This window comes from Archocentrus centrarchus, chromosome 22 (genome assembly GCF_007364275.1).
Source record: "Archocentrus centrarchus isolate MPI-CPG fArcCen1 chromosome 22, fArcCen1, whole genome shotgun sequence".
Lineage (NCBI taxonomy): Eukaryota > Metazoa > Chordata > Actinopteri > Cichliformes > Cichlidae > Archocentrus > Archocentrus centrarchus.
The window spans coordinates 15,620,983-15,762,154 of NC_044367.1; the positions used below are offsets into that span (position 1 = coordinate 15,620,983).

Consider the following 141,172-nt stretch of genomic DNA (forward strand, 5'->3'; position numbering starts at 1 on the left):
TGTTGCCTGGCCTGATGAATCTTGATTTCTGGTAGAGAAAGTTGGTGTAAACTACATGAAAGTATGCATCCATTGTGCCTTGTACCAGCAGCCTCAGCTGCTGGTGGTCATGTGGAGGATATTTTCTCGCCACACTTTGGGCCTCTTTGTACCAGGTGGGCATCATTTAAACCCCACAGCCTACCTGAATATTGTTGATGACCATGTCCATCCTTTTATGACCACAGTGTCCCCGTGATGGGTACACTTTTCTGTCTGGCTTCCTGAACTTGACAGGTGCTGAGTTCACTGAACTCAAATGGCCACCAGATCTCAATCCAGCAGAGCACCTTTGGGATGTGTTGAAGTATATATATATATATATATATATATATATATATATATATTTTTTTTTTTATTTTTTTTTTTTTTTGTCTTGACTGACATAAATGACATTATATTATACTTCACTTCATTATCCCAGTTGTCAGAGAAGTTATGTAGAGTTCACATCTCTCTCCTGTGATTTTTTTTGTCAAGCCTGCTCGGCTCCTCCAGGCCTTGTCTGGCGCTCCCTCCATCATTTCTTCTTCGTCATCCTTCCTGTCGCTTTCAGTGCTTTCACACTTCTCTCTTTCTTGCAAATATTTGCTCTGGAAATAACCTCATAAAGCTTGCATGCAAGATAGACTCAAATGTTCAAGTAGAGGAAGCACCTCAGTATTATAGTAGAGCCCAAATACGAAGTCGTGTTGTGTTTTTGTAATTTTTGGGAGGAGGTGGGGGCTCATGTGAAAGAGTGTCATGGGAAGCAACCAGCAATTCAAATGTTGGAAAATCTGCATATTCCTTTACTCACTGTGATACGCTTAGTGCTTTAAATTTGAATGAATACTTCTGGAATATAATTCTGCATATAATTTGCAATCTTCTCACACGCTGCTATCAGGATTTTTCCCCTTTTGTGAGACCAGATGTTAGACCAGAAATAAGAGGCTAAAAACTCTGCTGAACTGAAAGCTTTTCTGAAATGTTATTACTATCATTTAAGGTAGATGTTTTAGCTCCAGTAATGTGACATCAATGTTATTCAACTTCTCTTCTCCACAGCTGCTTGCATGTCCTCACACATGCTGCTGGGAAATTGTTTTTACAGGAATTATGTGGAGTCTTAAGTGTGGTTAAAAAAAAAGAAGTAAAATTCGGTTTCTGTTGGAGAAAAGCTGAAGTTTAGACTGCAGATTTGCTTTATACATGACTAAACATGCATAAATGGCAAAGTGTTGACCTCCCCTAACACTTTCATCACGGATGAATCATGGTCTTTTTCAACATGTGTAAATGGAAAGGAAACTGAGCAGGATATTCAGTTATAATCCATCGTCTTGACCTGTTTACTAATATGTGTGATTTTTTTCTTCATGCCCTTTATTGCCCTTGCTGAGATAAGGATATGTGCCCGCATGCACCCATTTGGCTTCTCCAAATGGGACACACATGCTATGGTCACTCATACATGCTCTGGTCATCTTGCCCTATGACAGCCCTATGGGATGGATTGGATGGATGAATTTACCCTTGACTGTACCCTCAAGTGGCCATTATAGGTGGCGCAGATGCCCACAAATGAGGTGTAGTAGTTTATAGAGCCACAAGTTTCACAGAATTGCTGGGGGTTACTTCTTTAAACCAAGTCAATGTTTAACCATGACATTTACATAACATTATGTCTTTATGTTCTCTTGCTCTCTATGTGTCACTTATGTCATCTAATCAAACAGCATCGTCATTGTTTAACTCTGAGCCATAAATATGACAAATCGCATATCAGTTCAATAGCCATCAAAGTCAAACATGCCCACAACCTTATTCTTACTTACCTTTAGGACCGGTTGCAAAAAGGAGGCCTTTGGGTGAAGCCAGATATAAGTATCCACTCATCACAATGCCTATCTCCCCCATCTAGTTTTAGGAGAACACTGTCAATACATGTGAGCATCAAACTGAGAACTGTTAAAACAAAGTCCTATACAGGAAGATAATAGCTTTGTCAGACAGATTATGAGTGAAGGGTGCATGTGTTTGTCAAGTAAGCATGACAAACATGCAAAGAAAATCATGTTGATTACAGTGAGCGATCTGAGTCAGTGTAAAACTACCTTACCCTTCTTAACAGTCACTTCCACTGTGGTTTGGTATTTGGTGTTCATTTATATAGTTTTCTATGTGTGACTCAGCACTGTAACTTGAGCTTATACATATGTACCGTGCGGCAATCCCCACTTCAGGTCCTCCTTGTGGCCAATGAAGACACAAAGTTAAGAATATGTGTACAAATTATCATATTTTTAATAACGTTCTAATAACTCAAAGGCGTTCCCCGTGTCATTCAGGAACAAATTCTTTGCCAGCCTCTGCAATATAAATGACTCCAATTGATCATTTGGACGCATGAGTGAGTAGACTAATGAATGACAAAGGGCAATAATATTGAAGAGTGAGATTAAAATCTGCTGGTGGTTCATTATGTGCAGGAAAGCCATTGAGATAAGGGGACAGAGAGACAGTGAAAGATAAAAGAGAAAGCAAGCAGGGGAGAGGAGCAGGATGAGGTCACCTCACTTTCTTGAAGGAAAGCTCCGCAGATAACAAACTATTCAATGCAGTTAAATTCTCTTTCCTTACTGACTTGTCTCCATGGCATTTCTTTTGCCTGGATGTCATGCCACTTACAGTATTTAACAACTCTGCAAGAAAACACAAACATTTTAGAAATCTGTCAAAAACTTGTTTAAAACTAAAAATTAGATTGTTATTTATTATACAAATAAAAACTGAGTTCACATTTTTGTACCCAAATTTGGATCCAACACTCTGGACTTCTCTGAGAAGTCAGAAATGAATCAACCACTAAAACAGGAATACAATTTTATAACTGTGATTTTACATTTTAATCCAAAAATATTAATGTGCTTTAATATTTTTCAGCTTCTTTGTAGAACAGTGAATTTGACAATTTGTGGAGAACCACAATAAATCTGTCTTAGCATTAAAAACATAATTTTGATTAAAGAGCTTGTGCATACCGCTGGATTAACCATAACAGAAACATAATTACTAATACTGGCTTAGGGCTGCTGTGGCATAAACCTTACACTGGGTGCTGGTCTAATACATTTGTTAAAGACTGTACATAATAATAATAATAAATGCCAAGAGCTAAATGGAAATAAGAATAGGTACTTATATGTCCAGATTGTACAACAGCTCTTGTAAACAAGAGCTGTCAAAAAAAGAAAACACTCTCACTGAGTAAATCAACATCTTATAAGAGGAGGCTGCTTGAGGTTCACACACTGCCATTTTCAATCTTTATTTTTATTCCATTAAGCTGACAGCTAAGAGCATTGGCGTGGTTATGCCCAGTCACAACTGTGCTGCTATTTCTCTGTTTTTTGTGGTGCAAAACCTTTAAAGTGAGGTTTATTAGCTATAGTGATCACAAAAGAATGTGCTGCATCTCCAGGTGTCCTCCAGCTGAATAGTGAGAGCACATTATGGAAGGGAAGGGAAAAACTGAGTTATGTGTTCACATGGTCACCTTTAAGCCAGAGCCCGACCGATGTAGTATTTTTAAGACCAATACTGATATTAGGTTATTTTAAAATCCTATATTCCAGCATATCAGCTGTTTTTTTTTTCTTTCAGACACATGGCATATAACCAGATTTATCTAATATTTATTATGTGCAGTAACTCAGATCAGCTGGTTGTTATGTTTGTGGTATTCCAAGTGTCAACAGGGAGGTTGCAGAGTGCCCTCTGTTGGACAAACTATGCAATGTCAACACTCACAAAACGGTTGGAACGTCTCTTTTCAATCTGCATATATTTATAAATTCCAATACTGATAGATCAGCAAAGGGCCAATAAATGACCCACCGATAAATCAGTCAGGCTCTGCTTTACGCTTTTGTTGCTACTGCATTCATTCTTTGTGAGTACTTACAGAAAGAGTATGCTTCTTTAGTCACATTTATTTTGTTTAAAAAAGGCACTCACTACATTTACTGTGGCAAAATAAACTGTACACAACAAACAGCCGCTCAGCGTGTCACAGGTTAGGGTCATTGAAAGGTTAATGCTACCAGTTAAGCGGGCTACTGGAGCAATCAATGTGCATGTGTGCATGTGTTGTTCACCTTGAGGAATGCATGCAAAGTACAACAGTGTTACACTTAATTCTGCAAAATTTAAAGCCGTTTTTAGGTGTCAGTAAATGTTTTTTTTTTAAAAATTAAGTTAAAATGGTCTAAAACCTCTAAGAAATACACAAACCCCACTCCTCACATGCTGCAGTGTCAAGATGCTTTGAGTTGCTATGTTGCGGTTTTTAAAAAAAAGATATACAAAAAAAGGACCATGTTCAGTATATTTTACAGTTCAATGAAAAATACAACTCAGCTGATAGAAAAGAGTAAACATATATGTAAACATGCTCGGTGAATACAAATGAACAGCATCACATTCATCAATTAAAATGATTTAAGCACTCTCAACATGTTTGTGATCGCGTGAATGTCATAAAAAATGTATTTGTGTTTAACATTACTGACGGTCTGCGAAAATGAGACACTTGTTTTTCTGTTGAGAGAAAAATTATTAATGAAAGAAGTATATTTCACTCATCATGAAAGCTGCAGGTCCAAGCTTTACAGTTTATTTATGCCAGCAATGAACGATTACGGTTCTATTTTCTTTACCATGCGCTGCAAATTGTTTTTTCAAGCTCTCAGCATATTGTAGTTTTTAACATCAGGCCACATTTTCCAAGCCAAATATAATGTAGCTATAGTTCTATATATGTCATCTAGGTAAATACTGCCTGTTGATCCAGCAAAAACAAAACCTCTCCCCTCTATTCGGTAAATGTTGAAGTCACTTTGTGGCATGCTGCTGGGCTAAAAATACACCTACAGAGTATGAGATGACAAAGCATAGATCAATAACATTACTGAGAATGAATGGCATGAATCTAGCTCTCAAGCTGTCCTGCCCACATTGATAACAAAAAATAAGATTCAGCATGAACAGATGGTCAGTCCCCAAGTGTCTCATAGGAGCCTTGAGGGCTAAAAAGACAGCAGAGCTGTGCAAGACTGCTCCTGTAGAAATTAAAGTTCTTAAGTAGCCTATTTTACAGCGACATCTCAATGAGGTATTTCTACATGCGCTTCTGCACCTTTAGTTTTATTCATTTTTGGCAACGCATTTTCTTCCCATAGCTATGGCACAATGACTGACTTCCTGGGAGCAGTTCCAATCTAAGCACAGGAAACAGAAAGGCACATTTCTTGACATCTCAAAGGACTGTGCACTCTCTCGGTCTGAGTATCTTTCACTCTTTCCATCTCAGCACTCCTTGTCTGTGGATGAAGTGTTTGTCCATTCAATACTTAATCATTCTCACTGTCTTTGGCCAGTGCCGGTGTGAACCCATTCAACTTAGAGCGCTCCATTGTGTACTGTGAGAGGTTTGTCAGACTGGTGTTTCCCTCTTTTCTTTCTCTGTTTTCCTCATCTGGCTCCCCGTCTTCTTCTTCTTCCTCCTCCGTTCTCTCCTCCCCGAGCATGGCACTGCCATTGTTTATGCCTAAACTGGCCCGCCGAACATCTTCAGGTATGTTCCTCCGCAGTTCGCGGTTCTTGTTGCGCCTGGCCAGCTTGCTGAGAGATCCGAATCGTAGGTTGAAGAGATTTTCCTCTGAGGAAGATGCAGTCTCTTGCGTTTGCTCATTCCCCTGATGGTCATACGGCTCACAGGCCCCCTTCAGCCTCAGATTGTTCAGTTTGCTGTCGATGCTTTCTTGGGAGGATGTCTTGAAACGGCTCGCATCCAGACTGGCGAACATCGCCCGTTTCTCTGGTGACAGCATGTCAAGCGAGTGAGCTCGCTGCTCCAAGCCAAGCTGACGACGCTCCATGCTGCGGATGGTGGCGGCCCGCTGGAGCTTGTCATGGATCTCAACACTCAGACGCCGCCGAGTCTCACGAAACTCTGCTCGGACGTTTGCCTTCCATTCAGCAGCATGAGCTTTAAACTCCCCAACCTATGAAGCAATGCAATAAGTAAAGGATAAGGCAATGATTAGAAAGAGTAACCTATATATAAAACATTCAAAACAGCAGAATATAAAAAAAAAAGAAAAGCATCTACTATTGTAAAAACAAACAAAAACATAATTGCAAAAGTGATCACAAAACAACTATGCCTTTTACAGGAAAAGTCATCCTGCTACTTCCAGCTCTATTTGTTATTCTAAATGTGTCCTATTATGCTATTCCTTATTTTCTGTCATATACACCACTACATTGTTGCATGGTTTTATTTAATGTGTAAAAAGTTTCAGATATTGAAATACTGATGCCATTATTGAATCTTTACATGATCCCTCAATCAGTGGATCTCAGAGTTTTAATGAATGTGTACAATTCAGAGAACCAGGATACTGTTGATGGGGGGGGGGGGGGGGGGGGGGGGGGGGGGGGAATGCAGCCAGCAGGCAAAATAATCCTAAAACCAATAATTTATTGATTAATGATTAAGCTGTCAGGAAGTTTCACTGCTGAGAGAGGACTCCTCCAGTACAACCACAAGAGAGCCTGCAAAGAGGTCCTTTCATTCTTAACTTGACACAAGCCTGTTTGGGCATGCAGTCTGACACAAAAGTTCAGTAATGTAATAAATGTAATCTGTAGCTACTTCCCCATCATGTCTGTGATGTAGTAATCAGTAAGCCTGTAGTCTGTTTAGGTGTTCTGATTTATGATTCAGACTGGGTGTTGCTTTAACTTAATATTTGAAACTTGTTTTGTTAATTGTAATTGTTAGAATAGAATAGAATGCCTTTATTGTCATTATACAGAATGTACAATGAAAAGTAGTACAATGTAGTAGTACAATGTGCTAGTAGTACAATGTGCTAAGTCATGGCTTTTTAGCCATTATTAAGGTGGCTGTTACATCTATCCAGACCGGCCTTGATTTGGTAGTATTCATAAAGTTTATTCACGTGATGCTGTCAAACAGACTGCACTCCTATATGTTAGAATGAATCAAACTGTGCAGCACTTTCAATACGCTGGCTTTAAATGATTTGTTTTCTTTTTTGTTTTTTACTTTTGTGCCCAGCTGGCATCAGCTTGGTAATGATTTCCTTAAATGCTCATGAGGAGACAGGAGACTTTTAAAGAGAGGGGTTGCTTGGGAAAAGTGTGTATTCCACGACTGGTTGGAGAGTGGTTGCTGGCAGCAAAATCAGTGGCAAAGAGGTACACGGTGCTGCACTGAAGACCTCCTTATGATTGCTTTGGACACCAGTAGTCTTGTCTGTGAATACTTGCAAACTACTCACCAAGCGGTGGTGAAACTGAAACGTGTAATACAAACTGAAAACAGAGAAGGTTTGCCTTCAAAATAAAAGTTGAGCCTTTTGAAATGTGCTGGTTTCAGCAGTAAGGCATAACTTTTATTATGAAGGCGAACAGTCTCAGTTTCCTGTCTCACACTTGATCAAGTTTCACTACAGCTCGGAGAGTAAATGGCGAGTGTTTGCAGATAAGTTGTTGTCTTCCATGCAAACTATAGATGACAGCAGAAATCTGCTAGTGATCAAAGCAATCACACAGAGGTTTTGGGTGCAGCACTCTCTTTATAAGAGATTTTACTTGATGATAGCCAGCAACCTCCAGCGACCATCTATTAACTGGTCAGGGAGTACACATTTTTCCCAAGTGAAAAATATATGAACACTTAAAACTTTATGGTTACTTCTTAAATCTCTTTCATCTTTAACTTGGTAAAATACATCTCAAGCAGGCTTCCACTAAATCTTGCCACTGAGCAGAAAGAAGATACAGGGGAGAGTTCTATAATAATACACGCATATAATCAGCCTCACCTCCTCTTTAGTCTTTTTGGACAGTACTCGAAGCCAGTCTCCAATCATGCTGAGGACAGCTGCAAAGTATGCTAAACCCACAAGGATCCAAAACCACACCAGAGGCTTGTACCACTTCATGTAGTCAATCTTACGGTTTCCACCTGGAGGGGAAGGAAAACGCTGGTATGGTCAGAAATAAACCACAACACTTCAACAGAACAGCTTACAGCTTGGAGCACAACACTACCTGCCACATAGTCTCCTATTCCCACTGTTGTAAGAGTGATCACAACAAAGTAGATGGCATCCAGTGTGGTCCAGCCCTCAATGTGCTTGAATATAACAGCAGGGATGGTGACAAAGACAATGCAGCCAGCCAGGATGAACAGGATAACGGACGTCACCCTTATTTTTGTCTGGCTAATCTGCTTGTGCTTTTGCTGAAAAGAACAGGAGGTGTATTTAGAACAAATACAAGCAATTAAAAAGATGATGCGAGGGTGACAGTGTGGTCCACAAAAGACAATGAAACATGACTCACAAAAAAGTGGACACAATTACATGTCCCACTGATGATGGGATAAAACTCAATTTTAGAATAAAACTTGCATATTGGAATTTTTTTTACACAACAAAGAAAGAAAAAACTAATACTGTGTGTTACTTTTGTCTCACCCTGAATATCTTCTCAACTCTTAAGACGCTTTTTACAAAGATGGTCCCCAGCTGGTCTCCGATCCCCGCCAACAAGAAGCCAAAGAGAGGGATGCCAAATATGGCATAAAGGATGCAAAAGATTTTCCCGCCTTCCGTGCTCGGAGCTATGTTTCCGTAACCTGTCGAACAATTGGAAGCACAGTGAGGAGGAGGAGGGGAGAAGAAACGGGACATGAAGGTCAAAAAACAAACATGCAAAGCAGGGCTGTGAAGAGTGAGTGGTAAGATGAGAAGCAGAAGACGATCAAGATCTTGTTATGCAACATAATCAATTCAAGCCCTTATGTAATATCTTTTAGTTCCAGGAGCAGGGCTTGAGGCAAGTAAGGCAATAATTAGATTTCCCTTAAAGAAAATTGCATTAATAATGACATCCTATGATACAGGGAGGTACAATCAAGGAGCACTAGTGAGACAGGAGACATGAATGACTAAATATTTTACCCAGTATCTCCTATTTTAACCTCCTGAAATGCATAATGTGTCCTTGGTGTAGCATTTTATAACTTTATTAACAGGTTTCTTCTACAGTGGTTACTGTTGCACATTATGTTGCACACATTATGTTGTGGATATCAGACCAAAAAACACTGATATGTGAATATTAAAAGAAAAAAAAAAGGTCAGTGGTTTCAGCATAGTACTTAAAATGTGAGTCTCTTATGGAGAAACACATTAACAGTATTTATTGCTGATATAATCTTAAAATGAGTGTCTTCAATTTTGGGAGCCATAGGACATAATAGATAAAAGGAAAAACATAGTCCTCTTAAGGAGGCTTCAATATTGTCATATCCGTGCGTAGAGTTGAAGCTTGCCAGATGTTTTTGTTTCCTTTCAGTAGCATGTCTAATTAATCTTTTACCCATACTCCTGCTGTTCTTGAAGGTTTTCTCACATCAACCAGCGACAACATCAAATTATATGACAAACATTTAAAATTTTTGCAATGAAACTATGTGTAATTTGTATTTTTGTGTTTTTTATGTGGCGATCTTTCAAAAATATTTTTCTGTGTGTGCACTGAATTAAATGAAGCGCTGAAAGCTAAGCTGCCAGGTTAATTACATTTCTAGATTACACCACAATAACAGGTCAGGGACATGTTGTTTTTTTCAGTCACTTAGAGGATGATACCTGCAGTCGATAGAGGGAATAAGAGCAGCAATGTCTCTGCTTTAATGTTGTCATTGTATATCAAAACGTTCCATCTGATCAAAGCCGGGCACCCACAGACTTTCATTTTCATTTTAAAAAGGATTTCAGTGAGTCACAAATTACTGTTTCTCTTTAAAAAAGCAACAAAAGGCAAAATGAGACAATTCAGAGGGAAAACACAGCAGTATCTGTATCATGCACTGCATAATGAGTCAGGTTCCATCTACTTCTTCAATAGAATGACATCAGACTGTATTCTAATGAATGGGTCCCCCCTCTCTTTCATATATCCTTAAGAATGGCAGGGCATTAGCAGGCATAGCATTCAATGAGTGATACCTAACGATCAGCAGAAACAAGATGCCATTTAGTTTCATCACCACCAGAAACTTTTCCTTCTTGCATATGTTGTTACACCTTTGCAGACAGTATAAATGAAGCTTTCCAAAGTACCTTGTGCATGTATGAGGGTCGGGGTTTGCCTCCGTCTATATGATTGTTAAAATTAGTTCTGCTAATATAAAGTTAATGGTGGATGATGAGTTCAAAATGAATTCTGATCATTCACAAGTGGAATGGAAACTGCACAGACTGCCAGCAACAGCAGATTTATCTTCCTTTAGAGTATTAAAAAGAGCATTATCTAATACTTTTACCTATAGTTGTGATGACAGTTCCAGCGAAGAAGAAGGCACTTCCCAGATCCCAGTGACTGGAATTATACAACGTGTCTCCAGTAGGCCTCACTCCTCCACTTACAGAATCTATAGCATGCTGGAAAGTGGGATATATAGAAATGATATGCATTAAAAAACAAGTGCTTAAAATTGAAATATGTAGCTTGACATTATTAGAGAAAGTAATGAGATGCATTGTGGGACAGAAAAACAGCCTTGCCAAAATGCTTACTAGCACCTGGCTCCTGTTTTGCCTCTGAGCTTTTACAAACTAAGCAATTCAAGGTTATGACTATATGCCAGCTCAGCTGATGACAAAACAACAAACACATGTCTGCTTTGATTTCACTATACAAAGTCCCGATAGTGTGAACAGAGTGAGCAGCGCACATCCTACTATTGTTTCTGTTACATGTGCGTCTATGTATTGTAATTGATTGCGTAACACTCGCGAGGAAACTGAAGTTAGATCAAGTGTGACACTCAAACATCAACCCAGAAGGTCACCACCTGAATACTAAGAAAACCGGCTGGGGTTTGAATCATTTCTATACCGATGCCAGGCGGCTGTGGATTGAGTTACACTTGATTAAATCAGCTGATTATTGTTGTGTCTCTGTGCATAATTATGTTGTGTTAAGCTACTCTTGTTAAACTGTAATTGGAAACTAAATAAATAAACAGTGCAATAAACATGAATATTATTCTAGTTTTAAATTTCTCATAACCATTATTGGCATGTGAGTACAAAACAGAGAAGTGGCTGTTTGCGAACCCCTTTGTCATTATGGATATGTCTTTTTTTAAACATTAATTATAAGGTGGCAATCTCTTGTGAGCCTTTGAGATTAGATAATCTGCTCCAGATTATAAATCTACTTAATGCCTTCTTTCTGAAAAGAAAAAAGCAAAAACACATACAAATATCTTTTGACTAAACTCATTTAGCAATATTAGATTTATCACTTTATAATGCAGTTTTATATCTAACCAGCATGGGAAAACTCTTCCACAATGGCTCTTTTACTATTTGTGTGCACATGAAGTTGATCTAACCCCAGTTTTGTCCAAATTCTTCAGTGTCTGGCTTTTTACAAGGAGCCGTTTCATCGCTCTCCCCGGTTTGCATGTTTTCCCAAATCCACACAGATGCAGCCCAAACACTGTTGTTTCCCTGTTGTTGGTTGGTTCTGCGTTCCATCGACCAGTTTGTCTGGTGCTGAGAAAACATTTACCGCATCATTATTTTCATTGATTGCCTTCTGTGTTCCATTATGTTGCCATGAAAAGTTAATTGACTATCTCATGCTTTTTCTACTTTCTATGTTTATCGGTATGTTATGTTCTCAACACGGGCATTTATTGTACTTCAGGCTCAAATAAACTTCTGCTGATATAAAAGTCCGTGTCATCATACAGAGCAAGCCCCATTTTATACAGTGAGATGGGAGATAACCTCTCAGAGAGTGCAGAGCCATATAATAAAATATGTATGAATTCCCTTGACATGCATTTTACAGCAGAGAGTATTTGACCGCTAAACACATTGCTGCACATGCCTACTCATAATCTTGCATGTGATTACCTCAGCTCCATCAGTGCCCTCTCTCCCTAATGAGACAGATTTTTTTTTTCTGTATCTATAATTAGGCAATTTCAATTATGTTATTTCATAGGTTTTAGCAGACACAGCTGCTTTACGGGAGCAATACCAAAGTGTTAATTATATAATAAACCCCAAATAACCTAATTCTGAAGTCAAGGGAGAGCTATAAATAGCCGCACAATGTATCTGAATATTGTATGAGTAGGTCTATTTTTGGCTCTTGCCTGTTTCTCAGCCATGCTCATGCTTCAAGAGAGAAAGATCCTGCTTTAGCACGTGCGCTTCAGAGGCATGAGGATGGTGACTTTATGTTGCAGTACATTAATTAGCAAGACAAATGGTGTTTTTGTTTCACGCCTCATGCACTTTTCTATTTTGATTTCACTAAAGAATCACCAGCGAATGCTCAAACGTGCTTGTAGCTAATGTGTTTTCAGATTCTCCAGTGCAGGATCGTTACAGAGCAAATACACCCACTGTACAGTAGATTTTTATCCTCTCGGTGTCCCTTTCTACCCCACAGCAGGGGACAGCAGTGATCCTGTCACCATGGTGCCTCGCTCTACCCTTCACCCAACTTCATTGTGATACATTGCCAAGCACTCTCCTCTGCAGCACTTTCAACATTACTAATATCTATAGTTTTAACCTAACCACCTTGAAGACTTAAAGCTTGCTGCTTGCTGAGGTCCAGGCCACAGTTATGGTAAAAGAAAGTACATCTTCTTTCAATTCTAAGATTTTACGTATCATTATATAATACAAAAAAAAAAATGTAATCCTCAGGTCCTAACATTATTTAAATACAACCTCAGATAAGCAGCACATAATAATGACACCATGTCATTATTCATTTAACAAAAACCAAGCTAAAATAGAGATGCAGTGTGTGTAAAACTAAGTACACCCCACAATTCAGTAGCTTGTAGAATGACCTTTAGCAGCAATAACAATCTCTCACATCATTAGGGAGGAATTTTGGCCCACTCTTCTTTACAGTGTTACTCCAATTCTTTGAGGTTTGCAGGTACAGTACTAGTCAAAGGTTTGGACTCACTCACCCATTCATATGAATATATAAGTTTACCCTTACTATGGAAGCAGTAAGGGTGCGCTTATTGTTTTCACAGAATGCTTCTGAAAATTTTCTTAGTTTTTGTTAAATAAATAATGACATGGTGTAATATCCCATGTGTTTTTATTTATTATGTTCTGATATGTAAAATCTTAGACTTGAAAGAGGATGTTCTTTCTTTTTACCATAACTGTACTGTATATGGCTTGTCTGACTTTTTATGAAACACTTTTGACTTGGAACAAGTGTTCAGACTCAATACTACATGAAAAAAAAAAGTAAAAGTAAAAAGTAAATGCCCTACACTTAAAAGTCCAGTGTCAAACTTTGGAGGCATTTTTAAGGAAAAAATTGCAGACATCTGAAGAGCTTAGCCCTCACTAGTCAGTGGAGCATTTTGATTACACAAGTGTGCGGGATTTGTTTGACTTTTTCCGGAAAAGCACCACTTGTGCTATAAAAACATATGACGGAGTTTGTTGCATGTCCTGACGTAGATTCTGCTGCAGGTAGCTCGGTGAATACAAAAAGTTTATTTTAGATAAGTGAGTCATCAGTAAATGAGACCTGACTGGTGTCAATAACAGTGTGGCTGCACATCGTGCCACGGTGTGAGTCATCAAAACAGCACCAGGAAAGCCAATTAGGTCCGCTGTCTTCGTGGGCGCACAGTGGGTGAGTGGACAACACAAATACTGAAGCAGACATGAGGAGGTCAACAGACGTGCACACACACTAAATCAGCACACGCTGTGCCTTAACAAGAGCTCGCTATGTGATATACTGTCTGCTTCCATCTCCGGCATGCACATGCTTCCCAAGGTTGCCATTTTTCTGTCAACTCCTCCACCGAACAGTTTGACAACAGTGAGTCACCACTGCTGTGTCCCCACGGAAAGGCTTCGGCTGAGTGACAGGCTTGACATAGCACACACAGACCGATAATGGAAACTGTTAGAGGACCGGGCAGACTTTTTGATGGAGTACTTGTGAAGCAGCATGTCCTCCAGGCTTTCATTGGAGACACCAGGAGAAAAAAAAAAAAGTGTTATTTGTTAATATGAGCTTCACACATGGCTTACACTTTGTACTGGAATACCACAACAACTCAGCAGACCAACATTACCTCTACTGATTTATAGAATTCATTTTTTAATGAGACTTGTCATGTTAGTACATTACTTGTGAGGCTACCACAGTATTGTGTAAAGGATACTGTGGAGAGCAGCTGTGCTGGCTTTGTGTAACAGTTAAAAAAAAAAAAAAAGAGCACATTTAAAGCTCCAAATTATCAGTGCACAAACTGAGCATGACAAATTTGGTTATGGTTTGTTGGCTAGTAAAAACTCATATGCACTAACTACAAAATCATTTGCCAAATCCTCACACTTTTTTCTGTTAACACATGAATTATGTGAGATGGATCAGTGCTTTGACATGCCATCATATGTTATCTTATGTATCTGACTTTGATTATTTGTCCGACTCTCTTGTCTATCATTCCAGCAGTTCTACTTTGAGCAGCAGGAGGTGTGTGACTGCTGTTCTGTGTAATGAATAATTGATTCCCTCCGGACCCCAGGCACTCCATGCTAAAGGTTCTAATTTCCACACACTCCTCCTTAGGACATACTGTTATTGATTTTTACAAGCTCTTGATAGTGCTTTTGTGGCTCAAAGGTTGAGTACTACAAGAGAAATGAAAGAAAAAGCTTCTCTGAAAAAGAATAAAAGAGTAGAGGTGGGTGTGGAGAAGGAGAGACACAGAGAAAGGCAGACTATAGTCACTGGAGCAGTGCTGAAGATGTTAACGTCAAACAAAGCCATCCTAGTGGAAAGTGGAACACACCACATGCCATTTGGTTGTTTCCCAGTCTTTACTATTTTCAGAATACATTAAAAAAACGTGAAAGCCCAATATTTCTAAAAGGCTGGGGGGTCTCTAAAAGACTGGGGTGTCTCTGTTGCCAACAAAGTTCTGTTAATTATGTGTTCATGTTTGTATTTCAGTTCTTTTATTACTCAGCTTTTTTGACTCGTTTTGTTGGTCCAGAATGTTTCTTTTATTTCTGGAGGTCCTCTGCAAAGAACTGACTGATTGCTTTTTTCCATCACTGCACGCCCTCACAAATCAAACTTCCCACTCAGCCACTCACACATCTCAAATCATTTTCCACTCTCATGTGCAGTTGTGTCAGCTGGGTGTAGTGACCTTAAATCTTGATCCATAATTTTGGATGTGATGTCAGAGACCACTGTAGAACCACTGCCATAGTGTGTTATAAAGCGGCTGACACCATAAAAATCCACTGTAAAATGCACCGTTACGTTTCAGTGAGATGGGAATTGTTCTGTTTTGTGGCTCTGTTTGATCTGGTCTAGTGCACACAATTATAAAAAAGTTTTACAAGCCGGCTTGGTAAAATGTGGAACACTCTAAAGACAGCATCAGACAATATGTCGCAGTTTTAGGAGTTACCAGACATGTTTTTGGGCAAACAGCTGTGCCCAGGAAGACATTGACACCCCCCATAAATAATTCTCCTATGCAGCAGATGCTGCATTTTTGTGAAATAGCATACACTGATGGGATTTTTTTTTTTTTTTTTTGTGGAGACTATTTGGAATATTGAGTTCCTGAACCACCACCCCCCTCCACCCTCTCCTCGCCACCCCGTGGATCTTTAGGATAATGATTTTTATGTTCGAATAGAAGAAACATGCAGTACTGAAAGAAAACATCCATAAAACTTGGCTTCTGACATTCTCACAGTAAATATAACAGCGCTATCATAGCCATGAGCTTGTTTCCTTATTTAAGATATGTGGGTGTTGTTAAAGCTGCACTCTGGAAATTCATACTGCTCTAATACATTTCTTATTGAAGGTTTTTAGCTATTTTTTTTTAAAAAAGAAAAGGGCAGAAATGGGTCTTCCTATTATCATTACTCTGTCGTTACACACGAATGTAACAAAGAAAATACAATAGAGCTGCAATTACATTCAAAATTCTCTGCTGTGAATAAAGGTATGATGTGTATTTGAATAGATTAGCATGATGAAAATGGTCTGGAGTCCTTGGAGATAATGGCCACATTTAAAGTGTGCAAAAGATAATTGATCTGACATAAAGGCTATATAAAGGATAGATCTACGGATTGATTTCTGGACTCATTTTTATGTATTAGTTTTCCCGCTGTTGACATACTGGGGGGCGCCCCTAACTCCAGTACCACCACTGTACAGGTTTTATTAAGAGGGAACACAGAGGCTAAAACTGTTTTTATTTCCAGACTGTGAATGTGTTCTTTAATGCTGTAAAGTTGGGCATTTTAACATGGGTGTCTATGGTGATTTACTTTTATAGCCAGCTTTAAGTGACCATTAGAGGAAGTGCAGTTTTTGGCACATTTTTCTGACTGAAAGGAACATTGTGCACTCTTATCATAGCTACTTGTTAATCCCAAGATAGGCCTGCCTTAAAGGATCCATGCTTTGTCCTCCTTGTTGACTCTACTCCCATCCAGGGTACATTGCCTCTTGCTCTGTGACAACCAGGATAAGCTCCAGCTCCCCATCCTTTTACCTCTAACTGATCACTTGGTGCTATCACAGACATTTCAGAGACTGCCAAAATGTCTTGAAGAAGGAAACTGCCAAACACCAGAAAATAATTTCCACTTTTAAGTGCTTACCTTAATGATGGCATCCAGCTCATTGGGAGTAACACACGGGTGTCTTTCCAAGAAAGAGGCCTTCTCTAGGGCGATGCTAGTTTTCTGGTTGCTCTCAAATGGCTGCTCCAGAGCCCTGAAGGCCAGTCCTCCACAAACCAGGTAGAGAACAACCACAATGAACACGGCCAGCACTGTCTTCCACTTCATCACTGAGTGGAGCCCTGCTGTTGAGCCATCAGAGCCAGTGTCCATGCTAGCCACGACACTGGCAGAGCGGGACGAGATGGACAGACGTGGTAGTGGACAGTGACCACTGGCTTTCGGGTCGTAGCCCATTGGATTTTGCATGGTGGCAACACTTGCCTGCACTAGGGTTGACTTCACCATGCCGGGCTGGACCTTTTTGGGAGGGACCAAGTTGGTCTGGACTGCCACTAGAAAAGAAAGTGAGAGGGAAGAGAAGGCTGAAGTAATATATATTTTGTTTACTTTTTTGATGATGATTACAACGACAGAAACACAGACTGTTTCTGATGGTCATTTAAGAAGTGTTACAGTAATTGGGTAACAGCTCTTTCGGGATGATTTTACTCCATCTGCATGTCTTTACCTTTTCATATTGACTCTTTGACTCTCTGAATATTCAACTATTAATATGAAAAGCTATGATATGCAATCCCTAAGTTTTTATAAATACATTTTACATAAATTCACAGGCATTTGGACCTTTCATATGTTGATATGTTGACAGATTCTTATTCTTATTTTCACCTTTTCACTCACCTATAAGTCTTCTTTTGGTTTACATTTCAAATACAGACATTATTTCAAATAATGTCTGTATTATGAAGACATTAACATAATCTCATTAAATCAACCCGCTCTGCCAATGTCATGGCTAGCATGGACACCTATTATGAAGCTGTGAAAACATTTTATTTTTCTTACACCAGGCTAATAAAAGGATTTTGCAAAGCCACACACTATCAGAAAAAGAAATCCAGTTGCCCAGCCTATACTGTAGCTCTGCCAAAGATAGCAAGACTCTATGTCACCTCAACATCTTGTTATCGTGAGAATTTCTGTATATAAAATACAGTTCAGATTGGCCCTGTGAAAGGGAGTCTCCAAGGACCACAGCCACTGGGCTTCTCTACAGTCAAACACATCTGTCTCTCAGATAATCATTTGTCATCTTTTTAACATTTTATTTCAACCTTGCACAGCAATTTTCACTTAGTAAGCCATTTTAAATTCTCATTCTTTGTTGATTTTGAAGCATTTTAGCTGTTTATTAGTATTATTAGTAGTAGTAGTGGATGTAGTAATAGTAATATAGTAACTGCTGTAATGAAAGATTTTCACAAATCTGGGATAAATAAAGTATATCTTAGAATATCCTAGCAGAGGATCTTGTCATAAATATCTGGAAAAATAAAATAAAATAGAAGCATCCAATCAGGTCAATCTAGAGTTAGGGTTAAGTTTGGGGTGTGTTTTGTTGTCAGAAACTAGAAGATGTTCCATTGCCCTGCGACAGATCAGCAAACTGTATAAAGTGTCCCTTGCCCCTCAATCCCTATGACAGCTGGGATAGGCTCCGTACTCCCTGCCACCTTGTGGAAGGATAAGTGGAAGAGGATGGATGGATGGATGGATGGATGGATGGATGGATTCTGGGACCTTTCTGTGTGGAGTTTACACATTTTTCCTGTGCCTGGGTGGGTTTTCTCTGGGTACTCTGGTTTCTTCCAAAAACATGCATCTTAGGTTACTTTTCTAAATTGTCTGTAAATGTGAGTGTGAATGTTTGTTCTTCTATTTTGGCCTCCTGATACACTGGCAACCTGGTTAGATCCAGCCTTTGCACAGTGTCAACTTGGACAGACTCCAGCCCACCCATCACCATAGATGGATAAAGGCTTCATAAAGGAATGGATGGAAGGATTGAAGATATGACAGATTATGAGTGCCTGAAGCTAACACAGATGCAAAATAGGACACAAGAAAAGAATGTACAAATATTTAAAAGGCACACCAATGAAAACCATACGGTGTTGTTAGGTAAAGGTGAAAATTGAGTTCCTCTCATTGAAGGGAAGCAGGATCCAATTTTTCCAATAGACTGTAAGTGAAGGATAAGTGCCACTTTCAGTTAATGTCTTCCAGAGAGTTTTCAGATATTTCATAACAAATGCATGTGTGCTGTAGGGGGTCAACCATGAAACACCAACTATGTAGACAGCCAAATTAGACTTCCTTAATGTATATAAATCATTGTATAAGCTTTTTCAGTGCTCTAGACATCACCCCAGCCCTGACGCCCCCACTCCTCTAAAAAAGGAAATCATGGAGTACCTCTGAGCCATGGCTGGAGCTTGTTGTCTATGATGTGTCTCTTAAAGGTAGGTATGAGGAAATGTATTTGGTGTGTTTAATGGGGTGGAATCATTTTAGGATATGTTAAGTAAGGCGCATACATGCATAATCAAGTATTTATGACTTTAGACAGCAAATTTATTTCCTTATTATTTTGTGGAGAGTTATTCCAACCTTAAAAATAAGTGCAACTTGCCTAAACCTCACCCTAACACTGGAACATATTACTTTAGTTCCTAAAAGGCAGACATGTTCCTTTAGTGCAACTGTTTTTAAACAGATTCAGGTCCCCACAGCATGACCACACACACTTTCTCTCTCTCTCTCTCTCTCTCTCTCTCTCTCTCTCTCTCACACACACACACACACACACACACACACACACACACACACGCACACACATCGACCTTGTGAGTCAAAGAATGTCCAGGAAGTGGCTTGTTCTTTGATCCAAGACCTGTTAATCTCTTTAGTCAATTCTTATATAAATGACTGAATCAATAACACCGACGTGATGTCAGCTTAAGGTGGAGAAGAACACTTTCAGTTTACAGTATATGGATTTAAGGGCTGTAATAGAGCAGAAATGAATAAGGGAAAAAAAAGACTGGGTGGTGAGTCAGCTGTAAAACTGCTATATTTTTTGGGTAATATTTTTAACAGATCAAGTGGAACAGTAGCTGGTTACTGAATTTCAAATTAGGCCAAGTCCACGACTAGTCTAAGTAAGATGTTAATTGCCTTTCGTCTCATCTTGTGAGCGAGTGAAATTGAATAAATGAACTATGGAGCAGGGGTGGTAGCTTGGGCAGGAAGCTGTATGTCACATATTACTTTTTCAGTGCATTTGAGAGAAAAATTAAAGCATACAAAACTATAATCTATATTTTACAACATACAGTTGAAACTAAAACTGCGGCGAGCACCATGAGGTTTGCATTTCACATTTCTGAGGCTATGATCCATTAATGTAAAATCCTTTTTGAACCTCTGCAATAGCTTCCAATTGATTCTTGCAAATTAAATAAGGCCTGAGTGGAAAGCAATGCTTTTTTTTTTATCTGATCTCTTCCTCTCAGCCCTCACTTTCTGCATCCAAGCATGTCTGGCCAAAGCAGAGGAAATGTTCTAAGGTAGAGCTGCCCCCTCATTTCTGCCACAAAAAGGACTAAGAAAGCATGTGGATAAAGATGATGAGTTTATGACAGCAATGAAATGTTGCATCTACCACATTTACATCTGAGGCACAGTTGTGGTGGGACTCTTGTGTCTGTCAACATATTAGCATGCCTGTTCAAGTATACAGAAGCATTATTTACCCACTGATGAACAAACCCAAGACTAGGTCTAGTAATATTAAACATGAAGGCCCAGGCATGCTTTTGGCCCTGTTATTCCCTATGGCACTGGGCAGGTTGTAGGCGTTTTATTCGTCAGCTGAGCCTCAAATTTCAAATATTAAATCAATCCCAGTGCACACCAAACACTTCCGGCAGTGACTAATTTCAAAATAAAACCTTTGTTAAGGAAAGCGCAAACAGCATCTTTCAACATACCCATGCCGAGTATCTTAAAGCAGAATTTAGTGACTGGAGGCTGGAGCACAATTCTTATATGCTTTTGAAGAGACAGAGGGCACACGAGTCATGGGATTTAAAAAAAAAATTCTCATAAAATATTGCGTGTCTGAAATCCTTATAAATGATATTCTTGAGTAGAAAGATGTATTTTAAAAATGTATTTTCAATTTTTTAAGCGGAAACATTTTACCGCCCAGTTCTATTTTGACACCTCTTCCGCTGCCACACTGGTTTTTTCTGCCAACCTGACCCTACAGGAGCTCCGCGTCCAGCAGCGTTGCTTTGTACAACTGAACACACAGACGATGTAGACTAGAAAAACCCCTATTCGTTTTGTCATTTAATGAATGGTAAATTTGCATCACAGAAACAAATAAAGGGACCTCTCAATTAAATTAAAAGAAGCATTAATGGGAATTTATGTATTCTGTCTATGAATAATGCAGCCTGATGTTATTGTGTCTCAAGTATCTCCATGAGATGTTAGGCTACTGACATTAAGAGTACTGTTTAATCACATATCTGAAGTTATCCCACAGTAAAACAGCAGGATGTACCAACCTTGTTCTGGGTCCCAGTTAACTTGTTTTCTCGGGTTTTCTATTGGAAATTTCATCTCTGGGTTTGGCTCAGTGAAAACGCAGGTAAATTCAATCAGCGTGATCGCAAAAATACAGGGTTAAAAAAATAGACAAATCACAAGAAATTCCGATCTCCTTCATCTTCGACACATCATCTTTTAATCGAAGTGGGAGTAAATTGCAAAGAGGAATAAACGCATCGCAAAACCGCATTGTCTGTCTTTCTTGCACCCCCTCCTTTTTTCCTCCACCTCGCCTGGACGTGTGGTGTTCGCCTAACAGACTGACAAACGTGTGACACCTTTCACTGAGCTGTCGCACCACTCCGCGGTCCAAACCACTTCCAAACTCACACTTGAGCAGTCACGCAAATGGTCCGGTCCAGAAACACAGGCGGAGTGTGGTCCAACCAAGCAACTTTACGCACGCATTACACCGGCAGCGAGAACAACGAGGGCGGACGCTGTCCCCTCCCTTTAATTCAAATAAGCGCTCTCCTCCACCTGCCTTTACTGGCACTGTTCATCGAGCTTTGCATCAGCAGCATTTTCTCTATTTTGTGTAATCCGATTTTCAATACTCACTCTTATATTTTCCCCCAAAACAAGATGATCCTATTATCGTTATCGTAACCAGCGTCTGACCACATGGCGCAAAGATGATCACCAAATCAGAGGCAGACTTAACCCATTACATCATTCACGCATGTGAGGGGAAACCGTACATTATTTATGAGCTTCAGTGGTTAAAGACAGGTCACCACTTCAGTCAGACCCCCTCTAAATCGTATGCTATAAATGGCAGGATGACAGTTTAAACAGGGAGGAAATGAACTTTCTCAGAATATATATATATATATATGTTATGTAAAAGTGCCGTATCACACACACGAGCGCGAGCACATACAAATACACACACGATCACTGATCAATTAACAAAAGTAGATCCACTTTAATGGGAAAACCAAAAAAGCTACATTTTGTGGACACAATTGTCACACACTTATGATTAATCACTGCTGTACATTACATTAAAAAAAAAAAAGCATATTGTTATAAATTTGGCATCTTTACATTCCTAAGTGATCAAAATCTGCATGTTAAACATCAGATAACATTTTATTACCCAGTGTCTGACCAATTCTCATTTGAACTTATATTAAATTCAAGTGACAGAAAACAACATGTTGCCTAACACACTATAATCTTTTTTGTTGGTAAATGACGCAAGGGGTTAAAAGTTCAAAAATCAAACAATGCAAGGAACACAACAGAATTAACAATATGATGCTGACAGAATGTTCTCATGGCCAACACGTACTCAGCTGAATCATAACTTATATTTGTGGTACTCTATTTTCCCACATCGGTCCGTTAGCCACATTACTGTAAAAAGAGGCCACTGAGGATTTGGCTTTTCACGATAACAGCACACCATGGTCAGTCTTTGTTGCAGCGATGAAGAAAAATGGCTACCATTAATGTCATGTTTATTCATGATTTTGGTGCATCTGGAAACGATCTAGAACCACAAGGATGATGACCCACAAGCTGGATAAATTAGTGTTTGCGCCTAATAGTTACTCACACGAACAACCAGAAAACACTTTGTTCGATTGAGCCATTATTCTGTCTGCAAAGCCACAGAATATATTAACCTCACCCACCACAGTAGAAAAAAAGTTACGCAAACACATTATGCATTTTGAAATGAAAACGAATTATGGCTGAAATATCACAACTGGAGTCATTTTAATGTTAATTGTAATGCCGGCGTCTATTCAGCCATGATTTGACAAAAAACATTATTTATTAGAGAGAACTGCTTCAGACCAGGGCCGGGGAATTGATTCTTGGTGCCCTAAGATGGTCTCTCAAGGATGATTTAACATTTCATGAAGCTCTGAGAGGGTCAGTGGGCCTGCATTTGACACTGTATGTGTTATGCTGCTTTTTATACCCCGACTCCACTTGCTTCCCCCTGTTAGTCTGATATGGAAACTACACGTCCACACCCAGAAATCCCAGTGCTGAAACACAAATATTCACTGGGGATGTTTGCCATGTTGTCTATTCTTGTATTGCGCATATCATATCTTGATCATATGTACTTTACTCTGTACACATTTATTGCATTTCAGACAATTTAGATAATTATATTCGATTTAATTAACTTTGGAGCTAAAAGCGTTTTTCCTGTATTGTCATTTTAATTCACTTTTCCCACTCAAGTGTGGGGCGTCTGCGCACTCTTTTACGCGTTAGCGTGATGACGAGAGCAATCATAGCAACCAGCATGGCGACGGAGACGCATTACTTGGCTCTGCAGTTGCTTAAGCTATTATAGGTTATTACCTTTACGATACCTGATTATATTACTGCGTCGGCATGTTTACAGTTAAGTGCACTGAGGTTTCTGGATGTGTTCAAGCTCTGCCTTCGCTGCTTCAGAATATGTCCGAGGATGGGATATGCTGAGTGCTTTATTATGGACTCGAGAATAGGTATGCTAATACTCTTAGCCTTGGTTAGCCGTGAAGCTAGTTAATGAGTCGGCAGAGGGTTGCACATTCAGTTTTTGCTTAGGCAGAGGCTTAAAGATAAGCTCATGTTCACTGTGCTTATGCTCAGTAATGTGGCTTCAAGTTTGTCTACACAATCGTTGCTAGTCACATTGCCTGTACCCAAGAACTACGATGAAAAAAATCGCGTGTTGATACTTCAGTAAAGCCAGCTAACATTTAGTTAGATTTTTAAAACCTGTTAAGTCTTGGCTTTAGCATTGCCTTTATTGTGTGTGGAGTCAGGAAAATCCTTGGTGTAGTAAACTTAGTGTTAAATTATAAAGAGAAGCTGTGTACCAAATGCCTGGAGTGTTATCAGTTTTGAGAAATTATTTCTTATAATCACTTTGTGTACCATTATAGGGAGTGTGTCCTCTGGACTGGGGTACAGCCCAGGTGTGAAAGGAAAGGCTTTGAAAAGTAGCCGTAAGTATTATTATGTCCTCATAAGTCATGTGTAAGAAGAGCTTAATTAAACAGCATACCAAATATTGTTTTGTGTGTTTTAGCTTTCTGTCCTCGTTCCTCCAGCAAGTTGACACAGTCCATCATTAAAGACCACATGGTGTCTCATTACAAAAAGGTTTACTCAGCTAAAGGTGAGCTGCATGGCAGGCATAGCCACTGTTATCGGTCAGTGATGTAGATACAGATGTGGTCAGAAGTTTACATAAACTGATCATGGACTCATTTGAACTCTTCTTTTTTTCTGTGGTGGAATGATTGTATAGCATAAATCTTTTATGACTTTAAAAACACAAGAATTGGGTGCATAAGTTTACAAGCATCATGCTTTGGGGCTGTTTTGGTGCCAGGGGTACTGGTACATTGCACAAGGAATAATGAAGGACTACCTCCAAATTCTTCAAGTTCACTTAAAATCAACAGCTAGATGTTGAAACCTGGACACAATTGGGTCCAGCAGGACAGCGATCCCAAACACACATCAAAACTGATTTTGGAATGGATGAAGTAGGCTAACATTAAGCTTCTGAAATGGCACTCCCAAGGTCCTGACCTCGGTCTCAGCCCTACTGAAAATTTGTTATGCTTAAAAGCCACAAGTTCATTTAAATTAGTTGGTCTGTGCCAGGAAACCAAACAATTTAAATTAACTCTATCAATTCTGCCAAGCAGAGTGATCAAATATCCAGTCAGAATTATGCCAGAAGGTTGCTGATGTCTACCAAAAATGACTGGTTGAAGTGCAGCTTGCTAAGGGACATTTAACCAAATATTAATGGGGTATGTATATATATTTGAGCCTGTATGTATACGTTTGACCCTGTGTCAATTAGAAAAATAATCTAAAATAAATTCAAACTTCTGCATCCAATTCTTGCATTTTATAGTCATTAAAGATGTGTGCTGGACAGTCATTCTACCCTGGAAAAAGAACAGTTCAAAGAATCATTAAAAGCCCCAAATTACCATGACATTCATGCCCATGATGAGTGCATGTAAACATCTGACAACAGCTGTATTGTGATTATTTCTGTTGCATAATAATAATAATAATAATAATTTCTATCTTGATCCCCAGCTGCAATTGATGCCTCAGTACCCAAAAGCTTGCTATATAGTGTGAAGTGTGAGTATCCAAGTATTATGTATTAAATGAAACATTCAAATCAGAACACTTGTTTTCTGTTGTAAAGGGGATTTAATCTGCATTTTAAATAGATAAGATACAGTATATTAGAAGTTTCAGTGTTGACTATTCAAAGGCCATAATATTATTTTTGAACTCACCACTTTTCACTAGTGGTAAATAGTCTGGAAAACAGGCATGATAGACCAGGCAGAGGTCCATTGTTGCAAATACAATAGCCTCTAATAATGCAGTGCAGCTTCTCTATATTCACCAGACACAACTAAGCCTCATACTCACCTCTAATGGTGGTCATACTCTCTTCTTATTACTCATACAGAAAGAGATGTTGGCACAAAATACATTTAGATTGCGACACTGCGGTGCATATAACGTGTAAATAAGAAATTTAAGTGCTTTGGTGCTCGTGATAGTTGAGCAGAGTTGTGTGTCTTCCGTGCCAGTTCAGTGTTTTTAAATACCCTTTTACAGACAATGACCAGATCAGGCAGAATCAGTTGAGGAAAGGTGGTCGTCCTCAGTCGGCCCCCGCACAGAGGAATAGCAGAACCTCCTACTCCTCATCCCAGGTAAGAAATTCTTGATCATTGCTTCATGTGTTGCCAACAAATGTTACAGAAAATGCAATAATCATGTCTTTGTCTGATAAAGAAAACTGCAGTATTATAAAGAGGTTTTAAGCAATTGCAAAGCTAACATTATTTGCCTCTCAGACCTTTTCAGTCTACACAACTGATTTCACTCTGTGTTTGTTTTTAGAGCAGATTATCTGTGCAGTACGATGACAGCGCCTACCTTTGCTCGAGGAGCTCCTTGGTCTCCAGCCCTAGATTCAATACCACATTTAAAGTCAATGAGATAGTTTATCCGTCATGTAAAGTCAGCTCTCATCACACTCGCCCAGCATCAGAAATGAAGTACCGGAGCCCAGAGGCAGCTTTTCGAAGAAAGCCGTCAGCTTGTTCATTGGCAGCTTCTGGAGATGAGAGTTCCTACAAAACCTTCCAGGACCCCGTCCAGAAGACATACAGCGGAGACTTGCTACTGAAACATTCACAGCACTTTACCCAAGGCAAACCGTTTACTCCTAAGACCTTAAAATCAGATAAGAGCTCATACCTGTCAAATTATCGCTATTACAGAGCACCACGGAGGAAGCCTACTCAGGACAGCAGTAACTCAGCCTTGTTTCAGCAGGAGACGTATGATGGAAGGTGAGACTCCAGATATAAAGATGTGTCTTAACAGAATTTATTCATCATGTACAGCTTGTGTCTTAACATCTCTTTTGTTTGTTTTTATGCAGCACAATAAACAAGGAATACACACAGGATGTTGATGAGCCATCTCAGGTAATTTGGAGAAATTGATTTGATTAATAATGAATATATATTTAAATTGTAATATATCACAAATCTTGGTAATACTTTTGTTATCTTATTGTTCTCTTTAAAACCTGCATAATAAGGCAAAACTGAAGCATTTACAGGCATGTTTCACATAAACCAGAGAGTACAGTATGTATTTGATCACAAGAAAGCTTTTACAGCAATTGAATTACACTTCTCATTTTCCAGCCTTTCTTTTTTTTTTCTTTTTTTCTTTTTTTTTTAACAGGGATTTATTACAGAGCATGAGTGGTTTGAGGATGAGCTTAATGGCACATATTCATCATCAAGACAAAAGAGTCAAGCAGCCAAGGGCAGAGAACGCTTTCTTTTTGACTCCTCATCCAGGTGAGCTCATGAAGTGGAAAAGAACAATGTTTTTTATTATTTATCTAATAATTTTCTCGGGTAAAATTCTAGAAATGTTTACATTTCATCTTCTAGGGTCTCACCAGATGGCGGGAAATCTCCCAGCATGAGGAGAGTGTCTGCAGAGTACGTTCACCGGCCTTCTGATTAGTAGACATAGATAAATGTTAAGAATCTAAAGTAGTACAGTCTCTAATAAATGAATGGTTCTCTTTTGTTTCTGAATAGAGAAGAAGAATTAATGTACCTTGAATTCATTTCTGCTGTGACAGAAGATATCTTGTCCAGGGGACATATTTCTGACAGGTTGAACCATTTGAATTTTCTGCATTTCTGTGCCATAGTTGGGTGAAGGATATACAGATATTTGCACAGCTTGTTAATAACTAGTTTGCATGTGTCTGATGAATAAGTTAGTTGTTAAATAGTAAAAGGTCTAATTTGAGTAATTACTGAAGTGTCCTCTACAACAAGGGTCCTAGATCGTGTGATAAATTGGCATATTGACATCAATCGCCATCAGCTGGATGAGGTCAGCATGTAACTTCATGCATAATATGAAACATTTTAGGTAAGTTTTGTTTATGGCTTTTTAAACCGTTATTGTTTGTTTTTAGGGTAAAATGCGCCACCTGCTGGAAGTGCTCCGTCAAGACTTTGAAGAGCCAACCAAGATATCGACCAACAATGCAGAGCTTGAAAAAAAGGAGAATTATCTGCTTGATAGCCTCCTACCACATCTAGAATCAGTGGGGAAACAAGTAATGACCAAAGAAGACAATGACCTGTTCTCTTATGTGTCACTGATTAAACATTGCGAGTCCCCAGATTATACCCATCCCTTATTGGTTTCTACACCCTCATGCTCTCCTGAAAGAACTGCTTCGCAGACTGAAATAACTGAAAAAGATAAGAAGAGTGACAGTGAGGGAAAGTTTATTGACTCTCCTTTGCTTAGTGAGCATGTCACTGATAATGCAAGAACCAGTGAAGATCACTTCCACACAGCTGCAACAACCAGCATCCACAATGAAACCCAAGAGTATTCCACTATAACCAGCGGTCAAGACCAAGCTGATGAACAGTCTAAAGAGGTTGAGGATCTAGGGAGAAGTTTGTCAGAGTCATTGCATGTGTCCAGCAATACACACTGTGAAAACACTGCCAGTGAGCAACATACAAATACGGGGGCTTCTGGTAGTGATGATGAATTTTAAGTTTTTATTGTACTGCAGGATTTAATGTCCTTTAACAGACGATAAATTAATATTCCATATTTTGAAAGTGTCATTTAAAAAAATGAACACTGGTGTTTTACACTGAAGAGTGTTGTAGTTTTGTTTTCTACATATTTTTCCACAACAAAAGCACAGTGAAAATGGTTACATGAATAAATCTGAGCTTTAATGTTACTATTTTGGGATGGGAATGAGTTTGATCACTTTAGTGGTTGAGCTGCAGTTTACCTCTGAAGTTAGTTTCAGTAGCTTGTCCTGCCAGTTTAAAGTATGATGTAGCTGAAAAAAGTGTGAAGTGTTTTTGGCCTGAAAGTGCCACTGATATGTAGCTAATGAGAGTTAACTGTCACCAGAAAGTGTCTTTACAATTGCAATAAAATTGGCTATTCATTCACTGCTTATATGGTTGTGATTATTGAGGCTGTTACAAACCAGGAATCAACCTGGTACATCGGAGGATGTTAGGAAATATTGCAAAATCAAGTGGGAAACTGCATACATTTATATAATTTATACAATATATATTCTATGTACATGCCACAGTTATAACTCAGGTAATGTGCAAGACTTTCTGTTCAATTCTAATAATTTTTTATGCTAAAATAGCATCATTATCCATGAATTTGATGTTTTACACAAAAGCATAAAAATAGTAAAGCACATTCATAATCTTTAAGATGCAAAATTAAAGTTATTTACTTGCACTCCTGAACAGATCAAGTTCTAGTGGTTGAATGTTATGCTTTATTTCGGACTTCTCAAGAGAAGTCCAGTGTGGAGGCTCAAGTTTGGGTAGAAAAATGTGAATTCAGTTTATTTGCTTAATATATATATATATATATATATGTGTGTGTGTGTGTGTGTGTGTGTGTGTGTGTGTGTGTGTGTGTGTGTCACTGTATTTTATTATTTAAATTTTGTGCACTATGTGAGGAACTGCAATTTCGTTGTGCTTGCATAATGAGAATAAAGTATCTTGAATTTGAAACTATTTATTGCGCAGTATCGTGTGTTTGCCGTCACAGCTGTCGACCAAGCTGTGGGTCGATGCAAAAAGTAAACAGACAGGTCCTGGCCAGCAGTGGCTGACAGCTGTCCCATTTCTGGCATTTTCACCGCTCGGCATTCCAGCTGTCTGATGTCATCGCTCTGAAAACCTGCATGTATTCCTCCGCCGCAAAGGCACTACAGCAGGTTTTAAATCGTCTTTTCATAAAAAATACACGTAACCAGTTAGTTTTCATTAATTTTTAGTTGAGTTAGAGTTTTTTTTCAGTGTACTTCAGGAAAGAATTGAACGCTCAACACACAAACACCAAAGCAATAGAGCCGCGGATGAAGACGGAAACACTTGTTGCTCTCCTAATCCCAGGAAGCGAAACACGCTTGGAACTTGGAGTGATCGCTTGGACCAAGAGGCATGGGGTGCAGTGGTAGTTTGGATCGAGAACAAACTAGAGCCAAACAAACTACCTCCAATTCCGATACATATTCAGAAAGCAGCAATCAATTGACCTTGATGGTGGAATCCCTGAGGACTGACTAATAGTTGAACTACTAAATTACATCTGGTGGCTAACGGTAATGTTACTGTTTTTTTTCCCCCAAAAAATATTTACCGGGGGCGACGTCAGCTTCCCAAGGGTATCGTCTATGTGCTGGAAGTTAGCAGGCTAGGGTAAACGCTAGTTCCAAGCCAGTTGTAATTAATGTGATGGATTTAGTTTTTGAAGTGGCTATTAAAAGTAACTACACGGTCCTGAAAATAATGAATGTAACCAAACTTTTCTGAATGTAGTACGAAAGAAGGTTGAGTTATAACATAGATAACTTTAAACATAATGGATGCATGGTTTAGGATTTTGCAGTGGCTTCTGCGGACAGAATCGGTCGCACTTGTCGCTGTTTGGGATCCGACTATTCGCCGGAAAGGGATTACTGTAGACATAGGCTTAGTAAAATGACCAGCAAACCGTATTATAGTAAGCACAAAGGGCACAAGTCAGGAGAACATCCAAAGAGTTTGCTTTTTGTGCTCTGTTAAGATTGTTAAAAAAATAAAATTGAGAGTTGGAGAAATCTTAATGTTACTGAAACATCATTGCTGTCAAAATGAAGCATTGAGGGGATTACTTTACGGTAATCCCTGTGTTTGTCTAGTCTCAAGGGAAAATATCGTAACATGAGTAAGACCACTTAAAGCTAGTTTTGGTTGTGGATTCTTAATACTTTGTATATGCATCTGTGATTGATTTTTTTTCCTTCTAACTGTTCAGATCTGTGTGCTGATGATGATCCTCCTGACGTCTTACCTCCTCACAACTTTGTGGACATCGTGGAGAATACTTTCTCTGGACTAAGTGGAGACCACCACCCACCACCCCCCTTCCTCTGTTTAAAAAGTGTGAAACATGCCCTTGCCGTTTGGCTTAAAACTCAAAAGGACTCGAAGGTATACTGTTTCAAGCAAGAGCTGTCTTGTCACACGGATTCAGCTTCTCAATGGAGAGTTTATTGAGTTTACGCTCTCAGTGGAGAGCACTGGACAGGAATGTTTGGAGGCAGTAGCCCAGAGACTCGAGTTAAGGGAGGTATGTATGTGTTTTTCACGCAATAAGCTCATTGTTCTCTCTTATAGACGCTTTTTAAGGCCCGCCATCTCAGCAAGAAAATATTTTCTTTAAGATTGTCCCAGGTCACATTTTTACTTGAAACTGGTAAGCAGAATGACAAACTATGACAACCAGTGTGTCACTCTTTACTCATATAATGACATTTCCTATAATATTTCCCGACATGTAATGACTCAGTGATTTCTCAATTAAATACTTTAAATAAAATTCAGAATAATAACTCAGATTGAGAAACATGTCATTTAAAAAAATGTTTTAAAAGCAGAAGTGTCATCTCTCTTGCATATCTTGTACAATGTGCTCATGAAAAATACTTTTGAGTAAGCATGGGATAATGTACTGAAGTTCATGTCTGGGTCCGGCATAAGAGCTTGCAGTATATGAAAGTGTCTGCTTCTCTTATTTGTTTGATTAGCAGTGCTGGTGCAAGGCCTCCACCTTCGTTTACTTTTTGTGGTATTGTTTGTCTTTTGATATCAGGGGAATTAGTAATCAAGTTATCTACGATGCCAGCCTTTGATAGAAAGATATTTACGGGTTCTTTTACTGTAATTGATTCATTAATGAGATTTATTAAGTCTATTACACAACAACAACCACAGTTCACTGTTAGTGCATCCATGGTTGAAGTATATCTGGGTTAGTAGGTGCTGCTTTGAGGTGTGGTAATAGGATGCTGGTAAAATGTAATGAGCACAACTCTCAGGCAGTTTCTCTTCAAGATAAATTGGATCCATTAAGTTTTTTTTTTTCTGCTCCAGGTGAATCATATTTTGCGGTATTATAAAAACACACTTTTGTAATCTTTACACAGTGCTCATTCATAGACAGCAGCTATTGTCTAGCATAAAATGCTGGTAAATAATTTTCTAATTGTGTTTTTAAGCTGCAGGTTGCTTCTTTTACCAGTGCTCATTGTGGGATTTTCAGACAGTCAGAAGGCAGAACCATCAAGAGAAGTCTGCAATTTTGGATTTATTTTTTAATTTCCTTTTTATTTTGAAAGATATATTACAGCCACATAAAAACAAAAAGTATATAGGTTAGATTATCCATCCATTAAAATTATAATCTGCAAAGACTATGATAGTGTAGCATAACAGTATCAAGCATTACATGCAGACAGGTTGTATTAATGTTCCTGTTTTTTTTTACTAATTATGTCACACCTGTTTCTTATCATTTCTCTGTTATTATTTCAGTTTTTAAGCTCCTCTGTTTTCATCTCAGTTATGGTATCACTTGTCATTTATCAGTTACAGTTAAGCTAAGTCTAAGTGAGATAAGCAATCCATTTTGATCACAGTTTTGTAAAAGGGAAAGGACAATCTTTCCATAAATGATTTTTAACCAATCTGCATTAAATTGTAGCCATACGGATTCTAAACATTTGTGGATGTCAGTCCAACATGGCTGAAATTTCGAACATTGCAACTTTGGATTTTCGGGTCTTCGTGTTAATAGGAGAAAACCCACAGATTTACATCAACATCGACATCTTAAGCAGTAACCTGTTGGTCTAGTGTTTAATATGTAATGTGTTTAAATATCCCTGCCTGGATTACATGTTGCCCTACAATATCCTTGCATGTTTATACCCTAGCATGGTTAAGGTGTAATGTGTCCCCTTGCTTTGTTTTTTTGTTTTGTTTTGTTTTGTTTTGTTAGATAACATACTTCAGCCTGTGGTACTTCAACAAGCAGAACCAGCAGAGATGGACTGACTTGGAGAAGCCACTGAAGAAGCAGCTGGACAAGTATGGGGTGGAGCCCACTGTTTACTTTGGAGTCGTGTTTTACATACCCAGTGTTACCCAGCTGCAGCAGGAGATCACAAGGTGATCAGCGGACAGCAAGTGTCTTGATGAAGCCACTGACCTTTTTACTGTTGTTTATTGCTGGCAAGAAAGGCCTCAGTTCCAGAGATGGATCTTATGCAGAATTTAGTGCAGCAACAATAAGTATCCATTTGTATGAAACATGAAGGACGTTCTTTTTTTTGGTTCATTGGTGGCTTGTCAGTGTTCTGCTCCTAACTGTTACTTTGTTTCTCTACAGATATCAGTATTATCTACAACTGAAGAAAGATGTTTTAGAGGGCAGGATATCATGTTCACTGGAACAAGCCATACGTTTGGCCAGCCTGGCAGTGCAAGGTATTGTGGATGTGTTATAATAGCCTGATGACAGAAATTTTACTTTGGCAAGGCCTGTTTTCTTTTTTTGTCGTTGTTTTTTAGTATGAGTATTTCTATTGTTTAATGGGCTCATTATACTTGCCACTCTCGCCCTCATGAATGGTGCCACATGTTCAAAGTGATGTCACATCTGCTGGCGCAAGCCGTGCATTAGCGTGGTTTCGGACGGTCGTGCATCTCCCAATTTGCGCAGGTGGTGCTGCTGACACTGATTCAGATTTTGTTTGAATGGCGAAGAGAATACTGCAGTGAGTACTTGATCAGTACGGCAAGTATAAAGGGTTCTGAGTCCCGGGCAACAAGATTGCAGAAGTTGTTGTTGTATTCAGTTATTTATGAGCAGAAGTTGCTTTTTCTCTTTGCAGAACTTTGTGAGAAATCTCTGTTCAGCTACTCATCAGAGAGATTATAAGAACATTTTTGTGATTGTTGTAATATATACAGAACTTAGGAAGAAGACTACATCCCAAACAAATCTGTTAAATTGTTCAGCGATGCATGAATTTGAACACTCCTTGCTTGGGTTTCAGCTCTGACAGCTCCTGCAACATTTGCTCAGTTGGAAGAATCTCTGACAGCGCTGGCAAAGTTATATCAGGCGCTGCAGCTTACTTGCCTGGGTGTTATAGCATAGCTGTGCCGCTGAGATCACTTACTGCTGCAGCCATATTCAAATGCCTGACTAAGATTCAGTATTTAGAAAAGCAGTCTGAAACTTCTTGCAGTTGCCGTTAATATTTAGTCTCTGCTTGGTTTGTAATGAAAACTTGTGTGTTGTGTGCTGCAAATAAAGCTGTGCAGTTCCTGTTTGGTGCAGCGTGCAGCAAAGTTGGGAATGGAGGACAGTTGTTGCCTTTAAGCACAGCTGATGTCTGGGATATAAAAAAAAAGCTGTTAATGTTGCCAGAAGGAAGCCTGAGGCCATAATAGTTTAGGACCTCTACGTTGTCAGACATTGGCGTGTTAACAAATGAACATCTCCTCTCCTAAATTTAGTCCATCATGTCATCATACACTATAGCTTTCCAGAAGGCATTACACCATTCTGCAAGTCCTGAATGTCTATTTTGAAATATACTGCATGCAGAAATAGACCGAGGATTCATTGAGAGAGCCTCGGAGTCTGCTTTGCTACAAATGTCTACACTTTATGCTCTATTTATTTATTTTTTGCCCAAAGCTGACTTTGGAGACTTCAATCGGTATGATTCCCAGGAGTTCCTCCAGAAGTTTGCACTGTTCCCCATTGTAAGCATTCTATACACGTTGCATGAAATTTAGATGTTCTGTATTCATTTGTGTGGATTGTGTCAGTCATGTCTCGCTCTCTTTGCAGGACTGGATTCAGGATGAGCGAGTGCTGGAAGAGGCCACTCAGAAAGTGGCTCTTCTTTATCAGTCTTTCAGGTGAGCATCAGTCTACCTGTTCACACAAATGGCTAGCAGAGGACACACGGCCTTGATTTTTTTTGTCTATAAAGTGTTTTTTTTTTGTTTTTGGTCATCTGTATTCACACTGGAATGTCTCTCTGGCTGTACAGTGTATACAGTTTAATGCAAACTTTTGAAACTATACTTTAAACTATAAACATTTGGCTGATTTTTGTAATGAAAATAAACACGATTACTGTAATAATCATCCATTGTTCAGATGTTAATGCAACTTATTTCATGAGCTAAAAAATAATAAACTGACTGAAAAAAGCTAGGTCACTTTTATTTTTAATGTCATTAACTTTTTAGGTCTTAAGTAACCCCTAGGAAACATTAGCAGATGAAAGTTTTCAAGCATGAAAAATTCTTTCACACTCTGAACCTTCACATTGAACCTCTCATTAAGCACTTTACAAACTGGGGTCCCCTAAACATGACTGAGGATTTAAAAACGAGGGGACTAAATAGCATTTATGAGGATCTGTGAAACGTGAGACATGAATTCTTGGGTGCCAGATCTCAAGAGAAGGCCTGTTAGTGTTGGCACGGTGGTGCAGTATTAAACGTTGTCACCAGCAAGAAGGTCCTGGGTTTGAATCCACCGGCCAGCTGTTGCGTTTCTATGTGGGGTTTGGGTGTTCTTCCCGTGCCTGCAGGTACTCCAGCTTCCTCCCACAGCCCAAAGACATGCATGTTATATGAATGTGAGTGTGAATGATTCTCAGTCTCCATGTCTAAGCTCAGCGACAGACTAGCGACCTGTCCAAAGTATCTGGTCTGATGCTCCATGGTAGGTGGGATAGGCTCCAACCCCACTGTGACCCAGAATTGGTTAAGCAGAAGATAATGGATGGATGGCCTGTTTTTAAATGTTTCCAATATATGTTTATCTTCTCATTAAGTTGCAGTTATTTTTTTTTTTTTAATAATTCCCAAATTTCACACTTGAATTCAACATTTTTTGAGTCACAGTACTCTGATAACTTTCTTTATTTTCTTTGCATGTTTTTTTTTGTCCTATCAGGGGCTTACCAGCCCCAGAGGCAGAGATGTTGTACATGCAGGAGGTTGAGAAAATGGAGGGCTATGGCCAAGAAACCTTTCAAGCCAAGGTAGGCCTATGATGGCTGGCCTGTACTGCCCCATAACCAAAATAAGTATGACACTGGCTCACAAAAGTCTGGAGGAAGAAAAAAAAATCTTTCTCTCCTTTCATCATAACAGGACAGTACAGGTACAGATGTTACCCTGGGATCCTCCCTCGATGGCATCTTTGTCAAGCACAAAAGCGAGCGTCCACTTCTTCTATTTAGGTGAGCCTAGAAAAAAAAATTACAATTATACCTAAAGGACTGAAATATGATCTACTTCTAAGTATGAAGCACTTAAAAAAAAAAAAGCATTGTCTGGCGACATTTGAGTCTGAGCTGTAATTAAATCAAATCTGTCTGGAAGCTTGAGTTTTGTGGCACAGCTGACAGCTATTCTTGGTTAAGGTTGTTTCCTTAATGTTCTCCAGCCCTGAATATGTCTCAAAGAGGAAATGAGTCAAGTAGACAGTGACAGCTGATAAGATTTTTGTGAATGTAATCTGTCAGTCTTGTGAGTAAGTGAAAATCAGAGTATTTAGCTATGTACCAGTACTGCTTCTGATTGACTCCCACATGTGTATTTTTTTTTTATGCATTTGGTAAAGCAGTGCAACAGCGTCTCCAAAAATGTCCTGAGGTTTTGTGACTGCCATGACATCATGTGTTTCTCCCCCCTCTCCCCTTCTTCCTCTATGCCACTGTGCTTTAATTGGCTGTGTAGGTGGCATGAAATTAACAACATGAGTCACAACAAGTCTTTCTTTGCCCTGGAGCTAGCCAACAGAGAAGAGAGTGTTCAGTTTCAGACCGTAAGTAACTGCACTGTTTTCCATCCCTAGAGACATTGCTATCTGTTATTGAATTTTGATAATTTTGGAGATGGCCTTTGTCATTAAGCTTAGCATAATGCGCGCATGTGTGTGTGGCCATGAAGTCACATTAGGGCATTCCAAGGATTGCCTTTATTTGTGTATAACTGAGCAAATACCAGTTCTGTACTGTAATTCTAGTGTTTCTTTCTCTCGTGTAGGAAGACATGGAAACCTCCAAATATGTGTGCCGGATGTGTCTGGCCAGACTCAAGTTTTATAAGATTAACATGAGCAGCATGTGAGTGTTTTTTTTGTTTGTTTTTTTCCCCCTCCACCTGTCTAGCCTAATTCCTGTTTCTTTGTTCATCTTTGTCTCATGCATGGGTCTCCTCTTTGGTGTAGTCTCATGTCTGTACTCCTTTCCTCCTCTCTCTTCAGAGAGGAGTGTGACCCCCTGCCTTCTGAGGGCTCCCAGAAGTCCCTTCTCTTTCTATCCTTTCCTCGTTTTCCAATGCTTTCGCGTCCCTCTCTGCCTTCTAATAAGGGGTGAGGAACAGCCAACGCCTACTGTATGTCTGCCAGACAAGTGCCATTATTCATTCCTTTCAACTGCTTACCCAACAGTGCCACCACAAATATGCTCTCTGCATATCTGAAATGGGTTTTGGGTTTTGAACCACACAGTGATTCTTAATCTAAGTGAAATACATACGTAGACTTGATTTACAGCTTAAAGCCGGTCCACATTTAGGTAAATTTCTGTGAACAACTGATTGTAAAAGTCCTGTAACTAAACTGCGTTGGGTTGAATTACAGGACTATAAAGTGTGTCAGACCTCTATACTTGTTGAGCACTGAGTCAAAAACTGTCATGGCACCAAAACCTTAGTCGTTTTCTTTTACTTCTATCTTATATATTTTCAAGTCCAAACTAAGTATAGATTGTGTTTCATTTTGGCAAAGTTATATATTTGTTGTGTTAAGAGAAAATGTAACTTTTGCTAAACCATCTTTAACAGTTGGCAAATAGAAGTGAATTTAAAATCACAACATGCCTCCCAGTTCTTCTCTAGTACCCCATGCTTGCATGATAATTGACTTGTGACTTCCTGTTTGTGCCATATCAGTGTTTAAGAACAATATAAGGTACTGCAAAACACTTTAATTGAAACAGCAGTAGTGAGTAAGTTCATCTTTTCTGACTGTCCATCCCCACACCAGCCAAACCCAGCCCACGGTTGTTAACCCAGTCAGGCGGAGATCCTCTACGAGAATATCTCTGGTAATGTCCACGCTCACTTAAAACACACTATTCTGTTATATTCATGGATTTTAAACTTACCTCTACTATTATTTACGTTTTTATATAACTTTCTTTTTTTTTTTTTTTTACAAAAATGGCAAATATATGTATGGTACTTTCAAAATAAACAATAGTTTATTTTGAAAGTCATCCTTAAGAAAAATAATTCTGCATTTTTTTTTTTTTTAAATCAATAGGTTGACAATTTTTTTTTTTTTAAATATGTATAACTTTTTGTGGCTTTTCTAGTGGGTATTACGATGAATATTCACTGTTTACTAGCAGTGTTCAATTCTTTGCTCCTGGGCAGGATTGGCTCATACTGTCACTGATTAAATCCCTGATTAAATTCCCTTTTTTTGATTTACAGCCAAAGCCACAGACCTACATGATTCCCCCTCCACAAATGCACTACAATGGCCATTTCACAGAGCCTTACACATCATCACAGGGTAAACACGTTTTCTTATCTGCTTCATTTGGTTATATGTAAGTGCTTAAATTGTTCTTTAATTTTAATGTGATTTCCCCTCCACCCCCCTTTCTCATAGACAACCTGTACATGAACAGTCAGAATGGTTTTTACTACCACTCTCAGACCAGTCTGGACTGCTCTCCTCTAGAATACAGCAGCGGAGGACGTTTACGTAATGGCAGTGTGTACAGTGCCCACAGTACTAGCTCCCTAACCAATCCCCAGCACTACCTTCAGCCCTCACCCATGTCTTCCAACCCCTCTATTACAAGTGACATCACCAGACCAGACTATGTCCCCTCTCACCGGCACAGCGCTCTCATCCCACCTTCCTATCGCGCCACTCCTGATTATGAGACAGTGATGCGTCAGAAGAACCGAGGTGCAGGGGGAGGAATGGTTTTGTCTCAAGAGCACAGGCAGAGCCACTCTATGAGGAACCTAAATATTGGAAACTCCTATGCCTACAGTAGACCAGACCCTCTAGTTTACAGCCAGCCAGAAATCAGGGGGGAGCATGGCGGGATAGCCCAGCACCACCACTATCCCTTGCATTTGGGTTCCAGCTTCCACAGCCCTTCTCCATACCCCTACCCTACAGAGAGAAGGTCTGTTGTGGGGGCAGTCAGTGTCCCAGAGCTCACAAATGTCCAGTTACAACAGGCACAAGAGTATCCCGCCCCCAACATCATGAAGACGCATGTGTACAGATCGCCTCCACCCTACCCATATGCTCATCCTAGACCAGCTAACAGCACACCTGATCTGTCACGTCACCTCTATGTCAGCAGCAGCAATCCAGACCTGATCATAACAAGGCGTGTGCACCACTCAGTCCAGACCTTTCAAGAGGACAGTCTGCCTGTTGCGCACTCCTTGCAAGAAGTCTCAGAGCCTCTCTTTAGTGGACCACCACAAAGACAGCAGTACCATGCTCAGAAACGTAACTCCATTGAGATTGCTGGGTTGGCACATAGTTTTGAGGGAATAAGGGTCAAAGAGCGCACCGTGTCTTCTTCAGCAGCTGAAACAGCCACACCCCCTCCAGTCCTACATGGCGGGCGCTCTCAGGGATCCCAGCTGAATGTGTTTTTGGAACGTACAAAGACAGGGGACATTGAAGACATTAAAGAGGATGTGCAGTATGGACACAAAAAGTCCCTTTCAGACGCCACCATGCTAGTTCACAGTAGTGGTGAAGAAGAGGACTTTGAGGATGACAGTGGACGTCACACTCCACTTTCTCGGGACGCATTTGTTCCCGAGCAGCCACCACAGCAGCATCACAGCCTGACATCTCTTACTTCTCTGACACATCAGCAGCAGACTCCTATAGAGCCTCCTCCTGCATATCCCATGCGCTCTTCCCTCGACCCCTCTATAACCAGCACCTTGGCCTATAAGGTTCATCCCCTGATCCAAGAAGATGAGCCACCATACTGTACTGTAGAGTTACGACAGCCCAGGATTATGCCTTCGGTTTCAGAGGGAGACCTGAGTGGCCAGAGTAAGCAGAGGCCTAAGAAAGACTTCAAGACGAGGCCTGTGTCTGATGTCTCTCCAGGGAAGAAAGCAATAGAAGGTTTACCCCCGCCGGTGAGTCCCGTTTCCAAATTTCCTTCTTAGTTTGGAGTATTTTAGTAATGTGTTGGAGGTTTTTTGCTATTTTTTTTTTAAACTAACCTACATCAGCTATTCTACATCCATGTATTTCTTTACAGTAGCAGCATAGTGCACTAGTGCTTCAATGAGAAATGGAAATAGGTGGAAAAAGAATCTTTCTTTGCTCTAGTTTTCATGAGTCTTTATTTCACTTTAAACTTGCACTCAGGCAAAATAGATAAAAACAAAAAAATGGGGCAAAAGTCTGACATCCCCCCAAGAATGTGATTTTCTTTGTTGCCATGCCTTCATACCACTGTTTTCTTTTTTTTTTTCTTCACATTGCTCCAAATGGGCTTTTTTGGTGTCTCTAGCTTTAAATGCATGCAAGCTGAGGCCACATACCTTGGAGCAGCCAATGGGAAAAGTACAGCACATGTATTTTGACCTGAGGGAGCCTGACAGTGACAGAATGACAGAATTATTTTTTTTACTTTTTCTGAAACGATCATTTTTACAGGTAAATACAGCCCTAATTACAGAGCCAAACCTGTTGGTTGGAACTAATCTGAATGCTGAATTTGTTAGAAAACATGAGTTATAAAATCAGGATTTTAGCAATGCAACCCAGTTAATGGGTTCTGTTTGAGTCACTGTTTTATACTCTTCCCATAGCTTTGTTGGGAATCCAGCTGAAAGCAGGAAAGAAACAAACAACATTTAAAGGGCTGAGCTGCTGAGTTTGGCTCGTTTTGAAGCACAGAAAGCAACATGAAAACTCAGTGACCCACACCCAGTCCTTGTTCATTGGATTCAGATCGGTCTTAAAGTTTCCACAATTTCTGTTTGTCCCTCAGCACCCTAATTACAACACAACTCTGGCCTGCGGAAGCACAATCAGAGCTAATGCAATGTCCGCCACAAGTATTTCACTATTGTTGTGGTAACATTGCCGTCAAAAATGAAAGTAATCTGTTGGGTCTTGAGTGCCTCAGATGGCAGAATTGCATAAAGACACTTGTGTTTGCTGTGAGTGCAAAGCACAGAGCATTTGTTCATAGCTCAGATGTTTTAGAGCTGGTAGATAATGATGGCGGGCTGCGAGGCTGCTGCCTGAGGATGGGCGGTGTGTCTGGATGGGCTGTGCTTAAGAAATAACTGTACAGTCAATACGACACAACAGTATGAGCTGAGGCCATATATATATATATATATAGGCTTTGTGCATTTCTCTGTGTATCAAGTGTGTTGATACTTACATGGTATTTCTATAGCTCCTAGACCCACTTTTTGATCAACACAGACACAGAATTGTCATTTTCGATAATATAGACTCTTTTGGGTTCTTTTTTTTTTTTTTTTTTTAAGCATATTTAGACTGTTACTGTGTTGTTTATTGCTTACCTTTTACTACATTGTCATCATTTTACAATGATTTACAAATTACTAACTACAGAATAAGTTTGAATGCAGCAATAGCTTAGTTTTTCTAAACAGAGATTTCTTTCTTTTTTTTTTTTTAACCTCCCCAGCTCCATCTCTGGGTACTGTGTTTCTATAATAATTACTCACACATAAAACTGGTTTTACTGTATATGTGATGACATATTAACTGTCACAAAGCACACTAAGTATTTATGGTAAATACATTCACAAGCAGTGTTCAGGCATCAACTAAAGACACAAAGTAGTTTGGAGTCAAATAGTAGCAGCAGGCATAATGACAGTGGAGACACAGTCGCGTGTGCTGATTATCAGCTATCACCGATGAGAAAAACCAGTTGAGGTTTTTGTATTAAACGTCAGTCTGATTGCCAGTTAGCAGAAGCCTAACTCTGTTTCTAACTTGACCAGTAGCCACACTGCAAATGTCAGAGAACCCAGCTTCAAAACAAAAACTGTTTTCTCTGTAACCTGATGCCTGTGCCTCACATCATCACACAAATGTATGTGCTGAAAGAATTAGAAGAAGTTTCTGTGGCTAGCAAGTTATGACGCAAACGTATCAAAAAGAATGTGGTTGGACTACCTTGGTAAACCAGAAAGGTGACATTCCTCTCAGAATGCTCAGCGAGGCTGCGCTGTCCCTCCCCTCTTGTCTGTCGGTTCTCTGGGGTTCACAGTCATTCTTTGTTTTTTTCCCATCACTTCTCGGTCTTTCCAGGGCATGAAGAAAAGGGATAGATCAGAGGTGAAGAAGATGGGCCCTCTGAAGGTGGCCCACCTCAACGGCTTGTCCATATCCAGGCCGCCAGTGCACAGCGAGGTTAAGGATGAGCCTGAACAAGCCTCTGATGATGATAGGGTATGGCATCTAAGAAAAATGTTTGTATTTGTGAGTGATTTGTTCTTGGAATGGGATATGTTTACAGTTTATATGCTTGGCTTAGACACTTGAAGGATTTGCTATGAAGGACAGCTGATCTTGTTCAGTTTTAAAACACAACTGAACTTGTATGCCTTGTTGATCTTGATGCTTGTTGTTAGTTAAAGTAAACCTCCCACAGGTAATCAAGTTCTGACTGTTGATGAGATACTGTCCGTATATCTCATAAACCCTTATTTTATTCACTATAGAACATAGAAAACTTGTCAAATGAGAGAATGCACAATTTTAAGAAAAAAAAAGACCAGTTCAGCACCCAACTTTCACTTCTTACAGAGCCACGCTGTTGTAATAGATGGAGTATGCAATTTAGCACCCTGAAGATCACAGGCATCCAATATCGATTTTCAGCCTTGTCTCCAGATTCTTTGAATCTTTTGATGATATTTACTGTATATGATGAGATATAAAAAGTCTTGGCAATTTTACGTTGAGGAACTTTATTCTGAAATTGTTGCACAGTTTGTAGCATTTACTTATCCTTACTTGTGTTAACTGTCTGCTTGCATGTCTCCTGTTAGTTTATCCCTGAAAAACCAACCACTGCATGTTAAATTTAGAAAACTTGAGCTAATAAGTGGGTGTTTCTTTTTTTCCTGGTGCAAAAAACAGAACAAGATCCATTTAAAGGAGCAGATCTCTTTGAATGATTCAAATCAGATATTATGTCCTTTGATACTTTGAAGCAATCTTCTACAACATGCATCATGCATGTAATGGGCACAAAAGAAATATAAACTCATCTGTATTGCAAATGTTTTGTGTAGTCCACTTTTCACAGGGGTATTTTTCATTTTTATGACATCTGATTTATCATATGATCCATGACAGTGGTGTATTTTCTGTTTGCATTTGTCAGTGTAAAATGCTGGAGCAGCACATGGAGAGGGGTGAGCTGTTAAAGGAGTACGAGAGCATCCCAAAACGTCTAAGAGAGGAGTGCACAATTGCCCAGCTGCCGGAGAGCAGAGAGAGGAACCGCTTCCATGACGTCCTGCCTTATGACGACACCCGAGTGGAGCTGGTTCCCACTAAAGAGAACAACACAGGCTACATTAATGCATCACATATTAGAGTAAGTTGTGCAGGGATGTATGATAATACCCATCTCTTTGCAAACCAGATGTACTGCCCCCAGTTTTTTGTGACTCATAAATGTTAGTCATGCTATTCATACAGGGGTGCTTAGTGGTTTGTGGAATGGCAGTGTGTTATTTACCTTTACGTCCTCGTTCCTGAGTCTTCGGCATAATAAAATAACGTCTTTTACGATGAATATTTTCCTCTTTGCTGGCTCTTCTAGACTTCTAAATACTCTCCTTGTCTTGTCTTATTAGATGACAGTATGTGGACAGGAGTGGAATTACATTGCCTCACAGGGTCCCATGTCGCACACGTGTCAGGACTTCTGGCAGATGGTGTGGGAACAGGGTGTCTCCATCATTGCCATGGTCACTGCCGAAGAGGTATGTTGATTTCATTTTAAATCCCTTCTTTTTTTTTTTTTGTTTGTTTGTTTGTTTTACTCCCCGTCTCTATGTGCACTGACACATGCGCAACATCTTTGTTTAGGAGAGCGGTCGAGAAAAGAGCTACAGGTACTGGCCCCGACTTGGCTCACGGCACAACACAGTGACGTACGGGCGCTTCAAGATCACCACGAGGTTCCGCACAGAGTCTGGCTGCTACGCCACCACTGGGCTCAAGATCAAACACCTCTTGACGCAACAAGAGAGGACTGTCTGGCACCTGCAGTATACAGACTGGCCTGACCACGGCTGTCCTGAGGACTTAAAAGGCTTCCTCAGTGAGTGGATCCATATCAGTTTATCATCAGAACCTAATGAAGTAAATGTAGTTACATATAAATTTTGCATTCTCCTCTTTCTCCAGCCTACTTGGAGGAAATCCAGTCTGTAAGAAGACACACAAATAGCATCAGTGACCCAAAGAACTCTAACCAGCCTGTGCTGGTGCACTGCAGCGCTGGAGTGGGTCGGACTGGAGTGGTCATCCTGTCTGAGATCATGATAGCTTGTCTAGAGCACAACGAGGTAATTTTCTTATCCGAATAAAGGTGGAAAAAGTGTGATTTTTCAGATTTGACTACATCTGGTGTATATTTTCTTTGCTGAATCATCTGTGTGTGTGTGTTAAGGCAGAAATGAATGCTGTCTCTTTCAGGCACTGACGGTTTCCAGATACCTGGAGGAGCTGCGCAATCAGAGGATGTTGATGGTTCAGACCTTGTCCCAGTACACCTTCGTTTATAAGGTCATCATCCATTACATCCGCAACTCCAGGCTAATCTGATCACGGGAAACCAGCACAAATCATTGCAGTGGATTTTGCGCCACAGTTATGCCAAACTGCAGTGCAGTGATGCAGATGTTTGAATCTCTTCAGGAATGTAGCAGCCTACATTTGGACTCTGTTCTGGCTACGTATTAGATCAGGCAAGCCTGGAGGTATCGATTGTTGAGATATGCAAGACGCTGTGCCACATGAAGGAGCACAAAGACTTATGACCTGTCTCGAAACAGTATTATATATTATTTCTTACATATATTGCTACTTTATAAAGCCCAGCACTTTCAGAGTACCATACTGTAGATAAAGAACCAATATTAAGCTGCATTAAAATTATACATATATATCAAAGATAATTGATTTTTAACTTGACTAAGAACACTTTTGTCAGTATGTTTTGAATGGCTGTTGCTTTATTAATACCGATAAAGAATCTTTTTTTTTTAAGTTTGGAAAAGCTTGGAAAAATATGTTTGATATGAAGTCCTCAATCAAATCATTCATCATATTTAAAAACTTTATTTAGTGACCTCTGCTGGTGCAGATACAGAATGATGCTAATTCATACCATAAACCATACCATATGGATGTGTTTTTTTTTTTTTTTTTTTGTGTAGCAGCTTAATTGTCTTCATTAGGAATAGTATTTTTAAAAACTGCCATACCCACCCCAGCATTTGTTTACTGAAACAATACACCTGCTGACAGAGGCGTGGGACATGACGGATCGGGTTTTTGTAAAACACTGGACTGATTGAAGTAGAAAGTCACTGCACGGGTTTTACAAGCATATACGTGCTTAAAATGTGCTGGGTTTAGAGTAGAACTGGAAAATAGGTTTTATACATTTATACATCTTTTTATCTTATACTGAAAATGAAGCATTTAAGTTTCTGCACTGTAGCACAGGGCTCTGTAGTTTGGTAAAATATGAAGGAGTGCAGTGATGGTTTCAGAAGCACAAGGATTGAAAACAATAAATTCACCTTGTTCCTGATGTCACAACAGCTGCTCTTTTGTTTCAATAAAGTGCATAAAGCTTAAAAGATGCCGCAGTATAACACTAACAGAATGTGTGCAGTGTGTTTTGCATTACCTCTGCTGGCTGTGGTGCTCAAATTAAATAGGAAGTACAAACTTGTATGGCAAGGGTATCTAGTTTCAGTATTCTGTCTGCCATACTTGTCATAGCCGAGTCCAGTGAGTTGGAGTAATCGACACTTGCTGCTTTAAGAAATGGCCGCCTGACTATTAATGAACACTTGCACGGTCCTCTCAAACTGGAGTTTGGTTTAGTTGTCACTGCCACACATTTAAATTGCATCCAGACCCATTGTCTCTGTGCAGAAATGATGTTGATTTCAGTTGAAGGTGCCAAAGTGATACTACTTTTACTGACCTTGTTTTTGCATCAAAGGAACATGAGACACATGGAGGGAAAAAATATAGTTGCTGAGATTTCTTTTAAGTGGAACTTTTTGGAGACCCGTGATTTCCTTCAGATTGCTTGGTTTTGGTAGAACGACAGTCTTAGTTTGGAGACTGAAAAAGATGATGTAAACATTTTGTCCATGTACAGGTATGTTGTTCATAATGTACACAATGTAAAAGTCTACTTTGATAAATGTTGATTGTTGTACAAATTGTGTATAAATGTATCTTATTGAACTGGACAAAAAAAAAAAAAAAATGTGTAGAAATTATTTTCAGCCAAGAATAAATACTTGGAAATGAACTCATCCGCAGCTTCGGTTCCTGAAATTGCAGGAGTCCAGGGCGCCACCTTGTGGTAGAGATTTGCCTACCACAATGGCTGCCACTTATGCAGCTATTAATAACATCAACACAAGAGGGAGTTGAGAATTGAAAGATTTATTAATTAAAAACAGCAAGCAGAAAGGGCTTCCCATCATGGTATAAATAACTAGGATCCTAGAAGGAAAAAATAAAAACGGGAGTCTCCTATGGAAATACAGTGTGACTTAGTAGTTGTCCTCCTTGTACTCAGGTAGAAGTGGTTCCAGCCAGTCCACACAGACCCAGGAACTATCCTTAATCTATGGTCACATTCAGATTGTAGTCATAATTATAATAATCCTTCAATCTAACCGTCTTTTAATATTCCAGCTGTGCATATTTAATAAGCACAAGTAGCAGAATCACAAACTTGTACTTTGTTCTGAAGCATGGGTATTTGTCCTAGGCAGTGTTCAAGATGCATGCATGTGTTCCATTCCTGTAATACTACATACTAACTGTACACCTAAACATCCCTCTATGTAGGATTTCAGAGTTAGCATAGAAATTCATTTTATCAAAACCTGCAGTCTCGATTTAGAACACAGCTTCAATATTATGGGCCCAGTATTTGTTTGCGCCACCATTATGAGTGAAAACTGATGTTGTGATTGCTACTTTTACGTAAACACTGGTAAGAATAGGGGGAAAAAAAGAATGAACACTGATTAAATAGAAGTAAAACTTAATAAAAAGAATCTAATTTTCCACTAAATGCAGACAATCACCCATCAGTGTTTTCTCATCCACAGACGTAAAAACAAAACAGTTGAGGTCATATGAAAAACTAGTACTACTTTAAAAAAGACAATTAGAGGAAGCTAATACTGGTACCGTCCTCTCTTTCCTCCATGCCCACTGTGTCCTCCATAATCTCCATGTCTGCTGTGTCCTCCTTGATTCCACCCACCTCCTTTCCAACCACCTCCTCCTCCTCCCCCCCATCCTCCACCACCTCGTCCTCCTTGTCCCCAGCCTCCTCCACCACGTCCTCCCCCGCCACCACCACGTCCTCCCCGGCCACCACCTCCACCATCTTGTCTTTTCTGCCAGGGAGGCATCTCAGGAGGTGGAGCTTCAATCTCCGAGGGACGTCCTCCTCGATCTGGTACTCTTCCCATCAGGATCTGCAGAGACAGGACAAACAGAACATCTATGAAGAAAACAACCAAATCGATCCAGTTATTCTCGGTGAGGAAAAATTTGCTGTACTTTGTTGACAGCACAAGCAGTCTTCTCCCTGCTGGAGCCACTGCTGGTCTTCACCACATTGCAGAGATCTTCTCTGGCAGCCAGCAGTGCTGCCATGTCCACAGAGGACTGAGGCCTCAAAGAGTGTCTCTTAGGCTGGTAGGCTCGTGCCATGCTGTCCACCTTCACCTAAAACACACAAATATTTGAATACTTCTATGTTTGGTTCATAATCCAAAAACATTCTGGCATCATTGTATCAGAGTTATAAGTTTTTCAGTCTTAATACCTACATTTTCTTGGGTTTAGCAAGAGCAAGCAGACAATAGTTCCAAGAGTGACTGTAAACATACCTTGGCTCTATCTGACCATCCAAAAGACTGAACTGTGACATCAAGCCGTTTGATCAGCATCCTGCGGCGACACTCGTACTCCGACGATAGAGTTGCATTGATGCTTTGTAATTTTTCCTGCAGAGACAAGCATGAAAAAGAAAGCTATAACAATAGAACTTAACCACAGATTTTATATTATATATATATATATATATATATATATATATATATATATATATATATATATATATATATATATATATACACACACTGTACAGCATAGCTGTGACATTCAGGTGGTCATATACATACCCACTGTTCACTACTGAGTGATTTCTTCAGCACTGGGTTCCCAACAGAGGCACTGGGGAGAGTTTTAAGTAACTTTTCAACCTATTAAAAAAAAAAAAGGCATATGCATTTCTTCATGTTAATCTGGATCAACTGATATGAGCTTAATTAAAACAGCAGAATTCTCTCACAATGAGTCAACAGTACATGTTGAAATGAAAAGAGATCCAAATATTAGGATATGGCAGATGATGTGGGCACAGGGAATACTCATTTTTCGCTAGCAAATGAAGGTTGCCAGGAGGTTGTCCACTGGTCTCTAGGCCTGTGACTGAGACCCTAATGGATCCATCTGTATTAGTACCTACTTTAGGTATCAAAGAGAAACTATTGAGTGACATAAAAGTATAGTAATTACTCTAGATGTTGGAGCATCAGACAAAAAATAAAAATCCATGTTTTAAAAAAAAAAAAACCTACAGTGAAATACTGTCTTTATTAAGCCAATATACAACCTAGGAAATGTCATTGCCGATTTCCTCTCAACTTGCTATCTCAGATATTGAGAACTAATGGAGTAATGCAGGGAGAAAATGAATAAACTGTAAAAGGGTTACAAGAAGCTAAAGGACCACATTACACATTACTGCCTTGTGTTGAAGTAGGAGCAGTTGTTTCTTTTTAGTTTCTTTTTGTTTGTTTTGGAATTACTGTACAGGAGTTGAGTGCACTGCCACTTTGTGATATACCTTTCTGACCAAAATGTGTTCAAATCATGTACAGTTACACTACAGTCTTGCTAGCATCACGTAATTGACAATTAATAATAATAATAATAATAATAATAAAAAGCTATGTATGGTTTTATCCTTTATTATCATCCTTTCAGGGCCAAATCCAGCCTCGTGTGTGTGTGCTTTCCCTGAATTGCAGTTCAAAACAGCCTCACCTTATTTTGAACCTGAGAGAAAACTCCTGCTGTCTCCTGTCCCTGTGGCTCCGGTAGTTTCAGTGTCTCACAGACTGCAGTGAGCTCCTGATTCACTGGATTCTGGTCTTGTTTATCAGAGACTTGCCTGCTTCTCACAATCTGAGCCGCCTGAAGTTCGGAGCTTAAAAACACTGAAAAACAAAAATCTAATTTTCTTCCTGACTGCAGAGTTTACACTACAGGTGACTAGTTTAAGCAGAATGAGTACATACAGACAAACTTGAGATGATCTTTTGTGTTTTGCCCAGTGCCTTTGAGAATCCCTGAAACTTCGTAGGGACAATGCAGCTCCTTCAGCAGACCACTCATCTCCAGCTGGAGGCTGTCCATATCCTCTGGGGGGAGGGAAGAGCAAACAAAACAGATGTGAGCACACAGTTTTGACGGGTCAGATTCAGGTGAGAGTGAATGCTGCCCACCTGGACCTGAGGTGATGCTCTCTTCCAGGTCACACAGCGGCTTTAACCTGGCTGACAGCCACCTGCAGAGGTCCACATACTCGGGCGACAGCAGGCCGCCCTCTGCGGCTCTGAGCAGCGTCTTCTCCTCCAGCAGAGGGCCGTCATAGCTGCGGACCAGCACACAGAGCCAAGAGTGAAAAACATCCCGGTGTTAGACGGATTTGTTGGATCAAACAGTTGCTTTATTTTGAGTGAAAACGGGCACTGAAAACACGCTGCATGATGTGGAAGCTAAACAGTTATGCTAACAGCGACTCCCTTACCCAAGCTGCTCTAGCGAGTCCAAAATGTCACACTCCATGGGTGAAGCCGCGGCCTGTTTCACGCGTGTTTATCTACTTAAATCATGACAAAATGTGCAGCTTTAGTACCCATTCATTTCTTTAACGCTTTAACGCTCCTCCACTGCGGTCCGACTGAGACAACGAGCCGGAATGAAACGTGCTAATTTCCGCAACTTCAGTTCCGCTCCAAGACATCAATACAAGGAGCTCAATTTTCGCTCAAAATTACACACACACACACGCACACGCACACACACACACACACACACGTATAAATAAGCAAGGCGTATTTATTTCCAAAAGTAGAAGTATACAATAGCAAAGTAAGAACTATGAAGGGCTCCTCGTTGCATTGATAAGGAAAAAAGATGCAAATTCTTCTACTAGTTAAGGACCCTGTTGTTTACATTGCACACCATTAAATGCAACAGTGATAATAATCAGCTAATATCATACATACCCACAGGCCATTTAGTTAGGTACACCTGTTTAACTGCTTGTTAATGCAAATATCTAATCAGCCATTCACATGGCAGCAATTCAGTGCATTTAGGCTTGTAGACATTGGTCCAGACCATCAAACCAAGCAACAGAATGGAGGAGAAATGGAGGAGCTCTACAGGGACTTCAGCACACAGCCATCTCTAGTCTTTACAGTGCTCCAAGCTGATAGGAAGGGAACAGTAACTCAAAGAACCACTAATTATGACCAAGGCATGCAGACGAGCATCTCTAAATGCACAATACATCAAACCTTGAAGCAGATGGACTACAGCAGCAGAAGAGCACACTGGGTGCCACTCATGTCAGATAAGAACAGGAAACTGAGGCTACAATGTGCTCGCCAAAATTGGACAATAGAAGTTGGAAAAACATCGCCTGGTCTGATCAATCTCAATTTCTGCTGCAGCATTTGGAAAGTAAGGTCAGAATTTGGTGTAAACACCATGAAAGCGTGGATCCATCCAGCCTTGTATCAACAGTTCAGGCTGCTGGTGGTGTAATGGTGTGGGGAATATTTTCTTGGCACACTTTGGGCCCCTTCATGCCAGGTGAGCATTGTTTAAACTCCTTACCCTATCTGAGTATTGCTGCTGACCATACCTTATGATGGCTGCTACCAGCAGGATAAAATAATGTCTAACTGGTTTCATGAACATGACAGCGAGTTCACTGTACTCAAATGGCCACCACGGTCTCCAGATCTCAATCCAACAGAGCACCGTTGGGATGTTATGAAACAGGAGATCACACATCACATCATTGATGTGCAGTCGACAAATCTGCAGCAACTGTGGGATGTTATTTTGTGAATATGAACCAAAATCTCTGAGGAATGTTGCCAAATCACGTCAAACTGGTTTCTTGAAAATGACATCGAGTTCAAGGGAAGGCGGCAACCTAGTGGAGCCATTGTAATGCTTTGGGGAAGGTTCTGCTGGGAAACTTTATGTCCTGGCTTTCATGTGAGTGCTACCCCCTACCTAATGTTCCAGACCACAACCAACCACTTACGGCAACTGTATTTCCTGATAGAGGCAGCCTTGTTCTTCAGGATAATGCTGAGTCTGTAAGCCTTTTTTCTATAATCTGAAAAAAAATGTTAATTATACTTCTGCCTATCTAAGCAAGGATGCTTGTATATTATTTATTTATTTTTTTTTCTAATCTTAGCTAGTTCTAAAGATAAAAAAATTTTTTTAAAAAAGTGTCATGCCACATTTTTAAAGCACTGATGGATAGATTGAGGGGGTGGGGGGCTGAGACCCAACCCCACAACTTACAGCACCTAAAGGATGTGCTGCTGAAGTCTTGGTTCTCCGTCCTCACAGAACCTCTTCAGAGGTCTTGTGCAGTCCACACTTTGAAGTGTCTGAGCTGTTTCGACAGCACGAGTGTAGCCTATGCAGAATTGGATGCTTTTAATATCGTGATGCGTTGAATGTATCAGACTGGCTTCTCTATGCAACATTTTATATGTGGGTCCGATCAAGAATCAATCAAGCATAGGAAACAAAAGATTAAAACTCACCATTTTATTATGATAATGTTATTTGATATGTCAAATTACAAGTGTATGATGTAACATAAAAACAGTTACAAACATATGTATGCATATTTACATTATATTTATGAAAAGTAACAAGCTACATCTGTATAAAGAAAATACAACTATGACATGAGTTATTGGTACTATAAATTTTACAACAGATACTTGGTATTCTTGAACCATGGTAATACCTAGACGTGTAGAAACCAATAAAACCAGAACAAGAGATGTTAAGATGGAAACTAGGATGGACGTGAGGCACTTTTTTGAGGTTGTCAGGATGTGAAAGCAGATGGCACTAAAAGGAAACAAAAAAAAAAAAAAAAAGAAAAGAGATGCACACAAAAAGAAATGTGCACAAAAGAGAGAGTGAAAGAACGAAAAGTAAGAAAACAGGCAGTGTTTACAGAATAGTTAATAGTACCATTTATACTGCAAGTTTCAAAACACAAATGTCTTCCACTATTTAGAACTAATCACATAAATGTTACATCGAGCGCTGTAAGATGGAAAAAAAGCTTACATATAGTATCATCAGTGCACCAAAGCATCGGAGAATTGAAACATAACCACTCAACTGCTGTAAAAAGTAACTGTTTTAAAACAATACACTGAAGAGAAACAGGTTTATATAGCTTTTTTTTTTCTTTCTTAATCTACACAATGTCAAGAATGTACACTTGTATGCATTCCCAAAGATATGCACAGTTTCCAAGATTGAAAGAGGATAAAAGACTAGCAGCAAAGTGGTTAAAACTGAAGTCTTATATAATGCAGGTCAAAAAAATATATATATATTAAAGCGGACAGACACATGTTGCATATATAATACAGTACATGACAGGAAGTTGCACTGTGCTGGTTAATGCAGAATGAGAAGTGTTATTTCAGCATTCTCTACACTTTGTATAAATGCACGTCCTACATTTTGCTTCTCAGCCAGCAAGTTTTAATCAGGTTCATCAAACCTTGGTTCAGCTTGCAATTATGCAGGGCAATCAGATTACTATGGGAGAATAAGACAACCAACCAAACATTTGGTTACACACACCAACCCCGCAGGCACGCACACCGCCAACCTACCAGGAATCTCACACACACACACACACATACATACAAACGCACAGCTGTGGGCACATATAGTAACACTTGCGCACCCACACACACACATGCACAAGTGTCCCACTTCATCACACAGAGCAATCAAACGTTTCAAAACTGACCGTTGTCGTTATATGCTGTTGGAGAATTAGGGTTTAACAGTCGTTCATAGCTGATTTTCTCTGTCAACACAATAAAATTAGTGATTGTATCTAGCAGCTTTATATTATATATATATATATATATATATATATATATATATATATCAAAATTTAAAAACAAGTGGACTGCCACTACTGTACCATGTTAGCACTATCCTTCCTTCTACCTTACAAAACTAGAGAGAAACTCTATTAGAAGCTCAATAGTCATTTCCATCACAAACGCCCTCTACTTTTCAATGTGAAATAATACTAAAAGGTGACCTATGTACAAATGCTGTCATTTGAAGCTACAGTATATGCTGACAGCAACGATAAATACAGCTCTAGCTTTAAAATTTCAAAGACGAAAAAAGCTGGGATTATTATCAGTACTTAAATATAGTGTTACGTATTTACAGGTGTTTGGAGTTTGGTACCAGGGTTTGGTCATCTACCTATATAGCATTAAAATGTCCTGTCCCATCACTGACTCAGTCCGCAGAGAGGTCAATGCGTTTCCCACATTCAAAGGTTTGCATAGAAAGTAAAGGGAGCATTGGTTAGGGAGGAATTTGGAAGATAAATGGTTCTCTTGTACTCCAAAGTTAGATGTAGTTTCTTTTCTTTGTTGTTTTTTTTAAACTCGGAGTGACAGGAGGTGGGAAAACATGCATATCTGATAGTAACAGCATTTGGATGTCGTACCAAATTTGCCATTAAAACTTGAGGTGGATTACACTTTGCAGTTAGGGAGCATGTCAGTTATTTGGAGAGGGGGTGGGGGGGGATTGTCTTTCTTGCCAAGAGTTAGACCAGAAGGTTATCATCATATCTATTTGTTAAATATGGAGCTTAATTCAGGTAACTAAGACTGGAAACAGAGGGAAACATAATCCACCTCCACAGCTTACTAATTTACAGGTTATAGCTTGTTTAATCCAGTGTAGAAATGACAAGTTGCAGGCTTACACGGGGTGATGCACATGACCATTTTTTGTGGCCAAGCGTCAAGACTTCTGGGAGTCTCTGCTGCAGATGCCGCCCCTGCTGGGGACAACACCAGGAAGCCACAATAACAGTCTCACAGATATCACTCTGTAATTATCCTTTGTTTTTTTTGTCAATATACTGATCTTGCCTACCGGCAAATAAGGTGACATTTACCAGTGCAAGTGACCGATGTTTCTGTTGCGTCACATTAATTTTGGCTATAGCCCTGTACACATATAAAGCAATCCGCTTGTCACCTCTCGCTTTGTAGATGACAGCTGCTTGCAGACATTTCAGGCACTGGTTGCATAGGAAACCCTATTTCCTGCCCTATCATTTGTCAGTCAGTGGTATCCCTTTGCTATCCCATTGACAGTTGCTTCAAATGCTCGCCTCTAGCCACTTCACATCACTGTTATTCCGTCTGTCATCACTACAAGACACCGAATTTCATTGACATTCCATAATCTCTGGTCTCCACGTGGCTGCTAGTCTCTTTTTTTTTTTTTTTTTTTTTTTGTGCATAAACCCCTTAAATGTTCAAAGATGGTGTGATGAAGAGGTGAAAGACTTTAACAGTCATTTATTAAGGATGAAGAGTTCTTTGTTTCCCTGGAACAAAGATGAGAATAAATAACAAAAACAAATTAAACAGAGAAAAACATGCTGGCACTGGCTAAATTATTTTATACATCCGTGCATCCATATTTTCTTAACTCCTTCTTGTATACGCTTTTTGAATAACTGAAAAAAATAAAAATAAAAAAGGAGAAACAAGATTTTAATTAATGCAATTTCTGGTGAGCTGCTTCATCCTGCTTTCAGTCTTAACAGAACAAGTGTCGCTCTTCTTAATCTAACTTGGCAAGAAAGCAAATGAGTGCGTTTCATTTCTTTGTTTACTCTGAAGCCAGCACTTCCAAAAAAACAGAATGGTGGTCAGTACTGTGATGAGTCAAAGCCTGAATCACATAGTCACTGGTGACGTTACATAACATGAAACCACCTATGCACACAAGCATACAAAACATCTCTGGTTTTAATAGCTAAGATGCTCAGCATTCCTAAAAACAATGCATTCATTCATTCACCAGCTCATTCATGGAAGGAGTGCTCTAACTTTTGAGGAACGATGTAATACCGCATTTAAACAGAAAGATTCATGGGATCAAACAAGGAAATTTGAAAAGAGTGCTGCAACCAAAGCTTAGAGACAGTGCTTTAAAAGAGGGCTTTTTCCACCCCTAACAACCAGGATGCTAACTTAATCCAATTTATGAGCAAACTAATTCCAAAATCCGAAGGTTTCTCATTAAAAGAATAGTCTAATTTAAGTGCTTTGTCGTTTTAACCAAGGAGCACTGTAACCCCTTGACCTCACCGAAACAAAACTTGCTGGTTGAGTAACATTTCAACACTTGATTAAAAACTAATCATAAAAATGAGCAGGAAAAAAAAAAAAAAAAACCCCAACAATGAAGAAACAAAACAAAAAGGGAAAAAAACCCAGCAATTTCACTACAGCAGTAAATAACTGGACTAAAACTGAGATTCACTGAAGTAAATGAAACTGTTGTGTATTGTGGTTCAAGAGGTTCTAAAATGCAATTTTATTGTGAAAGAATAAAACTTTTTTTGGGGGGGGCATAGGTAAGTCATTACCATTTTTTCCCCTTCTAATCGTGGAATCAATCCCTTTATTTTGGAATGCAATCAAATGGTCTAAATCAGCTCAGGAAAGGAGATTAATCATTTTAACTGTTTTTTTGTTTTTTTTTTAAACGAACTGCAAAAGCTATGCTGAGGTGGACCTTCAAAATCAACCTGTTACTTTTCTTTAAAAAGAAAAAAAACATTTGATGGAAAGGAAAGAAGGAAATCAAATGGCCGTACATTCACCACAGCAACTACTCTCAAGCATTAAAATTACAATATAACACGTGGTTAATATACCACAAGAATTTCAGAGGATTACCTTTACTCAGGGGTAATATCATCAATAGTGCACTTTTCTCTGTCTAATAATTACATTGTCAGCGAATGCTTAAGCCGTGAAGGAAAGGCCACTGTTACCTAACTGCAAATTCACAAACAAGCAAAAACAGATCCCTTTTAGCATACCCAAACAGCAAGTACTTTTTCCTCAGCGCAGAATAGTTTTGATTTATTTTTTTTGCCATGAAGTCGTCACTCTCTGTACAAAAGACAATTTTTCCTTCATAAAGTTACACATAACTTGTACTAGAAGTCTGATATTTGTGGCCTGGCTTATGAGTGTGAATGTAAGAGGTGTGTGTTTGTGTGTACAGATGCGTGTAGTAACATCTCCAAGTCTATTAATCGTGACTTCTCCTCTTCCTCTTCTCCTCAGCTCAAGCTCCTGAGCTTAGCTTGGTGCTCAGAGCCCCCCCACAAAGCATATGGTTTTGTCCTCCGCTGCTGCTTGTCGGCGACAAACACAAACTGAAATCTCCAAAAGCCCTCAAAGTGGGGATCAACAACATATCACCCCGTCTGAGAGGGGAATGAAAAAAGGATGCCAGCTTATAATTTTCCGCTTTTATCCACTTCCTTTGTTAGCTAGCTTTGATGGTGTCCCAGTGTCCTGTGTCGGGTCACCCTGCGGCCTTGTGCTTGCCCCCACAACAGCGGCAGGCCTCGCCACAGTGGTGGCATGCGCGCAGAGGCAGGTAGCAGCACATACAGGGCGCAATAAATGAGAGCGCCACCAGGGCCAGCCAGCGCAGACAGAACTGCTCGTCAGAAGTGTCACATGAGCAGGGGTCTGAGAAGTCACCCTCTGAGTCAGACATGCAGTGATACAGCATGCTCTCGGCACATAGCATGCAGCTGACTTTATAGATGCACTGCTTAATTGGGTCGGGGGCATCCTGGCACTGCCCCCGCCAGTTGTCTTCGTGGTTGAACATCTCCCGACAGTAGATGCACCGCGAACGCTCGCCGTCCTCTCGCCGCCGTCGGCTCTTTTTGGACTTCATGAGGGGTGACGGCTGAGTCTTGATGGCTGTGTCCTTACCCAGCCCGAGCCCCATACCTGTTCCTATACCCATTCCAGGGCCAGAGTGGGAGTCCCCACCGGGGCCATCGGGGAAGAGGTACTCGCACTTCTTACTGTCCAGTTTGTGAAAAGCAGTGGGGAAGTCCAGGTCCTCACGGTCGGCCTCTGGTTTCCACATGACAGGGTGGCGGTAGTCCTCATAGCCACGGATGAGCACGTCTTTGCGTGGATTGATGCGGACGATCTCTTCTTCGTCCATGCGAAAACTGACACGGCGAGTCGACTTAAAGAAGAAAATTGAGAATTGAGAATTAGTTGGATTACTTAAAATGAAGAACATCAATTTAGGGTAATAACTAAGTAAAAAATTAATTTAATTCAAAGAATTACATATCGACATAAATCAGTAAGGCAGAGGCAGACCTGTGGAGGCAGGTAGCGCCGGTTGCTGGAGGGGAACTCGTCGAAGGGCTGGGCGCGAACGTAGCAGCCCCTGAATGGCTCGGTGGAGACGACATTGTTCAGAGGAGAGAAGGGCTCTTTCATTGGGGTGCAGATGGAAGGAGGCTCGTCGCACACCTTGAGGCATACAGAAACAAGTAAGTCCACAAAATAGAATGAAACTTAAAACACATTCACATTTTTTTCCCTTAGTGTGCACGTCAAAAGAACATCCATAAAAGCATCTGTACGGTTAATTTACACTCCGATGATGAAATAACAAGTTAGGATATTTAGCAACCAGTCAAAGTACCTAAATACAATTAGAAAATACCACTTTGGGCTCTGCCAGTTATCACTGTTTTTATCAAATTACTAAAAAAAGAAAATAAATGAAAACAGCCCTAAAAAAAAAAATCCAAGAAGCAAAACGATCATTCTCACATTCCACGATACTATTTCACTGTCAAAACCTCTAATGGTCGATCAATTCAGTTTTCATGACCACAACAGCTTTGACTCAGTGTGTGTAGGCTGTGTGTGTGTGTGTAGGCTGCGTGTGTGCATGTGTGTGCCACTTTAACCACCAGGGGGCAGCCTGCACCCACGCTTGTCCAAATGACTGAGCTGTGTGGATGACTCAAGGCCCTTCTGTTTAGAACTCAGAGTTCCCATCAGCCTTGCATGTGTTCCCACAAACATTTTAACTGATGCAAAAATCTACAAACACTAGCCTAAAAAGGCTTTTGACACAGCTGGGGGGGGAGGGGAGATAAACGAACCCACAAGCAGGAAAGTGAATATGAACAATTAATTCCTTCCACCTCGCGCCAAGTAATATTTAGAAGAAGAAAGCTCTCTGTTGACATCAATCGGGAAGAGACGCCTATAAATAACATCTTGTGAATGACACAGATGGCATCAAATACAGGAAAATATTTTTACACGTCTATAGAAATAATACAAAACAGAGCATCCAACAGGATACTCTTCACTATACTTCAGTACTCATGGCAACAAAATCAAAAGCAGTGGTGATTTTGTGATTCATGCATGCAGAGGTGATGAGAGTTGGGGGAGGACAGTTATTACGTTAAGAGCCTTGTGATATTTTGTGCAGCTCTATTTCAGTGCAACTATGTTCACAACTTCCAGCTCATTCAAATGTTCACTTAAAATACGTAAAAATGTGAATTGTGCACTGATCGTCCTCAAAGCACGATCAAACTTCAAATTCATGGACATGCCTGCCTATTTCTAAACACCCGTGTGATGTCTCAAAGTGACCCCACTTAACTGAAGGTTCTTTCTCTCTGCGTGTCCCAACCAAAAATACACAAACATAGATGGATGCATGCTGAGGTATCTTCGCACGAGTTCGATCCGACCATATTCAAGCCTTGTACACACTGGCTAGCTGTCCCTCTTTTCCCACACACATCCCAACCTCATCAAGGCAGGGTTAGGCCTCCTCTCTTATTCTCCCACCTTCTCTCCCTCTCTCTTTTCTGTGTGTGGAGGAGGCTGCTGGCTGTAGTTAGTCAGGGCTGTGTGTAAAGTAGCCCACGCCAGTGCTTTAACGCACAGCGGAAATCTGGTTTGCTCCCAGCTGCTGCTACAGTAATTACTGTCCTGTGGTTGCTAAGAGATGCTTCCTTTGACTTCTTTTTTTCCCCCCTCTCTTTCTCTTCTTTTTTCCCCTCTCTCTCCCTCTCTCCTCCGCTAGCTCCCCACCCCACCCCACAGACTGCTAACACATGGTGTGTGTGTGTGTGTGTGTGTGTCTGTGTGTGTGAGACTTTGTTCCTTCTCTGCCTCCAAACATACCAAGTGGTGCAACACACATCCACAGCGTCTGCAGGGGAATGTGAGGAACAGGAGACATTGGAGGGAGAGGGAAGAGAAAGAACAGAGCAGGAAAAAATGAGATTGTGTTGTATTTGTGTGCGCGTCTGAGAGAGAGAGAGCGAGAGGCCAAAGAGTCTGTTGAGGGAATGTCATAAACCAGCTCCAGCTGGAGAAATGCAGCAGAGAACTTAAAAAGCCAGATGACAGCTGTGTGTGTATGTGAGAGAAAGCGAGAAAGGAGCGAGGGGCGGAGAGGTGAAGGGGGGGGGACGAAATGGGAAACAGACTTGGGCTTCCTTTTAAAGCGCTTTCCTAAGCCCCCACCATTCAAAGGCATGCGTGGGGGCCAATCTGGAGCTGATCTGACCCTAGAGATGTGGCTGGGTGAGGGAGGAGAAGAGAGATGGGGGAGGAATGGAGGGGAGGGCGTTGTAGGTGGTGGGAGCCAGGGGCAACCTGGCTCCACATCAACATCAGGGATCCATGCACTTCCGCCCTCAAAGGCACAGGGGTTCAGGACAGGGAAGGCTGGCCCACATACTAAAACCTTACGACACACTAGCTCTCTTCAACAGAGCACAGAAACTGGAGAAGAAAATATTATGTGCATGCTTGGATATTTGAATGCAAACTTTACATGTTTTATGTCTGTATGAGCTTGTTTCTCACATGCTAAAAAAGGGCTCATAGCAGGAAAGGTGCTCATCTCTGGGTCCTGCCAGCTTGAAACAGCAGCAAAAAAAGAAATAATTTAAAAAGGCCCCGAAAGTCTTTATTCCTAAGAGTGAGATGAACACCAGGCTAGCATCCTTCCCTATTTTCATACTAACCAACTGCTGCCTGTCATGATGAGAGTTACAGCAGTCTATAAACATAGCAAATATTTTGTCTAATTCTCAGCAGAAGAAACTAATAAGCCTAAAAAATATCAGTTACTTTAAACTACACTTGTTCAAAGCTTCAAGATGTTTCAGAAGAAACTATAACACTGGTCAGACTGAGGCTGTAAAAGTCAACTGGCCAACAAAACCCATGTGTACAAAACAGATAAGAGAAAACTTCCTGCCAGTTCTAAATTAGATACGGATGTTTTCTTGTGGCATTTGAGAAAAGAAAAAGAAAAAAATCTCACATACATATTTTACTGAGTACTAGCGGAAGGACTGTAGCAGTACAGCATAATTCCTGGCAGTGGGTCATCACAGCTGAGTAGGGTGTTGTGCAACCACTTTTCTGTATGGGTGAAATATGTTGCATGTGCATTGTGCGTGTGTGTTTTATGAGTGTGTGTTTTCGAGTGAGAGGAAGAATGTGGTAAGCTTGTGAAGGGCATACATGTGGGTGCTCAGCCTCAGTGGGCAGGATGTGGGTGGAGAAGACCATCTTCAGCGCATGTACACTGAACAACGCATGCACACACACACTTACACAACACACACAAATCCTTGTAACAATGCAAGGACAGGATGAATTCCAGAAAATTTGAATACCTAACGATTTTACGAGATGTCACCATCAAGGGCCAAAAAACAAGGCTTGATGGTGACCTCCCATACTGATGAGACTCTGGTATCAGTTTTCAGTACAAGGTCAGAGATGCGGCTTCTAAAGGGGCCAACTAGTAATGAAAACTAAATGTGTGGTCACTAGGGGTGGGACAAAATATTGACATTTCAATATATCATACCACTTCCTCTTGTGATACAATCATTGATAGTACCAAATATTAGGATAATGTGCACATGTTACAAACAGATGAACTAATCTGACTTGCTACAGTTAGTATTTTATGACTCTGCGTGAAGTGAATGAAGTTACTATGCGTTTCCCACTCCTAGTGGTCATTGCGATTTCTTTTTTTCCTTTTTTGCATTTTTGACTTTTACACGCCCACACATGGCAGATGGAGAGAGGCACAGAAAGGTTGGGAGGGGGTGACACGCAGCAAAGCTTCTGTACTTTTTTGAAAGTCATCATTTGTCTACACAGACAGTGACGTGACTTCCATGATGGGGGATGAAGCCACACAGCTCAGCTACCACCTTGCTTGTGTGGTGGTATTTGCTGGTTCTCTGGCTGCAGCCTCTGGTTCGCTTCTCTTTCTCTGTAGCCCAGGTCTCTGACCGCAACATTCGGATGCCAAATCACCATGGTGACACCCTCGGTGGCTCGCTGAACACCCCCTTCTACCCCTCTCTGGCTGCACCCCCTGCCCCTCCTCCTCACCCCCCACCCCCGCCCCGCTGCCTAGCAACAGCGGTGCCATTGGATTTCCTGTATGTTCGGGCTGATTCCTTAAAGAGGAACTTTGCCACAAGAACGGGAACACCACTTTCCCTCCACCACTTTCCCTATCTAAAACAAATTACCAAGGGCATGTTGGCTTGAACTATACACCTGCTGCCTTTCTCTGCCAAAGAGAATGTGACAGTCTTAAACACACATGGTGACAGGCAACAGCTTGCCACATGCCAGAGTGTTGTTGCAATATACTGTACATGCAATCTACTGTGTAAAGGTTTAGCATAATATAATCAACGAGGTTACAGTTGGTCCCAAATCTATTCTGCAGCACGATATCAACAACTCCAAACGGTAAGCTAAAGTCATAAGTCCTGCAAGATGCAACCCTGACCTCAGCATTATGGAGCGAGAGAGGCAACTTAAACAGCCTAACTTCTCCAAGATCATTTGAACTACCTTGTTTCTTCAGCTAAGAGAGCATCAACTTTGCAAACCTTTATTTGACTTGTAAAAATTAATTCCCAAGGCAATAATATATCATCTTCAATCCTGACAAGACTGACAGCTACAGAGTTAGATTTTACCACATTTGCTGGCCAACACCCAGCTTCACCTCAGGGTCTGGCAGACACTGGTTAAACATCTGTAAAACTCCAAGAACAACTGTGAGAAAACAAAGGCAGGTGTCAGCACCTAGCTGGGACAAATCAGGCCACAACCAAATGTGTGGATCAGGTTCTAACTATGACCTGCCTTCTATTCAAGAGTGAGGGACAAAGCGGAGAGACCTTCACTCTGTTCATTCATAGAAACACATATTTCCTTTATATTAAACCTTAATGTCACTCACCAGTAGTCCATCCTCAGGATTATCGCCCTCCCCAAACGGCCGACAACCTAGAGGAGAGGGAGAACATCACAGGGAAAAAGTTAGGGAACCGAGTTGATCCTTTTATTCACTCAAATCAAGACAGGTAAACTCTACAAATACAAACCCTGTGTAAATAGCACACACACACACTTTTTTAGTGTCTTGCGTAGCTCAATTTGACTGACAAAAGCAACAAAGACTTGTTTTTGGAACTTTGCCACTAGAGGGCAAAAACTCAATGAACCCAGGCGACATGCTGCATCGGTCTCAATCTAACATTCAATAACTTCCTTCCACAGATGCACAACACCAACAAAAATATTTTTCTTTGCTTTTTCTCAAACTGTTCTGCTAAGTATGCTTGAAAGTTACCACACTGACTCTTGTCAGGCCAGAATAATCAAGACTTCTGCTTTCCTCTGCCTGTGGCCTAATGGGGAAATGAAAGCTGCTTTGTGTTAGTGGGGCACAGAAAATTAATGAAAGATGCATGCAGAGAATAATGTAACCCTGACCCTGGCTAAAGCGCCACGTGCCATTTCCGCATCCCAAACACCTCAGTTACCGAGGTGGAGAGAGACCTAATGTTTTTCATCAGAATATAACTTGTTCTGTGGATTGTGCAATCTTAGGAGCAACACTTATATTGCTAGTATTTGCACAGTTTTTCTAAACTAAATAAAGCACAATGAAAATGTTCATTTTCACAAACACCACTTTTTTAAGAGATATTAGTAGCAGTGACACTGAAATACCCAGAACGCCATTTTACTATGGCTGAGTGGGTGTGGCCAAAGTTTTGACTGGTACTGTATACTATGCCAGACATTTTGTATAACCTGTAACTTACTTTTAATAGTGCTCATCTCAACATTGTGTAGTCACCTGTTTAATGAACAGTGTATGCAGTTTAAAGTTTTTTTTTTACATTAGGCGTAGGTGTGATTGAATGAGGTGTGCCATTTTCTCAGCAAAGACTTCACTGCACAGTCCAGTGACGTCTTGAGGTTTGTATTTGATCATCAAACAATGAATGTATGCAGTATCAGATGAAAACAAGCAGAATGCCAGCCCAGCTTCTGTTATAAATGGTTAAAAACTTACTTTGTAATAAACCTACACTCTGGTTCTTGGTATTTATGTCATGTATGGCCGGTGATGTAATGAAATCCAAGAACAAAATCAAAAATAAAACATTACATAACTCAAACATGCCACCAGTTAACCACACAGTGGTGCAGGCATACGTGGCTTTAGAGACAGCAGACATGTACTTTCTCGGAACATTAACTGAAGTCAATTTGAGTTAATATTTACTTAAAGTTAGTTTAACAACAATTAAATGACATTTTAAGTTAATAATTTGATAATATTTTTACTGCTGAAGATTTTAACATCTAAAATATATAAGTCAATGTCAGAATGATGTGTTATACCTATACACTTCTGGTTACATGATCAGAATAAACAAAACACACAGCTATCATCGGTTTACAGAATCAATCAAATTAATATTGTAGTTTTAGCCGGCTTAAATTAATACACAGCTGCCTATCTGAAGAAAGCAGAGGTCAATGCATATATTAAAAAGTAAAAAAAAAAAAATGTTTAAGGCAATTTCTAGATGAGAAATTAGATGTGCAATGTTGCAGAAAACAAGGATAAAACTATCTGAATGGGGGGAAAAGGGCAAATATGTTTGTACCCGAGGGCATCAAGAGGTTCTTTTTAAACTTTGGTTCACTTAATGAGGATCACTGAGGCTTTGTTTGAAGCACTGAGGCATCAATCTTCCTGTCTGCATTCAGAGGGAGAATGCAGAAAAACACGGTAATGTGATCTCTGTCACAGAGAGGACAGAAGAATTCACTGAGCTTGTGTTAGACACAGTCTGTCCATCAGTCTGTCTGTCTGTCGCTGAGTCACATGGAGAAAGGTGTGTGTGTGTGTGTGTGTGTGTATGCATTTCTCCACTACTGAGAGAAAGAGGCCTCCTGCAGCACAACTCTGGCAGCGCTGGGCCGCAAAGCTGTCTGAGCCATGTGCCCGACGTTGCCATGGCAACAGAGGACTGCAAGACTGATACGTATGTGTGCGTGCGCGCGCACACACACACACACACACACACACACACACACACACACACAGAGGCAAAAGCATATACTCCATTCCTGGCTCTTCTCTCCCACACACACACATACACACACACACACACACACACACACACACACACACACACACACACACACATTCATGCAGCAGTCCAGCAGCAGAACGATGCAACTGGAATACAGAAGAACTGAGGAGAGGCATTACACAACACTGGCAGAATAAAGAAGATGCCAGGAGAGAGAGGAGAACAGAGGGAGGAGAGGACAGCAGGGGTGGGAGGGGGAGAGAGACAGAGAAATGCAGGGGGATGAAACCCACCATCACCTGCTGTAGCTGACATTCACAGGAAAGCGCTGAAGCATTTATTAACACACCAAAACTGTACAGCCTCTGAGTGAGAATCTGCACAATCACCCGGCCCTGCTACAAGATGTTCAGGATTGTTTGCAAAGCAGGTGAACAGGGATGGAAATGTGTTAAATCCTGACTAGCAATAATACTGCTGATACTTTGATGATTATAAAATGTCACACAGTGGCAAATGACCATAACCAGTGCCCAGCCCTCATCAAATGGCTTCTTAGGTTTGAACACCAAATCCCCCCCGAAAAGTTTTCATAAGAAAATAAGACATAAGAAAATAGCAGACATTTATATTTGAGGAACTGGGAGCAAATTGTGATTTGTTAAAAAGACTGGACCCAAACCAAGTACCCAATCATCCCAGATGACCTTTAATTTAGCCTTGTCTTAATGAAGTGTCATGTTTATAGCAGTCTGTTATTGCCTGTTCTCCATCTTCATGTGAAATCTACAGGAAAAGCAACTTGCAAAGCAAGTCCTACATGACTACCTTTTACCTAGACGGTATGGACTTGTGCCCAGGAAGTTCAAATCTCAGATAAACGGCTGTGGGCAAGAAGCGACTGATGCTCAGCAGCGATAAGACTTTACGATATGTTCTGCTGTACCTCCGCTATGCTCCCCAGGATTCCCAGGTCTAGAGAGTAAAGGAGATTACAGCTCCCCAGCCAGCCAGCCAGTTGGCCAGCCACTTGTACAACACGGGACTGGATGGCAGATTGCTGAGTTGGCAATTCTCCTACTAATTGGATGACTTTGCAACCTCTGGCACTGTACAGAAAAATAATGCTTATTGGGACCTAAAGCTGCCAGCTCAACTAAGACACTCAACTCCACACACAAAAAGTCATATCTAGCTTAGCTTTAAAATATATAAATGCCACAGTGAGACCAAACCCTACCTTTTTTTTTTTTTTTTTAGACTAGTCTAGCCAGTCCTCGAAATTACTTGCCAAGACTGAGAAGAACAAAAGCCCAGCCTGGTCAAGTTTCTTCTGACTGACGTTCAGCCCCTATCTCAGGTTGCTATCCATTCTATGAGTTTCTCCTCTTTCCCACCAACCCTCTCCTGTCCTCTATCACCCACTGTCTGAGCAAAGCGTTGCAGTGCCAGTCTCTACAGGAAGTGGCAAGCTTATCTGGGCAGCTGGGCTTGATAAGATAACACAGGAGGGTTCAAGCTTGGGTGAGAGAGCAGGTAGCATTGGTGGGGGAGTCATCAAAGGTAATCAACAGCACACATCTCTCAGATGCTAGGTCAACCTTTACAAGCCAAGATAAACAAGCAGGAATACTGGCTGTAAATGCACACCAGCAGAACACACACTACATTCGTGCGCATACATCCATCTTATTTTACATGTACTGAATGTCTGCCAACACACACAGTGCAAACTCTTGGTGGGAATTCAAAACAAATCTGATGTTTTGTTGATAGGGCAAGAGTTTGAAAGGTGGTGAGGGTAGGAGAGGAAAAAGAAAAATCTGTGGGCTGCCTTGATTTCTTGATATGGAAACAATAGCCAATGCTGGCTGATGGACTGTTCAGTTAAGGTACATTCTGCTGGCTTTCTATTGACTTTGTTATCTGGTTTGACCTGTTCTAAACTACCCCAAAAAAAAAAAAAAAAAAAGCGCACGCATACACAATGGCAAAACACACCTTGGTTGATGTCCTCAATGGCTCTCCGTATGCCCCGGTCAAAAGCACGAGCATCAGCAGGGCTCTGAAAGGTCAGTCCAAACTTCTTGTCATTGATCCTCCAGTGGTGGAAGATGGGGTTGACCTTGTTGTATACTAGGTCTTTCTGCAGAACGCACTCCAGTACCACCTGACAAGACACAAAGAGTTTGAATGTGAAACAAGGCATTTTGGTGCTCTTCAAGATGTTTTAACACAAATTAGATGCAGAATTTGAACTGTGTGGTTTAATGGCTTGAGGACCGGAAGAATCTAAATAATAAGCAGCTGTAATGTGTCACATTCAATCATTCCAATGCAATAAATATAGCAAAAAGACAGAGAACTTTAGATAGAAGATTTCTGAAATTTAAACTACACACATGGGCAGTTCCACAGTTTCTAAAATTAACAAAAAAAGTCACCTCAACCCAATAATTTAACATACTTTTTTTTTAGATAATTTGTAAAACACATTCTAAATAGTGGGGTTTTGATTACAAATAAAGTTGATGTTGAAGAGCAGTGGTGGCAGGAGGGTTGGAGTGTGTGGAGTTGTTTTGGAGCCAGGAAGCCCAAGTGTATGGCAAAGAGAGGCTGTGTTTCCAAAGCCTATTATTAATCAGGGCTACTGGGCCGCCTCCCGGCCTTCCTCTAGGCAGATTAAATGAAATGAGAGATGGCCATTACAGTCTTTGAGGTTTTTACTGATGCGCACGAGAGGTGGCTTAATGGGGTGTGAATGTGTGACTGTGCGCACCATGATCTGCGTGAGAGCATGCGTGAGCACAGGAGCTGGTGCGATGAAAAGCTCAGTGACCCAAGTGCTACGCTGTGCATCTTTGTGATCCAAATGCCTTGTCTGAGGATAACGGTCACAAACAAAGTACTCAATTGCTGAAAGCAGATGGCACCGTTCCCCACGGATCTGGACAACAGTCAACATGCACACTTCATGAGGCTAATATGTGGCAGCTGTAAAAGAGGTTGATGATATGTGTGTGTCAGAGGGGGAGTGCTCAGGTCTGAATTTCATTCTGTGTGAGTTGCTTTGCAAGCGTGCTGCACACAACTCAAGTGTCTGTCTCTGTATCATTGTTTCAGATATGTCTCTAACAAGAAAAGGAGGAGGCGAGCCTGCGTGACTACCCTAGAGCCTTCGGATGAGGGCACAGAAGAAAGAAAGGATGGTTGTGAGAGGCTGGGGTGGCAAGGACAGGGGAGGGAGGAGGGGGTCCGCTGTGCCTCTGGGGGTGATTGTGGAGGCGAGACTGAATGGAGCCGGAGCAGGTAAGGTGAGCGCACAGCAAGGCCGACTGAGGAGGAAGTATCACAGTTGCATGGAAGGTTGATACTTAACACCGCATTCCACATTGTGCTCAGAGAAAAGAGAGGAGGAGGAGGAGCCTTGCTGACAGAAAGAGAGACAGAAAGGGAACAGAGGTAAGAGATGTTAACAGAGGAGAGCGACAGAGGTAAGACAAGCAGAGAGCAGTCAAGACGGTGTGTAAGAAAAGAAAAGGGGGAACAGATGGAGACTATGTTTCCATGCACACAAGAAACCAGGTGAAAGAAGTCAGACTTCTTTCAGAGTCATGATTCCAACCTTGCTATCATTTTAAGATTTTTTTTTAAATAAAATTGCACAGAATAAATACTATTTAAGTTAAGTAGGGTGCACTGGTTCATACTGATATGAATTTCCCCATCACCCAGAGACTTAAAGCTATAAATGTTACTAGTACAGACAAGTCAAAACAATCAAACAGCAAAGGTTAACAGCAAAAACAAATTGTATCAAATAGGGCCTTGCCCCCAAGCCAAAGTTATTTAGAGTAAGCCTGGAATACACAGCTGTACCAATCTGAGGGAACTGCAAACTATGAATGACAAGAAGCAAGGTGCAGTGAAAGAGAGCTTAACCGGAGATTTGTCATAATCCGAGAGCCAGTGTGGTAAGTAATCATCAACCAATTAGAGCTGTAGTTTTAAGAGAGTCAGAGAATCAGAGCGAGAATGAGAAAGAGATGGAGATGGAGAGGAGGGAGGGGGCAAGGAGGAGAGTGATTGGTAGCTATATGGAGAGCCAGCTGAGTCATCACCAGTACACTCTGTGCCGCATCACTGCGCTTATAGACAGATTCACTCCACCTCTCTTCTTCCGTCTCCCATCTATCTGGCTCCACCTCCATTTCCTGCTCTTTGACTACATACTACTCCTTCCCAAATTCCTCTCAATCTTTTCCATCCACAGTCACCTAATTTCTACCAGGCAAAATTGTGTCTGATTTCAAAATAGCTGCATTTATGATTCATTTTCCTCTCAGGTTCCTGTCAGGGATTGGAAATGTCATTGCTTTTTTTCCCCTCTTTTCTTCTTCCTATTCTGTTTATTTCTGTTCACATTAAAACACCTAAATTGTATCCTTAAAAAATTAAAAAAAGATATTCCTAAAACATGGTAGACCACTTTCCTTTCCTGTATGTTAGACATAACAATCCAAACCAAGGAGCCCTACACATATTCATGAATTTCTTCCCTTTTCAACATCACTCACACAACATAATTATACTCCTTCATTTACCCCTGAAATCAAAACACTGACATTATAGTTTTAAAAAAATAAAGCGGCAACAATTATTGATATGGAACTTCATATTCTTAGGATGCATTGTTTGTCACTGTTTTCTTGGACACTGCCACTTCTTCTGATGACCTCACACTGCCGGTAGCAAAGTGGTTGATGCCAACACCCTGGCACTGGGTGGTATCCTGACAGACCTACATATGTCTGGGTGTTTTTTGTGGTGGCTGGGGATTCTTGTGGTGACAGGGGTGTTTTACCACGTCCCAGAACAGTTGTCGGGGTCTCTGAACCGTGTCTATGCCCTGTCTGAGCAACAGCGTTCCCGTCACACCCTTTCCTGTGCCGCACACATGCTTGGATAGCAACACACGAAATACAAACACTGTAAACACAAAACATACATAAACATGCGCTCAGTTAAAAAAGGGTCATTTAGACACACTGCTGTAACAAGGCTCTAATATCCAAGTGCAGGAAAGCACCAGATTCTGTGCATCATGGTGGCCTCTTTTGTCATCTGGCATTTGACAGACAAACAAATAGATTTATACTGTGTTTACCACAGACCAAGGATTATCCCAGTGCATCTACTGGATCTGTTTTACATCTACAGCACAGAATGAATCTCACAAGCTTTACAGCAACTACTCCAAAAGCCAAACAGATTAGAGCCACAACACAGCTCTTGATCTTTTGGGGCCTCATGGTTATTTTCATTGTGAAGAAACAAACAATACATGTTTGCAGTTTTAGTGATTTCATGTGAACATGTTATGCAGAGTGCCAAAAAACAGGTGTGCAGGATGAAGAACATTATGTCAATCAGCATAATGTGAGCTCCGAAATACCTTTAAATTCATACTCATACTTGCAATGTAGGACTTTGTTCTATGTATGAATAGGAACATTTTGATTTTGTTAAGTTAAATGAAGTTAATTGCAAACTGATTTTTGATATATTGCTGTATTGTGTAGTTACAGAAACAGTGGCATCCATATCAAATTAGAGCAAGACTTTACACTAGAGCTACAACTATTAGTGGGTTGGCTGGTCAATTAGCTGACTGAAGTGGACATATTATGATCACTCCCAGATTTACAGCATATTTTTATTCCTGGACTCTATATCAGACCAGCTCTGCATGATCTGCACTTCAAAATAATTCCTATATACCTTACACTGAGCCTTGGTGCAGTCTTTAACTCTACTTAATTCTGAACAAACAGAACTTGGTGCTTGTGTACATGGTGTGGAGTTTCTAACATAAATCTACCAAAGAGGTAATTTCTCATTCTTGATTGGAAATGGCAACTCCTAACATCCATGCATTCATGCGTGAGTATGAATGAGAGTGGACAGCAAAAACATCTGCAGCACCAATATCACTGAATTACTTTCTGTTTGGTAAACATTACCTCTATAACCCGCCTTTTGTGACATAACAATGGATTTATTCTTTCAATCACAAGCTTTTCAACAAATAGCTTCTATAAGAGTCCCTGTTAATAGGTGTGCACAATGGAAAGGTGCCAAAATGCCGACCGCAATGGAAAATTTCTGCTGTCAGGAAACATGAGTGAAATGTTACGCTACTGTGGCTGTGTGAGTGATTAGGATCTCCCTGCAGAGTCTCTTACATCGTTTATAGAGATTCAAAAACTGCATGCCAAAGTCAGAATTATTAAGAGCAGTGTAGCTACATGATAATTATAGCCATTATCATTACTGAAAGTGTAGTCACAAACTGGTCTGAATATCAATACATTTCTGTGATATGATTTTACATACAGCTTGCAGTGCTTTTTTCTTTATATATGGGAAAGCTTCATGTTTTAGCATTAACGTAGCCAAAAAGCCAGCTCGTAATTGTGTCTTAGCAAAAACAATCATCAAATCAACAGCAGCAAAATAGCAATCATCATCTCAATATAAAGAATAATAATCATAGCAACAATGTAAGTGATAAACAAAAAATTAATAGAAATAAATATGAATATGAATGTGTCAAGTTGGAAAACTATATGGGGCATCCGTAATTTCAAATTCCCAATACTAGAATTTCACACTTGATAATCATACCCAGGAAAATACTCAATACCACTTTCGATACCATGGGGGGGAAAAATGACAAAAAATTAAGAGCCATTTTTTAAAAATAAAGATTAGAACAACACAAACAATAACATCAGTTATACTATTTTTTTACTTGACTGATGGAGTGCAAAAAATATACTTACATAACTAAAAGGTGTATATATGACAAATATTTTAAGACTATCTTAGGTAGTGCCAGAAAGAATATTTTTAGGCTGTCTGAAGTAGAGCTGTGCTAATAGTTTACAACTAATATGAATGTGTGCGCCAGCCAGGTTAACATTTATGATAATTGTTCAATACTTAAATGTTGTCAAAACCAGAACTTTACTGGCCTCTCAAAATTCCTCATCAAGTGTTGTTCAGTGTTCATGTGTTCAGCTACTAGTGAGTTTGCCTGCGTGCCTGCCTGTCTGCAGGGTAGGGGTGTGCGATATCTACCGTCTATGATAATATCGTAATTGCCGATTTAACGATGTGCAAGCTGACGTTATCGAGTATGCTAATGACTGGGGGGGAAAAAAACAACAACAATCAAAACGCCTCGGCTCCACGCGTTCAATACTTTATGCTTTAGTACAGGCTGCTGCGCAGGTGCATTGAGAGTGCCGATACTGTGTGCTAGCATAGCTGCCTAAACAACACACCTAAAGCTGGAAAAGAGTGAACACACTGCGCCAGCAGAAGAAATTCAGACATCGCCAGCCTCGCAGTCTACCACCTTAGATTTAATTCCTAGGCGAGGAGGTGGTTTGGTTTTGAAAAGACTGACATTGCTCAAAAGACGGCAGTTTGCAGATTTTGTAAGAAAGCGGATAGCTCGACAACTAACCTGTTCCATCATCAACGAGTATGAGGAATATGAAAAGTTTTGGGAACCTGCTGTCCAAAACAAACCTAAAACAGTTAAGGTGTCTGGCAAAATGCACACTCAGCAAACTTTAGCCCCCCACCGTGACCCCGACTAGCAGGATAAAGACGAAGATAATGCATGGATGGATGGTTAATATCCTTCAAGTTAAAGTAGGTATGTTAACTTAGCAACATTCTCAGAGCTCACCTGTTTGGAGACTCAGATAATGCGTTGAAGCGGTCTACCAAAAAGTGAGTTTCTGATCAGATGAAGGTGTGTATTTTCTGTGACTTTTTTTGCTATAATGTAGGGGGAATGCGCCTGGACAGCCTCTTCTTTGATTTCTTTTTTCAATCTGTCAAGTCCATATTGAGCAATTGCTTTTGAAAAACTCGCCAAAGTTAACGTGTCAAAAACACTGATATAAGTCTTATATTTTACTAGCCTGCACTTACGAAGACATTTTTAAATAATGCAAAATATCATTTATTATTGTTATCGACAAAATTACAGAAAATATCAAGATATTACTTTTTGTCTATATCGCAAACCCCTACTGCAGGGTGCTGTGTTAAGTTGTGTATCAATTAGAGGAGACAAAGACAGCACTGTTAGTATACATACTGTTGCAAATGAGTATCTAATCAGACAGTAATTTTTAGTATCGATTAATATTTGAGAATCAATTTTTTTGACAGCCCTATTAGACAATGAGTATTTTGGCTTAAAAACAAAATGCAGATATAATTCTTAGTGGGTGCCTGAATACAAAGGAATATTTTTGACATTTGCATGTATTTGAAATTAAATCTTTATCAAAACTGTTAAAATCCTACTCTTAATTTTACCACATTAAATACGGAGTGCACTGTACCCAAAAGTATTTAGAATTAAGCAGGGTCAAATTCACCTTTCTTAATTTTACTAACACAGAGTCTTTACATCACATTCAGGAAAGAGGAAATTCTTATTTATTTAGTCATTTAAAAAGCAAATAGTTGTGAATGTGAATTTCCAGCCCCTATTCCATCCTTCAAGTCTCTTCCAGGCACTTTGTGATTTTCCCACATCCCTCATCCCACATTCTCTTCTCTTTAGTAATCTCCCCTTCTCCCCGATGATGTCATCATGCATCACAGCATCACGCAGTTTGCTCCTATTTTCAGATACCTGCACTATGGAGGAAAGCCAAACAACCACTTCCTGTGTGAGTGTATGTATGAGTGAGAAAGCAGGGGAGGGGGAGTCTGGAAGAGTGGTGCTTGCAGTGATCTCATTCAAATGAAGAGAGAAAAACATCTCCGGACGTCTGGCCGTGTAGCATAAAATGCTAATCACATTTATGAGCTGGAGGTTCTCTTACCAATTTATCTTTGAGCCTTTCGCCTTTGATATGGAACTCCACAGCGCTGGGACTGGGGCTCGGACTGGGACTAGGACTAGGGCTACAGGGGCTGAGGTTGCTGCTGCTTCCTCCACTTCCTCCACTGTGGGTGCTGTTGGTGTCCTCCGCCCGGGTGACCTTGTAGACAGTGACACAGCTAAGTCCTCCACCTCCCAGGGGAAGCCACCCACCACTGGAGTCATCCCGAGTCATGACCACTGCTCTCACACGCGCATAACTGTCACTGTGGAGAAAGAAAGGAGGAAGAGAAAGAACAAGGAAAACCCAGTGCTGTTAGTGAACATAATCTAGTCATCAAAATGTTTTCAGTTGTCTACTGGGTTATTTTCCTTGCTTCAATATCTTGATTACAAAAGCAGAACTACAGAAGCGCACAGCCTCAGCCTATGTGTAATTCTTAACCATGTAACATTTAAAAGTGCAGCACAAACTAGACGTACAGCAGAGAGAAACTACACAAATGATAAAGTGAGGAGACAACAAGTTAAACTGGGGATGAGGCAGTTAGGAATTTCTGGGCCGGTACCTATGTTTTGCTTTATTTCTCATTTACTTCTCAAAAAATTAAATGTAAAGAAGCATAAGAAGTGGGAGATTCAACTCTGTATTAAAGGTATGTTTTGGTTTTAGTATCCAGTAACATAACAGACTTTGTGTGACGCCCCCAGTGTGTGTGTTTAACCCCAGGGAGAGGGTGACTGACCATGTGGCCAAGTCTGGCCATAGCTGATTTCCAACCTTTCTCCTGAAGCAGGTGGTTTTATACTAGATAGCACATGACAGGGTTTCCAACCAACATAGCCCGCTTTCCTTTAAAGCACAGGGTAGGCATTATGAGACAGCTGTTTACTATCTATGTAACAGAAGGCAAACACACTAATAAAAAGCTTAATGTTTTTTTTTTTTCACGAAGAAGGAATAAAACATGGGGTAGATAATTTACTGTATTATAAAAGTTTTAGAAAATTTATGGACAATTAATAGGAAGCCTGTGGTTTAAAAAAAAAAAAAAAACAAAATTTTAAATGTGTCATCATTTAAACATCAAGAAGCTACAAAGTCTAACTTACCAAGAAATTCAGATCAGAAGTAAAACTCACTGCAGAGCAAATCGCTATACTGTGCCAGTGTATCAATACTAAAGGAATAAGACATTATTATACTGATTGCCTGTTACACATCATAACTCTAAATCTACTTGTCTCTCATTCCATTTCTCTTTCTGTCCCTTCACTTGGAGTCAGATGTTTCAATGGTTAGATAACACAGCACTGGGCCACCGGAAATGACAAAGGTCAGGGTGTGTTGAGGGCAGTGTTTTGCACAAACTGCTGGTAACATATTAAAGACTTGGAAAGATCAGAGAGCAGCCAGAAATAGTCAAAGAACTGAAGTATATGACTGCCGGATGTCTCCCTGTGACACATTGCTCTCTGGCCAACGTCCGGGTTAACCAATAAAGATGACATCAGAGTCTGAAACATTTGTAAAGAATGTACTTTTAATCAGCAGCCAAATCTCAAACACTGACTGGGGCAGAGAAATGTCAGTAAGGAGCACATGTAATATAAAAACAGTTAGCATGTAGCTCTTGTTCTAAAAGAGGAATAGCCATATCATCCTTGTCTTTCCTCTTGGCCAGCTCAGTGAAGCTAACCTTCTGTCTCATTCCTTCCCCACCCTTGGCAAATCTCAGTGTTCAGGATATTGGTTAGTAATTAATCTAAGAGCCAGTGAGCATTAAACCCAAAGCCATCTTTTTCTTCATGTGAAAGCTTTGATAGTCTGCCACCTTGTAATAATTGACCAACATTTCCTAAAAAGAGTGATGAGCATGTTAAATAAGAGTAACTCAAAACAAGAGTAAAATATTTGCCGACAGCGATTTGCTGATGGGGTATTTAGTGGCTTAAAAAAAAAAAAGAAAAATTCCCTTAGCTAAAAAGAGGACATACATTCAATAGGTGACCCAAAACACTCCAAGGGTGTGTAGAAAAGTGCCCATCTGCTATCATAAAGTAAAACCAAACCAAAGAAAGAAATGGAAAAACAATAGACTTAGCTGCTAAATATTAGCGGTCTTCCTTTTACACTTTTATGATTACAGCAGTTCCCAGTACAGGAGGGGATCTGTAATCAGTAATTGTTCATCATCATCACTTTTAGTTGAGTTAGTTCTGCTTCCACTGCTTCAAAGGATTTTCATACTTGTCTTTGGACAAAAACGTCACAGAGTCAATTAAAATGTGGTACACTTTTGCAGAATAGTGGTAGGTAAAAAAATTTTTTAATAAATAAAAATTACTCTGTGTGTACGTGTCAAAATCCAAACATGCTGTAGGACAGAGGCAGCAAAACAGGCTCAAAGCATTTTTTTTTTTTTAATTATAAAATTACATACTATTCTGGTACACACATTTGCCAGCCATTGTGGTTCAAGTCACTCGGCAAAAGCAAAATTTGCTAGAATCTGGCAGTTAGCAGGTGTTAATTTCTGGCCCTGGTAATCTTATAATTTATCAAATGCCCTTTAAATCTTTAGCATTTCAATCAGGACCTTTCAAATGATGCTCAAAAGTCAATATATCCAAACAATCTTTTTGTCAAACTGACACATTATATCAAATTCTTCTGCAATATTAAATTTAGTACAGCTGTGCACACACCAGTCTATATTTTACTTATTGTCAGCAAGATTTTTACTTTTTAATAAGTTATCAAATTTCCAAGGACATTTTCAAATATTTTGTGAATTTTATGCTACTTGATGACTCAGGCAAGCTAAACACACACACACACGCCCGCACACGCACAACTTGTCAGTTCTGCAGCCCAGCCCAGGGCTATTAGACAGGAACTGGCCGTGGGACAGTGGAGAGTGAGAAAACACAAACACAAGTAACTTCCCCTGTGCAACCTGCTACAAACACTCTTCCTGGTTAGCAGCAGCAGCGTCACTAAATTTATGCATGACAACCTGTGCTACTCCCCACCCCCCACCACCACCACACACACACACACACACACACACACACACACACACACACACACACACACACACACACACACACACACACACACACACAAAATGTACTTCTGAGCAGCTTAGCAGCCAGTAAGAGGAAAATGTTGCTGCTGTTATACCTCTCTATGGCCCCCAATAAAGGATGTGGGTGATGGGTGCAGAAGGGACTGTCAGTCAGGAAGGGGTCCCTGGGGTGAACAGAAGGCAGGCGGTGGTGTCGCTCAGCCATGACCAGGGCACAATGACCAGGGCCTGACCCTTCAGATCTACCATCACACACATGCCAGCAACCATGACACTCACAGGGAGGGGGGCTAGGTTCAGAGAGGAAGTTAAGTGAACTCTGCATACATGCATTTTTGCATCTAGCCTAAAACACCCATGCCAACCAAGAGAGTCTCCTAAACAAAAAGTATTGTTATTAATGCACTTATTTAACATTTATAATCAAATAGACACACCTACATCCTGGAACCCCCCCCCCAAAAAAAATGTTGCCATCAAGTTTTAGATCAGTTTTTCACAACAGAGTATCCATTCATTCCACCCCCCTTTCTTAATAGAAACAAATTTCAGCTCAACTTGCTGCATCACATAATGCATATGTACAGGCACACACACATACAAAGTTCAGAGTAGGATGGTGGAGACAAAAGCTGGCTACGACACCCCTTGCTGGGAGCACACAGTTGACCGGACACACAATTGAGAGCGGAAGCAGATCAGCTGGCCTGGGCCTCCAGAGGAGGGGGCAAAAGAAAGGAGCCCCCCAATTCTAAATTATTCCAAGTTATTCTGCTGGATGACTGACTTCATTTCCGACCAAAGCAGGAGGAAAAACAGAGGGAGGGGTGAGAGCGAGGGCTGCTGGTGAGGGTGATGAGCATGATTGCTGGAGACCAAGATGACAGTAAACAGCTCCAGCCAACATATAAAGAGGAAGCCATAATAGAGTATCTCACTATATCAAACCACAGAACAAGCACATGGTCTAAAATTATAACTTAGTTTCCATTTGATGCAAACTGTACTTAAAGAGTACACTAACAACTCTGTGTCCACATGTGCACAGAGGGTTGTGAAACTTTAAAGATGTACATGTACCATGCATGTAGTTTGACAATAGAGCTGCCATGCAGTCAGAATGTGCTGCTGTCACTCCCTGAATCTAGTAGACACAGAGAGGTGCACATGGGACAGAAAAGCAGCATCTTGTGGTCATGTTGCAGCACAAGTAACTCTCCTCTTTGAAACTAGCTAAGGGTTGTCAGAAAAGATGTTAGATCTACCCCATCCCCCCCACCCACCCCCCCAAAAAATTTGTTAAATGAAGTTGGATACAATAAGGAGATCGTGTGAGCGAGATAAGAGTGTGGGCGGGGCCGCACAGAGTCAGAGATCCAAATGCTGGCACAGACTTCGCTGATAAAAAAAAAAAGGGTTACGTAACACATCAAACTATACCAATGTAAGCAGTCTTTTTCTACATCTTGTTCAAAAATATATCAGTTTGTTAGGGATGTGCATGACTAGTTGACTAGACACTGAAATGCTGCTGCCCCCGCTAACTGGTACTCAAAATACTAGTTGTGTAAGATTACTTATTCATATTTATTAATGTACAACAGCAGCTAACTATTGTTTGAAATGTTACGCCACCCGCCATTAGCTGATAGAAGACAACTGCACCCCTCTTTCTACGTGACAGGAAGGCGTAAGCAAGCAAGGTGGAAAATAAGAAAGACAGCCACAAGAACCAACAGAGCTCTGCAGATGTAGAAAATGAACAACTGTGTACGCAGGCTGTCAGAGTAAAACACCATATAAATGACAAGAACAAGGGGGAACCGCATGCAACACAGGCTTGTGGACATGAAAGGACGCTACTGGTGTTAGCCCCGTTAACGACAACCACAATCTGGCATTATGAGTGTCCGATGTAACGCACAGTGCAGGGTGACAGACACTGCAGTGACATTTAAAATATGATTTGATTATTGAAGAATTTGATTAATGGTTTCAAATACATGCACAATATTTATATGCTTAATTTTGATCGTTTTCTCAGACTAGTTGATTAGTTGATTCACACACCCCAATTTAAACAACTTGTAAATGAGTTGCCAAGAGCACCCTACATTTAAAGATTCCGATATACAGTCCAGCCCTATTTGTTAGTATGTGCATGAATATGTACATATGAGTGCATTTTGTTAATACATAAAGGAATAAGTAAAGCCATTTTCAACTTTTCTAGACATGATCTGGCAGAGCTGTATGTGACAATGCAAAAGTCCAAATCAGGCAGATTGGGCTTCCTACTTCCTACAAGGGAATAGAGCAAGTACTGTAAATGTCTGGACAACAGCAAGTGTGTGTCTCTTGGATCCTACTTGCTGCAAAGAGAAGGCTTCTATCACAGAGAACCTCCTATTGTGCAACTAGCACATGGATAATTGGAATTATGTCTATGATAAATGGCCATTTACATATTTTACTGACTTTCAGATTGGTGTACAAAATTACAGATATTAGCACATTTGCGAATCTTAATACACATTTGAGAGAAGAGAAGAGAAGAGAAGAGAAGAGAAGAGAAGGAGCACGTGCAGTACAGGCAGGCAGGCAGGCAGGCAGGCAGGCCTGGGCCTCGAGGCCGACTGCTCCAGTGTGTGGTGGAGAAGGGGGATCCTGGGACAACCATTTCCTAAGTGGACAAAGTGGCCGTTTGTCTGCTGCTCTGGCCCATGGTTCGCTGGGCTCCAGCATGCCATCATGCTTTGCTCCTGTCTCAGCCTTGGGCTTCCCACCCCAAAGGGGAGTGGTGGAGAATAGAGCAGGAGGATGGGGGGGGGGGGGGGGGGGGGGGGTAATGAAAGAAAGACAAGAGGGGGGGAGAAGAAGGGAAGGAGAAGGAAGAGAAGAGCAAGAGAAGAGGGGAGAGAGAAAGGATGTGGCCTGAGCCCTGGGTGCTCTCCAAGTCACCCTCCCTTTCCACTCCGTCTCCCCCTCCAACCCAGCCCCTCCCTGGGCTGCCTCTCTCTACACAATGGCCGCTTCTCTGCTGAAATTTCACGTTATTGGATCCCGGGCCTGGAGTTTTGTCCTCCCACAATGTCCAGGCAGCGGAGCATGCTGCAGGGGAGACACACTCTGCAAGCTAAAAGCTGGAAAACCATTCCTCCTTTCATTAGCATCAGAAAAGGGGAGAAAAGCCCCCTCACCACCATCTCTTTTTTTCAATTGCCCCTTTTCCTCACCATCTCTCCCCCATATCAAAACCGGAGGAAGGCTGTCAAGCACAGTCAAGCTCCACTAGACCACTCTGGCTTGTAGGACTTTTCTTTTTTTTTTTTATTGGGTGGGAGGTCATTAAAATATCATTGGGAAAATAAACACAAGCTACTTATACCAATCCGCTTCTATAGCTTATCCTCTGAAAAGAAAGCAATCACTAGGAAAGTGGGTGGGACGTGAAAGATCTAGCGAAAAGGCACTCTGGGTGTCTGAGTCTCTTGCTTTACTTTCATAGGAAAAAAAATTGATATTTTGATATTTCCTTAAGTGCTTGAAGTATAGATACATTAAAAAGGGGAACATATTATACCTCCTTTTAGCAAGTTAATGCAAATATAAGCAAGTCTCTAGAATGGTGTATTGCAAGTTTCAGCTAAAAACACCTCACAGATCATTTGTTCTGTAATGCCAGTATATCCCATTTACTGCCCTAATGAAGGCCATTTCAATGCCTATATTTTTGAAGCCAAGTGACCCGCTGCCACAGCTGATGCCCCTTTTAGTAAGCTGTTTGTGAATGACAGAAGAGCAGCCAGTGGAAGCAGCACACAGTAAACACAAGCATGAATGAGATATTTTCTTTCAAATTTCTCTATGAGTGATCATTTTACATGTAATTCTAATTGAAATTTATAGTGTCAGTTATAAAACTGAAGCATGAGTGTATTGGGATTTTGTGAGACAACAACATGGTTATAAAAATAATAATTAGAGCTGTGCAAAGAAGCAACTGGAACGGCTTGAAGGGCCACGTTTCTGTTGTCATGCCACTGTCGTTCTGCCATCTGACAACAGAAATAGAAAAATACTTTCATGGCAACAACTTTATTAGAATTCAGCTTTACTAAAATAAAGCAAAAGTGAGCACAGAGATTATATGAGAAGCAAATAGATGGAACAGAAACCCAACTTCATTAACCCACACCTAGTCAGTGTTTATTGGTTGCCAATTGGTCTTCCTCAATTTGCGACTGTTCCTCAGCATTTCAACAGAGTTATAATCTGTGAGCATACATTCAAAATGAATGGTAACATTAGCTTTACTACCGTTGTAATGTGCCAATTTTAAGGTTTTTCCTGTGGTTGTGGGACATTGCCAAAAAAAGGGAAAAAATATGAAAGAAATGCACCGGGACTCCAGTTCCTGAAATACTGGTCGTGCATAAAGACTTTTACGTGATGTAACAACAGAGCACTTGGTGTGCTTTGCTCGTAAATGAGACATTTTAGAGTTGGGAGTTAGCAGAAGTGACTCTAGCAAGGATATAACAATGGCCCACTGCAGATACTCATTCAGAATTTATTAGGGTAAGTCTGTGCTACTCAGACGAATCTGTTCACCAGGCAGGGGCTGTGTTTATCTCCTTTTGATGTCACAAGGGGCTGCAAATCTGAATGGCTTTGTCAGACAGCCTTTCAGATGTATAGAAAAAAAGAAAGAAACGAGGGATGGATGGATGGATTCACAGAGGACACAAACATTTGTTGAAAGTCAGTGAAAATGAAAATTTTCCATGTTTCCTTCCCTATGGATGAAGTTGGCCCTGTGACATGAATAAGAGGCTTATACATGTAATAAAGTAAAGAAGTATTTTACTCCGTGACTCAAAAGATAAACTAATGGCACACATTCTTTCAGTGGGATCATGCCTCATTGAAGAAATAAATAACATGCAATCTGGGACTCAGCCATCGATTCCAACAGTGCATCTAATCTGAATGGTACAAACTAGCTAGCTAATTAGCCATGGTTCACGTCTCCTAAATAACCAGGGGCAAACTCAAGGGCACAGACATACCCAAAACAAACACCAACATGACCAAACATGGATGCAGTGCAAATTATGACATAAGGTCAGAGCAAAATACTTTTAAAGAGCCTCTCTGTTACCCATTAACAGAAATAACAATAGGACAATGCCTAAAGAAACACCAGCATCACAAGCTTACATTAACTGCAGTGAAAACTAATACGCCTGCTATAGAAAGAGAAGTGAAAGAGAAATTTGCCATATCTCCTCTCAACACCTCAGGCTGCTGGTGAGTCATCTCGCTCACAAGAACATTCAGCTTAGCTACCAACTGACTCAGGGAAAAAAAAATAAAAAACAGAACAGGCTTACTCTGCTGCTGCACCACACAGCGAATCTCGACTTCAAATGTCTCACCATTCTCTTACACAAACACTACCTTATATGACAACAAATTAACCGATCGTTGTCACATCTGTTGGTATCTGTTACATACAGCAGTTAGTGGCTCGCATTATCCTGTAGTCCAAATCAAAGATAGACCAAACCAGTACGTGAATGTCAGATCTACTCACTTAGACGACATTTCTAACACTGATTTTCAAACCAACCCCTCCATTACTGGATTGGGCCCGCAACCCCAACAGCAATGTTGTAGGTGCCGCTGCACTGTGGCACTATAAATCAGAAGAATCCCATATGTGTATCAAATGCCAAAAAACTATTCTCAAACATCAATCAAAGCCACATATTGAGATGATCTTAATTTGAACCACAAGCATTTGGAAAATTAAAACCTCGTGCTTGCCCTTACAACAAAAAGAGAGAGAAAAAAAAAAAGAGGAACCACAAATTTCGACTGCTGCAGGGTCTCTGTGCTGCTTTGATGTAAGAGTAGTCCCCAAAGACCCACCATCTACTCGTCATAGCTACTTTGAAACTAATGGGAAAACAGGAAGGTAAAGGGACAAGGCAACCATCTAGCTGTGGGAGAAACTATTGATATATCTCTGGAGGAACTTGGAAGGACAAACCATCAAACCAAGATGATGGCCCATGAGTGTTAAGAGAAACTGCCATGGCAAGTTGTACAGTACATCATCACAGCATACCCAGCTGTTATTACTATAACATTATCATCATCACCGTTGAATTTTTTTCCAAGCAGCTCTTATTTGAACCTCTTCTTCTCAATAAAAGTCTGTTCCAAATTCTAAATATAGTCCCTAGACAGGACAAAATGTGATCATAACTTTCCTGAGCAGATAAAAATACATGTTCTTACAGGCCTCTAATTTTAATCTCATTTAAAAATTTGAATCATCAAGCAATTTGTTTGATAACATGTTATGTATGCATAATTCACTCCTCTAGAATCTGGCTTTATCGTTCCCAGAAACCCACATACATGCCAAATGTTTCCAGAGAAATACCGTAAACACTCCAGTGTGTCTACACAGATGCACACACAGAAACCCCTTCCTGTTTTCAAAGCGTTTGCAAACTCAATCAAAGACACAAGGTTTAGGATTTACATCTGTGCCCTTTTATGTCTGTGGCCTCACAGGAAAGAACCATCTTAGCCCAGCTGCAGCAAAGAGCTCACAACAAGGCTCAGCCTTCATGCTCCCGTATGCACCATAACTGAAAACAATATCCACAATTCAGACACTTAGTACTAAAAGCACTTCTTAGAGGCATTGAGATATGGTCCATGAACATCAGAGGGCCTTCCTGACAAAGAAATAAAGACAATCCCTGCTATGTGGATGCTGTGATGGAGACACACACACACTCTGGTGGTTTAACATTATATAGCATACAGCCACATCCTGTCTTTCTCTTAAAAATCTGTAAATTGGTTTGAAATATCCTCTAACTACACTGCTGACATTTATGGCAGGTTATGCTCCTAAAATACTTAGAGGAAATGAAAATCTCAAAGAGGGAAGTGGCTTGGGTTTAAAATACACAGTATCCAGGATGAAATCTGGCCATGGGAATGGAACACTCCAACACTATACAAGGCCTGTTAGTATGTTAACTTGTCTCAGTTACAGTGCAAGCCCTCTGATTGTACAAAGGATCCCTGCCATTAATGACACAATGCAGCAGCTTTTAATAAAACTAGCAGACATTGTGACTTGTATAATCTGTACACAAAATTATTTTTAGGATTACAAAATATTTTATTGGGTGAAAACCGAGCCGAAGTCTATGGAAAGTCACCATAAATTCCACAATATACGGTATGCACATCTTAAATATGTCAAGAATCTAATGAAATACGGGAACACACCTATCAAGCAATCAAGTACAACGCAGTTTTAAGTGCCCATATATATATATGTGTGTATATATATATATATATATATATATATATATATATATATATATATATATATATATATATATATATATATATATATATATATATATGTGTGTGAAATAACACATTTCATTAGTCTCTTAACTACTGCACCCATAAACAGAACTTCCCCAAAATAATACAGAAGCAAAACTAAAGATGTGGTCAGCTCAGCAGACTTTGTTAAAGGTAAGGTGTGTCTGCAAGCTTAGACTAGGCCAGCCAGTAACGCTAATTTTTTGGAGGAGGAGCAGGTCAGAACCAACAACTGGCAGTAACCCCAAATAATACGATCTATAAAAAGGTCCAGGAAATTGTTTAGCTTAACATAAGGGCCACAGGATATAGGCAATTACCCAGGCCATAAAGCACTAGCCCTAACAGCTGAAGTAGCTGTCTCCCTTTGTCATTTCAGGTCATGATGGGGGTTGTTTGGGAGGAATGTGTTTGGAAAGCTCTGCAACAGGAACGGGAGAACAAACCAGCCCACAGGTGATAAGATCACAACACCCACAATGGCAGATAAAACGCTGAGTTGTCAAATCAATCACACAGATAGGAAGAGGACACGGGGAGAGGAATCACTGAGAATCACACTCACTGACAACAGACAATACCACAGCACTACAGGAATCTAAAACAATGAAGCTATACCCTAGAAATGTTCAGTGAAATACTGAGGTAACTGACCTTCACTGATAAAAAGGATAAGGGAAAAGAAAAAAAAAAAAAAAAAAAAGGACTGTACGCCTGGGCCAGCTAAGCTCTATATGTATTTATTAAAAAACTGGAGGGTAAAGAAAAACTGTAATTTGGAAAACAAAAAGGATATATCCACAGCACACCTCAACAGGCTGCTGCCTTGGTTGAGATGAGTATTTCAGATAAACCTGACATTCACAACGAGACTGCTTGCACATACTGTGCTTGCATAAATCTCCCACGTCTCCCAGGAAGACCACAGTCCTCGTCTACAGAATTCACATTTGCCTTACATCACAGCACACATCCCAGACAAGACACAAAACCAAAATCTCACAAGGCTTTAAGTGCGTTCTTGTCATTGCAGCCTTGTGAACGTTGTTGCACCAAGGCCAAGTAACATGTTCTCAGCAAAGGGTGTGCTGTGTGTAAACCAGCTCGGCTTACCACCTATCATTTAGACTAAACCACGTCAGGGCTATGTGTTCACAAAATGTGTGGAAATTTTCACATCAAATGTTTAAAATGCAGGCTAGATGAGGGGGGAAATATTTTTTTTAAAAATGGGTCCTTAGATACATTTGTAAATGGTCCTACATTAGTCCTATATATGCTTTTTAAAAAAAAGGCAGATTTCTTTAGGATTTAGTGGCTGAAAGATTAACATTTATTTTATCAGTGGAAAGTAGCTCAGTGTCACAATGTAATATAGTGAAGACTACTATGAGAAAAAAAAAAGATTATCCTTGACTCTTTAAAAAAAATGTGGCACACGAAATAATCTTTTTTTTGTCAATAGCTGTGTCATGAAAAATCTTTCATTAAACAGACACTTTTCAGCAAAAATAAATGGCTCAGGCGGCACTCAGTATTCTGTTCACTCCATTACTATGAATCATACAACAACCGGAAAGGTGGTGAAATCTTAGCGACAATGTTTGGATCACTTCGCCATTTTAGCTGCTGCCATCACGCTGTGTGGAACTGAAATTTTTTATTTTTTTTTTAGCCTGTGGCAGTAGTTCTCAAGAAGTGGGGATCTGAGGTATGGATGAGTCCTCAAGATTATTGCAGGGAGCCACACCAAGTAAAGGAGATTAACACCATAAGAAAATCTATTCAGGTTTTACCACATGCAATTGAACCTGAATTAAGGTTAGATGCAAATATAAACTGGGATGAATTCACATGTGAGCTCGTGTGGTTTGACATAAGGAAAAAGAAATCCATGATGTATGTTAGATTAAAAAACAAAAGCAAACAAACAAACAAACAAAAAAAAAAAAAAAAACAGCTGAGTGCTTCAAGGACAAAACCTCCATGCATTAAATCAATCAGCTACACAAAGACAAGATAAATGGAATGGGGAAAAACATGGGTGTGTTTCCAACAATTAAACCGTGACACTGTAAATGGCTGAAAAGGGCATATGACTTCCTCTGTGACAAATACATTATGAGAGAAAATCTTGTCGAGATGGTTGAGGGGAAACACACGATTATGCAAAATAAACGACTCGGAGACGAGCACTGGTGCTTATATGTGATGTATTGTACCGTGAATACAGAATATGCGATCACTGTGTAACCGTCGGTGCAATGCGAAACAGTGTACAGTGCTGTGAATGGGCAGGCAGGTACTTTATGAATGGAGGGGATCATGTGACCGCAGCACCTCCCGAAGCAGATATTTCTCACTGACTGTCAACAAGCGCACACCAGGGATCAGCCCATTAAAACAATACCAAAATGCGAGCTAAAATGGGCGCGACGTGTACAAAAACACAGCATGCACAGATTATAATCGACGTCCGTACGTTATAAGGCTCTGGGCGTGAATGCGATGCTGTTTTTAAGCGTTTTTATGAATGGGGGATTGTGATATGTAAATGAGTATGATTGAGAAAAAAAATGGCATCTTCAGTTTTTCAATGCCGACATTGCCGCATTAACCGCGAAGAGCTTTCATTAAAGAAAGGCTGGACTTAAAGACAAACACGAATCGAAACACGAAGATTTTAATCGATGATTATGTTCCGAAATCATGGCGGACAGCAGTTAGACACAGATTTAGGCTGTCAATATAGAGCTATCTGATCGTGATGTACTGCCTGAGCAGGCATGCACATAAAATTATATTTAGATTATTACGATCTATGCGTCTGCTCCGAGTTATCCTTCATAAACACACAGCAATAATAAATTTCCTGAGCCTATATTAATCCACCTGACAAGTGCCTGGTACATAAGCAAAGGTTACTACACCTCAAATACTGTGGTTTTAATATGAATTCTCACAGCATACACTGGTTAGCAGTACCATAAGCGTACAAAAAGTAGGAACGAGATTAATATTTTACTACGGATCAATGCCATTGTTTTCCCAGCACAGTTCTGTTTCATCTCACAAGGTAATCCTTTCTATTACCCCGATAAACAAAAAAGTAGCCCATGTTTCTTATTGTTGATATTAGTAAAACAAGATGATGAAATAGCAACGTTGCTCGATTAGAAATGTCACTGGGAACTACGGTAGCTCGCTGCTCAGCATGTTAATATCTACAGATATGAGTACATATCAAAGATTAACTGTGTGTATGTGTGTAAATGGTGAAAATATACATAAACAGCACTCACTCGTTGTTTGGATTTGTTGAATCTTCACTCATTTTTTTCCTCACGGGGATCCAAATCCTAGCAATAGCATCGACGACGCAGTGACGGCGGGATAAAATACCACATATATCACCATTTTCCTTCACATACAGAAATTATCCCTATTTCGGATAGTAAATAAACGGTGTACAAGGGGCATGCCTAACTCAGCGTCCCTGTGAAAAGCAAGTGAAGCTAGCTGAACGTTAGCTTTTGCTGCTGGGCTCTAAATGTTAAATCGCGAGGAGGAATGACAATCGTTGATTCATTTTATCCTCCCTGGAAGTAAAATCCGACCACAACAAATGGGCCATCTGGACCATCCTCTTCAACTAACACAGATCCCAGGCTTGCAAAAATGTGCATAGATCCTCAAAAAATGTATAAACTGTTGTAGGTTGTAGTGTTTGGCAGGTTATTTATGGCTGGCTGTCGAGCATCCATTCGCCAACTTCAGGTCCAGGACAACACTTGAAAAAGCGCTGTGCAGCGTTGCTCCGTCAACGTGTCCGAGTAATTTTCAGTAAAGGCATCCAATGCCAAAAGAAAATGGTCCAACTGTTTTCAGTATTAACACCGACAGTTAAAATAACATCTAGGCTTGAAATTTCCTTGAGAAGTTGATGGACATCTGCTTTAATCGAACTCCATTTTCAACTCGGGGGGGAATGAAACATCGGAAAACTGGGCGGATGTGTCGACCCTTGCTTGAAAAAATAAGATCCTTCCGCGACGTAGTAAAAACATAACACTTGCGATTAAAAAAAAAAACAACTCAGCACAGAGTTTTCTCTGTATGCTTAAAGAGTAGCGTATATTGCGCTAAACTGCGTTCCTTTGTAGCTGTATGCAATAAGTTAGGAGAATTTCTTTCCAAAGTTGACTCAAAGTAGTCCCCCACTTCCCAAAAGAAGTTTCCCTTCAATCACGTATTGAAACAAGAGGGAAGCGTCTGTGTGATAGCACGCAAAGTAGGCTAGAAGATAATCTGGAGGAAGGACGTGAGGTGACACGGAGTCTCGGCCATTAACAAGTTCTGGTATATTCTTTCATTACGCAGTGTTATCGTGATCGACCGCCCTTCGAACCGCTTTTCAAATCCTAATGCAAAATTGTGGGAAAGTGCTGCAAATGTACAGAACCAAGAGTGCTGCAGCACGTGGAATTATATCAGACCCCCTTCTCGATTCATGTGGCTCAAACCAAGATGATATTTCTATCTCTGAGCGTAGGCCAGGTTTATTTATTATTCAGTGATAGCAGAGTGAAAAGTGAAAGAGTGGAAAACGGCAATTCAGAAAAACAAGGATTTTTTTTTCTTTTCTGAAATACAAAAAAAAATATATATATATTCTAATTAGGGAATGGCACAGTGTGAGATTATTTAAGTATTGCAGTAGCAATAAAATGTAAATAAACAGAGGCATTGGGATTACAATATAAGCCACAAAAGGGGATTTTAGGCGATCACTACATGCATGTGGCTCCAAGTCATGCTAAAACTGCGCTACCTTGCATCCCAAAGTCTACCGGGCAGCTATAAGCTCCTTCCAGAATAAAACGATCAAAGAAGTTACCAAAAAAAAAAAAAAAAAAAAAAAAAAAGTGTGCTTCTATGAATCTTAGTTGCAAATGTGTTAAAAGCCTTTCAGAGCAAATCGGTGGCCTGGTTGCATAAGACTTAAATGCTATTGGATTTCTGTGCTGTGTGGAAAAGGCAAGAGATCAGGCTAAATGATTCTGCCTGGTTGTCATAGTGACAACATGTTGTGTGAGAAGTTTCTTTGTGTTTCTCTGGCTTTCATACAGCTTGTGCTACAGTATTATGCTGAGGGCCATATAAAACATCACTCAGCCCATGCAGGCACTACACTCACATGCAGCCATGACACATACAGTAAGGTCCATAGGTTTTTGGACAGTGGCACTTTTTTTTTTTTTTAATTCAAGGGGGTTAAAGTCTTGCATTATTCTACATTAACATTACAGCCTATGTTATACACAGGCCCCTATTTTCAAATCCATCCATCCATGCCATTTCTTCTGCTTATCCAAATTGGGGATGGGGTGGGGGTATAGTCTGTGTCAAGGCTAACACAGAGAGACAGACAACTATCAATGTCCCCATTCACACCTATGGCGTATTTAGACATTTATTTATTTCTTTATACTGTGGGAGGAAGCTGGAGTACCAGAGGGAACCTGGAATATAAGGACTGTTTTTAATACTTGGATTAAAATCCTTTTCACTCAATGACTACCTGAACTCTAGAACCCATGGACATCAAATGCTGTGTTTCCTCCTTTGAGATGCTCTGCCAGGCCTTTACTGCGGCCACCTCCAGTTGCTCCTTGTCTGGGGGCCTCTGCCTTCAGTTTTGTTTTCAGTAACTAAAATTATGCCCTGTTGGATTAAGATCAGGTGACTCACTTGGCCATTGAGGAATATCCCATTTCTTTGTCTGCAAAGACTCTTGGGTTGCTTTTGCAGTATGTTTTGGGTCATTATCTATTTATACCATGAAATAGAGCCCGACCGGAGTATACCCCTCTACACTTCAGAGTTCATACTGCTACTTGAGCAGTCACATCATCAATAACACTAGTGACCTGGTTCTGTAGGCAGCCATACATGCTCATGACATAACATTGCCTCTACCATGCTTCAGATATTAGCTATTCTAGTCTTTCTCTATACATTTTTCTTCCCATCATTCTGGTGCAAGTTAATCTTGGTTGCACCACAATAAAAACTTTTTTTCTTACCAGAGCTGGGCAGACTTTTTTTTTTTAGATGTTTTTTGCCAAAGTTTAATTTGACATTCCTGTTCTTGAGTGTAACCAACCAGTGGTTTGCCCCTTGTTGTGAACCCTATGCATTTACATTCATGAAGACTCCTTTTGATTGTAGACTTTGACAAGGATACACCTACCACCTCAAGCGTGTTTTTGACTTGGTTAGATGTTGCAAAGAGGTTTTTCTTAACCTAGGAATGAATACTGTGATCTACCTGTTCATTTGCACTGACAACTCTTTGGTCTTCCAATTGAAAATGAGGAATAATGAAGGAATAGGCCTCACTGCTGGTCAGTCAATTGTTCAAGCTTTTGAAGCTCAAAAAAGCTTTACACTGGGTAGGAGACTGCATCTTTGTTTTACTTAACATGGCCTTTTTACTCATTTTCTGATCGGGTTACCCTGATCAGAAAATAAGTGCCCCTTGATTCAAAAAGTGCAGAAAAAAATGACCATGATTTATTTTTCCTACTAGCGTGCCTTTATCCTTTAGAGTATTTAGAGTTCAGAAAGTCAGCCTTCTTTCTCATCTCACAAATGTGGATGACCCTAGTCCATTTCCTGTGTTTTTCACACTGAACATACCACACAGCATAGTGTACTTAAATAAGGCAACAGGAAGTTTAGTTGATAGAAAGCATTCCTCCTTGACTTAACTCACTAAGTGCATTCAGACTCATCACAATTCTCTTCAAGGCAGTAAACAAGATAACATTCCTGTATTGCCAACAAAGAACCAGAGAGTAGAGGGTATTTTTAGCTCAACACAGTCCTCATTCAGCAGATCCAAGTTGATAGCTGAAATGATTTGCAGATCACAGTCTGATGTGACTTGTGTTCAGCTGTGATTTTTCTGTGTCTTTGCAGCATGAATCTTTACTATTTGTAGCGACTTGCACGTGTGTTTAGGTGTCAAGTAGGCTCTGAAAAGAATGTGATAATTAAATGTAGAAAAAAGAATGAAATTACCAGACAAACCTGTTTTCAAGTACTGAATATTTCATGTTTAAACTGAAAAGTCACAATCAGATTGATGGAGAAAAACGAACTGTCTCATGACATAAAAACCAGAGTTTTTGTCTCCTTCGATGCCTTTATTTAAGATACAGCATCACAATGTATCTGGGCAGTAAAACTCAGTAAAATGTGATTAACTGCACCTACTCTGCTAGGGTCATGTGTAAACCTAAGGGCAAATAACTTTGGACATCCGAGGTGAATTACCTTGGAAATGTTCATTTAAATCAAAGGTGAAAATCAAGGGACTCAAAGAAAAATCAAACAACATCTGTTTAGACCATCATGTTTCACCTTCCAAAGTTAACAGACTTATGAATGAAAATAAAAGCCACACATGCAAACACATATAGGCCTTAAGTAGATTGGACAGCAGAGTCCTTTAAGAAAATACCCTTTGCTTTGCTATTGCAATTAACGCATTTTTAAGCATGACGCTGTAGCATCCATTCATCCGGGTCGCAGTGGGCTGGCGCTTATCCCGGCTGACACTGGGCAAGTGATGGGACATTTCCTGGCCAGGTTTCCAGTCCTTCACATTTCAAAAAAACAGAGACATAAGAGTCAACCTAATCTTCAAAACTTTACAAAAAAACAAAAAGGCTCCATCAATACTAAGCACTGCACCATTGTGCACAGGAGATTCATCCATAGTTTTTGGCCTAGCCAACCCAGGCCAAGAATCAGATATACCTACCCCAAAACATAGATGATGTGATCATCTCCCAGAAGCATGGGCAGCTTCTGGAAATGGAGAGAAAATGTAAAGGAAAATCTTTGCATAGTAGGTGTAACTGTGCAGCCAAATAATCTGCAGTAATCCCATGACAAGGAATGACCCATGTGGGCTGATGGCTTGGTGAATGACTAATCTGTTAATCATCCTTCTGTTTGTTATACTGCCATCCCCCCCCCCCCTCAGTTGACTGTACTAAACTTTAACCTCATTTAGCCACATTTGTTGTTGTATAGAGTTTCCAGAAATTATCCTATTCAGTTTTTCTGTGAGGCCTGCTGGATAACTACAGTGGACTCTTTAGTCATGTGGACCAAGAGGTGTGGCTCAAATAAGAGGTGTTGATTTTTAAAGGCCTGGCAGCTGAACACAACAATGCATACCTATGATTATTGTGGGCCTGGCCTCGGAAGCCTACAACTTTTAGGCAAGCTAATTGCAGGGTGGTGAGTAGAAAAGGTGTAGTGGCTAGAGGGGAAGGAAGTATGAGGGCCGTCAGGCATGTTTGATGTGCTGTGAACCATCTCTCGCTTTCTCTCACTCTCTCTGTTTATATGCATATGACATGTAAGATACCAAAGATGTAAACATTTCTTATATCCTCCTAAGACCTTATGCCCTCTGTAGTGGTCACAAAAAAAGTTACATTGAAAGATAAGTTTTTCCTCAGTTCTCAGGGGGATATTGCTTAATCGCCGTTAGAATTCAAGTTTTGAAATCTCTTGACTATATTCAAGCAGCATGAGGGGATTTTCAAGAATGTCTCCAAACAAATCTATCTCTCTTTCAAGAGAGATTTATGTGGATAAGTAGATGAGTAAATTATGTCAAGCTTAAAGAGCTGGTCTTGTGACAGTGCGCAAGGATGTTCATTTGAAAGGTCAGTATGGATGCAAGGCCCTTGAGAGAAATGCATCTCCAGAGTTCTCAGAGTTCTGTAAATCATCAGAATTTGAACTGCATGGAGATCCACAAAACATTCTTTCTACAAGGCACAGGGACACTGTGTGCCCTATAGAAAGAGTGTTATAATAAGTTATATGACCCATGTATGCCTAAACTAATAAATACTAAAACTGTTACTTCAAAGAGTTTGTTTTGCTGTGTTAAAGATATATTTACATGTTATATGTTACAATTTCTGCAGCTAAGACAGTTTTTCCAATCCATTTCAGACTGACTGTTGGGTTTAATACTACATAGGCACTCAAAACCTGCTGTACAGTAAATTTGCACCAGTTGGTAACATCTCAGCTACAAAAATGGGAAACTAAATTAGTTTCAACCACAGTTAGCTTTTTCAGTGTTTGAGACTCTGTCACTTCCTATTGTTTGCATGTTGTGCGTGGGTTTGACTGAAACTTGATCTTGCTGGGGAAGCTGTGTTTAGGGTGAGGTGGACAGGCCTTTGTTACTGCCTGAGGGGTGTTTATTTGGGCGGCTTCAGTTGGCTTCCCTGTAATCATCACCCAACCCCACAGGATAGAAGGGATTAATGAATATGTTGGAGGGGAAGTTACAGATGACTATTTATCATTCTCATGGGGATGAAAAGGAGCAGCATGAGAGACAGTAGAAGAAAAAGTTGCAGAAGGTGCAGTTGGGCATGCTCATATACGTGGGTGTGTGCAAATAAGATTAAAGAGATCGGAAGGAGGGTTAAAAAGAGAAATCTTTTACATTTTGACAAATACAGTTATGTGAAAAGGTCTTCACTGGACTGTGGATTCCTGTGAAAAATCAAGTACACCACAAGATTTGGTAGCTTTAGCAGCAATAACTTGAAGTAGTTGTTTTCTGCATGACTTCATCAGTGTCTCACGTTGTTGTGGAGGAATTTCAGCCCACTTCTTTACAGTGCTGCTTCAGTTCATTGATGTTTGTGGGCATTTGTTTATGCACAGCTCTCTTAAGGTGCACAGCACTTCAACTGGGTTGAACTTTGCATTGCAGCACCTTGATTCTTGGTTGAACTTGGGATCATTTTCCTGTTGCATGGCCCAATTTCAGTCAAGCTTTAGTTCTCAGACAAATGGCCTCACATCTGACACTAGAATACTGTCATAACCTAGGGGGAGGGTCTGCGTGTGTGTGTGTCTGTATACATGTGTGTTTGTCCTGCGGGCCACAGCGGAGGTTCCGGTGTCTCCGCCTCCCTAGGGCGGAGATCACCACACCTGCTACGGATCAAGCCATCAGGCAGGGTCTTTTTAAGCTGCCAGCAGACCATCACTCTTCGCTGGATCATTGACTACTTCTCAGTTAGTACCGGCTCTCTGGTGTGACTCTCGCTTTCGTGGATGTATATTACTTACCTGCTCTTCGTGTTCGCTCCTTTTTCAGATCCCCGTGTCAGTTCCTGCTCGTCCTTTCGGAAACCCCGGCTTTTCGTCAACCCGCCGCTCCACGCCGTACCACAGCTGGCCCCTCACCACCTGGGAATTCCTTCAGCCTCTCGACCCGCTTCAGCCGCCTCCCCCCTCGCCTTCCTGGACCCCCTTGTCTTTGCACCTCTATCAATCACTGTAAATAAACTTGCACCTTGCTTTCATCAGCCACCGCTTGTGTGTCCTCTTCCTCCTCGAGTCCTGACAGAATGATCCAGCCAAAACCGGACACCGCGGACGCTGATCCGGTTCATCGGGCCCTGGCTATTCAAGAGGAAACCCTCCAGCGTCACGACCATATGCTCCGTCTGGTTTCCAGTCAGCTGGGCGCAGCCACCCAACAGCTCGCCGATCTCCGAGGTATGTTGGAATCCACCATGTCATCCGCTACGCCCCGTCACCAGGATTTATCCCCTCCGCCGACAGATCCGCCGGCTGGTTTGGCTTCCGCGACCGAGCCCGCCGTAGCGTTGGAGAAAGCCCTGCCCATCCCGGAGGTGTTCCGCGGTGAGTTAGGGAAATGTGGAGGTTTCCTCACCCAATGTTCCCTCGTTTTCCGGCAACAGAGAAATGCCTACGCTTCTGATTGTGCAAAGATTGGTTTTATGGTCAATCTGTTCCGCGGTAGAGCATTAGAGTGGGGGCACGCTGTGTTACGGGGAAACCCCGATCTGTCTTTCCCTGCGTTCTTGTCTCGATTTAAGGAGGTGTTTGATAAAGGCACCAGCCCTGAATCCGCATCCCAGAAGTTGCTCAGCCTGCGGCAGGGACAACAGAGCATGGCGGATTTCTCCGTGGATTTCCGGATCCTCGCGGAGGAGGCCGGCTGGGAGGAAAAGGCGCTCAGGGGAGTATTCCTGAACAATATTAATGATGATCTCAAGTATGAACTTGCCACTAGGGATTTGCCTCAGTCCTTGGAGGCCGTGATTTCATTGTGTATCCATGTAGATGACCGCCTGAGAGCACGACGGACTCCGAGGAACTACAACTCCCAGCATGCCCCTCGCCGGGCGGTTTCCGCGGACCGGAGGAGCCTCCTAGCGGACGACAGCTCGGCTACGGCGCCCCCTTGCGGCGCGGAGGAGCAACCCATGCAACTCGGCCGCGCACGGCTGTCTCTCTCTGAGCGACGACGGAGATGGGAGGCGGGGGAGTGCATCTACTGTGGCAAAAAGGGCCACTACATCGCGTCATGCCCTGTTTGCCCAAAAGACCGCGCCCGTCAGTAATGGTGGGGATACTGGCGGGTCAAGCTAACGCATGCTCCTCCCTGCCCAGATTCACGCTTCAGACAAGGATAAATCTTCCATCAGGCAGTCACACAGTCTTGGCACTCCTCGATTCCGGAGCTGAGAAAAATCTCATGGACCGTGCCCTCGCCCAGCAGTGGGGTGTTCCATCCACAGCGCTACCCACGCCTCTCCTGGTCTCCGCTCTGGACGGCGCCAAGCTTTCTGAAATCACTCACAAGACCCAACCGCTTTCTGTGACTCTGTCGGGTAATCACTCTGAACGGCTCTCCTTTTACCTGTTTGACTCTGCACAGACGCCCATCGTCCTCGGCTTTCCCTGGTTGCAACTGCACAATCCACAGATTAACTGGGCGAATCGCAGCATCTCGGGTTGGAGTGAGCGGTGCCACCAGCGCTGCCTCAGATCCGCAACTCCCTCTCTCCCTCGGTCCACCGATTTGGGGGAGGGGACCCCACCTGACCTGTCCGGCGTCCCCTCGATCTATCACGACCTCGCTGAAGTATTCAATAAGGACCGGGCTGTGTCCCTGCCTCCCCACCGGCCTTACGACTGCGCCATCGACCTCATCCCGGGGGCGCCCTACCCCTCCAGCCGCCTCTACAGCATCTCTCCGCAGGAACGGGATGCCATGGAAAAATATATCACCGAAGCTCGGGCGTCCGGTCTGATTCGACCCTCCACCTCTCCCATGGGCGCGGGGTTTTTCTTCGTGGCCAAGAAGGACAAGACCCTCCGGCCCTGTATTGACTACCGCGGTCTGAACGAAATCACTGTGCGCAACAAATATCCTTTGCCACTTCTCACCTCTGCCTTTGAGCTCCTGCAGGGGGCAGCCATCTTCACCAAACTGGATCTCCGGAACGCTTACCATCTCGTCCGGATCCGGCAGGGAGACGAGTGGAAGACTGCCTTCAACACTCACCTCGGCCACTTCGAGTATCTTGTCATGCCCTTCGGCCTAACCAACGCGCCAGCTGTGTTCCAGGCCCTCGTAAACGACATACTCCGGGACTTCATCAATCATTTTGTGTTTGTCTATCTCGATGATATTTTGATCTTCTCATCCTCATTACAGGAGCATCAGGGACATGTGCGGCAGGTGTTGCAGCGGTTACTGGAGAATCGTCTGTTCGTGAAGGGGGAGAAGTGCGAGTTTCATGTGGAGTCCACGGCGTTCTTGGGATACATTATTGGTAAAGGGCAGATCAAGGCGGACCCAGTTAAGGTACAAGCGGTCCTGGATTGGCCCGAGCCAGCGGATCGGAAACAGCTGCAGCGTTTTCTGGGCTTCGCCAATTTCTACCGCCGCTTCATTAAAGATTACAGCTCCATCACCCATGCTCTGACCTCTCTCACCTCTCCCAAGATTCCTTTCAGATGGACCCCCGCCGCTGCAGAGGCTTTCGCGCTCCTGAAGGGTCGGTTTGCCTCCGCACCCATCCTCATCCAACCTGACCTATCCAACTCATTCGTCGTGGAGGTGGACGCGTCCGACGTGGGGGTAGGGGCAGTGTTGTCCCAACAGTCCATGGGTAGCCTCCGACCCTGCGCCTTCTTCTCTCGCCGCCTCTCCCCGGCAGAACGGAATTACGACGTAGGGGACCGGGAGCTGCTGGCCATCAAACTAGCCTTGGAGGAATGGCGGCACTGGCTGGAGGGCGCGACGCATCCCTTCTTGGTCTGGACTGATCACAAGAACCTGGCCTATCTGCGAACCGCCAGACGTTTGAAACCCCGGCAGGCCAGGTGGGCCTTGTTTTTTACCCGATTTAACTTTACTATCTCTTATAGACCTGGGTCACGGAATGTCAAGCCCGACGCTCTGTCCCGACAGTTCAGCTCCACGGACTCCTCCTCGCAGCCAGAGTTTGTCTTGCCTCCCTCTTGCGTCATTGGAGCCATCACCTGGGAGATCGAATCCGCCATTCAGGCAGCTCTACGGACTGAACCAGATCCTGGGACGGGACCCCCCAACCGCCTTTATGTTCCCTCTCGAGTGCGAAGCCGCGTACTGCAATGGGGACACGCAGCCAAATTCACGTGCCATCCCGGGGCCAATCGCACTGTGGCCTTCCTCCAGCGTTATTTCTGGTGGCCTACATTGATTAAGGATACCCGTGAGTACGTGGCAGCATGCAGCATTTGTGCACAAAATAAACCTTCTCTGTCACCTCCATCAGGTCTCCTCCGGCCCTTACCCACCCCTAAGCGACCGTGGTCTCACATAGCTCTGGACTTCGTCACAGGACTTCCTCCCTCTGAAGGAAACACCGTGGTCCTGACCATTATCGACCGGTTTTCCAAGGCCACCCACTTCGTTGCGCTACCCAAGCTCCCCTCCGCCTTGGAGACGGCCCGGCTTCTCACCACCCACGTTTTTCGGCTCCATGGGATTCCTGAAGACATCGTGTCGGATCGGGGGCCCCAGTTCACATCTCAGGTCTGGAAGGAGTTCTGTACATCTCTCGGAGCCAAGGTGAGCCTCTCCTCTGGTTATCATCCCCAGACAAATGGGCAGACGGAACGGGCCAACCAGGAGTTGGAGGCAGCATTACGATGCGTGGCGTCCACCAATCAGGCCACCTGGAGTTCCCACTTGGCGTGGGTTGAGTATGCACATAACTCTCTCTCCTCCTCCGCCACAGGGGTGTCCCCCTTCGAGGCCTCCTTGGGTTTCCAACCGCCACTCCTCCCTGCCATCGAGGAGGATCTCACCATTCCCTCCGTCCAGCATCACCTTCGCCGCTGTCGCCGGCTATGGAGGTCCACCCGCGCAGCTCTGCTTCGGACGAAGGAGCAAAACAAACGCGTCGCTGATCGCCATCGGACCCCTGCGCCGGACTACCAACCAGGCCAAAAGGTATGGCTCTCCACGAAAAATGTTCCAGTCCGTGCCGAGTCTAGGAAACTGGCCCCCACCTTCCTGGGGCCCTTCGAGATCGACTCCATCGTTAACCCTGTGTCTGTCCGCCTCAAACTCCCTCGTACCATGCGCATCCATAACGTCTTCCATGTCTCCCAACTTAAGCCTGTTGCCACCAGTCCTTTGTGCCCTCCAGCTGCCTCACCTCCTCCTGCCCGTTTTCTCGATGGCCAGCGGATCTACACCGTCCGTCGCATTATGGACGCCCGCCGTCGGGGGCGGGGTTATCAGTTCTTGGTGGACTGGGAGGGCTACGGTCCCGAAGAGCGATCCTGGGTGTCCCGAGCTAACATTCTGGATGCGGCCATGGTGCGGGAGTTCCGGCGGCGCCATCCCGAGAAGTTTCGGTCGCCAGGAGGCTCCCGTTGAGGAGGGGGTACTGTCATAACCTAGGGGGAGGGTCTGCGTGTGTGTGTGTCTGTATACATGTGTGTTTGTCCTGCGGGCCACAGCGGAGGTTCCGGTGTCTCCGCCTCCCTAGGGCGGAGATCACCACACCTGCTACGGATCAAGCCATCAGGCAGGGTCTTTTTAAGCTGCCAGCAGACCATCACTCTTCGCTGGATCATTGACTACTTCTCAGTTAGTACCGGCTCTCTGGTGTGACTCTCGCTTTCGTGGATGTATATTACTTACCTGCTCTTCGTGTTCGCTCCTTTTTCAGATCCCCGTGTCAGTTCCTGCTCGTCCTTTCGGAAACCCCGGCTTTTCGTCAACCCGCCGCTCCACGCCGTACCACAGCTGGCCCCTCACCACCTGGGAATTCCTTCAGCCTCTCGACCCGCTTCAGCCGCCTCCCCCCTCGCCTTCCTGGACCCCCTTGTCTTTGCACCTCTATCAATCACTGTAAATAAACTTGCACCTTGCTTTCATCAGCCACCGCTTGTGTGTCCTCTTCCTCCTCGAGTCCTGACAAATACTTTGGTATACAAAAGAGCTGATGATTGCCTGAGTGGCTACGTGTCTAGGTTCCGTGGCTGCAAAAAAAGCCCAAATCATCACCCCTCCACTACTGTGCTTGATACTTGGTATGAGGTGTTTCTGCCAATATGCTGTGTTTGGTTTTCACCAAATGTGGCACTGGGCATTATGGCCAAACATCTCCACACTGGTGTCTTCTGTCCCATGTACATTGTTCCAGCAGTCCTGTGGTTTGTTCAGATGTAACTTTGCAACCCTAAGTTCACATGCTAACTACCACCTGTAGATTTTGAGATATAGGTTACCCCAAGGCTTGACCTTGGGGTGAATTTGCTGGGACATCCATTCCTGGGAAGAGGGTTAGGGTTAGGCATTGTGTTAAAACATGGCTGAATGATCCATATCAGCAAACTGCCCAAACTTATGCTTTTATAGTGATAGTCACACTTGCTGATGGTCAATTAATCAAGGGCATTGGATTAGCTGCAAAATGAAACTGCTACTTAGCTTCTTAATTCCTACAGTATGGAAGCAGTAAGGATGTACTTACATTTTTCACAAGACTACAATAGGGTCCTGTGAAAATAGTCTTTTTCAGATGACTGTATGCTTACCTTGTTGCTAAGAGTTAAATGAGATAACTCTCACGGCTGAGGGCTAAAATACAAAATCAGAAACCCATTTCCAAAAAAGTTGGGACATGATTAAGATTTTAATCATTTCCAAATACTGCACTGTGTTTCTGTTGACCTTTCCAACTTTATAACCCCTCCTGAACCATTTTGTACAGAAAAACAGGTAACCTGGTGATAAAAAGTCACATAGCTTGATGATTTTACACTTTGGTTATTTATCAATGTCAAGCTTTAGAACTGCTAGTAGATTGACTGTGCTATCAGCAGACAGAGCCAGACTACCCTTTAGTTTCCCCTTGCTTCCTGGATGGATGCCTTAAGGAAAATTGGTTAGTGGATTTCAATTTAACACTTAATTAATTAAACTAAAAGTGTCTCAATGGTGCATTTACCAATAAATAAATAAATTCCAGGCTTCTTCCATGTGGTACCTGGTTGTGATGTACTGTTACATGCTTGCATACATGTATGGGGTAAAATTAAAAAAAAAAATCATATGGCCCATCTAGGTCCAAATATCACTGCACCTAAAGGATCAAATACTGCCAACTGAAAAAGGGATTTTAATGTTAACTGCTCTACAGACCATGCTTTTTCACTGATTCTGTATAGGAATGGCCCACCAAAGATGATTTTGTAAGTCATGTCATAGACCTTAAATATGCAAGTTGTAAACTTTGTGTGTGTGTGTCTCTGGAGGGTGGGTGGTGGGGTGGGGTGGGGGTGTAAAAAAGTAATGATTAGTTTTCACTCTAATGTTTCCATTCCACATCAAATGAGAAGAAATCGATGGCTGGAAAAACTGTGAGTCAGACATGACTCCTTATATTACTCCTCAGAAGTCTTCAGGCGTCTTCTCTTTTCCTAAAACACTCCTTTACTCAAAATATCTATGCGCACTCTATCTCGCGCGCACACACACACACACACACACACACACACACACACACACACACACACACTTTGCTATGAAACTCTTGTAACAATAACTTCCCCCCGACCTCCCTCCCCTCCTTAGCTCTGTAGTCCCCATCCCTCTTTTTCTCTCCCCTGTGGCCGCCTCCTCTTAATCCTCAAGCTCATCTGGGAACCACCAGCGCCCCTCCATAAAGAAATGTATTGTGCCCAGATTATTTGATTGTTTTCAGATGTTGGAGCATTCCTACACAAAAGGGGAAGAACGGGGTTTGTCCCAAGCCCTAGGCTACTAGGCCCATGGATAGACACACCAGGAGGAGGGGGAAATAAGGGATCGGCTCAGGGCTCAGGGAGCGGACACACGAGTCAGGAAGTGACCCCTGCAATGCAAGATTACAAACAATGTGCTCTCTCAACTTCTGCAGTCCCTGCTGTGGAACATACCACTTCTGCGACAGCCAAGGGGGTGGCGCTTGAAGGGAGAAGGAAGGAAGGATGGTTGCAGCCATCTCTTTCTCCTTAATGCTGCATCCATTCAGCTAGTTTGCTAGAGGGAGTAGGCGGGTCAGGGGTAGTCGGGCCAGGAAGGCACTTCACTGATGAAAAGTCGCCACATGGAAATGGATGAGAAGTGGGCTTGTAGGTGGAAGGGTGGGGGGGATTGGCTTTCAACAAGCAGACATGAACTGGGATGTAAAGGGGAAGAAAGGGAGGGAGATGAAGGATGAAAGACAGGGGAATGAGAAAAAGGATAAGCATAGTGATGGGGAATGCAAGAATCTGGAAAGTAAGCATAACAGTGAGGGAAGAATCACAAGGAGTAATGGTCTGATTCAGGGCTTGTCAAGCACTGGAGTTTGCTGCCTGTCAAACAGCATGAAGCCAGCAACCTTTTTCTTTGTCTGATAGCGAAACATTGTATAAAGGAAGCAGCACATTAAAATTGAATAGAGCTTTTGTCCTGAGGTTGTTGTGTCTTTACATTTGAACAAGCCTCTAGATGATTAAAGTAATCCTCATCATAAGAGTCCATTTCCTCACATTAGTCTATTTATCTCTTTGTCCTGTTTCTATACGAGTAACTGGATTTAGCTCTTTTACTTGCTGCCCCTCCTTAAGAAGAGAGGATTCTTGTAACATTCCCCTTATCTGTGCTGGGTTTGTCCAATTAAAGACAAACTGGCATTTTCGATTTGATTCCTCTCAAGTAGAGAGAGAACAGAAATGAAGCAAATCTCTGATAAATGAAAGAAAAGACCCGGATGGGGACACACACGCACACGTGTGCACACACACGCGCACACACACACACACACACACACACACACACACACACACACACACACCACCACCCCCGTCTGCACTGTCATGAGTGACTCACAGTGCATCGCAGCACCGTATGAACTTCAAAAAGAGGCTGGCTGTACATTCACAGTGTATTCAACCCCTGCTCTTTAAATAGCTCAGCCTCCTCCAAACAAAAATATACATGCATTAAAAATGATTGACTCACACAAGAATTAAAGAAGCAGAGATCATGTCGGCACATAATGTAGTGCACGGCAACAGTAGTACACAGACAATTCTAGTTTGTCTTGGTTGAAGCCAGTATTTATTATCATATATATATGTGTGTGTGTGTGTGTGTGTGTGTATGTATACACACAAAGTTCTTTTTTTTTAACATGTCCACACATGCTGCATTTGTGATTGAGCATAAATGTGTGTTTTTGAGCCAGGTAGTGTTTGTTTAACTGTGAGTGTGTGTGTTCTGGAATGCACCTGCCCTGATAGGAAGGCAGTGGAATGCTGAATACTGTCTCTCGCCCGGGGAGGCAGGGCTGGAATGTGGCCTAGGCCCTAATTCTTCTCTTCACTGCACAGGAGAGTTGCATGCTCACATGCACACACACATGCACGCATGCTCATACGCACGCACGCACACACACACACACACACACACACACACACACACACCTGCACGCATACACGGATGCACATCCAATCCTTGGGCCTGGTTTTGCTCACGGCCAAGGTTCCACGTGCACCTATGTGTCTGTGTGCCTCTGAGTGTGTGTTGTGGCTGGGTGAGGGGTGTAAATGTGTTTTCCTGCGTGCCCGCGAGTGCGTGCATGCGTGCGTGTTTCACTGAACAAACTTCTTTAGCATACAACCTGTGAGCAATTAATTTTTCCTTTTGAGCAGGAGCTGTGTAATTTTCATTGCTTCACGCATTGTTATTAAGTCGTTCCATGGGGCTGCAAATTCCAACCAACAAAGCAAGCTTGCTGCTCCTTTTAAAACTTGCCAGATCCACTGCCCCTTCACTTCAGCCCCCTCATATTCCTATACACTCCACTGGTTCAAGTACTTAACACTACCACAGTCAGTGTCATCTCGTTTTATCACAAAGAAATCTAGGTGAAAAATCCAACCGCAATGCTGATTTTGCTGCAGAAATAAACATTATGGCATCCGTACATGTATAATGCAGTAAATTGTGTTGCCCCCTAACAACTGTACTGGATTTGAATGATATCAAATTATCTAAACTTTCATTTATGTCCAAACGGGAGTAACTGCATATACACTGTGCCTACATTGTTCTCCTGTATATGAAATCCTACCCGTTCTCTTCCTGGCCCTCAAAGCCTCTGGCTCACTACATAGCACTCACATCAAAGAGTTAATTAAAGAGGTAGGAAGTATGGGGGAAGCTGGCTGTTATGGTTTATATGTCTTTCACCCACCAGCACACATGCAGGCTAGAAAACTAGGTCTCTTAATTTATTTTAATTGATTGGTACAGTCGGGTAAAGGTGCAATGGTACGGCACCTCACAGGGTCCTGACTATCATGCTGAAGTTCAGTCCTTTAAGGAGCCAAAATGTTTCAAAGGTGTTTGGATGGATTAAATTGAACACAGTGGTAATTTATCCCAAAACCATTATCAAAATTTTCAGTAAGGTTGAAATGAATATACCAGAAACCACAAAACCAATCACAGGATTTCAGTCAAAAGTCATTTGACATGATTTCAGAGAAAGGAAAAAAGCAGTCATACTCTCAAAATTCACAAAAGTTTTTTTTTTTTTTTTTAAATTGGAAATCTTTAAAAAAAGACTGTCCACATAGTGCTGTCATTCAGAACCCATTTACTGCATGGTAGTCTTGAGACTCGCACAGCCAATTGATTTTTGCGTCGCTTTTTTATTTCTTCAAATGGGACAAATAAACTGGAAATGTGCGAGGGGACAAAAGGACATTGATGAGGGTGGATATAGGAAAATGGGAGATGAAGGGGTGAAAGAGGTGGGGATAATTCTAGTATTAGCGAGTGTGGCACAGACTCTGACCACAGCCTGAAAGTAAAATCAAAGCGTTTCCATTCAAAATGAAAGTTGCTTTATGTGTGCTGGCAGTAACATTAGACAGGGCCCTGGTGTCACATGGACATAGCTTCTGCTATTCTGTATTAGTAATTATGATTACTTATTATGATCTCCAATCTTATTGTACATCCTGTATAATGACAATAAAGGCATTCTATTACTATGTTTACCTGCATATAACATAGATTATTATAATCTGATCAATATGGCTTTTTGTAGTGCACGTATATATATTTATGCAGCTGATCCTGAGCTCCTTTGCTTGTTTGCACTTGTGATGGATTGTTTCTACATGTGAGCGGATGGGGATGTGTAACCATGTAGGTGTGTGAATAAACAGGCAGCAACCTTGTTGCTAGGTGAGATTTAAACCGCGTCGTAGTAAGTGCTTTCTTCTGGCCTTTGCTGCCACCAAGTGGCTGCACATTTTATTGCAAGTGTTGTTTATCAAGCTACAAAATGCAACGCTCAACCCACGTGAGTGATTCAGACCGTTTAATTTGAGACATTTTCTAGAAGAAAAAAAACCCGTCGGTGTCAAGTTAAGGTCCTGAATATAATCAAATTACTTGTTCCCATCAAATTATGCTACAGTGATATGACCGAAGGTCAAAGCTTCATCGAAGCAGCATTGGTGTAAAAAAGAACAAGCCCAGAGTGTCTTAGTTCTCTCTCTCTCTCTCTCTCTCTCACACACACACACACACACACGAAAAAAGAAAGCACGGTCATAAGAACTGTTTACCATTGGCACCCCCTTGTGGCTGATATTTTGTTCATATCAGACGTACGATTTGGACCCTTTCAATTTTTACACATTTTCCTATGTTTCATACTAATTTTTAATTGAACTGTTATTCTCAACTATACAATTACATTACTTCATTACTACTACTGCATTACTTGCATCAAAGCCAGTACAAACAGACTTAAGAACAGTTTCTTTGCCAAAGCAATAACCACTCTGAATTCACACACTCACCCACTGTAACTGTGCAATATTTATATTATTCATACTGAGCAATATCCTCTACTCATGAACGGTGCAGTATCTATCACTCCTATACTGTGCAATATTCATTCACCAAAGTGCATACTTACCCACAGTACATCATGTTTATATGTATACATTTATCTGTTTATTTCAGTTTTTATATATTCTATTTTATTTAATAGATTTATGTGTGGACATTTCTACAGTTTGGCACTGAAACAGGAGTGGTCTTCCAATCACATTGTACATTCTGTATAATGACAAATAAGGCATTCTATTCTATTCATTATGGAAATGGAGTACAAATCATCTTTCATCAAAAATAAAGCTACTTTTGGCTGCTCCCTTATTCACAAATGGTCATCCCACAAATTTGATTTGGCAGATTTTTACACCAGATGACCTTCCTGATGCAACCCCAAAGGGATTTCTGTCTCCTCCCTAAATTAAACCAGACACGTTTAGATGGTTAGGCAAATGTGTAAACCGCTACATTATGGAGCCACTTCAGTATTCATCAAAAATAAAATATACAAATGACATAAATTTTAGACTCTTTGTTATGATACAAGTCACAACAAGCTCTGGTGTATCCTACTTCTGTCATCTTCTGTCCATCTGTGCCTAACTGAATTAACTGGACATAATTAGAAAATATGGATACCTGTTTACATAAGATGCTACAGCTATTTTAAAGTGAAAGTGAAACTGTACTTCTGTGTTGCTGCAGTCTTGAAATGGTCAAGACCACATTAGGCTCCACCATTATTCTATGGAAGAAGCTTGAAATCACTATCAGTCTTCCTAGACCTAGCTGCTCAGCCAAACTGACAGTCCTAGCTATGACAGGTAAACAAGAACCCTGAATTTCCTTGTGGAGATACAGTTGTGGTCAGATGTTACATACATTCATCATGGGTATGAATGTCATGGTAATTTTGGGGCTTTTAATGACTTCTTTGAACTGTTCTTTTTCCAGGGTGGAATGATCGGGCAGCATACACCTTTAATGACTTTCTCGAACCCATACAGTGTCAAAAGTATACAGGCTCAAATATATAAATACACTCACTTAAGTATTTTAGTAAGTGGTGATGAACACCAAGGCCAACTAAGAAGGTCAACCTCAGCCTATTAACTTCTTATTAGTGATCATGATTGACTACAACTGGTAGTTTCTCTTTGCCAGCATAAATAAAGGATTTTTCAGTTATACTAAGTTATAAGAATTTTCTAGTTTTCTTTGTCATTATGATAGAAAATTGCAGATCTTTAGCCTCATCTTAGGCTCTAGGAAAATGTGATGGGCATTTTCCACTGTCCTCCGACAGATTATAGACTACTGGAAAAAAAAAAAATATGGCAGCTTATATAACAGTCATTGGGACATGTGAATGGGCTTTCAGCTGATTTAAAACGTTTTAACAGTGGCTCATTAGTTTAAAAAAATGTTCATAGTTTTCTGTCTGTTTCGTGAACAAAGATCAATCTGTGATCAGATGATGAAATAAAATGAATATTTTTCAAAACATATATTTTGTAAACACCTCAGAAGTATAATTTACAATGAGTAGCATGTGGCATCATCTTGAGAGTCAGCATGTGCTCTGTGACATCATCTGTCACTCAATGACAGATGAAACCACTGTTTAACAATACTCATAATGGATTATATAAATATATACACTCACTAGCCCCTTTGTTAGGTACGAAGGGGTTCACTATCCTCAAATGGCCTCCACAGTTACCAGATCTCAGTCCAATAGAGCACCTTTGGGGAGTGGTGAAATGGGAGATTCACATCATGGCTGTGTAGCCAACAAATCTGAAATATGGAACAAAATCTCTGAGGATTTTTCCTGCACCTTATTGAATCTATGCTATGAAGAATTAAGGCAGTTTTGAAGTCAAAAGAGGGTCCTACTCAGTACTGGCAAGGTGTAACTAAGAAAGTGGCTGGTGAGTGTAAATCAATTAAAGGCATTTTACCAACAAATTACCACAAAATAGGTCAATAATAACATTAGCACATAGGGCAAATTGTGTACCAGCATATATGCTCATGGCTGCTCTGAATTCTATATTAAAACAATTTAGTATGTTGGATTTTCACAATGGATATATTGCTTTGCAACCAAGGCCTCTAACATACAGTATCTCAGAGCCTGTTAACAAAACTTTCAGCACCAAAAAAAAAAAAATGCAGCACAGTTGTTCAGTGTTCACACTGAAATGATCTCATGCTTCTCTATCTTTCATGGAGGTTCCACGAGTCGCCATTTTAATTATCACTAAAAACTATTCATCATAATTAATTGAAATGCCCACTGCTGATTTCATCAACAACAATAATGCTATTCTTTACACTCGTAGTAATTTATTTACTATGAAGCCAAGTTACATGAATTCAATAAAAGCCACTATTCTAAGGTATTTAAAGACATTCAAAGTTGCTTGACTTTCTAACCAAAGAAACTTCTGCTATAAGCTGAGCCAAGTTTATTTATAAAGCACTTTAAAAAACAGTAACCACTGAGCTGTACACAAAACACATCAGGACAAGAGAAGATACAATTAAAAAGGTAATTAAAAGAATGTTACATAGATAAAATAAAATAACAATAAAATACACAGTTTATCCTAAAAAATAAATAAATGAATAAATAAAATCAAAACACAACAGCCACTCATACTATTAAAAGGCCAAACGAAAAAGATAGGTCTTAAGAGCAGAATTAAAACTGGCCAATGACGAGGAATGTTTAATGCCTAATGGCAATGATTTCCAGAGTTTAGGAACTGCCACAGCAAAGGCTCTGTCTCCTCTGAGTCTCCGCTGTGTCCTCCGCACATCAAGGTGCAGTTGGTCAGCTGATCTGAGTGACCGGGAAGGAGTATGCAAGTGCAGCAACTCGGAAAGATAAGGTAGGGCCAAGGCCATGTAATGACTTAAAAACAAATACAAGAACTTTAAAATGGACTCTAAAATGGACGGGCAGCCAGTGCAGTGAGGATAAAACAGGAGTAAATATAAGGCTACAACAGATAAGTATCCTGGACATTGTCAAGGAGATAAAACTGCTCCGCATTATGAATGCACAGAAGGAGAAGAGGATCGTACCTGGAGAGTAGGGTAGCAGACCTGGAGTAATACATGAGGAGGAATGACGTGACCATCACTGGGCTCCACATAAAACCCCGGTCATTCCCTCAGGCAGTGACTGGTGACAGCAGAGAGGAGCTCGGGGAGCCGGATGTTATCTCCACGGAGCCACAGATGGCTGCTTTACTTCAGTCAAAAGAGATCGACCTGGACTATGATAACATTAAAGCATATCACCCTCTGCCCAGGAAAAACTCTAGCGACAAACGAGCTGTCATCACAAGAATACACTGCTGAAACCAGAGGTGGTAAAAGTACAGACTTTCTTTAGTTAAGTAGATGTACAGATACCTGTGTTAAAAAATACTTCGGTAAAAGCTGATGCACTGATTCAGCTTCTTTACTCAAGTACTGTTTTCTGTTGCCTATATTGTAGAGCAGGGATCCTCAAATCCAGGCCTCAAGGTCCGGTGTCCTGCAGGTTTTAGATGTGTCCCTGATCCAACACACCTGATTCAAATGGTTGAATTACCTCCTCAGTATAGAGTCAAGTTCTCCGGAGTCCTGCTAATGACTTCTATATGTGACTCAGGTGTGTTGGACACATCTAAAACCTGCAGGACACCGGACCTTGAGGCCTGGATTTGAGGATCCCTGTTGTAGAGGGTGACTTTGCCTCCACACCTAAACAGAAAGGTGAGTATAAACAGGGGTTAAAGTGGGATTTTGCAGGTGGGGGGGCTGCAAGATCAGTTGCACTGCTTTTGACCCACTTTAACCCCTGAGTATACTAATATAAATGATTCATAAGTGGTTTTGGCTCTTTCATCTCTTTGTATGCGATGAGTCCCGATGACGGATACACCAATAGGATTGTTTTTTATGTGTTGTTATTCCCTCCATTTAGGCTCAATTTGATTTGATGTTTGAAGGCTGATGGGGGAATAATATCTTCTCTCAGATGTTAAATATTCATCAAACTGAAGGGAACACCTGAGGTAGCTAAAGTGCTGGTCATCAGAAATATCGAGGAGCTGGAAAAATATTAATGAACATCATGAGAAAATACAAACCACATGGACCACAATTTGCAAGGTGCTGAACAAATAAACCTCATTCATTAAGACACCAAGATAATGATGGAAACCAAAATCGCAATAACATTAAACCATAACACTAGCAACTTATTTAACAAGTGGGAATTATACAATGCTAACACAGATATGTGTGCATAAGTATAAATGTTGCATATGCATATGTATTGGTTTATTGGTATATTGGTTTGTTTGTTTTATATAAAAGGTTATCATCATGAAGTTTAAATAAACTGCACTAAAACAAATGCAGCCCTATAAAAACAACTTCCATCTATCAACATTGTGAACCAAGTTGTCAAATATTAACTTTGGTTTGTTTAATGTTAAGAAATACGATCAATACAACTCCTATTTACTACATTCCTCTTTTTAATTTTACAACACAAAAACCCTTGAATTAATGAATGGATGCATGCTTAGATTTTCTGCTGAGTAAATACATGTTGACGCAAGGAAAAACTGATCCTGTGTTTCTTAAGCTAAAAAAAAAGGACCTTTTCCACAGCAGATGTTTCTGAATTTAAGAATTAATAACATCCCATCATGTACAATACTTGGTAAATTATTACGGTGTAGCAGTAAGCTGACCTAATGAGTTAGCATGAACAATAGTAGCCTAAAACTGGAGAACTGAAGAAGTTCACAGACTATAGAAACCGGAATTTATTGCACAAATCATTTTCGGAAAGGAATAATAAGATGTAAAAGGATTCAGGATTAGAGTTAAGGTTAATTATGTTAATGATATGTGTTGTCTATCTTGGTAATATCATGCTGTTGTGTTGTTTGTGCCTGCTGTGGTGTCCACTTTTTTGATCTTGGTTTAGTTTGAAAGGCTAATGAAAGTCAAGCTGTTCTCAGAAAGCCAAAGGTGTGAGCATCCACTTGTCTTGGAGCAGGGGTCTTACTTAGACCTTGAAACATTGGGGGTTTAGCTCAGCCCAGAAATTTTGGGTTTTCCACTCCATAATAAAACAAATCGGCCAATCCAAGCAACAGTATCAGTTGTTTGTGCAGACCCTGAAATACGACCCATACGAGCAATGAGTGCACCTGCAAGTGGCTTTGTGTGTCATGTGGTCATGTCCATGGGTAATGTTGCTGTAGCTCAGGAGGTAGAGCAGGTCACCTATTAATCTGGAAGGCTGGTAGTTCAGTCCAGTTCCAGTTAGTATGCCGAAGTATCTGTGGGCAAAATACAGAAGTGCTTGTATGAATAAGGAATATTGTGTAAATGCTTTGAGTACTCAAGAACAGTAGTAAAGCACTATATAAGAATCAGTCTAATTAAGGTTTCAGATTGCATTATTGTTATTGTATTATTGTAGGGTCTTTACCCACAATACAAAGCGCCTTGAGGCGAAAGTTTGTTGTGATTTGGCGCTATATAAATAAAATTGAATTGAATTGAATTGAATTGAATCTAATGCCATTTAGCCCGCATAGACTTTTCAGAAATCTGAGAAAATCCATGTTTAAGTATTTTTTCAGGATTTGCCAGAGAAACCTGAAGATGTTTTTCACAGTTTGTTCAGGGAGGAACCAACAGGTCAGACATCATCACACTGAGCACAGGCTCTCCACAGGGATGCGTTCTTACCCCCCCTACTCTACACCCTGATGACCCACGACTGTTGTGCAAAGTACAGCACAAATCCTATCATAAAGTACGCAGATGACATGATAGTGGTGGGTCTCATTCAGGATGACGAGGAGCAACACTACAGGGAAGAAATGAAGGAACTGGTCATTGACTTCAGGAAAAAAACAGCCTGTGCGCACCCCAATCTACATCGGAGACACTGGTGTGGAGATTGTCCCCACACTTTAAGTTCCTGGGGGTTCACGTGGTTAACATTTTCACCTGGTCCCTGCACATCTCCACTGTCAAAAAGGCTCACCAGCAGCTGCACTTCCTGCGGAGATTAAACCACAAGATTTCGTGACAGTTTTTATCCAACCACCAGGAGACTGTGGAACACTACAAAATCTTAAGATAATTGATTATACAATATCTACTACTTACTTTACAATCTTTGTATACACCTAGAGGGCAATACAGTGAAATCTACAATGCAACCTACAGTGTAATATAGTGTGGTGCCATAGATCCTGGTGTTTATTTATCTGGTGTTTTTATTTGCTTTCACTGTGAATCTGATGCAACGTAATTTTGTTCTGCACTGCATCTTGATGTGGTGCCTGAATGACAATAAAGTGAATCTGAATCTGAACACACCCTTTTATGTTAATTTTATTTTAAAAGAAAGATATTGGTTGTAAAACATGCCTGAAAAATCAACCTGAGGTTGCTTTTTTAAAGGAGGATAATAGCAACTTTTGAAAGTTATTTCAGTGTGAAGTTAATATAAAAATGTAAGACACTGTGAGCTACCTAAAGGTTGCAGTCAGATGTGTTAGGCTGTCTTTCACAGCATGATCTATCTATCTATCTATCTATCTATCTATCTATCTATCTATCTATCTATCTATCTATCTATCTATCTATCTATCTATCTATCTATCTATCTATCTATCTATCTATCTATCTATCTATCTATCTATCTATCTAGATCGTGTAGCAGGGTAGATAGGATTTGTTTGGATTTGACCAAATTATTGTCAAATAAACACTTTTTAATCTCCAAAATTATTGCCCATCTTTTGGAAGGTTTTGAATAAAAAAAACCTTTTTAATCCAAATATATCTTTTGGTTTTAATTTATTAGAAAAACACTGACATGTATCTGTTCAGCCATGAAGCAACCAATAAGAATATGAAAACACAAAATTGACCAACGTCTAAGTTCATTGCAATTAATAATTATAACCTTTACAGTCCTCCCCTGCCACCTTCCCACTTTTCTTTCCCATCTTTTGTTTGTTTGCTAGCTACCAAATTCGAAAATTTTGGCTCAAATTGTTGTCAATACGTACAGAGGAGATCAGGAGAGAGGTACAGCAGTGAATATCTACAGCAGTCTGTAAAACAAGGTGGAGGCTCTGTCATGGTTTGGGACTGCATTTCAGCCAGTGGTGTTGGGTCCCTTGTCAGAATAGATGGAATTATGAATGCTGTAAGTAAGTACCATTTGGAAAGATTCTAATTTTCAGCAGCATCATGGATTGACCTCCCCAGAGCCCGAACCTTAACATTATTGAAGCAATGTGGGATCATCTTGGCAGATAATAGAACAAAAGACATCCAACATCCAAAGAAGAGCTTAAAATGTCCTTCAAGAAACCTGGAGAACTATTCCTGAAGACTACTTGAAGAAATTACAAGAAAGCTGCCTTACAGAGTTCAGGCTGTATTGAAGAAGAAAGGTGACCATACCAAATATTGACTTTCAATCTTGTTATAATTGTACAAACTCTGGTTTTGCCATATGTGCTGTATTTCCATCTATGTTTACATGTGTTTCACTGCACCTATTCCCCTTTTTCTTAGCAAAATATAAAGAAATGACGGGTGGCTCAAGACTTTTGCATATATAACACGCCACAAGAGGTGGGGTACACCCTGGAAAAATTGCAAGACTATCACAGCACCAACACAGAAAGACAGACGACCATTTACACCTGCAGCCTAATCAGAATAACCAATTAACCTAACAAATGTCTTTAAACTGTGGTAGGAAGCTGGAATACCTGGAGAGAATCCACACAGGCACAGGGAGAACATGCAAACTCACACAGGCCACTGGATCCAAACCCTGAACCGTCCTGCTGTGAGGTGAAGGTACTAACCACTGCACTAGCCGATAGCCTATTATTAAATGAATTAAATTCCTAATATGAAATATCTAGCTGACCTGACATAGAAAGAGTTATAATAATAATAGTAAACTCCTCGGTTTCTCTCTCTGCCTCCCCTGTCCTCTACAGTGTGTACATCTCTGCTTTTCCATCTCTGACACACAAGATATGTTTTAGCAGGTGGATAGTGCCACATGAATTGCGTGCAACACTGAGCACTGTCCCCCAGTTCACAACAATGGTGACAGCTGCTGGGCTAGTTGGCATAAGAACTTTTCCATCAGAAACCAGAGCTAACTGCAGACACATTAAAGCTAATTTTCAAGCTGACATGAAGCAGGTGCTCATCGCAAAAGGTAGATTTTTGATGGTTTATCAGGTTAACTTTGCAGTAAAGTTAACTTTTAAAAATGACTAAACATTAGCTTTACTTTTATGACAAACAATTTTTCAGTCACTAGATTAATGGTGGCTGTGGGCCCAGTAAAGAGCTCTTAACCTGCAGAAACAACACATATAGACAAGCAGGAAAGACAGTAAGATGACTTTATCAGAGACAAACAGATGTTTGTGGATGGAGAAGAAAACTTAGTATGAATTGTTGTAAAGATACTAAGCCCACACCCTAACACGGAAAACCCACATCTGTCTCCTCAAGGCGTGTCACCCATGCTTTGATCACTGAGATGCGCTCATCCTGTTTTCATGAAGGGATGAGTGTCACTGTCATTTAACACACCACCTTGGAAAGAAACACAGCAGTGTGTATCTCAGATATTTATATGTGAACCACACACTCATATGTGCATACAGGAAATATGATTCCACTGTCAGTTTGTGGCGTCTTCTTGGCAGAATATTTATCAGTTGCATTAATATCTGGCATCAAAATTACACTAAAGAATTTCCAAACTTCTCCTGCACTGTATCCATTTATTCAAAGTGTACTTTCAAAGCTTGATGAGTGAAAGAGTCAAAGTGAGTGTGGAGAAGCATGCCAGTTGTGGAATAACCAATCAGTGGCATTCAGTGAAAATATACAGAGAAATGAATCCAGGTGAACTATTTATAGAGGTGGTACAGACATGACTGTGAGACTGTTTTGATGTTTGAGTCATCTCACATCATCATCATTCTGTTCAGTTCTTAGGTTTCCTTTTGGTGTTTGCTTGAGCTAGAGGTTACAGAGGTTGTCATTGCAGAATGCTTTAAGTAGTATTACATTCCCTGCCCGGCTGACTGTAGATGCCAAAAATAAAAATATTGTTTTTAGATTTTAGTGAAGAAAGAAGAACACTATGCTTCTTAAGCTTTGCTGACTAATAATTCATTTCTTGTTCTGATGCTTTTGCTTACTTCATTATCGTTTTTGTTCTTGAAAAACAAAGTTTAATACATTGCACTCACACTGAAAGAAGTGAGACAGTAGGGCAATAGGCCAGTTACTGTGCATATTAAAGTGCGTCAGCTGTAGCTATTTTTTTAAATTCAGCATAAAAGGGCTAAATGAACTGGAAAATCAAAATGCTTTTATTATGCTAATAAAGAGGAGCTAGAAATGAAGTGCAATCTGTAATTTTACAAGAAAAGAAACAAAATTGTCTTTGTCACCACCCAGTTCATATTGGAAACCCAATTTGTTCTACACGTGTGAAAATGCTCCTACGTCCTGTCACCACTACACTTTATGTGATTGTTCCCTGACATCTGCATATTATTCAATTCAATTCTGTTCAATTCAACTACGTTTTATTTATATAGCGCCAAATCACAACAAACAGTCGCCTCAAGGAGCATTATATTGTAAGGTAAAGTCCCTACAGTAATTACAGAGAAAACCCAACAGTCAAAACAACCCCCTATGTGCAAGCAGTTGGCGACAGTGGAAAGGAAAAACACCCTTTTAACAGGAAGAAAGCTCTGGCAGAACCAGGCTCAGGGAGGGGCAGTCATCTGCCATGACCGGTTGGGGCTGAGGGGAGAGAGCCGGAGATAACTAATAATATTATGTTAATATATGGACAAAAGGACATATGGACCCATGCCATGAAGCTCCAAGAGCACCATTTTTGTACCGATGTTAATGCCAAATGATGTTTGGCACTGTGAACTCTGCAGTTATTGAGTTAGCAGAGTGTTGGCAACTTTTAGGCATTTTTATGCACTATTTGCTTCAGCACTCAGCCAGCCTGCTCTTTAACTTCATGAGGTCATCCACTATGAGGCTGAGTTGCTGTGGTTCCAAATGTGGGCATAGTTTTTTTATGATGAAAAGACTGTCACCTCACAATATCAAGTATGTTACAACACCATACATTTATGTTCCTTAGCGTGCAAAACGGCAATGAGCCCAAAAATGTCTGAGAGCAGCATGTCAGCCTAAGATGGCGATTTAGTACAGGGGTGCCCAAACTTGAGGCCCGCGGGCCGCTTCTGGCCCAGCCCCCTTCTGGTCCGTGAATTGATGTCAAAAATAACATACAATTTGGCCCTTTAAGTTACTTTTTTGACATTTCCCTAAACCCTCTTAATTGGAGGGGAAGGCGAAATGTCATACTGATATGGACTGGGCAATGTGTAAGGAATGAAAGAATGCCACATCATTGATGTAAATGAAAATAATCAACCTACAGAGGGCTGAATTCAGACACCCTGAAAATGTAAGTGAAAAAATGATAGCAAGCTAGTCCATTTTGCTGAAATTTCATTGTAGCAACTTAAAATGGTACTCAGTAGTTTGTATGACACCCACATGCTTCCATGCATGCCTGACAAAGTCAGGGCATGCTCCTAGTGAATACTGTCCTGGGGAGCTCCTCCCAGATCTGGACCAGGGCATCACTGACCACCTGGACAGTCTGAGGTGCAACCTGGTGGCCTTGAAACATAATGTCCCAGGCGTGTTCTATTGAATTTAGGTCAGGCGAGTGTGGAGGCCAGTAAGTGGTATCAGTTCCTTCATCCTCCAGGAACTGCCTGCATACTCTCACCACATGAGGCTGGGCATTATGCACCAGGAGGAACCCAGGACCCACTGCACCAGCGTAGGGTCTGATAATGGGTTCAAGGATTTCATCCCAATACCTAATGGCAGTCAGGGTGCTGTTGCCTAGCTCGTAGAGGTTTGTGCGTCCCTCCATGGATATGCCTCCTCAGATGATGCTGAACAATGTTACAGGCAGCATAACCCAGACATGTGCTCAGGGTAAACTTGTTTTCATCTGTGAAAAGCACAGGACACCAATGATGGACCTGCCAATTCTGGTATTCTATGGCAAATACTAATTGGGCTCCAATGAGCCGGACAGAAAGCACATGGCCCACTAGAGGATGTTGGGCCCTCTGGCCACCCTCACCAAGTCTGTTTCTGATTGTTTGGTCACAGACATTCACACCAGTGGCCTGCTGGAGGTCATTTTGTAGCTCTGGCAGTGCTCATCCAGTTTCTCCTTGCACAAAGGAGCAGATACTGGTCCTGCTGATCAGTTAAAGACCTCTATGGCCCTGTCCAGTTCTCCTAGAGTAACTGCCTGTCTCCTGGAATACACACTGGCTGTGTTTTTATTTTTTAACAACTAATTAAAGTTTTTTCAAAACCGCCATTTTTATTCATGGCTTGTGAGAGTGGCTTCAAATGTATTACGTCAAGAAAGGTTAGTGTACATTTTGTAAGTGTTACACATAAAACTCATTTATTTTCTTCCAGATCCATCACATGATCATTTTGTTGGTCATGCCTGCTGTAAAAGTTAGTTTAATTAGCTCAAGATCAGTATTTACCCCGAGACTGCAGATACATTTAACTCAGCACTGTGGCACCAGTTTGGTTATCCAATAGTACTTGTGTCACAGAAATAAAACACATAATTTGTAGAAGGTGTTTCACAAAACGTCCTCAAGTGGAAAGCAGCACTTCAGTTCTTTCTGCATGTATTTAATTTCCTGTCAAAAATGTGGATGAGTATTTACCAGATGTTATGGCTTTTAGACAGAGTGAAAATGCTGATAACATTTTCCACCGTAGCGCCGGAGCTCCAGCTTCCTTCACATAAGCTTATTCAAGTTATATGCACAGGGGAAACTCCAGCCGTGACGTGATTTAATGCTACCTTGAACAGAGGGTTGCTTTCTCAGGACTTACAGCCAGAAGTATTAAGAATAACTTTGAGGACATTTTAATAGCTGAGGATGTGGTTCAGGCTCTTGAAATATTGAAAATATTTCAGACAACTCTGAGCACAATTTCAATCCTGGCATTCATGAAGTGGGGTGGCTCAGATTCAGCAGTTGTGAAAGATGTCAAATCTGCCTTTGCATCTGATTTCTACAATAGATACACAGACAATGACTTAAAGAATCATTCAGTTTTTCAGTATTTACATCATTGCTTTTTATTTTAAATCTTTGCCCCATCATGTAATTTTAATGCACACAGATTTAATTCAATATACTAACTGAATGTGTTTTTCTGAAATAAGTAAACTACTGTCTACGTGGCAGCATGTGTTGCTCCCAAACCCAACATGTGTAAATTACCCATGCCATAAGGACTAATATTTGTCTTTTAAATAATTATTTTCAATTTAATAATGTACAATGCTGGTTAAGTTCCAGCCGTATCCCTCATTCCCAGTGCCTGGATGTTTTAAATTAGTAGGGTAGAAAGTGGAATAAATTAGATTTGAAATGTGGCTGACTCTCATTCTCTTTGAAAGTGGAAAAGAATTGTTATAAAGTTGTATGAATGTGCTCTGTAGTTGTTTCCAAGTATAGTTTTACTCATTGGAGACAGCCCTTTGATGACAATATTTCTGAAAGTTCGTATGGTTCAGATGAACAAGACCTTCTTTAAAACATTAGTCAAGTTAAAATATGGCTTATGGGAGCAATTTACCTTAAAGTATAACAAATAAAAGAACTCATTCTGCATAATGCTCCACACCTGGGTTTTACCATTATATATTTTTAATTTTGCCTCTGAATCAATGTCTATGTTGCTTTTTACTTTCTACAGTTTTGAGGAATTAAATGTAACATCTTCAGTAGAAAGAGTTTTGATTCATGTTGAGTTCTGGTGTAACATGTTATTGCCAAAAATATGCAAATATGGAAGGGTGGCAGCAGTTTGGCTTCACAGTTAATACAATTTTTGAATGAGCAAGTATTTGTTTACCAAAAGAGAGATTTGGATTCATTTAACTGTTTTGTTTACCCCTGGGGCATCTAGACTTACTGACATACAACAGTAGGTCGGTGATTTAGTACCAAGCTAACTGTTTTGAAATATTTTCCGTATTTGTTTAAAACAAATATGGAAAATATGACAGCCTTTTCCTGTGTCTATAATAAAGGCTGTCATATTAAAGTTTAAATCTTATACACACACTCACTGGCCATTTGACTAGGTATGTAAGCAAGTATCTAATCAGCTAAACACATGGCAACAACTGAATGCATTTAGGCAGACATGGTCAATATGATCTGCTGAAGTTCAAACCGAATGTGAGAATGGGGAAATAAAGGAGATTTATCTGGCTCCAAACATGGCATGGTTGTTGGTGCCAGATGATTTAGTCAGAGTATTTCAGAAACTGCTGATCTACTGGGATTTACAGAGAATGGTCTGAAAAAAGGAAATATCCAGTGAGCGGCAGTTCTCTGAGTGAAGATGTCTTGTTGAAGCCTGAGGACAGAGGAGAATGGCCCGACTGCTTCAAGCTGAGGAAGGCAACAGTAACTCAAATAACCACTCATTACAACCAAGGTATGCAGAAGAGCATCTCTGAACATGCAACACATCAAACCTTGAAGCATTTTTGCCAGAAGACTACACTGGATACCACTCCTGTCAGCTAAGAAGAGGAAAGTGAGACTACAATTTGCACAAGTTCCCCAAAAGTGGATGATAGAAAATTTAGAAAACAGTGCCTGTTCTGATAAATCATGAAAAATTAAAGCATTTCTGAAGGCAAAAGGGAATCTAACCTGTAATGAAGCGACAGGAGAGGATCGTTATTATCTCTGTGAAGGCATTTGTCCCATGACTCTTGTTGATTCTTGTTGTAATTTACTTGAGGATATACATGTTCGCTGATCTGTACTAAACAGTATTTCATGGTAAGTTCCATAAGAAGCACAGGGGCAAATGGGCACAATCGTCCTGTGCTGAGAAGCTGGAGGCTTTACAGGACTCAGTCAGTACTTGGGTTTGCCAGTGTGACCTTCTTGGATGGCAAATTGATTAGCTGATCCTGTAGTTTTTGACTATTGAAGACTATTTTTTTAAAATGATTTCTTATGAAAAAAAAACAAATAAATTTTCTGCATTCTGTAGTACTGAAATATCAAAACTGACTTGTATAACAGTATATAATTTGTTTTAAATTCAATGTAGTGTAGTATGTATGTGTGTGGGTGTGTGTGTGTGTGTGTGTGTGAGACGCTGCTGGATATTTGTAATCGCTTTTGCAAAGAACATCTGCACAACATTTGAGGCCATGGACAACACAGCATAGCCTGCTTTCTGAAATAAACCCCAGAGGGTTTATTTCCAGTAGGTGACGACATCTGAATTTGGCTGTTAATTGCAACAAATCTGGCTTCATCAGTTTGCAATGACCAAAACAGCCACAAATGAATCTATAAAGTCAGATAAGAAAAAACTAACACGTTTAGGGGACTTGTCTTTGTACAGTCAGCAGCAGGGATGCAAAATGTCCACTAGAGGGCACCATTTAAATTAAATTGAATTGCACCCTTTTTGGGTTTTGCATTATCATAGTGATAGTTGTAGAAACATACTGTGCTGTACATTCATGTATTATTATGCTTTGATTAAAATATAAAGTTTGTCAATATGAAGGCCATTCATTATTCACTGATCCCTAGTATAAAGCACAGTCATAAAAGTACTCAATACTGAGCAATAAATTCAGATTTTAAATGCTTATGTCATTTTGCAACATCACTGAGAACTTAGTATGCTTTGTATAAATAAAACTGAACAGTGCATCATGCCATAGAGTGCACTTTGTAGTAGATACATTTACGCAGAATCTGGGAACTTATAAAATGGCAGATAATGAGCACAAAACATTTAAAAAAAGCACTGCAGATCAGTAATTGGTCAAAGAGAAGTGCCGCATGTATGAGCTGGGATGTGGGACACGGGACATCAAACATAGCATTTTTAAATAGCCAAGCTACAAGCAACAGGAGCTGCTGTCCCACACAGACAGCTTCTGAGAATCCAGATCACTGTCTCCCATAGATCCTTCACAGCAGGTTCACTCAGAGCTTCAGTGGTGATCAGGCCCACCTAACCTGAAGTAAGGAAAATTACCTAATACCTGAAGCAAATTACATCCAGTTAAATGAGCCAGACCGTGCAGTGGAAAATGCTGGAATGATAAGCGTGCAATGGTCATCCATTTAAATGTGCTTAAAAGTGTAGAAGAGTATTTGAGCTAATTGTTATTGACTTCAGTCAAATTTCTTTATTTGTTAGAAAATGTTAATTAATTAAAAAACTGTAATGACACCAACATGTTTAATACAAAGAATACACAACACTGTCATTCAGATTGGAAGGAGGAGAATTCTGTTCTAAAAGACATGCAGGTCTAAGGGAAGATTACTCATAGTTTTTTTAATAGTTTTGTGGTATTTGTCACCATGATTCTTAATTTTTTACGTATTTTATTACCTCTCAAATTTTGTATATTTCCTTTCTTTTTTACTACGCTTCTATCTGGAGTCCTTTGAATTCCACTGTGATATATGCGCTATATAAAAAAAGGATACGACTCACTGACTGAACAAAGGTATTAATTTGCCCTAGTCTGAATATGTGCACACCTGTGTGCACCCCAAAATGGTGACAGAGTCACAAGCGTGGCTTTTTTGTACACGGTAGTGAAAGTAGCCACTTTTTGTGTGCACTTTATTCTTAGCAATTTTCCCCCTCGTCATAAGGTCACCATTGTGTTCTTCTATTTAAAGTTCTTATATAGGAGCATCCATAGTCTGTGTTCATGGCCACAGATGTTCATATCTCAAAGGTTTAGCAGATTAAATCTTCGGTATGGTACTCTCATTCATTTTATTCTCTGTTATAATTTTGTTCTCTGTTCTCTGCACATATGTTATATAGGCCACAGTAATATAAACTATATTCAAGCATCCCACATTGTAACTCCTGTAAGTGTGCCACAGCATCGACACAGGGGCAAAAACCCCTCAGCTCCCAAAGAGCAGAGCTCTGTGAGATTCAGGCGACAGTTGTTCTTGCTCTCTGAACTCTGGTGCTTCACCTTCAACTACAGTCATAAGAGAGTAAGAGGGAGGAGGGAGAGGAAGGAATAAGGAAAAGGAGGGAGGAGATAACGGGGGTGGGGTGGGGTGGAAGGAGGGTTATATGCCACATTAAAAGAGGAAGCTCATTCTCTGATAAACACATAGCTACACATCCCACTGGACCCACTGTCTGAGATGGCAGCCAGTACTAAATGTGAGGTTGTCTGAGCTACAGCACTACAAGGAGAGAAACCGCATGGAATTCATGTTTTGTCCCTAGGTTGTTCGTTTGAGAGCGTTAGAGGATTTTAATGTGCCTCTCTGTACCTCACAGTTTCCATTCAGGGGGCTCTCCAGACGCACTGCAGCTCTTCACAGAAGACATGCATAATTATGGCAGAAGGGAGGGGATGAAACAAAGGAGAGATGTGTAAAGCATCATATACATACGGCTCTTTATATTGTACCTCTTTTTAGGTATTCTTATGGGTGTTTTGGTTTTAGGTTTGATTTTTAGTGTTGTTACACACAAAGGAAACAGCCACAGCTCAGTACTTCAAAGGGGCCCTTGCAATCCCACATAGACAGACCACATTTCAGTGGAGCATGCTGTGCTGTGTTGTGCTGCACTGTGCTACCGACAGACGAGAGCTTTTACAGAGAAGAGGAGACCATGGCTTCTCATTAAAAAACACCACTGTTTCCTCCGCAGATTACTTTGCTATGGGAAAACTACACAGGGAAGACACCCTTGCCACATCTAGAGCTGAAAGATGCAATGTTACATGATTGGAACTGTCAAATAAAGCATACAGTTGGTGGAGTCTCAAAACAAGTGTTCACAAAAAAAAAAAAAAACATTTTTAATGGAAATGATTGACAGGTTGTTTACAAAGATGTTTAGAGATGTCTAGCTTTTTTTTTTATTATTATCATAAGCCTGCCTAATTCAGCCTTGTTGTGATTTACAAGTGGTCAAGGCCTCTGAACAAATCCTAATGCTTAAAAGATCAGAAAAGTCAGCAGACTTGTATTCAGTATGTGTTGAGCATATTCATAACTGGAACCCCAAGACTGTATGATAACAAAAAAATATGTAATCAGTTTTATTTTACAACATCTGTAACTCAGGGGACCCTTTTCAGTGTCATATCTATTTGTCTGCTAAAAATTGTATTTATTAGAGGTAAAATGACAGTGAGTGTGAGGGCTTTAAAAATCAGACACAGAAAAACAAGTAGAAACAGAACTGAGAGTTTGGGCCCTTACATGGCTGAGACTAACTTCAGTGCACCTCAGAGCTGATCCCACAGGTCATAAATCACAGGTAGTAGACCCAAATGCAGACTCATGAAACCCACTGAATAAACTGAGAGCACACTTTCACTGAGTTGGTGGAAAGTCCAGACAACATAACAGAGGCCATGCAAAAATCCAAATTGATAGATGTTACCAGAATAAAAAAAAAAACAAGAACAAAAACAAACAAACAAAAAAACCCAACAGGCCAGGAGAACATGAGAGGTATGAAATCTTGTTTCTGCTACTGAAAAAAAAACCACATTTTTCCATGCATAAGTCAAAGTTTTGGATTATTAATTCAAGATATCAGGTTATCTCAAAATGTCAAGTTAGTAAGTCAAAAATTTGAAGCACCTAACTCAAACGTCTGAGAAAATAATTTGAAATATATATCCTGTCCAGCAGCTTTAGCAAGCAGAATCATGGTCTGCATGTTCTGTTGAAGAAAACAAAAAGTTTTTGTCTCCAAAACAAGCTTACATAGAGAGAACAGCAGACAAAAGACAAAGGGAAGACTAAAGCTATAGATAGAAACACTGACACATGGGCAATCAGGGGAAGTGGAAACAGCTGGGGAAGAAGACACAGGTGAACTGAATCAGACAATCAAACAGGGCAGGGAAGTGGAACCAAACACAAAACACAGGAGACAACTATTACCAAAATAAAACAGGAGATAACTAACACAGACACGTCTGGGAAACTTCCACAAAAACTATACTAAAGAAAACCCTTACCAGAATACTTATGGAAACAAAAAGAAAACAAAGGTCAATCAAGTAATAACAAATAAAAACTAAGGCTATGAAAACAACAGAGAAGTTCTAAATAATCACAAAATCCAAAAACTCCAACTAACTCCAAAAAAAGCACAAAGGCCCTGAGACAATAGCAGCACAAGCATGTGGAACTAGAGATGCACCAACGTTTGGCTGATATTTGCACCATTGACTGCCATGGGCCTTTTGGCAAATAAAATGATACATTAGTGGCTAATATATATTTGCTTTGCCCCTCCAGTGCAGCCCTTCTAACTGGGATCCAGGTTCATAAATTTGAGTGATTGAATTTGTCCTCATTCAAAGATGGCATAATGAAGGAATCCAAGATCAAAATCTTCCATAGGTGTACAATAATGTTCTGGTGACTGAGAATTTTCATACTCATTTGAAGGCCCCTTGTGACTTAGGGATGGGTGGGAGTGCCATCTTGGAAGTAGCGGTGGACAGTATGACCTAAATTTATATCCCTCTATTTTAATATTTTATTTTCATATTGTTAACATTATCACATTAACTCCACTCAAAATGTGATTCTACTTTTTTCTTTACTCTGTCAGTAAGGTAAGGGAACCTACATGAAAGAATTAGCAAAAACTACACTTGCATTTACTCCAAATAGGGATGAAAATGAGGCACTGCTCAGGCCTAAGTGTGTTTTGGGAGCAGTACCAGGCTCTGTGATGTAGGTTAATTACTAAATAGGGATGTGATTCATTCTCGGAGTTAGCGGCAAAAAACACATGCTGTTGTTTTGAGCTGTGAGTCAATTATAGTGCTCAGCAACCTGGATCAGTGAAAAAGAGAGCAATTTTCACATGTTTATTCAAACTTTTTTTCTTCTCTAAAATAAGGATATGCCATTTGTGATTAGACCTACCACATATATATAGCAGCCAAGCTGGAAAATTCTCAGTACCTTTCACTTGTAACAACTTCTTTCTAAATTGTGGTTTTTGTGCACTTACTGTTTGCAATTAGCTCAGACACCCAACTTGTTTAAGGCTGGGTGTGTAACACTAAAAAACCAGAGGAAGTATACAGTTGGCCGACATTTATTAAGGAAAAGAAGTTTATTCCCTAAAATGAAATGAGTGGGGTGTCTGAAGTAATTTCACACCAGTTGAATGAAACACTGTATAGATGGGGATTGCAGTTAAAGTAGCCAATGCATAACCTGTGGCAGTGATGGAGTTTATCTTTTGAGGGAAGTAGCTCTCCCTTTTTTGTGTGTTTTTCACAGTTATGTTGTTACTGTAATGTCACAAAAAGTGACAGTGGTAAACGGTGACAAAGTCAGTCAACAAAAATCCATCGTGGAAACAACTTTGGTGATTCGCAGTGACCGATTCCTCGAAGCATAGCGGAGCAAGAGCCCAGCACTGTAGGGGTAAAGGGCTCCAGTTTTTCCTTTCATTTGTCATCTGTCCTTAGTATCTGTTCCAACCCCAACACAGATGCATAAGTTAATGAAATGGGATCTGTCTCTGGTGCTTTCACATTCAGTTGAATCCCTTTATCGATTCAAAAGTCAGAGGCAATTAAAGTTTTTGTTGCTATATTTGAGCAATTTTTCCTGGTTAAAAGTGATCTTTTGCAGTCATTTCCACCATTTATAACTTTGATAACTAATACTGTTTGATGTTTAGTGCATTTTCTGCTGCCATTCTTGCAAAGGATATCACTTGGTCTCATTGTTGCAGTATGTGGGGTTAATTAGGACTGCACATTAGAAAGGAGTAACCTGCTAACGTCTGGCAGTTAGTTGTCAGAGTTATTGTGTTTCTCCTTTAATGTCGCAGCTTGAGAGGAGGCAAGTTCCTTTTGTAGGTATTTTAATTTGAGGAACTACCACCACTATCTCCTGAGTAAAGAAGTTAAACACCATTTGGTTCTGTCTGATAGAGCTCTGTAGCAGTCAGTACTGAATATAAAGTTACTCCTATAGTGTGGAAACGTAAACATCAAACTGAATGAGATATGATACACCACTTCTGAAGTTTTAGGACAAAAAAACCAGAGCAAAAGCAGGAAACAGGGATTTGTAAATTAGGACCAGACAAACTTTATATCCTGGCAGCCATATGCACAAACAATAATATGATCACAAGCTCGACTTTTGTGGGGGCAGTTCAGATTGTGGACTGTGATTCTGCCTCATCACATGGTCAAGTTGCAAACTCATACCTATGTTTCTACTTTTTTACTAATGATGAAATAGCTTGCATGTAAATAAAGCCATTTTACGTGGCATATGTTACATTAAACATTTTTTGTTGCACCACTCTAGGGAAGCTATCACACTGAGGATGGCAAGAGTGTATAATATAGTAAGGGGTTCTTTGAAAGCGCAGACATATATTAGTGGAGCCAGGGGTGGTGCGCTTTCATTTCCTGGTTTTAATGGAGAGAGTCTCTGGGTCCACACATGGGTCAAAATGAGAGTTCATTTCTTGTTTTTTTTTTTCCTCTTTTTTTTTTTCCTTTTTCTGCAGCTTTTGAGCCCAGTGCCCAGAAAGAGGAGACTGAATTTCTTATTTCGTACATAGCTGATTCTTAGTTGAGTTGGCAGTTATTGGTTGGTAATAATGGTTAGTTAAAGTAGGGATGCAATAAAAACCAAGCTCAAAACAGCGATTCAAACATCTACAATACTGTATCTCTGCTTCGTTTTCCTGTTAATGCCTAATTAAAATATTCTAGTGGTGTTTAAAGAGCCTTTGATTGTTCGGGCTTGTGGCTAAAAATAGTAGTTATTCCTGTTTATTGGTATTCATCACCACTTTAAAAACAATAGAAAACAAACAAACAAACAAACAACAAAAAAAAAAACAGGTGTGAACTGTGTTATTCTAATTCCTTTGGTTAAGTGTGGGTTGTCAGTATGTGATCAGGTTACTAATCGTGGTCTTTCCCTCTACTTATATAAGAGAGTGAGCAGGGTTTTGGCTAGATCTGGTAAAAATGACTATAAGACAGCTTAGGAATACCTTGTTTAGCTCTTCAGATGGGTATTCCTACATCCTAATATGATTTATATTTAGAGTTTGCATTAAGTGACCATCTGTAAAGATATGCAAGTGTTTGCATTGCTTTTCTTCACAGTTAAATTGGACCAAACTGTAACTTATGAGCTCCTCTCACCTCCCGTCTGCTCGCTGTGCCATTTGTATGTGTTTGTTTCATGTTGTGCTAGGGAAGTGGAGTAGGGACGGGTGAAGTGAAAACAACATTACTTAAATGATGACACTTCTTTATGTTACTGTAAGTAAATGCTTCTTAACAGTCCGCAGTCTCGAATACTGAAGAAATCTTGTGATGCTGTCACTATCCAGGACAGCTTTATAGCCAAGTTGGCAGACAAGTTCACTCACTCGTCACAGTCAAGGCAGCTCACACTTACAAACACACACAGTTCTGAGAGTCCTCATGCTGACCAGTGAAAAAACTGGTCAGTTTGTAAAGAAGAAATCAACAGCTAAGCGTGGTTTCAAAGCAGCTTCTCAGATTATCTGGAAGACATGCAATTTGGTACTGTACACTGTCAAAGAATCACAGAAGTAGAACAACTGGAAACATAGTAATTGACCGCTGTTCCACAGCTGCTTTACCTAGTGTGTCCTCTGGATGGCAGTGTCAGGCTGCGCTACTCACTGTCAGGCACAGCGCTCTCATTAGTGAGGTCTAGCAGGCCCCCTCCGACATGTCTCATAAATGTCAACACCAATACAGCAGGGGACAGTGGGCCTGGATGTAACAAACACAGACGCATGAAAGTCCACTCTTTCTGTCAAATCAATCACCACAGCGAGCCACAAGCTACATGTTCGCACCTCACATGGAAACTACCTGCAAGTTGGCATTTGGTTGGTTTAAAGGGACAAAGAATAAATCCTTGCAGGTGGTTAGGAATTATTTTGATCTTGAATGTAACATGGAGTGTGTAATGTGCACTGTGGAGTCTTTGTCATTTGTCTTACAAAATTCCTATATCTGCTCATATGCACAGTATATGCTTTTGGTATGGCTTTTGAAGTTATTCTCACCTTGCTGTGGTCAGTGAGTCTTCACTCTCCTTCCCACCAGTCCCCCCCTCTCCCACCTCTTTCCTCCGCCTCTTCTTATTCCTTTCCATTCTCTTCCCCTTTCTTCCCCATTATCAAGCCTCTTCTCACACTCTTTTCCATTCTCTTGCAATCGGGCCACTGGAGCAGGTGGATTGGAGATAACTTGCGCTGTGCTTTGTTTTCGCCCTGACACTGTCATTAATCATTGCCCAAGCCACACTTCAACATATAATAATAAGGACTGGCTGCTGTGTGGGGGCTGCCGCCCAATTGCCTTTCATTGTGCGGATGCCAAATTGGAGGTGAACGGCCATAGCCAGACACTACTCCCCTGTCCCCAGACTGTCTCATCATTTAGGTATTTATCCATCTCAGCCCAGTCTGTGGAGCTTCTCCCTGCCCTCCCAAGAGGCTCAAGATTGTTAGAGGGAGGATCAGATTTGTTGCTCAGGCTTTTTGGCTTTGATTCTGTGCCTATAAGTTAAGGATTAGAAGCAAATTTCCCACAGGGCAGTGCTGGATTTGCTGGTGTTTAACTGTTTAACCTGTCTTAGTCTTGTGTGGCAAAGGGGTGTGGGCGGTGGTGGGAGGAAAAGGAAGCAGGGTTTGAAAAGAGACTGGCCAACAGGCCCAGAGAGACCCAGGTGGGTTAAGCATTGATAAGTGAGGCTGGCTTATCCATCACATTACCATCAGTTGCTACAGTCCAGCAGTGTATCTGTGAGACGATGAATGTGTAAGAGGTTGTGTATGTCGCATTCCCACTTCACTTACAACCCAGAGTTCTTGGCTAGAACACTCAATATGTGATAACATGTTGCTACAGGCTGTTGTAGATGTGGATGAGCTAGTTTGATGTCAGACAAGTGAGAAGTCTAAAATTTAAGGTCCATGTTTTCAAGCATCTTGTGGGTGGAGGCTGGTTGGTTCTTTGTTTGGGTCTAGGGTCAGGATTTTAACTGTTGATTTTAACCCTTTGTGGGCTCTTTTCTGAACAAAGGTGTCCCGTCCAACATAATCTAAGTGGATATCGCTGATCTAAGGGGAACTGTGGAGCACTGAGCACAAAGGTGTGCTCTTTGGGCTTTGCCATCTTTCCTTCTACAAGCAAGGACTAAATCCTCTGGTGTACATGTAGAGAGAGTGCTCTGGACTTTGATCTCAACCCTCAGTGTGGCTGCTCACATGCTTTGCTCAGTACACAGGTGTATTAATAAGTGATGTGCAAATATCAACAAAGGCTGGAAGACGATGTGGGTATTGTTGCTGCTTTAATTAGCGTTGATCTTAATGGGCTTGTTTGTTTGGGATTGAGCTCAGACCTGCTGAAAAATGACTATATACAGTATTGTTGCAAAACATAACTCAATCCTGTAAGGAGGTGTTAATACATCATTCACACTATCACCTCAGCTGTTTGACATATCAGCGCACTGTTCGATACTCACAGATGGTCACACTTTGCACTTTGATTCTCTGTCTATGCATATCTAGCAAAGTTCTACATCATTCGGACACGCAGACATTAAAGAGCTTCATGTCTCTTTTGGTGCTGTAGAAATATACTGCAAAACCGTATTGATCTTTAATTAAAGAAGCTCTTAACCTTGGCTGGGCAGAGGACCCCCAGGCCAGCAAGTTAATTAATGTACTAATAGTCATAATATTTGTGCTGTGCACGGGAGGTACATAAAAGATTATCTATTGTATGAGCAGTTTATCAGTCCAATGATGCTAGAGCCCCGTGCTGTGCATATATCAATGTTATGGGCAAAAATCTGCAGTACAGACAGAAGAAGAGGGAGAGTCAGTCTTTTAATATCCCCCTCGGTTCATCAGCAGTTTAGCAAGGCCTCGTTTTACCTCCCGGGATTCTTCTCTGATCGTAACCAGGCGGCATCGATGGGCCTTTACAAGCACTAATGCTTCGCTACCTTGACAACACACAGCAGCTATAAGCCCTTTAAAAGATCCACTTTTCTCCAGATGAGTCAGGGGTCCCACTCCACCATTTACCCCACACTCCCAAGGAGGGTGTCTCATCCCTGGATCAAAACCTCATACTACTGACCTTTCAGTTGCTCCCACCAACCAGAGGAACTCCTCATAAACAGGTTCCACTGAGGAAGGGAGGGAGGGAGGGAGGAAGATGAGAGGAATGTGTGCGTGGGGGTCCAGACACTGTGATATCACCCTTTATAGCTTTATTGATTTCCTCTCAGGATGCAACTATTAACATTGAGCTGCTACGGTAGCTGCTGCTGTGTTGTTCTCTGCAGGTAAGAACATTGGCTCACACCCCCGGCCTTGTGGATTGTATTGGGGGGGGGGGGGGGCCCGGGGGAGGCACTTGCTTTTATAATTAAGGTCAGCTGGGATGCATTACAGCATTTGGAGGTGTTAAAACGGGGCCTCCTCAGAGAGTATGTTGGCATTGCCCATGCTCGTAAATTAGCCACGCTCCCCGCTGATGTTAGGAACCGGGGAGCAGGAGATTGGTGAGGAGGGGATTAGGTAGATGACTAGTTGTAGACGTGAGGCTGGATTTGATTGTATTGGATTTTTATTTAATGTGTCTTTCGCCCCAAAATCATTGATTTTATGCGCCTGTAAGAGAGAACCATAAGGAGCATGTTAAAACACTGAACTCCACTGAGGTCTTGTTTTTGTACACAGGCTATAAATTTCATTTAATTATGTATAAGTTTGGTTTGTAATTTAGAAAATACTAAAATATGTAGGCATTATTACAAAATATGTGTCTTATACAATTTAAAATGTGATGTTGTATGTTGCAAATTATAGAAAAATGTATGAAATACACTTTCCTATATTTAATTGTATAATTATTGTATAGCAGATTTCTCTTAAAATACATAAAACGCAGATTTGCAAGTTGGTTCTGAGTGAGTGGTAGAGCCTGACTGATGCTTATCACTTTTTTGCACGCATTGCACGCCTAAATTTTTCTTTAAATGTAAATTTTATGGTAATTTTACAGTTACTCTATCTTGCTGTAGCTTTTCTCACACATTAACATCAGCAGCATAAATGTAACATTGCACATTATACCTGAGTCACCAGATGCAGATCAGTGAGCACATAAAGTTAAATAATAGGCAGGTATGCAACAGATGCTCCCACAGAATGAGCAGAGGTATGTGTGAGCTCTCTCTGGACCAACACCTTCTCCAATGAGGCGCAGGCAAAGCTAAGCAGGGCCCCTCCACCTCACAATGGGGACACTGTCAACAAGGACAGGGTGGGGAGTGGGAACAAACAGACCACAAGAGCTTCACAAACAACCTGCCATAAGGTATTCAGCAGGACAGGTCTGACTGGGACATCTAACTCACACCCTGTGCCAGGGGTAAAGCAGCGGTCATCTCGTTTGCAGAGGGAAAAGCATGTCAAGCAGAAGCAGTGCGTGATGAGTAGGAAATATCGGGACCTGCTTAGGCGGTGTCTTGTGTAGCCGACTTCTGACTCATAAAGTCTTTTGCCTGAAAGTCAGGTTATGTAATGTTTTATTCTACGGTAGTAGGTAGAGTGTTTGTCTAAAAGACACATAGTGCCTACCTTTATGGTTTCTAATGAGGCATTTTAAAGGTGATGTTTCATACATATGCAGAATGTTTGGTTGAAAGCAATCCATCTGTTTGCATTACTGCCTCCTCAAACAATGTATAGTTTTTAATCATCTTTTGCTGTTAAAACTATTAGAAGACCTCTCTAGGGCTGAAACCGTTTTTTTTTTTTTTTTAATCATAATCAATCAGCATAGCAATTATTTTCTTGTTAATTTTAACATCACAGTGGTTATGGCCATTTGGGTTTTATATTATTTCATTTTTTTAGTTGACAGTGCTGTCCAACTTTGTCATCTTGTAGGTACCCAGTCATCACTCTGAGCCCCCTTAAACTCAACTGAGTTACAAAAACACACTGATCAGAGCCTGTGCTGCTGATCTCTGTCTCTGTGTTAACCAGTGCAGTATACTAGCCCAGTCTGTTATATACACTGATACTGTATATATATTTCCATTGTTCTGAAGTGTTGAACTGATTGGTATTTTCTTTTGCAGGAGAAAGTTCTTAAAGGGTTAAATTCACACTGAATCACATGCAGCACAGCGCCAAGTCTATGTCCTTTGACAGCTACCATAATTGCTTCTTCCCACTGCTACATACCTTTCACCTTGTAATTTAAACTAGGACTTAGGTGTTTTTGTGATAACTCTGACATCGCAGAATGTGGCGCGACTTCAACTTTGAACCGACAGAGAACAATGCAGCAGCATGATCTCATTTTGTCAATTTATATTTCAAATTGAGACTTGGCTGAAAATTCTGTATAAGACTGATTAGTGTGTGTAAATGGGAGCTAATTGTGAGCTAAGAATGGAAGGCCTTCCAATCATTTTCCTTGACTGATCCTTAATGGCATTGCTTGTTGTGTCCTTTCTTTGCCACATTCAGTGAGTTGCATTTATGATGCAGTGTATAAAACCAAAATGCACCCATGTACTTTAACAAAATGGAATGAAATCTGTTGTACACTGCTGAACTGTCACACAAAAAATATAGCAATGGCATCAACCTGCCACCGGTGTTCACAGGTGTTTTTTTACACCGGTATTTATTTGACCATTATGTTAAATTGTCCCTATAAAGCCACTCTTGGCAGCACCATCCCCTGCATCTTTTTGTGAGCCACTTAAGTGTACCACTGGGGGTTAGTGTGTTCCATGGACCCATTATGGTCGCTTGAAACTGAATAAATAAGGCCAGTTTAGTTAGGCTGCACCCTGTTTTGGGGGAAGTGACTCTCAGATTGTGGGTTTTCATGTTTCTAGTGGTGCTATGAAGCTGAGAGTGTATCTCTAGGACCTGGTTGTGCTTTGGTGGAGTATTTACATGTCTTTTTGTATTCTGAAAGTGATGATTACATCTGACAGGTCAGGTAAAGTTTTCGTGTCAAAAGTTAATGTGCTTAATTGTGCATTTCTTCTTAGCCACCCTTTGATGCCAACTTTCTTGGTTACTTATAATAAACACTGCAGGCTAGTACAAAGCATAAGGTATATGCATCTGTTATATGTCCATAAATGTATGTAACTTATAGGAAGAGTGGATCTTGTGTTCAACCCCCCCCATTGTGAGCTAGAGTAGCACTGACCACAGGCAAGCAGCCGTAAAATGAGAGGGTCTAACTCTGTGTAGACCACCTCTATTCAAGGCCCTGGAACCACTGGGTGTAAAGTGGCAGCCGAAAAATCGCAGCTGTGGGATCAAGCATGCCACATTATGAGGATGAGTCTGCCCCCAACCAATGGTATAGTTCAGCAGAAACAGAAGACTCAAATAAAATGGATATTCTCACTGATGCTGAAATCCTCACAGGTTAAAATCTTACAGGACTTAGAGCCACCATCCTTGTAGAAAAGATCCATTTAGAGCGTTTTGGATATGCTGCTTTTTGGTCACTTTTGGTTTATAGCAAAGGCATGCCAAATAAGTTTCACAAGACTTACTTTTCTGCTTACACAAAGAGACACTTGGTCCTTCATTATACCCTCTGGTCAGAGCACTGCCATGCATTTACACTGAATTTCAGAGATGGAGCATTTTTCTGCAGCAATTTACACTCCTACAATTATAGCACTCTGGTGCAGATATGGTGTTAGCCCCTCCTCCTTGACCTCTGCCCTTTGCTAAGCAGCTGAAAGTGTGTTTCCTGATTAACGGCTGGATGAGGTACATGGCTCCAACTCCAGCACCCTGTGCTCCCAAGCCGAGGTGACAGTCTCCTAGACTCTTTATGGAAATTAACTGCAAAACACAGCCAATTAGACCTGCGTTATTTAGAACGACTCAGCTCTTCACCCTGAATAAAAGCAGGCCCAGATAAGACCTGTACACTCAGACGCTGCAGCAAATTAATGTGAAGTTGGTGGCCTGCCAGTTAGCCAGTCCATCTAAAATGGGGACATTAAAAGCATGAAGGCAAGTTTTTGTATGAGTAGTAAATTATTGCTGAACAGAGAACAGGATGATTAAAGTGTGGGGTTTCTGAATAACTTTCCAGACAATTATAAATCGAAGATATTGCAAGTCAGGAAATGTTCCTGCAAGGTTTGATCTGAGCAAAGTAGCAGCAGTTTCCTATCAGATGTTATTTAGAGTTTAAATATTTTTTGTTCTTGTTTTCAGCATAGTTCATTGACAAAAATTTTCCCAGGTTTTGCACCTTTCATTCCAAATGTGTAACTGAGAATTAAGCATCTGTATAATGTCTTTTCACTTCACCAGTTAAAGATAGGGCTCTTAGCCTGATACGCTGTCTTAATTTCCCCTTTCTCAGGTCACTGCAGAGAGCAGCCGCATAAGAGTGAGGAGGAGGGTCTTTACTCTATGGGCAAGAATACACTGTGGAAGTTGCAAAGGGCAGAGTCTCTAGGAAATCTACTCTTTCTTTGAAAAAATGTCACAGGAGAGATAGGAGATTGGCACCACAAAGAGCCCAAAATAGCACTGGCTGCTACGCGTTGTCAGACAAGATTTAGGCTGAGACATTGACTTTTGTTCTGCAAAGTATTGGCCCCTGAAAGGGAGATGGGCGGTGTAAAAATTGTGATTTCTTCTCTTCCCCTAGTTATGTGCAATACATTACCCTACTGATAATGCCCACTGTTGGGACTGGAGTTTGTAACTTCACAGTTATTCGCAGTTCACAGTTATTCAGTTATTCAAATTTAACTACGTTTTCTGTTTTAAGTTACAGAGCCACTTTTTAAAGGTATAATAAGACCTGGTGTGGCAGATTAGGACCTCGTCACAAAACTTCTGCTTTCCCATAACTCCAGTTTGCCCTCATTCAGCATTTGCTCCTACTGCCTTCCCCATGACAAAGGCTTTATATTTTTTTATGCAGGTTTACCCCTTGGCCACATAATAGGATTATGAATAATTTCTACAATTTTACAAAAACAAATCACATGGCTTGGCTTAGAGTTTGCTAATAATTTCACCATAGCTGATAGATCAAAGCAAGGCACTGGGACTGTAGAGCCAGGCAGAAGGTTGACCCTAGTCAGGCATTTTTAATGAAAGGGTTAATCTCCTCAGAGGTGACCATTCAGGAGCAAACAGTGTGACCAAATGAAGAATTCAGGTCTGGGATAAAAAGGAGAATAGTGGTCTTGAGGGTGCTGTTGGGTGACAGCGAGGAAGCCCTGAGGTAAAACTATGTGATGCTGCATTTGAGCCCATCTAAGCAGACCCCAGTTCCTCAGCTCATTGCTAAAAGAAAGAGAAAGGTGGGGAAAAAAAGGCTGTTTGAAAAACCTATGGCATGTAGGCTCAAAGCTATTTCATGGATAATCACAAATGAACTATTGACTCTGAAACCCTGCAAATAATAATGCTCGTATAATTTGGACACAATAGTATGCAGGCATTAACACACATAAACAAATACTTTTACAGTAGGATAGCTGTTCATCTCCAAAGTATCTGAATGTAGCTTCAGTCTTAGCTGTTTGGGATAAACTTTGTTGTCAAGCACCTCTTGTACTACTATAAGCACACATGCCCTCTTGTGAGTAATTAGACTTGAATACCTTCCCAAAAGGAAAGAGGGGGGAAAAAAAAGAGATGCTTTTATAAATGTATAAGGCTTGGCTGGTTAAGGAGGATTCAAAAATCTCATCATGACAGTGGCAAAATGGGTCTCTTAGTAATTAGGAACAAATTAAATTGCTTATCACTTACCGAGTTACTGTGCCAGCCATTTGGCTGCGTTCGGAGGGATTAATCAGAAGGCTATTGACATTACATTGTTCCACAATTATCATTCATACGTTTTATGGTAATTGGGTGTTTTTTCACAGAGGAATTAAGGTGCCTACGTAATTCTAGACAAAATGAACATACACAAATACAAACATTAATCAAATCCCCCAAATAATTCAGCAACTACTGCTGATTATCACGTGAAAAATGAGTATATCACACTTCTCTTTGAGAGAAACTGAAATGCCATATTAATAATTCATTTATATGGAAGATGATGTATTTATATGGAGGTGTGCCTAAATTAATCAGCAAGTAAAGGAACAGGTTTATTCACTGTTCCTTTACTTGCTGATTTATTGCTAATTTATTGCATCTTACACTGTAGATATATAAAAGTAAAGGTATAAAAGTAACTGTTTATCCAAAGTTTCTTCATAAGCCTGGCTGCAGTGATGCATCAAGCCTTGTTATTAGGATTGGCCCAAACTAGAAAGCGTCATCAACCTAATAAATGGCTTTGTTCTGAATGCAATCAAAACCTAAGGCCTGAAACTCCTCCTCTGTGCTCTTTTTCCAATACCTTCCAATACCTTTCCAGTTCCTACATGTGAAAATTACATGTCATTGTCGTAATGGCCCTGGGGGGTTGATAAAGGAAGACTTTGCCTAATGCTTCCATAAATGTGTTAGGCAAAGTCCAGCAGGATGTAATTGCATCTAATATATTTACTGAGGATTGATTTCCCTCCCACCTACCAGGCGGCAACAAGCTGCGATCAGGTCACTCAGGATGGGTTCTGTGTCCACTCTGTTCTCTTTACGCCAACCAACAAGGCCGGGCCACAGAGACCATGAAAAGTATTGGAGTGCAGCTTAATGAGGTAATTAGTCAAAGGCCATGACGATCCTGGGAGGCTAATACCTGTGACCTCTTGATCCTGGATTATGACACACATCTCTGGAGACTGTACGGGAAAGACTGCTGCAAAATCCAAGTACTGTCTCCTTGGCCATCCAGTTTCTATTTTTTTTTTAAAACAGAGAATGTGTGATATTGCACATAATGCAAGGAGACCTGGAACTCAAGCTCAGCCAATTCCCTGTTTCTCTCTCTCTCTTTTTGTTTAATTACTGCCACAGTGTAGTAATGGGCATGCCCCCTTTCATCCCCTGAAGAAAAATAAAGCTCACCAAACTTAAACTACTTAACCTGTTTACTTTGAGAAAGAAGTTGTGGAGAACTGACAAAGGCAGTGAAAAAGCACAAGAAAGGAAAAAGGATGAAGAACACAAAGCAGGTTGATATTTTTTCCCTTTCCTATCCCGTTCTTTTCTTTTTATCAGGTTACGTGACTGGAGGCTTCATTAATCACCACCTCGACAGCCTCTGCCAAGGGGAACTAACTGCATTTGGCCCAATTAGGCGCTGTAGAGACAATAGGAACAGCACAAGTTGTGCCTCTATGCCAGGAGCCAAGCGTTGCCTCCCTGTCATTACCTCCAGAAAAGGAAAAATTAACCCCTACCAGCTTCCCTGCTTTCCTCCATTGATCCAAGGCTTTTGTGGTGTCCCTGGAGCGTGGCAGACAATTACAGATATTATTACATCTGCATTGATTCTTTTAAAGAGAGCAGAGTGTCTCCAAGCAATTAAAAAAATTACACTTCGGAAGTGGGCCAATTAAAATGCCCCCAGCCCGAGAGGGTGGTGGTGGTGGTGTCGGTGGGAATGGAGGCATAGACCTCACTGTCAGAATGTTGCAGTTTTTTTTTTTTTTTTTTTGGAAAATAAAGTGGGCACATTTACATACTTGACTGCTTGTGCAACTAAAACAAGCCCAAAGTATATTCATACACAACCTTTTCCTGGACAGGGCGGGGGAAGGTCTACAGCTACCTAAAAATAATAAGTGACTTTTCAAAGCAATGCAGTAAAAGTTGTAGCTGATTTGTTTTGAACAACTCGTCTGTCTTTAGGTTCCTAACTCTTGTTAAGATGATACCAGGTTTACATTTTGAAAGCACAGATGATTTATAGCCTAAACAGAAAACACATCCCTCCACTTTTACATTAAAGAAAACAAACTGCACTGCTCTGCGTGTGCGAGCTGTTCGCATCATTGTAAAGATGTCGTTCTTTTAGGCATATGTTCAGTGACTGATTAAGGATTTCAGCAATATGTATAAATGCACTCACGCCACCGCCTCATAAACACTCAACTGAAGTCTGATTTACTTTCTCACTCTCACACAGTCCCGTCTGCACGTCTGTCTTTTGCTTTGCTCTCTTTTACTTTCTCTCTCTCTCCCATTCTCTCACAAACAGAGTTCATCTTTTCCATCTTTCACTTGGCTCTTAGAGTTTCATTTCCCTGCAGAACAAAGCTGACCCTTACCTTAGCCATCTGACTGGACTTCCTGAAACCACAAATAAAAAAAGGGTGCTAACTGGAGATACGGGTAGATAGATGATAGATGAAAGGAATCAGTGTGATGCAAATAAAGCCTTCCCATTGTTTTGTAGCTCTGCAGCTATGGCTAAGCATAGACTTACTGTACATTATTACTATACACACTTATGCACACACACACACAGACACACCTTCCTGGCCTTTTCCTTTCCTTTCCTTTCCTTTCCTTTTTTTTTTTTTTTGGATCACTTTGAGTTGAGCAGGTGGGCTCTGGGATTATTCCAACCAAGCTTTTGAGAATGTAAACAATACCTCCAAATAAAAAAAGGCTATCTTTACAGAGACACCCAGGCACTTGGAAACCAAAAAAGAAAGTGTACAATTTAAATAAACAGCATTTGGCGCATGAAGAAAAAAGGACAATGAAACTCTGAGCTGCAGTCGTTTTATCACACGATACACTGCATGTGTTTGAAGTGGAAAATCACAGTTTCTTTAATCCATGGAGCATTCAAATAATTTTTTTTTTTTTTTTTTTGCCTCTCGGATTAAAAACAGTAACAATAGCAGGCAGTTAAAAACAAACAGCTCCAAACAAATGGTGACAAGGCTGAGGCGCTGGGCTTACGGGTAAGCTCTCCATACATCGTGGTCGGTTTCATTAGCTGAAATGTATTATTATTGTTTATCTATAAGCTTCCTGATTTAAAAAAAAAAAAATACAAGCCATGCTTCCCCTTTGGATTACAGAAAGGTTCAGGGTTTGCGTTCCAGTGTGAATTATTTTCCAACAACAACAACCTCAGGAAGATGGGAGGGAAAAGGCTTTTCAACACCTGAACACCACGGCGCGTGTGATTAAAGAGAACTGATTTCAGAATATCATCAAAGGGGAAAATGTGACTCTGTGTGTGTGTGTGTGTGTGTGTGTGTGTGTGTGTGTGTGTGTGTGTGTGTGTGTGTGTGTGTGTGTGTGTGTGCGTGTGTGTGTGTTTGTAAAGGACATGTTAATTGCAAAGTTCTGGCAAGTGCTTTAAAATTTTCAGAGGAGTGTCACGCAACCTTAAATTTGGGACATAAATATACTGAACAATGGATTCTCGATAACTTGCAAGCATGGACTTTTTAATCATCCTTTATCTAGGTTTATACATTACAGTCTGACTTAGGAGAACAGACTGTTGAGATAAGAATGCAAAATTAGGCGCCTTTTTAGAAAGAAACAAAATCCACCTCTGCTGCGCAGCATTGGCTAGATTCAAAAAAGAAAACCTCGACTGTGTCATGTTGCCTTTCTGTGATGTCTTTGTGAAACACAAAAATCTCATGATGCCTGAGCAGCTTTGGAACAAAACCCAACTTCATCAAAATCTGTTTACGTGGCCGTCCTCTTCAGTTCGTGTAGGTAGACGTCCATGTAAAGTCTACAAACTGGGGAATGACCTGCAACTACCAAAGCTGTGAGAGAAACGTGTTTGTGTTTTAGCACGTGGTTAAGCTTATGGTATGAATCTATTTGAAGCCAAATCACTGTCTTTTCTGAAACTTCAGTGGATAGTTTTGGGAAATCTAAACAAGCAGACTGAAAAAGAAAGAATAAATCCAATAAACTGTTCAATAAGTGAACTGCATTTAAAACTTTTGTCCCTGCGTGGGACACGAACCTGAATCTCACAGTTGAAAGCCCATGAGCTTCACCCTGCCCTCATCTTTCAAATGTATATTTTGTAGATATTTATACTAACTTGGACATATTTATATACACTTCCTGATGAGCAACCAATTCCCCATCAATTCAAGTTACAATTGCAGTTATCCACGGTTTACATTAGAAACCCCAGTTTAATTCATGTGGAAATTCAGAATGTGCTTTTCCATAAACCACTTTTTCTTACATAGTTATTGTTTATTGCTACACCAAAGATTTATTAATTATCTAGAAACTATGGGATTTTTTTTTTAAGTTGTAAAATTACATCAGCTTGGTAACAAAACCTTCAGGAACAGCTTTCCTCTAGAGAAAAAACTGCCACCAAGTATACACGGTATTAATGCAACTAAGCAACTTAAATAAACTGAGTAACCACTCTAATTTTAGGTGTATTGACAACAATGTCACGAACAATAACTGTATAAGAAAAAAAAATTATATCAGGAAATACTATCTATGTAATTAGGGGGCTGCAAGAGGAACCTAACAGAGTCATTTAACTGTCAGTGTTTCAATTCATCATTGATATTGAATGTGAAATACATAAAGACAGAAACATATCAGTTGATAATCAGATGAGCCTGGGTTGGTTACAAGAAGATGAGACAAGACCTGCAGAAATGGAGGGACGGGGAGGGCTGCAATAATTCTTGCAAAGTGAATTTTGGGAGATAGAAATGAGACAGTTGGCTCATTTCATAATGAAATATCAAAAATTCACCTGGAATTGGCGCGTTGGGTCCTTTTTAGGTGGCAGACTATGAAAGCTATTGGTTACAATTCAGCCGTTGTAAATTTATGATGAAGGAAGTGATTTTCAGGGAATGTAACTAATAACTTTGAAGTATTCCACTGTGGTTCACTCAGGCTGTAAGCTGTGATTCACGTTTACACAATCATTCACTCAGAACAGTTACCTCTGAGAAAGCCTCCAACCAAACTGAAATGGAAGAAAATGAAGGGAAAAAAAACAGGAACATTTAAATGAAATTAAGGGACGTGCTTCTCCTGACAGTCAGTGTGATGACACGCTTTTGGATCTGATTTGGAAGGGTTTAAACGTGCTGAAATGTAAATGACTAGACGCATGGAAGCCCAAATGGGAAGCCAGATTCTACATGGGTCAAAGACAGGAAG

General features: G+C 40.8%; 5 protein-coding genes and 1 long non-coding RNA gene across 9 annotated transcripts; 2 read left to right on the forward strand and 4 right to left on the reverse strand.

Moving 5' to 3' along the window:
- Nucleotides 1–4,263: 4,263 nt before the first annotated feature.
- Nucleotides 4,264–22,009, reverse strand: kcnk10b (potassium channel, subfamily K, member 10b). Of its 2 annotated transcripts, none has more exons than XM_030719205.1 (7): nucleotides 21,957–22,009; nucleotides 16,851–17,266; nucleotides 10,454–10,571; nucleotides 8,598–8,758; nucleotides 8,170–8,362; nucleotides 7,941–8,083; nucleotides 4,264–6,089 (listed from the first exon to the last, which is right to left on the reverse strand). In XM_030719205.1, coding segments are annotated over exons 1-7 (1,686 nt in total). In that variant the 5' UTR covers nucleotides 21,958–22,009; the 3' UTR covers nucleotides 4,264–5,435. The 2 variants fall into 2 exon arrangements, with proteins under 2 accessions (XP_030575065.1, XP_030575064.1); XM_030719204.1 differs by lacking the exon at nucleotides 21,957–22,009 and adding an exon at nucleotides 21,353–21,414.
- A 1,641-nt stretch (nucleotides 22,010–23,650) lies between these two features.
- Nucleotides 23,651–28,941, forward strand: spata7 (spermatogenesis associated 7). Of its 2 annotated transcripts, none has more exons than XM_030718751.1 (12): nucleotides 23,651–23,875; nucleotides 24,299–24,361; nucleotides 24,445–24,534; nucleotides 25,479–25,526; nucleotides 26,019–26,116; nucleotides 26,307–26,761; nucleotides 26,854–26,899; nucleotides 27,165–27,283; nucleotides 27,380–27,430; nucleotides 27,533–27,610; nucleotides 27,779–27,836; nucleotides 27,922–28,941. In XM_030718751.1, exons 1-12 carry the CDS (start codon nucleotides 23,836–23,838, stop codon nucleotides 28,519–28,521), a joined length of 1,746 nt encoding a protein of 581 aa, XP_030574611.1. In that variant the 5' UTR covers nucleotides 23,651–23,835; the 3' UTR covers nucleotides 28,522–28,941. The 2 variants fall into 2 exon arrangements, with proteins under 2 accessions (XP_030574611.1, XP_030574612.1); XM_030718752.1 differs by having other exon boundaries at nucleotides 24,467–24,534.
- A 980-nt stretch (nucleotides 28,942–29,921) lies between these two features.
- Nucleotides 29,922–46,482, forward strand: ptpn21 (protein tyrosine phosphatase non-receptor type 21). Of its 2 annotated transcripts, XM_030718760.1 has the most exons (20): nucleotides 29,922–30,123; nucleotides 30,819–31,133; nucleotides 32,844–33,013; nucleotides 33,234–33,331; nucleotides 34,554–34,621; nucleotides 34,710–34,780; nucleotides 35,832–35,919; nucleotides 36,032–36,120; nucleotides 36,620–36,707; nucleotides 36,929–37,008; nucleotides 37,149–37,256; nucleotides 37,932–37,992; nucleotides 38,384–38,465; nucleotides 38,565–40,084; nucleotides 42,255–42,395; nucleotides 43,336–43,551; nucleotides 43,814–43,942; nucleotides 44,049–44,283; nucleotides 44,370–44,530; nucleotides 44,661–46,482. In XM_030718760.1, the coding sequence occupies exons 2-20, from the start codon at nucleotides 30,954–30,956 to the stop codon at nucleotides 44,787–44,789; spliced, it is 3,714 nt and encodes a 1,237-aa protein (XP_030574620.1). In that variant the 5' UTR covers nucleotides 29,922–30,123; nucleotides 30,819–30,953; the 3' UTR covers nucleotides 44,790–46,482. The 2 variants fall into 2 exon arrangements, with proteins under 2 accessions (XP_030574620.1, XP_030574621.1); XM_030718761.1 differs by lacking the exon at nucleotides 37,149–37,256.
- Nucleotides 46,483–46,642: 160 nt separating this feature from the next.
- fam98b (family with sequence similarity 98 member B) lies at nucleotides 46,643–50,287 on the reverse strand. Its single transcript, XM_030718881.1, has 8 exons — nucleotides 50,116–50,287; nucleotides 49,811–49,959; nucleotides 49,604–49,726; nucleotides 49,350–49,522; nucleotides 48,422–48,502; nucleotides 48,128–48,244; nucleotides 47,796–47,963; nucleotides 46,643–47,710 (listed from the first exon to the last, which is right to left on the reverse strand). Exons 1-8 carry the CDS (start codon nucleotides 50,151–50,153, stop codon nucleotides 47,405–47,407), a joined length of 1,155 nt encoding a protein of 384 aa, XP_030574741.1. The 5' UTR covers nucleotides 50,154–50,287; the 3' UTR covers nucleotides 46,643–47,404.
- Nucleotides 50,288–54,893: 4,606 nt separating this feature from the next.
- On the reverse strand, nucleotides 54,894–88,415 carry spred1 (sprouty related EVH1 domain containing 1). The gene is made up of 6 exons (XM_030719471.1): nucleotides 87,720–88,415; nucleotides 73,899–74,163; nucleotides 66,982–67,150; nucleotides 62,823–62,869; nucleotides 57,863–58,018; nucleotides 54,894–57,722 (listed from the first exon to the last, which is right to left on the reverse strand). The coding sequence occupies exons 1-6, from the start codon at nucleotides 87,749–87,751 to the stop codon at nucleotides 57,036–57,038; spliced, it is 1,356 nt and encodes a 451-aa protein (XP_030575331.1). The 5' UTR covers nucleotides 87,752–88,415; the 3' UTR covers nucleotides 54,894–57,035.
- Nucleotides 88,416–91,764: 3,349 nt separating this feature from the next.
- On the reverse strand, nucleotides 91,765–94,662 carry LOC115801353 (uncharacterized). Its single transcript, XR_004021747.1, has 3 exons — nucleotides 94,603–94,662; nucleotides 92,249–92,295; nucleotides 91,765–92,083 (listed from the first exon to the last, which is right to left on the reverse strand). It is a non-coding gene; the product is annotated as an uncharacterized LOC115801353 (long non-coding RNA).
- Nucleotides 94,663–141,172: the final 46,510 nt, after the last annotated feature.

What these genes read in the sequence shown, in the direction of transcription:
- kcnk10b (XM_030719204.1), bottom strand. Translation starts at nt 21,407, where the DNA reads ATGAAATTTCCAATAGAAAACCCGAGAAAACAAGTTAACTGGGACCCA. An exon ending in AGCTGGATGCCATCATTAAG is followed by an intron (nt 10,572 to 16,850) that starts GTAAGCACTTAA and finishes CCCACTTTCCAG; the next exon opens with CATGCTATAGATTCTGTAAG. An exon ending in AACTGTCATCACAACTATAG is followed by an intron (nt 8,759 to 10,453) that starts GTAAAAGTATTA and finishes ATTGTTCGACAG; the next exon opens with GTTACGGAAACATAGCTCCG.
- spata7 (XM_030718751.1), top strand. Translation starts at nt 23,836, where the DNA reads ATGGGATATGCTGAGTGCTTTATTATGGACTCGAGAATAG. An exon ending in TATTATGGACTCGAGAATAG is followed by an intron (nt 23,876 to 24,298) that starts GTATGCTAATAC and finishes GTACCATTATAG; the next exon opens with GGAGTGTGTCCTCTGGACTG. An exon ending in CTTTTTGACTCCTCATCCAG is followed by an intron (nt 27,284 to 27,379) that starts GTGAGCTCATGA and finishes TTCATCTTCTAG; the next exon opens with GGTCTCACCAGATGGCGGGA.
- ptpn21 (XM_030718760.1), top strand. Translation starts at nt 30,954, where the DNA reads ATGCCCTTGCCGTTTGGCTTAAAACTCAAAAGGACTCGAAGGTATACT. An exon ending in GGCCAGCCTGGCAGTGCAAG is followed by an intron (nt 33,332 to 34,553) that starts GTATTGTGGATG and finishes TTTTGCCCAAAG; the next exon opens with CTGACTTTGGAGACTTCAAT. An exon ending in CCTCTACGAGAATATCTCTG is followed by an intron (nt 37,993 to 38,383) that starts GTAATGTCCACG and finishes TTTGATTTACAG; the next exon opens with CCAAAGCCACAGACCTACAT.
- fam98b (XM_030718881.1), bottom strand. Translation starts at nt 50,153, where the DNA reads ATGGAGTGTGACATTTTGGACTCGCTAGAGCAGCTTGG. An exon ending in AGATCATCTCAAGTTTGTCT is followed by an intron (nt 49,523 to 49,603) that starts GTATGTACTCAT and finishes TTTGTTTTTCAG; the next exon opens with TGTTTTTAAGCTCCGAACTT. An exon ending in TCTCTCAGGTTCAAAATAAG is followed by an intron (nt 48,503 to 49,349) that starts GTGAGGCTGTTT and finishes TTTTTTTAATAG; the next exon opens with GTTGAAAAGTTACTTAAAAC.
- spred1 (XM_030719471.1), bottom strand. Translation starts at nt 87,751, where the DNA reads ATGAGTGAAGATTCAACAAATCCAAACAACGA. An exon ending in ATCCTGAGGATGGACTACTG is followed by an intron (nt 58,019 to 62,822) that starts GTGAGTGACATT and finishes GTATGCCTCAAG; the next exon opens with GTGTGCGACGAGCCTCCTTC. An exon ending in GGCGCTACCTGCCTCCACAG is followed by an intron (nt 57,723 to 57,862) that starts GTCTGCCTCTGC and finishes TTCTTCTTTAAG; the next exon opens with TCGACTCGCCGTGTCAGTTT.